At 44.2% G+C, this 144,179-nt stretch overlaps 3 protein-coding genes across 4 annotated transcripts; 1 reads left to right on the top strand and 2 right to left on the bottom strand.

Annotated features, from left to right (window-relative positions):
- Positions 1-40,731: 40,731 nt before the first annotated feature.
- Positions 40,732-61,895, bottom strand: SLC18A1 (solute carrier family 18 member A1). 2 transcript variants are annotated; one of them, XM_065878904.1, is made up of 15 exons: positions 61,772-61,895; positions 60,052-60,409; positions 59,382-59,440; positions 55,867-55,950; positions 54,834-54,926; positions 53,205-53,294; positions 52,928-52,971; positions 50,720-50,780; positions 50,542-50,637; positions 45,044-45,122; positions 44,035-44,086; positions 42,436-42,499; positions 42,034-42,153; positions 41,690-41,823; positions 40,732-40,845 (listed from the first exon to the last, which is right to left on the bottom strand). In XM_065878904.1, the coding sequence occupies exons 1-15, from the start codon at positions 61,893-61,895 to the stop codon at positions 40,732-40,734; spliced, it is 1,572 nt and encodes a 523-aa protein (XP_065734976.1). The 2 variants fall into 2 exon arrangements, with proteins under 2 accessions (XP_065734976.1, XP_065734977.1); XM_065878905.1 differs by lacking the exon at positions 50,542-50,637.
- An 18,841-nt stretch (positions 61,896-80,736) lies between these two features.
- Positions 80,737-104,779, top strand: ATP6V1B2 (ATPase H+ transporting V1 subunit B2). Its single transcript, XM_065880003.1, has 14 exons — positions 80,737-80,875; positions 87,093-87,148; positions 91,642-91,740; positions 92,834-92,927; positions 93,059-93,136; positions 93,611-93,750; positions 94,086-94,187; positions 94,566-94,663; positions 95,316-95,439; positions 97,025-97,175; positions 98,614-98,696; positions 100,284-100,388; positions 101,241-101,370; positions 103,323-104,779. The coding sequence occupies exons 1-14, from the start codon at positions 80,740-80,742 to the stop codon at positions 103,460-103,462; spliced, it is 1,536 nt and encodes a 511-aa protein (XP_065736075.1). The 5' UTR covers positions 80,737-80,739; the 3' UTR covers positions 103,463-104,779.
- Positions 104,780-131,000: 26,221 nt separating this feature from the next.
- Positions 131,001-135,403, bottom strand: LZTS1 (leucine zipper tumor suppressor 1). Its single transcript, XM_065879597.1, has 3 exons — positions 135,059-135,403; positions 133,067-133,858; positions 131,001-131,639 (listed from the first exon to the last, which is right to left on the bottom strand). The coding sequence occupies exons 1-3, from the start codon at positions 135,401-135,403 to the stop codon at positions 131,001-131,003; spliced, it is 1,776 nt and encodes a 591-aa protein (XP_065735669.1).
- Between the last annotated feature and the right edge of the window lie 8,776 nt (positions 135,404-144,179).

Raw genomic sequence — 144,179 nt, 5'->3', positions numbered from 1 at the left:
TACATCAGAGAACATAACCAGAAAAGATCTCTGCACTCATGGAATTTGCTTTTTATTAGGGAGAGACACATAATAAAATGTACACATTTTCTACTGTTGAATAAAAAATACCACAAATTTAGCAGCTTAAACCACACATATTTATTATCTCACAGCTTCTGTGTCTCAGGAGTAGGTGCATAGTCCTTGTTTATTAGGAGTTTTCAACCTAGCTACAGAAAAGAGTGAAAAATTACTAACTATTCAAAACATTAGATACTGAAAACAACAACTGAAAAAACCCTAAAAACTTAAAAAAATAGGTATGTGACTTAAGGTAATTTAATTTTAGTCTAGGGACAAAAAGATCATCTCCATAATTTCAATGTACTTCCTTAGGCCCCGACTGGAATCACAGTTGACACAGCAACCTACTAGGCCTGATATTTCTGGTGATGACCCTTAGTTATAGGAAAAAGGTCAAGTGTGTTTCATGTGGTCTGTACAAAAGGCTGCAAAGATATATTTTAAGCTAATTTCTATCCAAAGCAGGTAGAATGTGTTCATATTTTGGTGTTTAAATGCATAGACCCTCGTGTATTAAAATAAAAATTGGCCCTCAGAAATGGCTAATTTCCAGAGGGGAGGGATAAATTAGGAGCTTGGGATTAACAGATACACACTACTGTATATAAAATAGATAACCAACAAGGACCTACTGTATATCACAAGGAGCTATACTCAATATCTTGTAATAATCTATAAAGGAAAAGAATCTGAAAAGAATATATATATATATATATATATAAAACTGAATCAGTTTGCCATACACCTCAAACTAACACAACATTGTAAATCAACTATACTTCAATAAAAAAGGAAAAAGAATACCTAAATGGAAAAAAAAGAAAGAAACGACTCATTTCCTAAGGTTCTTAGGAAATATTAAATACTTGAGCATTAAATATTTGGCTACACTTTGAAATTGGGGAGGAAAGACCCTGAAATTGTCCTTGGAGGAATGAACAGAGGGGAGTTTCTTCTGGTCCAGGTAATCCTGATCAAGTTTAGCCTGTAACCTCTGTCCCAGTTTCTGCTGGACATTTGTAGGTTCAAGGCACTACTTCCTCTTTTCTCCTTAAATTATTTGTCATTTCTTTTTTTTTTTTTTTTGTAAGGCAAGTGGCAACATGATTCTTACAATTACTTCCTCCTCCCACAATGTCTTAGAAAAGACCTTCTAGATGAGAAAAAAATGCTTCCTACAGCAATTTAGTGACAGGCCAGAATTAGCTTACTGACTTGCAAAATTTTCCCCTTCTCCTTTTCGTTCCATATTTATTCTAAAATGGAAAGAGCTGGGTGGAATTTATGTAAGCATTTATATTGTGCTGCATATCCACCCCCAATTGTTTTCCTTCCTTGTGACTTAAAGAACAGGGTTTTATCCAGTGGTATAGTTGAGTGGCAACTTTAATTAGGATATGGATATTCTAGCATTCATAAAATGTTTTCTAAATGCTGAAAGTGAAAAATGATCATGAGTTAGACTAAGAAAGAGAAAAAGATATATTAATAGTAAAATAAATGTTGGATGTCCACCAACAGATGAATGGATAAAGAAGATGGGATACATATACACAATGGAATATTACTCAGCCATAAAAAAGAATGAAATAATGCCATCTGCAGTATCATAGATGGACTGAGAGATTATCATACTAAGTGAAGTAAGTCAGACAGAGAAAGACAAATATCATAAGATATCCTTATACATGGAATCTAAAAAAATGATAAAAATGTACTTACTTACAAACAGAAAGACTCACAGATATAGAAAACAAACTTATGGTTACCAAAGGGTAAAGGTGGGGGGGAGGGATAATTAGGAGTTTGAGATTAAAATGTACACACTGCTATATATAAAACAGATAACCAACAAGGACCTACTGTATAGCACAGGGAACTATACTCAATATCTTATAATAACCTATATGGGAAAATAATCTAAAAAAGAATATATATATGTGTATATACGTATGTCACTTTGCTGTACAACTGAGACTAACACAACATTGCAAATCATCTATATTTCAATAACAATTTTAAGAAAGACAATGCACCCCCTGCAATAAAAAATATTGAACAATAAAAAAAAGAAATGTTGGAGCTCAGAAATATTATTCTATGATTAAGGGAAAGTCACCTAAACTCAGTGAGTTTCTTCATCTGTAAATATTTTACAGGCTTATTTTGAGGGTGAAGTGAAAAGTATTTTGTAAGTGTTCTTTATAAGGATTACTTGAGTTGTTTATTTTTTTAAAAATTCTGGTTACCCAGATTCCTGTTCTTTTCACAGAAGTAAATAATTCTTATCATCAGATAATTTTGGGAAACAGTGAGATAACAGAAGTAGAGGTACTCTACAAGCTGGAGAAGAGTAAAGAAATATCAGACAATTGCTTTTCTATTAGTATCTTACAGCTGTACAAAAAAATCCTTTTTAAATTATTTTGTTATATATCAGTTTTAAATTATTTGTCTTTGTCTATCTTCTCAGAGTAGAGCTTGGTTGGCTGTTGTTATTGTTGTTGTTTGAGACCTGGGTCCTAATCTCAACCCGACTACTAACTAGTTGAGCAGTTTGGGTGGCCCGTTTCTTTTCTCTGGGGCTCACTTTTTTATCTGCAAAGTGATGAGATGGTTTCCATGTCTGATGTTCTATTTCTCCTTGATAATCTACTTTTCAATTCCAAGTACTTAGTATTGTGAAGTATTTGATTATTTTAGAGTTATCATCTTTATTAATAAGGGGTCATAATCCATCAAACATCTCATTTGAGGAATTATTTTTAAGACTCTACATCAGTATCACAGAGAATGGAAAGGAGTTAAAGACATTCAACAGTTTAATTGGGGAGAACAGAGATCTAAATAATTATATGTGAAGTCACAAGAGGACTGTTATACCATCATTTACTTTATCATCCCTCATACTGATGAACATTTGGAGGTCTCTTGGGTTTTTTTGTTTTGTTTTTTGTTTTTTGGCCATGCTACTCGGCAAGCGGAATCTTAGTTCCCAGACCACGGAGCAAACCCTTGCCTCCTGCAGTGGAAGCTCGGAGTCTTAACCACTGGACCGCCAGGGAAGTCCCGGTCTCTTGGTTTTTGCTATTAACTAATCACTAAACAGTTCTTCAGCGACTATCCTTGCACAGATGTCATTGAATGTATCATATGCGTTATCTGCAGGATAAGTTCCTGTAAATGAAATGACTGGATATGTGCATGAAATTTTGAAAGATGTTGCCAAATTGGTCTCCTTTGAAGTTGTAGGGATGTAAGAGGGTGCTAATTCCCTACACTCACAAAAATTCCATTTATCAACAATCTTTTGACCTTTAACATTTTGATAGATAAAAAAGGAGCCTCATTTTTTTCATTCATGTTTCTTATAATGAGGCTGATTTTGAAACTATTCCAATATTTTTACTTTCTTGTTTTCTGCAATTCATGCCTATGGGTCATTTTTCTATTTGATTTGATTCTTATTTAATCATATACTCTATATTTTAAGGAATTAGTGCTTTGTTCAAGTACGTGCCTTACAAATATCACTGCTGGGTCTTTTGTTTTGTTTTTGTTTTTGTTTTAAGGCCATGCGCGTGGCACGCAGGATCTTAGTTCCCTGACCAGGGATGAACCCGCACCCCCTGCAGTGGAAGCGCAGAGTCTTAACCACTGGACTGCCAGGAAAGTCCCGCTGCTGGTTATTTCTGTCTTTTAATTTTGTTATTTGTGTGTGTGTGAAGCACTAACCTTTAGTAAATAAAATTACCAATATTTTTCTCTCATGGCTCTTGGGTTTTGCTTCTTACTTATAAATTCCTGACAAAACAATCCCATTTTTTTCTTAGATGTCTACAGGTTTTTTTTTTAATGTTTCCATTTATGAGCTACCTGGGAAATAATTTTTTTAACACCTTTATTGGAGTATAATTGCTTTACAATGGTGTGCTAGTTCCTGCTTTATAACAAAGTGAATCAGCTATACATATAAATATATCCCCATATCCCCACCCTCTTGCGTATCCCTCCCACTCTTCCTATCACACCCCTCTAGGTGGTCACAAAGCACTGAGCTGATCTCCCTGTGCTATGTGGCTGCTTCCCACTAGCTATCTATTTTACATTTGGTAGTGTATATATGTCAGTGCTACTCTCTCACTTCCTCCCAGCTTACACTTCCCCCTCCCAGTGTCCTCAAGTCCATTCTCTACATCTGCGTCTTTATTCCTGTCCTGCCCCTAGGTTCTTCAGAACCATTTTTTTTTAGATCTGGGAAATAATTTAAGGTAAGAAATAAGGTAGAGATTTATTTTTTTCCAGATGGCTAGCTTGTTGCCCCTGATAAGTGGAATACTTATAAATGGAATGGAATATTTATAAATAGAATATTTCCTGCCATATCAATAAACAAAGGATGCCGCAGTCATCAATGATTGCAACCCTCCAACGTAAGCTGGTGAGCCCTGAGGAAACTCAGTGCTGAAAAGAATACCGCCAGGTAGCAGCCATCAGACTGCAGCCACTCCCTGTGGTGAGCCCTGAGGAAACTCAGGATTTGAAAACACAGGATACTGGCCCCAGACAGCTGAGGTGCATATCAAAGGAATGATTTCAGTAAGCCCAGACTCTTGCATCTTCCCATACATAGAAAAGCACTAAATTCCTTAACTTGAGATATATGGTTTTCTTTAATTAACAATAATCTTTTGACTACCTGCCCTTTGTTGCAAAACTCCTGTATATCCTGGTTCCTCCCCTCACCTGCTCTGAACAGTTTTTCAGTGTTATCTGAAACACTGTCTCCAGGGCTGCAGTCCTCATTTTGCCCCAAATAAAACTTAACTCGCAACTCTTACATTGTACATTTTTTTAAGTCAACACCCCTAAACCATTTATTGAATAATCCAGCATTCCTCCAATGATGTAAAATGCCTTCTTGGGCTTCCCTGGTGGCGCAGTGGTTGAGAGTCCGCCTGCCGATGAGGGGGACGTGGGTTCGTGCCCTGGTCCGGGAAGATCCCACATGCCTTGCAGCAACTGGGCCCGTGAGCCATGGCCGCTGAGCCTGCGCGTCCGGAACCTGTGCTCCGCAACGGGACAGGTCACAACGGTGAGAGGCCCGCGTACCGCAAAAATAAATAAATAAATAATTAATTAATTAAGAAAATAAATTTTTAAAAATAATAAAATGCCTTCTTTATCATATATTAAATTCACACTTATATTGGTCATATTTCTGGAATATCTATTTTATTATTTTATCAATTCATCTATAATCATATATTACACCATAACTGTTTCTTACTATAACTTTATATTTTAATAACTGGTAGAATTTGTACCTCAATATTCTTCAAAATTTTTCTAGTTATTCTCACATGTTTATTATCTATACCAAAATTTAGAAAAAGCTAGCCTAGCTTCTCAAAATATTTCTCTTGGTATTTTTACTGGGATCTTATTAATTATAAATTATTTTAAAGAGACCTGATCTCATTACCATATTGAGTTTTTCTATCCAAAACTAGGTTATATCTTTCCACTTATTCAGATCTTCCTTGGGTGGTTGGAGAGGAGAGAAATGGAAATTTAAGGAAAGAAAAGTGATAAGACTGAAGAGCCATGAAGCAAACACTCTGGGAACCCTGGGCAGATATATTGTTTGGTGTCAAAGGGAAAGTAGGTAAGACTGGGAAGTATAGCGGGCATCAGGCTATTGAAGAGTATTGAGAACCACGTTAAAGAATGTGTATTCAGGGGCTTCCCTGGTGGTGCAGTGGTTGAGAATCTGCCTGCTAATGCAGGGGACACGGGTTCGAGCCCTGGTCTGGGAAGATCCCACATGCCTCAGAGCAACTGGGCCCGTGAGCCACACCTACTGAGCCTGCCTGTGAGCCACACCTACTGAGCCTGCGCATCTGGAGTCTGTGCTCTGCAACAAGAGAGGCCACAATAGTGAGAGGCCTGCGCACCACGATGAAGAGTGGCCCCCACTTGCCACAACTAGAGAAAGCCCTCGCACAGAAACGAACACCCAACACAGCAAAAATTTATTAATTAATTAATAAACTCCCACCCCCAACATCTAAAAAAAAAGAATGTGTATTCAGGCTGGCAAAAGACTTGCTTCAAGAAGAGTCTTAAGGGCTATCAGTGGTCCTTAACCAGGGGTAATTTTGCCACCAGGGGGCATTGACAACTTCTGGAGACATTTTTGTTTGTCAGAGTGGAGGCAGGGGTGTTACTGGCATCCAGTGAGTATTGGTCAGGGATGCTGCTCAACAACCTACAATGCACAGGACAGTCCCCACAACAAAGAATTATCTGACCCCAAATGTCAATAGTGCCAAAGTTGAGAATCTTTTCACTAGAATGTTTGAAGGGCAAAGAGGCTCCAATCAGGGAAACATCTTAAGAGGCCAGGGCGGGCCCTGTGGACTCCGAGCGTGCCTTAATGTAGCTCCAGTTAGTCTCCCCTCCCAGCATCTGCTATGCAAAAGCAGGACAGAGCCAGTGAAGTCTATCGGGTCCTGGGCTGGCTCTCATAACCTTCCTTGCAAAGGAACAATTATTTAGTGGTTTGCATACATCATACTCGACTACATTGATCAAAACAAACACATAGAAAGACCTCAATCCTTTTACCCAGAAAATAATTTGAAAAATTCTTCTGCAAAAAATTCTTTGAAAATAAAAGCTTGTTTAGAGTTTAAATGCTCAGAATTCAGGAAACCACAATGGGCTGATTTTAGAAAAGTCATAATTCAGGTGAATACAGGTGGCTTTTCTTCCCTTGAGAAAAGTGAACAGCATTTCCTTCAAAGGAAGCACATCCCTAAAAATGTTATACCTCCCACTTCTCCAAGTGGTCTCTGTTCCTTAGCATAAAGCCTGCAAAAAGTTGGCTCTCGATAAATAAAAGTAAGTGAATACATAGTAAGGGGAAAGTAAACATTTAACTATTTCATTTGAAGTAACTTAACAATATGTGTGAATAACAACAACTAACATTTATTTTGCCCTTGTTATCGCATTGACTCCTCAAGATAATGAGGTGATGAGGTAGGTGTCATCATTACACATAAGGAAACAAGGCCCAGAGGTAAACGGATTGCTCATGGTCACCCAGCTAGTGAGTGGACAGCAGGGATTCAGGGGGTCAGTTACAGAACCCATCATTTTAGCCCATCATATTGACGCTGCTACTCCTTTTACTAATGATACACAATTCCTATCCTTTGTCTTATTTAATCCTCACAGTGACCTTGGGGTATAAGTATATAGGATCCCATTTTGTAGCTGTGGAATTTGAGGCTCGGAGAGTGGGACATGCGTGGGGCCCCGTGTCTAGTGAGTCACAGCGCTGGGTGTAGAGCTGGAGGGTTCCTGTAATATGTCAAGGTCTATGCTGGTTTATCAACTTATGGCCTCAGCTCAAAATCTACCCTCATTGATCTGTGTAAATGGAGTTGGATCCTGTAAATATTTCTCTTCCACCAACCGGCACAATGTTAAACTTTGTTAGTAGAGGATGATGGAGGGATACTGCCAGAGGAAGGGTTTTTCTCTTTCTAGTTCCAGAGCACTCATTTCTCCAGGCTCAAGCAGTACATGCTGTCCAACATCCAACCCCGACAGTGAACGGCCTCTGCAGCCTCCAGCTCCTGTAGGGCCCAGTGACCAGCTGTGCTCCTCTGGAAGCTTTGCAGTGAATTCTGAAGTGTGGCATCTGTGTGCATCTCCCTGTGAACAGCTGTCCCCAGCATCCCAGAGGGCAGGTTTCCAGCAAGTTCTGCCAGTTACCTAGCAACTTCACAGCCATCCAGTCAGCCATGACTGTGCCCTCCAGGAGGTCTGGATCTCAGCCTTAAGGGTAATGCCTGCTCTCCATATCTGTGAATCCTATATTCTTTAGGGCTCTCTTTCCTCCTTACTAACCAGTTCCCCATAATTTCAATGTCCTGCTATAATTAACTACTCTTTATTTTAAAACTTTTCCTGTTCACATGATTTTGTGATTTCTGTCTCCTGGTTGATCCTTGACTGATACAATTTGCTTCCTTTTGGAGCATCTTATTGAAGGGATTAAAATTTGAAAATTACCCAGCACCCCACAAACATGAACAAGAGAATCATGAAGACAAGAGCCAAGGGAAATTTTTTCTGATCTTCTTTCCTTGGTCTGTCATCTAAATTCCATGGAATGCAGGAGAAAAAGATCAACCATACTGCACTTTTTATAAAAAGTGTAATATACAGGGCTTCCCTGGTGGCGCAATGGTTGAGAGTCCGCCTGCCGATGCAGGGGACACAGGTTCGTGCCCCAGTCTGGGAAGATCCCTCATGCAGCGGAGCGGCTGGGCCCGTGAGCCATGACCACTGAGCCTGCGCATCCGGAGCCTGCGCTCCGCAGCGGGAGAGGCCACAACAGTGAGAGGCCCGCGTACGGCAAAAAAAAAAAAAAAAAAAAAAAGTGTAATATACAAATGAAATATACAAATGCTGTTTATGCTCTAAAAACAAGTCAAAAGGTTTTTTAAAATTTCTAAGTTAGGTTTCAAATATATGTCTAAGTACCATAGCCAGCACCCAATTCTCTAAATATGAGATTTGGATTAACTGATCTTAATCATCTTCAATGTCAGTATGTTCCCTCTTTTGGGAACAAGTATATTTGATCATCAGCTCTCATGATGAAGACACATCCTCACATGTCACAGCAGCTTCACACATGTTAGGTCATTAAACCATCAAAGCATCTCCTGGAACATCTACAGCAATTTTACTGTCCTCCCTTTAGACAAGCAAAACCTGTCACTGGGACAGTTAAATGACTCTCAAAAAGGCAAGTGATAAATAGAAAAGCTGCAATAGGACTAAAATCTAAGCCTTCCAAGTTCATCTTTCTTTTTCCATTGCCTCTCCCACATCTCTCTGTTTCCTGGACAGAAGAGTTATCACCTGCTAAGGAATTTCCAAGATCAGTAAACAGTGTGTGGGGAGGTCTGTTTTGGGGACTACAGGGCTCTTCTAGCACCTCTCATATCACTGTTGAACAGAAGGCATCTCATGCACGGAACCAGCTCTTCCCTTAGCCCAAAACAGAGATGGGAACTGAGGGTAGTCAGGGCTGGGTGTGGGAGGGACCGTGGAAATGGCGTTGCACAATCTGACAAAAGGACTCACTTATAAGGTCCTTCCCCAGCAAGAAGCCAAGGCTGCACAGAGAGGGAAGTGTATGTGCCGGGGCAGGGGGAAGTGAGTGTGTGTGTAGATGTTCTGCTAGCAAGGCTCTGTGGGAGAAGTTGCCTGCCATCTGAGGGTGGGTGCGTGCTGACTACCCTCACGTGGTGGCTGAGGACTTGTACACTAGCAGAGAACAAACCTCACAGCATCCCTTTATAGATAAGGCATTGTCATGTCATACTTTGTACCAGACTACCTTGGTTCATGCCTATTCTAGAGCAATCGATTTCTGCTAATTATTTTAGCAGCCCTTTTACTGTCAAAGTTAATGATGTGGTCCCCCTATTAGTTCTACCACAGACAGCAGACACTGGAACACAAGACTGAGGGCCGTGTAATGATGTCACCGCTTTGAACGTGAATGTTTGTTCTTTCTAGAGAAGCACACTTTGGGTTAGATGATTTGATGTTCTTTGAGTTTCCCTCATTTTGCGGAAATATTCTCTCCTCCTCTAATCTACTAAGAACTCACTAATGTAACTTTCTGGTCCAAGATCCAGTCTAGAATCACATATTGCATTTTGCTGTCATTTCTCCTTCGTCACCTTTAATCTGACCCAAACCCAAAGCATCTCTTTGACTTTCACCAACTTGGTACTTTCAAAGGGTGCTGATTTTGTACAATATTCCTCAGGTTGGAGTTGTCTGATGTTTCCTCATCAATTAAGTTCAGGCTACACATTTAGAGCAAGAATAGCACAGAGTGATGCTATGTCCTTCTCAGTGCATCGTATCAGGCTGTGCATGATGTCCTTTGTCCCTTTATAGGAGATGTTAACTTCGACTGCTTACTAAGGTGGTTAGTTTCTCCATAAAGTTACTATTCTTCCTTTTGTGCTTAATAAGGATTTTGTGAGGAGATACTTTGAGAACATGTAAACAGCACAATTTCATCACACCTTTAGCCAGTTAAGTTTAGTCCACATTGATGATTCTTGCCTGTAACAATAGTCGTTACTGTGTTTGTCAAATGGCGATGTTCTATTTCTAGCGGCCCTTTTACATTTATTAGTTAGAATTCTACACTAAGAAAAAGCTTTCTGTTCTCCCCCATTTATTAAATGATTATTTGTATCAGTAGGGACTTAGGATTCTTATTTTATTCTACTGGTTCTAATCATCTCAGATTTAGTCACTGGGAACTCTTTCAAGTTGGCTCCAATAGGCTCAAGTTCTCCTTAAGATTATTTCCTTAAGGAGGTCTGCGTCTGAGAAGCCACATTTTTGTAGGAGGCCCTGGGCCACAGCTCTACCTGAAAAGACTGCTTCTCAGAGTCTGCTTGCTGCTGGGTGCTCCCGCTGCTGCTGCTGCCACTCTGCTTCTCTTCTGAGGGCCCCTGGCTGCTCTGGGTTCCAGGGCAGAAAAGAGATACTGCTCAGCTCTGTGTGCTCCTGTGCCAGGTGGGCCTCCAGCAGCACTGCCCGTAACCCAGAGTCACACATCAAACGTGTGTGTTTTCATCAAGTGACTTTCTCTAGCTCCTAACTTTTCTATCTTGTGCAGAGAATTTTAGAAGTCCTATGAGGAAAGAATGTGGTGAGTCTGGGGACTCTGGAACAGCTGACTGCCATAGACAAGAATCATAGGAAATTGAGTAATAAGTTGTGGGGTGGAAGGATAGTCTCCAAAATCAAATATATTAGGACCCTCTATTGGAGTGATAATCATTTTATCAGTCTCTTTCTACTAGAGTAACAGTTAAGCATCCCTCATACCATATGTATATAATTTTTCCCCCTCAAATAGCTTTTATATCCATTATCTATCTTGATCTCAATGCATTCTTACAGAAAAAAGTAAAATAGAGTTGTTATTGTTTTTACTAGAGCATGGACTTGAGGATATGGGAAGGGGGAAGGGTAAGCTGTGACAAAGTGAGAGAGTGGCATGGACATATATACACTACCAAACATAAAATAGATAGCTAGTGGGAAGCAACCGCATAGCACAGGGAGATCAGCTCGGTGGTTTGTGACCACCTAGAGGGGTGGGATAGGGAAGGTGGGAGGGAGGGAGACGCAAGAGGGAAGAGATATGGGAACATATGTATATGTATAACATTCACTTTGTTAGCAGAAACTAACACCATTGTAAAGCAATTATAGTCCAATAAAGATGTAAAAAAAATAAAATAAAATTTGGTTTAATAAAAATGAAAAAAAATAATAAATCCAATTCTTAGATGAGAAAACTAAGTCCTTTATAAGGTCGTACAGGCTACTGTGTTATCTGTACCTGATTCAAGTGTCTGAGTCTCCAGTTGAGGTCTCTCTTAGCTCATACTACACACAACTCAGTTTCTTTCTCTTGGCTGGTTTCCTCTATTATACAAAGCTATGGCTGGGTTAGGAATTTTGTTATTCTGAGAAGCATATCAGAATTGGTGGGGAGATGATGATATGAGATTTGAAAACAAAGCAGAACTTTGACCTATTGCTTTGTTTTTGTTTTTTTAATATGTTTTCAGTGACAACACTTTTTAAATTTGAACTAACGTAGACGCAGGCTATGATGTCTTTATGTTTGTGAAGAAGGATCTGGACAGAAAACACTGTGCAACACTGGCCTAGCTGATCTGCAAGCTGTTATCCAGCTCTGCTGGTCACTGATTCTAATTCCATTTACTTAGCACCAGCTAGAATTTCATTTGCATATTGACCCACATTCCCACCAATGCTCAGAAATGTTTGTTAGGTTTTCTAAAATTGTATTTATACATGTATGTACGTGCACATATGTATGTATCTATGCTAAAATAACTCAAAAAGGAAGGTTACATGATTCAAGATAGAATCTGGTAGAGAGGTGGAAATGACCAGAAGATTTTATGAGGTTCTTCCCATTGTAGGTTCTAAAAAAAAAAAACAGACACCCCCCCAAAAAAAATGAAGTGTTATGTGACAATCTAGAATATCTATGGTTTGCTTGTTCGAGGTTCATCTTAAAGAATGTGTAGCTAGAGATGTATTTCCAGGCTGGAAATGGAGTAGAGCCTCTCTGCAGAGAACTGATAAGAGAGACAAATCTTGTGATCTTGGTAAGAGAAATAAAAAGCATGGCTACACATTCTGCCCTCCAGCCCCTTCTTCCTCCAGACTCTGGAATCTTGAGGGGACATGGGAGTCAGCTTTATTTAGGTAAATGATTTAGGAACGGTTCCAGGTATGTTTTGAACATTTGGGGTAAATATATGGGAGTTGAAGGATAATTATGATAGAAAGTAGAACAGTAAAGTAATGAAAGAGCTTCGCTACATCTCAGAGCTGCTCTCCTTTCCTTCTCCTGACTACATTGGAAGGCACAGAAAAATCTGGTGTTTTTTGGCTTTAGTCATAAATGACGATTGCCAACCAGATAAAAATCAGATAAAACAGTTATTATAAATGACTGTTATAACCACCATCGTTAAGATCATCCACTCAGAAAACAAAATAGGTTCATTTTATAGAGCTTTTTTGTTACTGTTCCGAAGGTCCTGTGGACAGAAGTCAGGAGACCTGGATTTGCATTCTGACTCTGCCATCCACCAGTTAAGTGACCTGAGCATGACACTGAACCTTACGGAATGTCTGTCTCTCCACCTACAAAGTGGAGTGAATAATACCTTCCCTGTTCATATAGGATCAAGTGAGGGGATTTCTATACTTTGTAAGATGCCACATAAATTTCTCCCCTCCCCAAGACCCAATGTGCTGTGTGGATCGAGACACTTCAGCAGAGATGGCCAGAAACAGAACCTGCTAATTGGTCTGGACACAACTGGACACATGATAGGACAGGATATTATAATGTCATTGCTCTTACAGACCCAGTTTCAGGCCAGGTGGCTTGTCAGCTGACTTCCTGTCCTGGGGCTCTGCAGAGCAAGGCTGATTGGATCATGGACCATGCTCTCCAGGAACCACTGGGATTAGTGGCAGGAATGACAGTATCTTGACCATACCTAGGGCACTGAACTAACAGACTTGTGGGATCAATCGAGGCAGATACTGCTTGCTGTTCGTTTCGGTTTTTTCCTGATTTGGGCTTATGGAACTATATGGAGAGTCTGGCTGATACAGTTTTATCAACTCCTCTTTCACCTAAGAGGATATGTCTCTAGCTTCTTTTTGACAAATACAATGAAATTCCTTCACCAGGGCTCTCAGGGGAGGAATGTCTGGGGTGGAGGATTTTTCTTGGCACCCTCCTGGTGCTCTCTCATTTCCTTAGTCCAAATAAGACAAAGATTTTGAAAGAGTCCCTTGAGTTTCTGCACACTCCACCGGATTGTGCAAGCTTCTAACTCCAAGAGAGCCAGAAATCACCAACAGCAACACGGCAAGAGGAATGCAAGGCCCGAGACCCTGGTTCAGGCTCTGGATCTCTCAGGTTTTGGGCACTCTTGTAACCTCCTCACCAGCCTGCCCGTTGCCTGCTGCACCTCCACCCCATCAATCCTGCACAGCCCAGCCAAAGTCTTCTTCCTGGATCATCATTTGCATTGAGCTCCCTTCTCTACTACGAGGAAAATGAAAGCTGGCTCCCCGAACCCAGCCTTTGAGGTTTCTCATAACCCGGACCCAGCGTGCCTCTCTTTCTTAGCTCCTGTTTCTGCTTAACAAGAAACAACCTTCCGGTCCCACAGTGACTGTGTTTTATCAAGGTGTCTGTTTCTGAGCTTCTTTGCCCAGCTGGCCATCAGCTCCTTCTTGGGAGTACAACTCACACTTTACAGCTGCCGCCACCTTCCCTCACACAAAGTGGTCTCTCCATCCCTCGAACTGCTTCAGGAATTTTCTGTATTTTTCATTTTAATCCATTAATCTCCCACAATTGTGACCTCCAATAATGTTATAGACAGAATGTTTGTGTCCCTCTAAAATTTCATATGTTGAAGATGTAACCCTCATTGTGATGGTATCTGGAGATGGAGCCTTGGGAAAAATAATTAGGGTTAGATGGGTTCATGAAGGCAGAGGCCCTGGTCTGATGAGATTAGTGCCCTTATAAAATAAGACGCCAGAGCATTCGCGTGCTCTCTCTCTCTCTCTCTCCCTGCACACAGGCAGGCACTGAGGAAAGGCCATGTGAGAACAAGGAGAGATGGTGGCCATCGGCAAGCCAAGGGGAGGACCCTCATCAGAACCCAACCATGCTGGCACCCTGATCTCAGACTTCCAGTCTCCAGAACTGTGAGAAAATAAATGTCTGCTGTTTAAGCCACCTAGTTTATAATATTTTGTTATGGCAGCTTGAGTTGACTAAGACAGATAATATTTCAAGTCTTCTGCTGGGTAATTTTTCTTTCTTGTGTTATTTTCTACTTTCCCAACAGGATAGCTCACTTTCCTGGAGATTAAGGTCTTAAATACCTCAGCATCCCCCACAGAGCTTGGTATTCAAAATATGAATGAGTCTCATCTGAATCCAGTGTAGCTGTTCAGGTCACTGGAAGAAAGATTTGTGGACATTATGGAAGTACGTCTTTTGCAAATAATTCAAGTGGTCCAGTTTTTATATCTTCAAGATCATATTCTAATTAGAATAAAAATATTGTTCAAGAGAACTCCTTTTGAGACTTCACTGTATATATAGAAATTTTTTGTGGATTCCCTTACTAATGGGATAAACAGGTATTCCTTACTCTTAACAAAACTTAAAATTAGTTTTTCATCCTTCTGACATAGTTTGAACCCCCAACTTGCCATCTTATTGACATGATTTCTTCACAGAAAGAGCCCTTTATCTGTAACTCTCTTTATAATCACAAAGGTAAATGTCAGCCCATCCTTCACCATGAACCACTTCGATTTTCCAGGAAGCCAAATCAGAATTGGTGAGGTTTAACAATATATGCATTTTATAAAATAAGTTCTCTCCTGCAATCAGTCCACATTTGGCAAAGGCTTTATCTTTTCTTAGCACACCCACTACTGCGTGGGGAAGAAAAAAAAAGCAAAAAAACGTTCTGAGGATTAATTTCCCACTCCTCCCCTACATCTGAGATAGAGCTCTGACTTTTTCTCTGAAATGTGTGCTGAACAGTTCTAAGAAGAGCGGGAAGGAGGGACTAACTTCTGAAACCTCACTCCACCTCCACCTAGAAATTTAGGAAGGCTTGGTGGCCCAGAGATCACAGCAGCTGATGAAGAGAGGTGTGTGAATGTAGTAGACAAGTGACATATTCAGTGGGGTTGCTGTATCCTCATGAGGAAAGAAGGATCACACTGCATTTCCTGTCCTCAGCTGGATGTTACTTTTGTCAGATGTTATGCATAGAAAGTGTATTATTATTTTTAAAATTTTACTTATTTATTTATTTATGGCTGTGCCGGGTCTTCGTTTCTGCACATGGGCTTTCTCCAGCTGTGGCAAGTGGGGGCCACTCTTCATCGTGGTGCACAGGCCTCTCACTATCGCGGCCTCTCTTGTTGCGGAGCACAAGCTCCAGACGCGCAGGCTCAGTAGTTGTGGCTCACGGGCCTAGTTGCTCTGCGGCATGTGGAATCTTCCCACACCAGGGCTCAAACCCGGGTCCCCTGCATTGGCAGACAGATTCTCAACCACTGCGCCACCAGGAAAGCCCGGAAAGTGTACTATTAATACACAGTCTATTAACCCCAAGGACCTCAGCTAGGTTAGGAGTGCTCGCTCATTTTTCCGGCTCTGTTGCCGTGGCTGCTCTCCGGTGATTCTGTTTCCTGCTTCATCTTCTCTGACTAGTGCTTCCTCCTGTCCCTGGAGTAATTGGCCCCAAAGGATGGTGCTCAGAATCCCTGTTCAGAAACATTCCATGGTCCCTTAAGTGCCGACAACATTAATTCCAAACATCTTCAGAATAATGTCGAAAGCCCTCCACAACTTCTCCTCTTTCCAAACTTTTCAGCTCTCTCTTTTATTACCACTTCTCATGCATTATATTCATAACCTCCCATGGGTCTGAACATACTCTGGTGCCTTCTACCTTTGCTCAAGCTCTTCCCCTCCTTCCCCATATGTTCTCCCCTCCTTTCCAACCTGGCCGGTGCTGTGCTGTGTCAGCCATATTGGAGTTGAGGCTAAAGAAAAAAATACATACCTCCATATATGCTTATCAAAATATACTCTCATATTTGGAATCACTTGTAAAACTTAATAAGAGCTCTCCAATCAAAAAACATGACTATCTATAAAACTCTGTGTTGCCCAGTCTGTGCTCACTCACTGTCAACCCTCATAAACTCTCCTGATAGGGTACTAGGAACCGAGAGCTGATTGAAAACAACTATTCCCATTGTATGCAGGGTCACAAAACAAACATCTTGTCTTTATTGAAATTCTATGCTCTGTTCATCATAGTCTTTTTCAAGTTTATTTTTAAAGCTATTTCATTAACATATTAATTAATATTTATTAATATGATTAATATTAATGGATTGATCATATTGATATATTAATTATTACATTAATATTAATGTCTTGATTACTGAGGGGTTTTTGCACTTCTTTACATTTTGCACCTTAGTCAAAAGCGTCTCTTGTCTCACCCATACCCCCGCCCTGAATCTGGCAAAACAGGGCATTTAGAGTCCTGTTTATATGCTACTTCCTCTAAGCCTTAGCAGATCTTCCTAATTAGGTCCAACTCTACATCTCTTCTACATCCACAGCATGCTGCTTGGGCCTGGACCTTGGTCTCAACTACTCTGCTCTTCACCGGATTATTGATGTATGAGTCTTGCTCTCTTACAGCTGAGGGCTCCTGGGGAACGAGGTTCACACCTCCTTCGTGTTCCTTGCTGTACTTAGCACAGTGTTCTAAGTCCACAACTGTGCAATGAGTTATTGGTTCCATAAGTCTTGGCTTGACTGGATAATAGTTCTAAGCCCCTGCCCTGGAATCTCACTCAGATGTTATTTGTTGTAAAATAGAATTTAGTATAAGTTCTTCTATTGCAGCTGAGGGGAATTTGGTTCCTGAAGTTCTGAGGGTACTAGTTAAAAAGTAACCCCATTATATGGAGGGTGGAGTGTAGACGTACGGCACTGAAATGCCTCATGGTGGCCTCCTGACCTTCTCCTTCAATGTCTCTTTCAAATGAGCCTCTTTCCATTTCCCCTGTTAGATCAGTGAGTGCTTCCCCCACAAATTCCTAACTCTCCTTGATACAGGACAGGCATGGGGTTCGACGCTTCCAGTGTTTCTGATATTAACACTTATGCCCGACTCTTCCCATCAATCTCTCTCTTTCCAGGTAATACCTCTCTTGTGGGTTAGGCCACTGTCTCCGCAGATCACTGGGGAGAAAGGAGTTCCTCATCTTTCTTATTGAGGCTCATTGAGCTTCTGCCTGGAATTCACTCTGCTGCTGAAAGGGCTCTGGAATGGAGAACCCAGGGTCCCCAAAACCCAACTCTTCCTAATAATTGGACTAGGGTCTACTGGCATTTTCCCTCGGTAATTTGAAGACGTTTATCCATGTATTTAATGGCATACTTTTATTGATACATGCTCAAGTGAAGCTGCTATGTGTAAGAATTAAAGCAACTCGTAAAAGTGAAAACAAATTTCTAAACCAAGAGAATAAATTAGCAGCTGAGAAAGTCAAAACCAAGAGACCTCAGGGACCACTCTACCTCCTTGAACATAAAATATTCCTAGACTCTGGGGAGGAAAGGAAGGGGAAGTGGGCCCTAGTTCTTTCTAGGGTATAAGGTTTTGCAGCTACTTCTGAAAAATCTTAATTGGTCAAGGTCACAGAAGAATAAAATTGAGGATGAATTCCCTGAAATCAGGGACCCTGACTGGCCTGATTCTCCAGAGATCCCAAGAAGCCCGCTAGTTATTTGGAGCCCCTTCTAAACTCTGTGACCTGTTTGCAGCAGACACCCACCACAGACTTGACTGCGTGACACAGCTTCCTGGTGGCCTCCACTGACCCAGCCACCGAACACGCAGCCCAGCCCACTGAGCTGAGCCTGGAAATGTCTCAAGGGAAACAAACCACAGCCCCATAAACAGAGTACAGTAGCTTTTAACATGAGTTAACACCATACTTGCTCTATTCAACCTTTGCAACAGTCAATTCTGCAAACTCCCAGAGAACGTCACCAGGAAGCTCACATTCTCATTCTGGGTTTACGTATCCCAGCTAAGTGAGCCTGATGGGTGGTTTTGCTAGAATAATTCCCTATTGGCCTCTTCAAGCCAGAGACAGGCCCTGCAAGAATTCTCTCTAGGAAATGATTTTCCCAGTAGTCTAAAATCCACTTTTCCTGCATTGTATTAAGGGATGTGGAATGAAAGTGACACAGGCATTTGGAATTCTATGAGGTCATGCATGCCAGCTTCCAGGGCTGTCAGGCTTTAAGGACACACTGAAACATACATTCTGAGAGCCCACATGCTCATCCTGCCCTGTCCTCAGCACTGTGATCTACCAGTTTAGCTCTTTCCAGAAAAGCCCATTTCCATGGCTACTCCACGTTCACTTCAGCCTGTTGAGTAGATGAGCCAAATCCATTCATTTATACTCGCCTGTGTCATTTCTTCATCAAACACGTTTTGAGCACCTTCTTTGTGCAAAGCACTGGCCAGGTGCAGTGAGAAGCTCAGGGGTGACCCCCCCCTCCCCAGAGCACCAGAAAGCCCTGTCAGCTGCCACTCTCTCCTCCCTGGCAGCCCCCCTCACCGCCAGCACCCTTCAAGTTCATTGCCTCCACCGCTAGCCACAATTCCCTGGATGAATTAAGTTTAAGTCTTCAATAGGAAAATAAAAGTTCAGGTTAGATAAATGCTGCTGGGGGTCCGGAACTGTGTGCAGGCAGAGAAATTATCTGTAGGGCCTGTGCCCGGGAATCTGTTCCTCAACTCTTCGTGGGAGGTCAGTACAGGCCAAGGTACTGACTCACGGGGGTGAGCTTTCTAGGAAAGATGGAGGGGTCAGGAATTTTCCAGTAGGACACATGCTGTTTTTCCCAGGCCTGACTTCCCCAGCTCCTCCTGAATCTCCTGGATGAAGGAGCTCTGTGGCTGGGTTTTTGAGCTCTCAGGCTGTCTAGCTCTAAACTAGATGCCAAGTAGTAGTTAGAAGCCCCATTTACTGGTTGGGAAGAGCCCAGACATCGATGTGTACGGAGAAGATCCACAGGTAATATAAACTCACAGACGATCAAACACGGGGTCTGCCAGCAATCCCAAGAAGGAAGAACTCTCATTGTCGGGAACCCTTTATTAGGAAAAACTGAAAGTAAAAGACCTCGAGTTCACTTGCGACTTCTGAGGCAACACTTTGGGTGTTTTCGCATGTGTGATACTATTACACCTCGGCACAGCCCCGGCAGGCAGACGTTACCCCTATTTTCCTCAGGAGAAAACTGAGGCACAGAGGTGATCTCGCTTGCCTAGTGTGACTAATGGCAGGACGGGGATGGGTGCACAATTCTGTCTGATTCCTCCTCTCAGGCTTTTCCCAGAAATCAAAGCCCTAACACAATACCCTGCTCTGAGACACACAAGAGCCAGGGCTGCCCCTTCAGGCAAGGGGGAGACAGCGGCCCATGGAGTAGGATTTTGGGGGCTGCGGCCAACTGAAAAGTTACCCCCAATAGCTTGCCAGCTGTGCCTGGAACTCATACCAAAATTGTTCCTCTGGTTGTTTGAATTGTAAGTAGATTTACCTGTATTCACTCTCTTCCTTTTAGCTGGCTTCTTCCCCTCAGCTGCCACAAAGCATTTAACTCTCCCCAATCTAAAATTTTTTAAAATCTTTACACACCTCTGCACACCTTCTCTTCGATGGTCCAGCCCTGGAAGAGAAGCTCCGTGGTGCTGATGTGTTTCTTCATCCTCCTATGGCCTGTTCCCACGTCCGCTAAACCAAGCCTTGGTCAGTGTCCTTTGACTCCCAGTTGTCTCTATGATGGTATCTTCTGGGTCTTCTTCCTGCCTGGCCTTTCCATGGCATTCAATGCCCCTGACCACCACTTCCTTGAACTGTCTTCTTTCTCAGCTTCAGGCAAGCTCCGGTTTTTCAGGGTTCACTTATGTTGCTCTATTTCTCCCTCTTCTTTGCCTGCACGTCCGACTGGCCTCTGATTTAAAGTCCCTCACCCCATTCCTTCTCTTTTTTATTCCCACTCTTGGCCATCTCCCAACCTGAAGGCATGAAGCCATATTTTTGGACACCTCCTTCTCTTCCTCACTCTCAATGTTCATCTTTACAAAGTCCCATCATTCTACTTTCTCTCACTCATCCTGTCTCCTCCATTATCTCTGCCCCCTTTTCCAGTCCTTCTCTTTCCTCATGTGTAATGAAGAGACTCCTAACAGGTATTCCTGCTCAGAATGTCTCCCCACCTCAAGGAAACTCCACATGGCTGTCAGAGAGATCTTTGAAAAGTACAAACATGGCCATGTCAGGACACCAATAAAACCCCTAAAATTAATATAATATTAAATGACAACTATATTAATTTCAGGTGTACAACATAGTAATTTGATATGTGCATAAATTGCAAAATAACTACCACAATAAGTTTAGTTAACATTTACCCGCCTCACATAGTTACAATCCTTTTCTTGTGATGAGAACTTTTAAGATCTATACTCTTAGCAACTTTCAAATTAAAAAACAGTATTGTTCGGTGCTTTGTGTTCACCTAGAGGGGTGGGATAGGGAGGGTGGGAGGGAGCCGCAAGAGGGAGGAGATAGGGGGATATATGTATACGTATAGCTGATTCACTTTGTTATACAGCAGAAACTAACACACCATTGTAAAGCAATTATACTCCAATAAAGATGTTTTAAAAAAAAAAAAAAACCCTAAATAATCCTGACTGACCATGACTTATTGTCTGAGCTCCCTGGTCTGGCCTTTTAGGCTCTTGACAAAGGAACCCCGCTGTGCTTTGCTGGCTGGCCTCCAGCCTCCCCTCCAGGCCCTCAGAAGAACCTGACACTCCCCGAAAGCCATGCCCCCCTGTCTCTGCTGCTCACAGCCCCTTTATGAAAAGCACACTCTTAACCCTCCTTCCAGGGCCAGCCCAAATGTCACCTCCTCTGGCCAAGTCTTTCTCCTCCCCCAAGAAAGGTTGAACTTAGGTGCCCTCTGTGGTCCTACAGCACTTTCATCCTTCTGCTAATAGAGCCCCACTCCAAACCCCTCTTCAACATTGAGTCTCTGGACAGGTAGCAGCCAGGTTTTATCTAACTTGCTTTCCTAGAACAGTAACCAATTTCTCAAAGGAACTTAAGAAATGATAATGATGACCATGAAAATGTACTAATAATGAATGAATGAACTATTGTGCTTCAATTGTTCTTTCAGGAAGCAGGGAAGGAGAGACATGGGTGTAGACAGAAGTGAAAGCAGAGGCAATGAACAAGGTGGCATAAATTAGCTTATTGGATCACCAGCTGTATTTATTTATTTATTTATTTGCGATACGCGGGCCTCTCACTGTTGTGGCCTCTCCCACTGCGGAGCACAGGCTCCGGGCTCATCGGCCACGGCTCACGGGTCCAGCATGTGGGATCCTCCCAGACCGGGGCAGGAACCCGTGTCCCCTGCATCAGCAGGCGGACTCCCAACCACTGCGCCACCAGGGAAGCCCTGTATTTATTTTTTATTGAAGTATAGTTGATTTACAATGATGTGTTAGATTCAGGTGTACAGCGAAGTGATTCAGTTATACATATACATGTATCTATTCTTTTTCAGTTTCTTTTCCCTTATAGGTTATTACAAAATGTTGAGTAGAGCTCCCTGTGCTATACAGTAGTCCTTGTTATTTATCTGTTTTATATATAGTAGTGTGTATATGTTAACCCAAACTCCTAATTTATCCTCCCCCCCTTTCCCTTTGCTAACTGTAAGTTTGTTTTCTGTCTGTGGGTCTATTTCTGTTTTGTACATAAGTTCATTTGTACATTGGCTGTATTTAAATGAAAGGGCCAAGTAGGTTTTATTCGGCGGATTCTGGCCAGCAGTTTTAGCACTGGGGAGCTGCCTGGGGAACGCCAGACCAGCTAAGAAGCAGCAGTGAGCAGATCCCAGCCTGGACGTAGGGAGGGACTACACCCGGCCCCTGGAAGGCCTGTGCATTCTGAACTGACGAAGGGTAGAAAAATGATCAAAATTGCCACTTCACAATTTTCCCTTGAGCCTTTTTGTGGAGTAACAGCTTTCTAGGCCTAAAGGAAACTCCCTGAAATTGAAAAAACTGGGCGCTTCCGAGGAGAGGAGCTGTTTCAATAGTGTGGTCAGGGCGCCTCCTAGTGGACCTATATAAAATGAACAGAGAATCTTTCCTAATGCTCTCCCTCTTACCCATTTATTCAACTTCCTCTCTCTCCATCAATTTTTGTACCTGTATTAGTTTTATATTGATGTGTAACAAACTATGACAAAATTAAAGGCTTAAAACAGCACAAACATTATCTTATAGTCCTACGGGTTAGAAATTCAAAATGAGGCTCATTATGCTAAAATCAAGGAGTTGAACGGGCTATATTCCTTCTGGAGTCTGGAGGCTCTCTGGGGAATCCCTTTCCCTGACTTTTCTACTTTCTAGAGGCCTCCGCATTCCTTGGCTCGTGGTCCCTTCCTCCATCTCCAAAGCCAGCAATGTTGGATCCTTATGACGCTTCTGTTGTCTTGTTTCTGTCTGACTCTGATCCCAGCTGGAAAAAGTTCTCCTCTTTTAAGGATTTGTTTGATTTGGTAGGGCCTACCCGAATAATCCAGGATAATCTTCCTATCTCAAGATTCTTATCCTTCATCACATCTGTAAAGTCTCTTTTGTCATGGAAGGTAACATATTCACAGGTTCCAGGAATTAGGATTGGACACATATGATCAGCCCTTATTCTACCCACACCTCCGTCCTGGCATCGTTGTCTGTCATATTCCTTGTGCTAAAGAATGAGTAAAATACTCCTTACCTCGTGGAGCTCACAGTCTACTGAGCAAAGCAACCCTGTAAACACAGGGCATCGCGGTACCTTTCAGATGCTCCAGTCACTATGGGAGCACTGAGGAGGGAGCTTCAGCTCTGCCAAAGCCGTTAGAGACAATTTCCCAGATAGGATGGTATTTCAGCTGAGATGAATTAAGGGTAGCATTTACTGAATGCCTTATCCAGGATTAGAGCCTACTCTATCCACTGCTGGTTTTGTTTGTTTGTTTTTGGCCGTACAGCATGTAGGATCTTAGTTCCCCAACCAGGGATCGAACCCACATCCCCTGCACTGGAAATGCGAGGTTTTAACCACTGGACTGCCAGGGAAGTCCCTATCCACTGTTTAGAGACCGTTTTCCTATTTGCTTTCCAGAGAAGAGGGAATGGTATTAAAAGAGCGGGGTATACTTAAATGTCCACAGAAAAGTGTCTTTCGTAGGAGGTACAGGAGCTATGGGAAATGTAGGTTTCAATTTTCTTAAATCATGTCTATCCTTAGAAAACTTTATTCAGATGAAATTTTACCTGGATAAGCAAAACAACTGAAAATAGAGCTTCCCTAAATAACGGTCACCCTTGGCTTAAATGACTGGGTGGGGCAAGAGGGAGCCTTTAGGGGTGCTGTAATTTCTCTATATCTTGATCTAGAGGGTGGTTCCCCATGTGCATACATATGTAAAATGACCGCATATAAACCCTGCTTTGGACCCCCGGACAACACTGTGGAACCCTTTGGCCTAGAACATGGTTTGAAGTCCACCAGCCTGTTTTGAAACATAAACTTTTGAGAAGGTACCCTGTGCAGGGTAAGAAATGGGTCCACATTAAGTGCAGATCCAAGTTCTTTGATATGATCAAGTCTGGAAGGGAGAACACAGTCCAATCTCTCCATTCCTTCTTAAGTAAACTTCTAAATAAAATACCATATACATACAGAATACTGAATAAACCCTAAACGAACATGGCCATGAATCCACTATTGAAATCAAGAAACAGAGCATAACACACACTACCCCCCAGCCATGTCCCCGCCCCGGTGCCGTCACCCCTTCCCCCAGGGGACAACCACTGACTTCTAACACCATAAATTAGCTTTGCCTGGTTTTGAACTTTATATAAATGGACTCTTACAGAATGTATTCTTTTCCATCTGCCTTTTTTTTTTCTTTCAACATTATGTTTTGAGATTCATCTATGTTGTTGGGGATGAGAGTAGTTCATTTATGCCAAATGCTGCATAATATTTCCTGTGTAAGAATGCCGCTATTTATTTACCTGTTCTACTAATGATTTATACCTGGATTGTTTTCAACTTTTCCATCCCCCCCCGAAACCTAGCAATCATCGAGCAAGTTAAAGAATATATATATATATATATATATATATATATATATATATATAAAACTGAATCACTTTGCTGTATACCTGAACCTAACACAGCATTGTAAATCAACTACACGTCAATTAAAAAAAAAAAAAGAGCAGGTGGGCCTGGAAGCTGGGGCTGGCATCAGACTCCCACAGCACCCTCTGGCCATACGAACACAATTTACTAACCTAAGGTAATGTCCCCACCTGTGGGTGTCAATGGACATTTAGGTCGTTTCCATGTCTTGGCTATTGTAAATAGTCTCAGTGTGAATATTTATCAGAGACCCCTCCTCCCTATGGACAGTTCCCTGAGACCCTCTGGAGAGGCTTTCAGCTTCAGCCTTTGTTAGAATCTAGACCCCGCTGTGCCCCAGGGCAGCCACTCTGCTGTCAGACATCGCCTCACTGGTAAAATGAGCCACATCTCTGCCTGGACAGGCAACCTGATCTGGGCAATGCCCGTCTCTACTGCCTCATCAACCATCCCCGTGGGGAGAGTAAGAGACTCACAGTGGAGACCATCTAGGGCAGTGGTTCCCAACCTTGAGTCTTTGGTCTTTAAGCAGCATAATCTTTTGTTGAAACAAGATTTTGTGGAGCGTTTTGGGGAAACCCCCAACTTTGCCCACCCATCTGCATGGATTGCCTAGAGCTTTGGGATGCACAGGTGCAAATCTCTGCTTTAGACCAAACAAAGACGTTAGCCAAAGCCCGGAGAGTGACCGCTGCTCCTATGGATGGTACCATAATTATTCTTTGCGTTAAAGCTTGGGGCACATTCGAGGGCTGGACCAGAGGAATGTGTTATGCCTTATGTAACTATGCTGAAAAGAAAAGATGCAGAGAGCTGAATTCCAGATTACAAAATTGTTAACAAGTTTGCCCATCAGATTCCCACTGGTGGAGATTAGTGAAATTCCCCTACTTGGAGCTACAGAGAAGTTCAAGATCTTCCACTCCCCAGAAGGGTGAAGGCAGGATGTAGGCCTTGTTAGGAGGGAGAGGAGTGCTCCCCTCTGATTCTGAGGGAGCCAAGAGCTTCCTTGGACCCAGAGCCTCTTCTGAGCTGTGGGGAGGTTGGGCCGCCCCCTGCTGGCTGGGCTACCACAGAGCACTCTGGGTTTCCCCCAAGCAAGAAAGGAGCTGGAAGTGATGAGGTGCGTGCTCTTTGCAGCCCCAAAGCTTCAAGCTAAGTCTGGAACTCAATTCCAACAAATTGCCAGGAAGGACCCTTTCACTCTTGGTTCATTGCAAAGTGCATGGATTACAATATTCCTCACAGAGCAGGCCACACACAGCTGTGGGACAAAGGAGGGGCCATGGGTGAAGCGTTTCTAAATGCAGGCCTTTTCTAGTGCACATCAGGAATCAACCTTGGAAGATACCTCTGGGTATAACACGGTTTGGTGCACCCATCACTTATTCGTAATGGAAGTTAACTCAAGAGCTATAAAACAAAAAGATTTATTGGCTGGGGCAGGGAGTGAAAGTAAGGAATGGGCTATTTAAATACCAGCTTTACTTCTTTTACTTAGAAATCCACCTGTTTTTGTTTGTTTGTTTGTTTTGCAGTACGCGGGCCTCTCACTGTTGTGGCCTCTCCCGTCACGGAGCACAGGCTCCAGACGCGCAGGCTCAGCGGCCGTGGCTCACGGGCCCAGCTGCTCCGCGGCATGTGGGATCTTCCCGGACCGGGGCACGAACCCGTGTCCCCTGCATCGGCAGGCGGACTCCCAACCACTGTGCCACCAGGGAAGCCCCACCTGTTCTTTTTAAACGATTAAGTTTTTAACTTGCTTTTGCTTTGTAAGTTGCTATTACTAACTGCTATGTCTGAATGCACTTTTTTATATATATATATATATATATATATATATAAAATTTTAAAAGAGATTTATGAGAAATTCTGAACTGCTAGTAGATGATGGCCCTCCTCTTACAAATATAGTTCATTCTGAGGGCATCTGCTTCTGTCCTCCACAGGGAAGAGCTTATAGCCGAAAGGGATGGGAGGGAGGGAGGGAGGGAGGAGGGGAAGAAGAAATAAAGACATATATGTGTATATTTATCTATGTCTATATGTAGATGGGTCACAGCAACAAATATTAACTGAGTACACACTATATGTTGGGATCTATAACAGATACTAAAGATGCAAACCTGGATAGAAGAGCCAGCAATCAGCCTGGAGGAGCTTGGAGTCTAGTGAAGGAGAAGGTTTGTAAAAATACAGCAGCTATACTACATACTCCTGCTGTAACTGAGGCAAGTGCTCAGCGTTGAGGGAATGTGGAGAGAGGAGTGGCTCGGCCTGGATAAATCAGAGAAGACTTCATGAAAGAAGAGGGTAGAGGAGCAGAATACACCACCCCAAAATATGCCACTTGGCATATTGATTTTTTTTTTTTTAATGTGGATCATTTTTAAAGTCTTTAGCAAATTTGTTACAACATGGCTCCTGTTTTATGTCTTGTTTTTTTTGGCTGCGAGGCATGTGGGATCTTAGCTCCCCGACCAGGGATCGAACCTGCAACCCCCTGCACTGGAAGGTGAAGTCTTAACCACTGAACCGCCAGGGAAGTCCTTGATTATTTTGAGTTAAAGTTACTTGAGAAACAGCTGGTGTCAAAAGGACACTCTGACCCTCCTTTGTCTCCCTGAAAGCCACCCTCCCTGTACCAGAAGACACTTGTATCACCAGAGACAGAGAATTTAGGGCTGAGAAGACTGTGTAAATCAACATGGTCACTCCCTCACTAATTTACTAACCCAAGACCAAACTTCTTTGTCTTGTCAGTTCTTCACACATTTATTGTTTCTTTGTCAAAAAGGTGTAAAAGCTGCCTGCTTTGGTCACTTCTTTGAGCCTCGTATTCTCCTGGACTCCCATGCTTACAAAAGCAAATTTGTTTTTCTCCTATTAATCTGTCTTACGTCAGTTTCATTATTAAGTTAGCCAAAGAAATGAGAAGCAGGGAAGGGAAACTTTTGCTCCCCTACAAGAGACATTTGAGCTAGATCTTGAAGCATGAAAACAAGTTCTCTATCTGGTGTAAGGGGACACTCATTCCTGTCTGAAAGAGCAGTGCAGGCTAAGTGTGGAGGGCAAGGATGAGGGCAGCTGGCCCAGGAGGATTACAAAGCCAGGGAGGACAGGAGAGGCTGCCATTCTCTCTCCTCCCCTTGGCAGAAGCCATCAGCACAGACAGGAATGCCAGCTCAGGGGCATCCCAGTTCCCTGGACCAGCGCCCAGCTTCCCTTGGTCTCCCTGGGTGTTAAATCTTCTCCCGAAGAAAATACATAGCTTGTTAACGATTAGAGCTGTCCCACATCAGAATGACTGCACAGGTGGTAGTGAGGTCCCCATGAGAGGAGGTATGGAACAAAAGGGACTCCTTGTCTAGGCTGTGGTGGAAGAGAGGTGGCAGGAGGAGGAGGAGGTCTCTGCCACAGCTAAGGGTCTGTGATTCTTTAACGGAAGTGGAAGTTCCTTCTCTACTGTGGGGATTGGAAAAACAGGCCTGGAGAGGTTGTGCGATTTGTCCCAGGTCACACAGGTCTGGTCTCCTCAACTGGATTTTGAGATATCTGAGAGCAGAGGCTGGCTCTTATCTTTGCACTCTCTTTGCCATCTTTGGTAAAGACACTAGCACTGGACGCCAGCTGGATGACACATGCATGTGACTCACAGGCTCTGCTTCAGCCCTGTTAGGCAGGACCCTGAACAAACACAAGCATGAAGCGTTTGTGCGGACACAGAGCAGGGCACTGAGAGTTGGGTCCTCACTTCACAACTGCAGACAGAAGGTCGCTGCTAGAAATATTTCACGTGTTTATGTTCATCAGGTTCCTTGCTTTGTATCAACGCTGGCTGATCAGATAGACCACGGTGAGCCAGCTTTCCCTCTGCCGAGCTGGACTTACTGTGACCAGTCAAGGGGTTTATGGTGACTGGCTCAGCCTTCAGACATGTCAGTTTTCCTCCTTCCCGGTCCTTGCATCCTAAAGCAAGATTCAGATGCTCAGATGCCCTCTCCTCTGTTAATGGCAGCCGGTGCTAGGAATCAATGTGCTGGCCCTTCTCTGCCTCCTTCCCACAGACATCCCTCCTCTGGGTTAAAATCCAGCACCCACAAGACCCAGCTAAACTCACCAACATGTTCTGGAAAGGAGAGGAGTTTTCCAAAGTTCTCAGGGCCCGAGACATGTCCATGAGCAGGCCCATTACCACTTGGGCACACTTTGGAGCACTCAAGGTGACTTCCCACACGTGACCTTATTTGGCCCCATGGCTCTGGCTCAGGTGTTAGTCACACCCTCAACATCCAGACAGAAAACCCAGACCTTGAAGCTTGGAGCCTTTACCACACATGCCAGACGGTCTGTTGAGCAAGGCTTGGCTGTCCCTTTGGAAAGGGGTGAGCAGGGCACTTAGGGGCTGGGATCCAGAGACACGAGTTGTGGGATGAGGAAACTCCCAGGCAAGCAGACCCCACTAGGATGCACTGGGCAGATGATAGCAGATCACGGGGACCAAAAGCAAACTTTAGAGTTCCCTTTGGCCACACTTGGGTGCTGGACCCTAGATGGTAGATTGTCATAGTTGTAAGTGTTGAGAGTATAGTTCAGTGTGGGCCGTGTCCTATCACGTGGGAGTGACCTGGCTCTAAGGGGTCCTGACCTAACGTCACCATCCGTGACCTGATGCCAGCAGAGCTGAGCCACGGACATGGGGCCACCCCAGGCAAGGCTGTCAGGGGAACAGAGGCCACAGGGCAGCCATAGGAGTACAAGCGGCCCCCTGGCAAGGGGACTGGGAAACAAATAAAAAATGGAGATGAACTTATAAAAACCACCCAAACAGACAGCACCTCATCCTGGACTGAAAGTGTAACATCAAATGCTCTACAAGGGGAAGTAACATGCCTGGATGATGGTTAAGAGTCCAACTCCATCTTCCTGCCTCGTCATCCTGTGTGACACAGCGAGGCCCATCTTTCCCACACGCTTTTTGACCTTGTAATTCTTTCTTTGATTTCTGTTGTCTGCAAAAGACAGGTCATAGACCCTGAGCTGATGGCCACCGTCTTCTGTCGTCTGACCTCTCACCACCTTTCCAGACTTGCTGTCCCCTCCTCCCTGCATTGTAGGTCCCCCCACCCCCCTCCAAGCTGACCTGCTCACTCACTGTCCCCCAAGCCAGCCTGACACATAAGCCATGAGTCTTACACTCAGTTGAATGGGATCCAGAGAGATGAAGCCATCACCTCTCCTGGTCCCTAGGGGATCCAGACCACGCCTTGATTTTGAAACCCAGGCCTGTTCCCACTATTTTGCAGTTGTTTTAGAAAATGAACATGCCAGAACTAATCAGTTTTGAGGGTTTTAATACCCACAAAGTGTGTCCATTACTCTTAATGAATAATCTCTGACCCTCACCTCACATCTTTTAATAAGCTCCTTTGCATTGAACAGCATTTCAAGTCTGACCAACAGAGGAGAATTAAAGTTTTTTTAATGGAACAAAAATTACGTGAAGCAATGTCATCAATTGTAAGATAACATCCCTTATTAGAGTCACAGGACATCATTGTATTTCATAAACAAAGCCACCCAGCGAGCCATTTGTCTGAATGCAGATTTTTTTTCAACTTAGTAGTCTCATGCCGAAGAAAGCTCTGCTGGTGACTGGTTCTCATGGCCATTTTAGGGAGCCTTATTCTCCATTTCTCTGCAGCTTTTAAGTGATGCTAGTTGTAATGCTCCCGTTGTTTCTGAAGAGAGAGGCTGAGGCCAAAGCAAACTCAGAACTTTGATCCAACACGGTAAAACCTCCCAGGGATCTCTCCAACCAAAACTCCACGTCCCCCTTTGACTGCTGGGGACTGATGCTGACACGCACCTCCTCCCCCCACCCACCAAGTAACTGGCTGGCTTCAGTCACTCAGCATTTCTCTACGCAGACCCTAGAAAAGACAAAGCAGGATACAAAGAATTCCAGAATGGCAGGACTGGTCAGGACCAACCTCCCTGTTTCACAGATGAGGACGCCGGGACCCACAGTGGGGAAATGCCAGCTAGTAAGTGCTGGTGTTGACGAAAACTTAATCAATCGATCTAAGAAAGCAAAGGAGAATTTTATTTGTGCCATGTTTGAGGATTATAACCCAGGAAGAGCGCCTCAGGAAGCTCTGAGAACTGTTCTGCCCATTAGAAATCAAGGCACAATTTGTATAAGTTTTTTGAGACAGAGAGCTGTGCATCAAATGATGTATTACTGACAGATTACATAATCCAGATCTAAGCGCCCTCATGGTGGGTCACGTAACCCCTTACAAGATCAGGAAGGAATGTTACCTTTTAAGGAGTTGTCTTGTTGGTGCTACGAGAGGTTGAGCAGGTATTCCGGCCCTGCCCATGGAGGAGGTTTAGTTGATGCATAATGAGGATACACAGTGCACAGTTGTGGGGAGAGAGGGGGCCAAAGGGCAGAGAAGATTTTTTGTTTAAATGTTTTGTCATAAAAATATGACTTTTAGGGCTTCCCTGGTGGCGCAGTTGTTGAGAGTCCGCTTGCCGATGAAGGGGACAGGGGTTCGTGCCCCGGTGCGGGAAGATCCCATATGCCGTGGAGCGGCTGGGCCCGTGAGCCATGGATGCTGAGCCTGCGCGTCCGGAGCCTGTGCTCCGCAACGGGAGAGGCCACAACAGTGAGAGGCCCGCGTACCGCAAAAAAATAAAAAATAAAAATATATGACTTTTATTTCACACTAGCAATGGGACTCCCACTCCAAGCTCCAATCAATCAAGATTTTCTAAGCTTATGTACCATGGAAATTTACAAGAGGGTCAAAAAGTGTGCAACATGGAAGGATCCTTGAGGAACCCACAGTCTGGCTTGGGGAGATACCATTCATACACTCAGAATAGTAAAGATGAACACAAGACAGTGTAGCGAACAATCCAGGCAAGTGATGTAGCCATGAGGCCCACAGGACATCAGAGGTAGAAAGGGTCAGTCACCCTTGCAGAGGTTTGAGTAGGGCAAGGAAAGTCTCTACTCCACCGACCCCAGATATACAGCAAGTTCAGCACCAAAGTAAGCTCTTAAGTTGCAGACATTAGCCTCTTCAGCAGCTGTGCTGGTCCTCTGAGGTCTCTACCTCCTGCAGACTCTGTGCCACAAATCTGGGACTCACTCACATGTGCACAGCTGCATAGGGGCCTTCAGTGTCTCTGTGGGCTCCTGGGCTTAAAAAGTGCCTGGCACTTAGTAAAGGCACAGAGACACGAGTTGTGGGATGAGGAAACATCACACAAAAAAATGTCAGCTATTTTTCTTTGTAGTTTTTAAATTTTTTTTTTTTTAATTATCTTATAGATTTGCCCAATACTAACCAGATATTAGGCCACGCTTCTTGCACTGGAGTCAGCCATTAGCAGTCACTTTGAGGGAAGTCATGAATACAGACTGGCAAACAACTTTCTAGGACTGCCTTTGGAAGAAAACAGAGCCCCAAGAAAACAGACTCCCCATTCACTTACTTCGGAGCTGAGAGGACGTCAGAAGCAGGGTAAGTGAGAGGTTTCATTAAGAGAAGATAAGGGTGTGGACGAGTTCAAAGGGAAAAGGGAGGACAGAATGTAGAAATTAAACTTCACTTAACATTGTGCGTAAACTTTATGTAACGTTGTGTGTACACAAGGTCCACAATAATTAGTAAACAGTAACTGCTCAGTGAGTCACCCGCCTCAGGTCTCATTGGAATTTGGCTTTAGGCAGTTCAGGGTCTAAGCAATTTAGTGTGGACTCTACTGCCCTCTTCTGGAAAGAATGGGAAATTGACCATTTCTTTTCTTTCTTTTTTTTTTTTTTTTTTGAATAAATTTATTTATCGGCTGTGTTGGGTCTTCGTTGCTGCACACGGGCTTTCTCTAGTTGCGGCGAGCGGGGGCTACTATTCCTTGTGGTGCGCGGGCTTCTCATTGCAGTGGCTTCTCTTGCTGCAGAGCACGGGCTATAGGAGTGAGGGCTTCAGTAGTTGTGGTGCACGGGCTTAGTTGCTCCGTGGCACGTGCGATCTTCCCGGACCAGGGATCGAACCCGTGTCCCCTGCATTGGCAGGCAGATTCTTAACCACTGAGCCACCAGGGAAGTCCTGACCATTACTCTTGATGGTTTAAGTCGGTCAAAAATACTGGAAACCTGAGGCCAGTTTCACTGTGGAAATTGAGACAGAATTTGGTAGGTGTCTCGGGAGGGAGGAGAAGCAGGGTGGGAGCAAATAAAGGTAACGTACCGTATTTCTCAAAATATGCAGAAAAGTTTCTACAGCCCATTCCAACTTTAGTAATAATTCACTGCTGTGGAAAAGGGCCCTATATTAAGTTTTGTTCATGAGCAGAAGGTGTTTGTTGAGATATTAGTTTCTGGAGGAAAGAGCTCAGACTTTGGAAGTAGACCAACATGAATTTAAATCTGGACTCCACTGCTTGCTCTGTGAGAAAGTGACTATGTGAGCTCAAGCTGATTATTTAACCTCTCAGCCTCGGTTTTGTCCACGTAAAATGGGGACAGTAATGCCTAACCCAGGAAGATGAAGTGAGATGCCATATTTAAAAGGTCCAATATGTCACAGATTTCCCTGCAAGAAATTTACTTGAAGGGTGAGGGGAAAGATAGGGGTAAAAGGTTAAGAGATAAACACTACTATGTATAAAATAAATAAGCAACAGGATATATTGTACAGCACAGGGAAATATAGTTACTGTTTTGTAATAACCTTAAATGGAGTATAATCTATAAAAATATTGAATCACCATGTTGTACACCTAAAAGTAATATAATATTGTAAATCAATTATACTTCAATTAAGAAAAGAAACAAAAGGAAATTTATTTGAAGAAAATTATAAAATCATAATGAGAAAAATAAAGAGAAATCTGAGTAAATGGAGAAATATATATGAAGTTCAAGAACAGACAAAAACAATTGATGGGAATAGAAGTCAGGATAGTATTTACCTTTGGATGGGGGGTGGGTATTGATTGAAGAGGGACAGCCTTCTGGGGTGATGGAAGTGTTCTATATTTTTATCTGAGTGGTAGTTACACACACACACATAAATTCATCCAGCATAGGAGAGGGTGTGGAAAAAAAGGAACCCTCCTACACTGTTGGTGGGAAGGTAAATTGGTAAAACCACTATGGAAAACAGTATGGAGCTTCCTCAAAAAACTAAAAACGGAGTAAACATATGATCCTGAAATCCCACTCCTGGGCATATATCCAGACAAAACTATAATTCAAAAAGACACACACACCGCAATGTTCATAGCAGCACTATTTACAATAGCTAAGACATGGAAGCAACCTAAATATCCATCAACAGATGAGTGGATAAAGAAGGTGTGGTGTATATATATATATATATATACATACATATACACACAGTAGAATGTTACTCAGCCATAAGAATGAAATAATGCCATTTGCAGCAGCATGGATGGACCTAGAGGTTATCATACTAAGTGAAGTAAGTCAGACAGAGAAAGACAAATGCCATATGATATTACTTATATGTGGTATCTAAAATATGACACAAATGAACTTATCTACAGAACAGAAACAAATTCACAGGCATAGAGAACAGACTTGTGGTTCCCAAGAGGGAGGAGAGGTCGGAGAGAGATGGATTGTGAGTTTGGAATTAGCAGATACAAACTATTATATACAGAATGGATGGACAACAAGGTCCTACTGTATAGCACAGGGGACTATATCCATTATCCTGTAATAAACCATAATGGAAAAGAATATGTGTATGTATATATATATATATATATATGTATAACTGAATCACTTCGCCGTACAACAGAAACTAAAACAACATTGTAAATCAACTCTTATACTTCAGTCAAAACTAAATTTAAAAAACAAATAAATAAAATGAAAAGCTCTCAGAATAAATAAATAAATAAATTAATTAATTAATTTATCCAGTATGCCCTTATTAGTACATGTATGGCCAGGCCACTCGAGATGGCTGTTCTCTTGCTCTCTATACACCCCCTGCTCGACCAGTGCCGGCTTCACCTATACCCTACTAACATAACTGAACTTCCTACATACTTGTTCCAGGCCCCAGCTAGTGATTGTTCTTATCAAAGGGGCGGTGAGGGCCCTGCCCTTCTGCTGGTTTCCCCGGTAACTGATGAGCCAACCTGACATTAATTCCCCCCTATAACTGGTAATCTCCCTCTCCCTCTGGTGGTGAAGACTGTCGTCATATCCTACCCGACGTCCCCTGCACACGGTGGGGTGTTGCTCCAGGACCTTGCTTCAGACATGTAAACTCCCCCATCCATTAAACCATCTCTGTTGCTGACTCCGGGCTCTTTCTTTGGTCCTAAAGCTGGGCAAGAGCAGGCCTTGTAGGCCTGCAGGGGGCAGCCCAACAGTACACTTTACTTTATATGTAACATCCATAATTTTTAAAAAGGAGGGAGGAGGGGGGAGGAGAAAGAAGTGGGGGAGAAGAAGTAGGAGAAGGAGAAGAAAAGAGAAAAAAAAGAATGGAAAGGAAAAGGAAACAATGACTAAGAAAACTGCAGTGCTGGGTGGGGGAAATCAGCACTCCACTCAAGATAGTGATCTGAGCATTTTTAACTCTGCCCCACCCCACCCCTCCTAAGGGCCCATTAAATGGCCTGTATCAGTCCTGGAACCTATGGGAAGAGACATCCACATGCAGAGACTACGAGGAATTTCTGCTGGTACTGACGTAAGGAGATAGAGCAGAGGTAGGCTAACCTGTGATTCAACCAGGTGAAAGGAAAGCCTGGGGGGAGTGGATGTAAGTGATTTCCATAAGGAACCCCTAGGCTCAGAGTGTCAGTGGCTGGAGGCCAAGATGGACCAAGGGGCAGCCCGAGTAGAGTTGGATGTGTAAGATGTGCTGCTACCATAATTTCTGGCAAGCGCTCTGGATGCAGGGGTCAACACGGAGCGGTGATACCCCCACGTCATTCACCCACAGCCTTGCATGCCAGGCATATTATGCATGCCAAAAACAAGTTCAGCCATGGTTCTGCCTCAGCTAATTGCTAACAGGAAGAGTCAGGCCAAGAGTCAGAAATAAAGGACTTAATTTCAGACTACTCCAGCAAATATGAAAAATAAATGCAGGCACACAGACCAAACTCTGTTCCAAACCTGTCTCAACGCTGGCTCTTTTCAATGTCTTTTTACAAGCAAATTTAAACTATGAGTAATTTCCTCCCCCCCCCCCACATCTTTCTTTAAATAAGCTGGAAAGATTTTAACTCATAAAAGCTCCTACAGCTACCCTATGAAAGGATTCAGAAGGAAAGATTTGGGAAAAATAGTTGATACTACATGAGATAGCAAGAATTTTTTGGAAACTGCTAGGATGAAGGACTGGCAAATACATTAATGGAATAGAATTAGGAGCTCAGAAATAAATCCTTACATTTATAGTCAGCTGGCTTTCGAAAACAGTCCTGGGAAAATTCAATGGGAAAATGATAGTTTTTTCAATAAATTGTGCTCAGACAATTGAACATCCACATGTAAAACAATGAAGTGGGACCCCTACCTCACACCACATACAGAAATTAACTCAAAATAGATCAAAGATCTAAATATAAGAGATAAACCTAAAAACTATTAGAAGAAAACATAGGTATAAACCTTCATGACCATGGCGTAGACAATGGTTTCTTAGCTATGATGACAAGTAACAAATTAAAAATAGATACATGGATTTCAAAATTACAAGCATTTGTGCTCCAAAGGATACATCAAGAGAGTGAAAAGACAACCCACAGAATGGGAGAAAATATGTGCCAATCATATATCTGATAAGGAATTTGTATGTAGACTGTGCTCCATTCTAGTATACGACCTTAGGAAGCTCACTTTCCTTTGTTGGACCTGTTTCCTCTTCTGTGAGATAAGAGAGTTGGACTAACTGATAACAGAAAGTAGCACTTGGATATGACTTTATGATTTATAAAGCGTATTCTTAGTTCATTTATTATTATCTCATTTAATCTTCATCACAACCCTGTTACTAAAGTATTGCTATTTTTTCCACTTTACAAAGAAGGACGTTTTCATTGCCACATAGCTTATATGTAGAGGAGTTCTGCCACCTGCTTTGCTCTGTAATACTGCTGCCCTGTCCCCAGATCCCTGATACCCCGTGATTCCATGGTAGAACTAGGGTGAGCACCGGGCCACCTGCACATTGTCATGTTACTATATTGCACTACACCTGTACACACAGAGCTTCTTGCTTTCCTATGAAGATTTGCTCAGCAACCAGTTGTGGCATCCACCCTGTCTGGCTGCCCCTCAGCACACCCAGGACCCTGCAATTCTCCCTTTATGAATAGCTGTCAGTTACTGGCCTGGGCTAAGAGTCTGAGTAACCAAAAACAAGCAAGATTCAGCCAAACAACCTCAGTTTCCTCCCCTGTGACTTCAGGAGACCGTATGCTGACTCAGTTTGGAGGACAAATGCAAACAGACCTTGATCAGGCCTCCTGGCTCTGCTCACACTGTACACTTCACCCTCCAGAAGAAGAAGAACAAAGAGGAAAAGGGGGGTAGGGGAAGGGGAGGAGGAAAAGGAGAAGGAGGCAGAAGAAGGTGCATATTTTATTTCCAATAACTTCCTGAATACAGGAAATCAAGCCTCAAGTCACATTTGTATTTCTGAGGTGCGCTGAAGCACTGGTTGGATGGCTCATCTTTGCCTTAGGCTCTTCACACAGGCCCTGCCCCTGGCACTCACTGAATGTGGCCCCAAAACAAGCCAGCGGCAGGATGGATCCACAGAAAGCCAGATCTGATCTACAGGAGGTGACGCTAAAGCCCAGAGGTGTGAAATGACCTGCCCCAGGACACACAGCTGGTCAGTGGCAGAGCTAGACTAGGATTAGTTCTGTTTACTCTTGATTTGGTCCTCCTTCTATCACCTTATGACCTCAGCATTCCTCCCTCACAGCAAGGGGGGAGAGTGCTGTGTGCCAAGGCCACCTTGTTCCAATCCTCCCTTGCTCCAGAGAAAGTTTTTCTGCCTTAGACAGGATTGTAGGGTGACACAGCGACCTTGGTCCATCACCCGTGAAGCTCAGTCTACAGGTAGAGGACAAACAGGTATTAGAGATGACAAAGATAGACTCAGCAACATCACATGCTGTGTGGAAGAACTACATTGCCCTTTCTTCACGTCAACCTCAGAGGACAGACTTACACAAGCATTACAGAGCTGCCTCCAGGTATAGGGTCAAATATTCTTAGAAAACTTATTTTATTTCAGTTTGGGCTGTATCTTGAAGTAATGATACTCCATAAGTAAGACAACACAGTGGGAGATAATATTCCCTAATACCGACTCTTTCCTTAGATCTGTACTGCTTTTGGAGTAACCCTTTGTGGAAGTGCTCTGAGATTCGGTGCTGACACCAAGACGGGGCCTTTCTTAAAGATTTTAGCTACTTTCTTCACATTCCCTTGGGTTTGGGTCCCTCCCTATAAGAATTGTGCTATCTCTCTCCACACCACTCTCCCTGCCAGCCATTTATCATCTCATGTGCTCCCTCTGCATTTTCTCGAACTCCACAGTTACTGCCTGTGGTAACTGCCTGTGCCTTGTTTCCACCCCAGGTTTTGTACTTTGGAAATAGAATGTCTTCTGGTTTGTTTCCAACACTGAGAATTCCCAGTATTTTTCTGGCCTATTGAGCACAATAGTTCCACTGTCTCCTTTGTTGCATCTCATTGGTAGTTAGGGGCCTCACACCCTATAAATGTTTATAGTCTCTGCAGCTCCTCCCTTTCATAAGGGGAAAATACACATCTTCAGCCATTCCACATAGAGGTCATCTGATACTTTCTGCCACTTTTACAAAAAAAGAAGGCCAAACCAGTAAATAAAACCAAAAACAAAACACAAAAATCCCAAAAAACAAACAGAAACAAAAAAACACTCGTGGCTCATTTTTGCTGGGCTGGTATTTTCATTTTTAGAAGAGCTTAGGGTCACCTGTGAAGTTTACAATGATTTCTTTATCTTTTGTAAAACCATTGATAAAGACTAATTCATTTTCTAGTTTTATGATAGTCTCTTTTTAAATAATCTTCTATATATAGGCTACGCTTATGACCTATTTATGACCTATCATAAAAAAATGGGTCCTGACTTACTTTGTAGGGTTTGGTGTTGACTCTTATCAATAGTATTTTGAAAGGCTGAATAAATTATATACATTGTTTCTCCTTAAACATATGCTTTAAATTGCTCAATGTTTACTAACAAGTTAAAGATGAATTACTCCTTTAAAAGTTCTTCCTACTTTTTTTTAGGGCTTCCCTGGTGGCGCAGTGGTTGAGAGTCCACCTGCCGATGCAGGGGACATGGGTTCATGCCCCGGTCTGGGAAGATCCCACATGCCACGGAGTGGCTGGGCCAGTGAGCCACGGCCATTGAGCCTGCGCATCCGGAGCCTGTGCGTCCGGAGCCTGTTCTCTGCAACGGGAGAGGCCACAGCAGTGAGAGGCCTGCGTACCGCAAAAAAAAAAAAAAAAAAAAAAAAATTCTTCCTACTTTTTCTTAATGTGTGAACAATTTCTGTAACAAGCCCATCCTTTAATTAAATTGTCCTCCATGTGGATGTGAGAATCAAAAGAGCACTGTTGTTGGTGCCCCTGACACCTCCACACCCTACTGTATCCCACTCCCACCTTGTACAAGAGTCACAGTGGACATGCTTTCAATGTACAATTTGTAGTCACAGCTTACATATTTTGACACATTATTTCCCAGTTTTATCTTTGAGCTCCTTCAAAATCTGAGACAATACCATCCTGACTAAATGATATAAATACATCGGGTTTTGCAAAGCAGGTAAGTCTAGTTAATGCCAACCCCCTAAAAACACACCCATAAATCAGATACCCATTGTCCAAGTGGTAAGAATTCATTGAGGCTAAGCTTGAATGTGTTCTGATGATACAGGACTTGCACTGAACCCACCAACCTCTTGCAGAGGAGTGCACTAATCAGACCCAGGCACCGTTCCAGAGTAAAGTCTGAACACCCCGATCTAATATCCAGGAACCCAAGTCTGTGCCTGTGGGTCTTTCCATTCCTGCCTCTGCCTCCATCTCCACCATTATCCCCCACCCAGACCATGAGCAACCCTGCCTCTTTACACTTGAACACAAGTGTATATACAAACTTGCAGTATTGATCGTTTTTATTCAATGTATATCCAGTTTGCCCAGATAGATGGAAAACTACCTAAGGGTAGGTGCCGTGTCTCCCATATCTTGGAAACCCCATCTCTCAGTAATTATTTCAAAAAGGTAGAACGATGTTAAAATATTTATAGTACCTACTGTACGTGCCCACACACTCTCTTTTTCTGTAAAAGAGCATCTAGTTTGCCATGTCTGAATCAGCGAACAACTTATTCATTAGCAAATGTGGACAATGCCTCATTAGAATCTTTGTGTTAGGAAACCCGAGTTGGAAGGGATTCCAGGACAGTTGCTTTACCCTTGTTCCCATGAAATCTTAGAGCTCATAGACTGTGTTTTCTGTCCTCCTACATTTATTTCTAAGAATCTAAGAAATTTATGAGGACACTTTCTCAACTCATCTGGGAAAAGTCAGGGAGGGCCATGTCGAGCAACAGAGGACAAAACTCTTATAGTCTGTTGGGAAGGTGCCAAAGAAAATCAGATAACAGATGAAATGAGTTTTGTCAGCCACCCCACTGGTTTCAGGGAACACCGCTCACTGCCGCCTCCGTGAAATGAGTCACCCCTCGCAGAACCCACACTGCCTTACAGAAACCGAGGAGGAAGCATCACTCTGTCCTCCCACAAAAGGTGGGCTGGCTGAGGCATCGAAGCTTAAAGGGAGAGCTAGAGGTGGCACAGGTGAGGAGAGAACCAGGAAACAGCATGCATGGGAGGGGAGGAAAGGAGACACCAGGGGAGAGAAAAGCGAAGAACAGCCTGTGGAGATCCGCGTCAAGGGAACGAGTCAGTCACTGAAGTCTGAGCCTCACGTGACGAGGTCCAGGGACCAGTTTCTGCTGCTACTCCTCACAGCCAGGCTCCTCATTGCTGTCCTCTCCCAGAGGAAATTCCCTCATGTGCTTCTCGGCTGCGTGCATCCGGGTCTCCATGGGGCAGTCCTGGCTCAGAACTGCCTGCAGCAAGAGGCAGGAAGAGGAATCACTGCGCATCCTTCACCAGCTTCCCCATGCCCTTCCCCAACTAGCTCATCCAAGTCTAGTGCTGCACAGAAAAGACTGAAGAAACCAGCAAAGGACCCTTGCTCTGCTTCATGTATGTGCATAGGCCACCCAAGGGACCAAGGTGTAGTCACCCTAGTCAAGACAATCATCTGACATGCTTTTAATTGAATCCTTTCAGCAGTAGTACAGGCTATAGCAGGGAGCCAGCTGAAATGGGCACCACCTCCCATCAGACTTTCACGTCTTCTTTTGCTCCTTTAAGCATTCTCCGCATCCATCCCTAACCCACCCAGACCCTCAGGGTGCTCCTGCTGCGGTGAGAGGAAAGTATCTTATTAACTAAAATCACATGCTGTGGTTCTCTCCCCTGGGGTGTTTGTACTTTAAGAAATGACCTGGTAAGGACAATGACAGATGTGAGTGAATGAAGAATGAATGTGCCCAGTGGAATTCTGTCCATTTTGTGGGCATCATTTGGTAATTCAAACTTTGCTTGTAACTACAGCAAATATAGGATGCCTTTGATGATCCCTGACCCCAACACTTTACAAGCATCCCATTTTCCTTCTGTACTTAGGACCCTTCCTAACTGACCAGTGTAAGAGAGAAAGTGTAGAGAAGGGAAAATAAGGAAGGGCACAAAGGAAAGAGGGAGACGAAAGGGGCATCAGAAAACATGGCAAAGCAGAGAGCCTATCAAGGAGGGGGGAAATAAGAGCACGGGATATAAAGGGATGAGAGACATGGAAAGAAACAGAAGATTATTATTTTTTCAGCAGTAGTCAGAGCCCCTTACAAGCTTCTCCTCCTTGGCTGGGGGGCTCCTCAGGTAGTAGCAGAGAGGAGCGTAGATGATGTTGATGACCCCGATGATGACCATGAGCCAGGGGAAGCCAATGGCTTGCACGATGGCACCCCCAGTGGATGGGCCTGCGAGGAGTAAAGCAAATCTACACGTATTTATTGAGTCTTGGTCACAGGGAGGACACCATGCTAGGGGCAGCAGGTGACCCAGGGGATGTCCCAGGGTCAAATATCTGCAGAACCCTAGGAGAATCAGCCTCTTCTACCTGGTAACAGTAGATAAAGGGAGAGTGGGGTACCAGGTCCTGGTGCTCCCCTATCCCTCCACCAACATACCTATAGCAAAGCCCATGCAAAAAGCCACGTCAGCGATGGCATAGATACTCCCGTACACCGGGGCATGGCGCAGGTCCACCAGGTGTCCCATGATGGGCATCATAGAGGAATCCACCATGCCTGTGGTCAGAGCAAGCAGGACACCGCAGTCAGCTCTACCCACAGTCCCCCTCCCTGTTTGTGGCATCCCCCCTCCTCCCCCCCCCCTTTAGTCCACTGCCTTTGCCTGCTGTCTGTCCTCCCCTCAGAACTGACACCCATTCCTACCAGGAGTTATGAGCCCATCTCTCCATAACCCTGCCAGCCGCTCTCCTGCTTCTTCTGCCTTTCCATATACCCCCTCTGATCTGACCCAAAGCCAACGTTCAGGAGCTTCTTGTTACCTTTAAGGGCACTTCTTACCTATGGAAAAGCCAAGCCCTGCATTGGGGCCGATGAGACCAAAAATATTATGAGCCAGAGGAATCTGCAGCAGGAAAGGAAGAAGAGTCCATCAGGAGTCCAGCTGGGTCAGGTGGGAGCAGCACAAAAACAAAGAGTTTTCCTACAAAATGCGTCATCGACCAGGCGCTACGTGCCACAGACATTATCTCCGTGCATTCTTATACCTTCTGATGAAAAAGAATCTTTACTTCCGTCTAAAGATAGGAAGACTAGATTGGTGCCATTCGGGTTAAATGTCCTATCGAGAATTACAGAACGTAAGTGGTAAGATCAAGTGTGAACCTCAGATTTGACTCTATGAAACCATAACAATGGCCCTTTTCTGCTGCATGGACTCTTTCTTCCTCCCCTTCCTCTACCCCCTCCACCCAGACTCATACTTCCAGCCTCACTCTTCACTGAGTGGAGTTTCCTCTCTTTTCTATTTGCAACATCATCCAGAGGTTTTACTTAAACCCTAACTGGGAGCCAGTGGAGCAAGAAGACAAAAAAGAAATGCCAGCAACCAATTACCTATAAGCTAGCAGGGCAGGTGGCGTGCTTTGCATCGCCGCTTCAGCAAGCTTGTGAAACTCATTCTCTTGCCCTCCCCATCCATCCCCCACGGAAGCCTTCTTTTCCTCTTTTGCTGGTTCCTTACCTCCCTCCCTGAGCATCTGTCACCCAAACCTGCTATACCAGCACACTCACCCCTTAGAAGTTTCACATACCATTTAGATATTAGTGGCTATAAACAATTTTAGGGGTGAATCCTCAAGGGCTATTTCTATTTTATCACTAGTACTGGATAAAATTCACTGTGGGCTCACTGCATGCCAGACACGGCTGCAGCTGGTGTGGGTAACCCTGTGAGGTGCTCTCAGAATCCTCTTTACACAGGTGAAGATACTGAGTAAAGGGAGGTGACGTAGCAAGCTCAAAGTCACGCGAGGAGTAAGTGACAAAGTTGGAACTGAACACGGAGGTTGAGCTCCCAGTGAGGACATCCAGCCTTTCTTGAGCACTGTGTTCACTGCTTTACAGCCATCTTATCCTCCTTCAAGCCTACGAGGCAAGTGTGCTTCTTATCCTTATGGTGGAGAGGAGAAAATGAAGGCTCAGAGAGCTTGAAGGGGGCTCCTGGAAATGGAAGAGCCCTTCTTTCTTTCTTCCTCTACCAAACATTCTGGCGCTAGAGATGGAAGCACAGATAATGGTTCCCCTGGTGGCTTATGGGGTCCTGTCAGGGTGAGATGAGTAAATGAAGGCATAAAACACACCAGTTTACAGACCCCAGAAATAGATACCACATGTATTCCTTCATGTGCCCAACCATAATGCCTCAGACCTCTGTCTCCAGCTGCCCCACTGCCCTCTCCTTCTCCTTCCCCACCTCCTTTCAGTGGGATGACTGGTGGCATCTCCCCCAGTGCTAAATTCCTACCTACACAGAAACAGTCTTTCTGACAATCCTTGCCAAATCGACCCTCTGCTCATTTCAAAGGAAAGTGGTCCTTAAATGTCCGGGTTTCTCTCTCTCTCTCTCTCTCTCTCTCAACAAGCCCTTATTATACTTACACAAAGCAAGCTGGTACCTACTACCACCATCCCAATCAGGGAGCACAGCCACCTGGAAGAAAACAGCCATCATTAAATAGTGCAAAGGGGAGAGATCCCTTCCACCTGCCACCCCATCACCAACACGCAGGCCAGTCCTACCACCCCTACTTCCAGGAACCCCTTAGGATATGAGAAGATAAGCACATCTCTACAGGACCAGTTTATGCCCAGGTGAGCCCTTGCCCTGTCCCTTCCTGGCCCCTCACCTCTTCCCTGACTCCACACCTCTTTCCAGTAGAAGCAGATGAAGAGCAATGGGACATATTCTTCCTTCCCTTAGAAGAGGAAGCAGCTGACTCAGAAGGTACTTGCCCCGTGGGGATAATCCTCAAACTTAATTTCTGCTGTTTCCCGATTCAGCCTACCTCTCACCTATTCATATTTTATCTGGTCTTCAGGGTCCATCTCAAAAACCACAAAACATACCAAACTTCTTCCCTTCTCTGATTTCCTATGGCAATGGTTTTTAAATTTATTTTTAAAATCTTTGTGCTGAACTCCAATGGTAAAATTAAAGGTGTTCTCACTGTAGTGGAGGGACAGAAACCAGACTCATACCTCTTAGCCCCCAACCCTTTCCACTCAGTGGCCTCCGACGCAGACCTGTAGAGCTCCCTGGGGGTCCATGGAATATAGTTTGACAACCACTGCCCCAAGGTACTGCTTTCTTCATACCTGTTCTCTGTGGAATTATTTTCTCTCTTCAACTGGACAACAAACATCTGGATAGTAAAGGTTGTCTCTCATATATTCACTGCCTCTTCTATAGCAGCCAGCTCAGGACCATCCTTTCTCTATATTGCCCTTACCATCTACCCATCCCCATCCTCCCAGTGGGCAGTTTTTATCTGTGTGTACTTGTTCTCAAGTTTCAACCTCAGAGAAGCTATTATTCATCATCCCAGGTGCAGGGAACACCTCAGAAGACTCTCCCACCTGACTTTTCCCAGATCCCCAGGCTACATACCGACCCATCTTGTTGGCCAACACGCCGAAGAGGTTGGTGCCAATGAGGTAGGACACACTGGCAGGCAAGAAAGCTAGACCTGTGGAAAGACACAGGCCCTTACCTTAGAATGTACCCAGTTACTCTAAAACACCTTGTTTCTTACAGGACAGTGAAGTCCCCCTGTTACCTTCAAGGATCCCAAACCGCTTTGTTTTGTGGGTTGGAGGTCCTTGTGCAAACCCAGAGCAGATGACATAGGGCTCCACACTCTGCTTTCCTCAAGAGCAGGGCTGTGTTTAGCTTCAACACATTTAACGTGTTTTTAGCTCCCCTATTGGATTTCCTGATGAATGGCTTTGATGAGCCATTCTCATGTATAAAATACACGTGATTATCAGCATAAGAGCATGAGCTTTAGAGAAAGGCTTACATACCTCCTAGGAAGTAAAATCCTGCCTTGCTATTTACCTGCCCTTCTATTGCTGTGACAGTGACTTTTTTTTTTTGTTTTTTGGCCACACCTCAAGGCTTGCGGGATCTTAGTTCCCTGACCCGGGATTGAACCCATGCCCCCTGCAGTGGAAGCGCAGAGTCCTAAAAACAAAGCTGTGATTCTATCATACCAAATTACGCTAAGGAGCAAATTAGATAAATGTATGTAAAAGGATTTTGTAAACTGAAGCCCTTATCACACTGTTTGTTTGTGACAGTAGAGTCAGGTACCCTGGAACATGGGCTTTGGTGCTGAGTTCAAACTGTGGCTTGACCACTTTTTAGCTCTGTGACCATGGGGAATTTACCCTCTCTGAGTATCATTGATTTGTTCTTTCATTTATTCATTCATGTAGCATTTTAATGAGCATTTTAATGAGTTTTTACTATGTACCAGGTATTCTAGGGACCAGGGTCAGAAGGGTGAATAAAATAGACAAAATCCTGGCTTCCTGGGAGCTTACATTCCAAGGGGGGGAGATAGACAATAAACAAGTAAACAAATAAATGAAAAAGATAATTTTGACAAGTGATAAGTTCTGTGAAGAAAGTTTAATGTGGCAGTATGGAAGAGTGACCAGGAATAAGGGCTAACTTAGATTTAGGGGATCAGGGAAGGCTTCTTTGAGGAGGTAACATTTAAGCTGAGAACTGAATAACCAAGACAGAAGGTTTGTAGCAAGAAAAACAAACAAACAAAAACATTTAATGCAAATAGGAAGGCCCATTGAGTGGACAAGTCTAGAGTTCCGAGGAGAAATCCTACCCACAGACATAAGCGTTCTACTAATTGGTTTACCAATTAGTTCTTAAAGCCATGGGAATGGCTGGGATCACCCATGAAAGATCAGAGATAGAAGAATAGATATATCTATGGACTGAGCCTTCTGGGACTCCTACCTTTAAAAGTTAACAAACGAGGAGGAGATAGCAAAGGTGATAAGGAGTAGTCAATGAAGTAGGAGGAGACGGAATCCAGAAGGAAAAAGAAGAAGAAAAGAAAAGAAAAAAGAAGTTTGACCTCTGAAGGAGCTGGGATGTTCCAACCATAAAGAGAAGGCAGTGGATGTACGCACAGATATGGGGAAGTAAGTATATGTAGTGATGAGAACATGCAAGGTCCCTTCTTGTTGCTTCTGTTTTCTCAATGACTGGGAGTTGAGGATGATGAAGGTGAAGGGATGAGGGTGTGTAGGAGGTTTGAATGGAGAAGTGTAAACCAGTCCTTTTGGAAAGTAGGAAGAACATAACTAGGGGCTTAAAGAAAGATTGTTGGACAGTATGAAAACCCACTTTAGATTTGTGGCCATAAGTATAAGGTGAGACCAACAGCCTACCTAGTGTGTGTTTTCCTACAGCCCCATGTCACTGCTCAGGTGCATGCAAGGAGTCGGCAACCAGATAGGCTTAACCAGAGTTAAGGCTTCCCATGTGACAACCCCAGAGGGAGCGGGTGGGGCAAAGAAATTAACGATGCTTTCAAAGGAGTGACATTAATGATGGACGTGGATTCATCACGATGGACTCCAAGCTGAGTAAAGAAAGAAGACAGGACATGAGTAGTGAGGGAAACAGAGAAAGAATTGAATGGACTGGTGATCCCAGTGTAGCCAAAATGTGTTAATATAGGGGTATTAGAATACCTGAGCAGGGAATATGTAAGGTGATAACTGCACCGCTTGGAAGTGAAATTTCAGAGAAGCTACGATTAATGGTGAGGTCAAGGTCAATATTATATAAAGGTTTGATTGGTTAAGGTGGAGAGGAGAAGAAGATCATTGCAAGAGAGTAGATTAAGGAATAAGCCAAGATGTTGGTAAGGTTATCCACCCGGATATGGAAGTCACCAAAAGTGGTGACAGGAATAAAGGTGAAATGAATATAAGCCAGGTGTTGGTGGATTTAATGAATGAGACGGGATAACTCAGGGGTCAGTAGATAACTGCAATAAAGAAGGGTGGGGTGGTATAATCTAACGACACGATTTTCATGGGAGTCAGGGCCTTTGAAGGGGAATGAAGAAGAAATGATTCAGAAGCAGCAAAAGAAAGCAAAGCCTAAAGGAACATGAACTTCCATCAAGAAGGCTGTGGGAAAATGGTGTTCTCAGAAAACATTCGGGTCTCAGGGCAAGAAGATGAAAGAAGTGTTCAGAGAAAAGAGGCTGAGGGCATAGGGACACTTGTTGATGGCAGGGACTTCCACAAGACCCAGGATTTGGGAGGGTAATGGGAAATTGGGTCAGATTAAGAAATCTCTAAAATATGGGAATAATAATAATTGGTACCAGATAGGCTGGTTATAAGGCTTAATTGAGATAATGCAAAGCGACCATTTTGCAAGGCGCCTGGCACAGAATAAGTGCTCTCTGAGCATCGGCCTTAACTATTATCATCATAACCAGGGAGTAACAGGGTCAGGACTTGAACCCAGACCTTCTCCCTCCACCTCCAGGTGTTTCCACCACCCCACCAGCAGTGTGGCAGCACAGATGGCTCTGGCATAAAGAACTGCATGGAATGAGTGGTGTGAGTTTCCTTGGGTCTCACCAGCTCTCTCTGCCTCTCTGTATGGAGAGGAAACAGTGCTGCCTAATAGAAACTGTCATGATGATTACAATTAAACCCAGAGTCAACAATTCACCAGTTACTGGCTGAGGTCTTGTTTGCTTTTAATATTCTCTTCTGTGGGCTGGAGGTGAAACACACCTTAGTGTGTTTGTCTAGTCTATCTGTACAGGTGGCAATCTGTTTCAAACTGTAACCATGTGTTTCTGTTTAATTGCTTTTAAAAAATGTAATAGTATAGCTACTCAATTGCCTACCTGGTATCTGGAAATGGGCACCTGTACCAAGCCCACAGGCCTCCTAGATACATCTCCTTGACATCATTTTAAGTGATGTGGGATTTCCTGAATGAGATTTTCCTCAGTCAGTGTGGCTTGTTCTTTAGGATCTGAGTATAGCTTGCAATTCAGTAGCATTTTGTGCAAAAGAGGTGTTCCAGACTATATGTCTACAGGCACATATATATTTCACAGCATATCTTCAAGGGGTGGGGAATTACACAGAGCTGTGACTGTCAAAGTGATTTCTTGACTATATCCTCTATTCCAGGCACTGTGCTAATGCCTTTAGAATGCAAAGATCTATTTAACCCTGAAAACAACCAGAAAAGTGCCTCCGTTTTTACAAATGAAAAAAAGTGGGCTTTGAAGACGTTAAGTAACTTATCCAAGGACACAACCCATAAGTGGCTGGGTCAGGATTTCAACCCAGGTGGGCTTGTTTCCAAAGCCTGAGCTCTTTCCACTGGGTGAGTGTCACGGGCACACAACGGGCCACTTGGAGAATGTTCAGTCACACACTGCAAATTGTTCCTCCCAACAACTTGGAGAGAGTTCTGCGTTGAAAGCAATATTTTTCGGTGTGGTCGCTGACGCCATATCAGCCTCACTGGGAAACTCACCAGGAATGCAAATTTGTTTCTGCTGAATTGCTGGATGGGGCCTCGCAATCTGAATTTTAACACACTCTCCAGGTGAGAACATTTGAAGTTAGACTTACAGATGCAGAGGGCACTGAGAAAAGTTGTAAGGGATGGCGGAGGACAAGGCCTTCTCAGTCTCACTTACTCTCCTGAGGGCTTTCTACCGCAGCCTCGCCTGCACAAGGCACTGGGTGGCACCAGGCCTGTGAGTTTCCTTGTGACTCACCAGCCTCTCTCTGCTTCTCTGTACCCTGACAGGAAACAGTGCCGCCTAACAGAATCTGTCAGGATGTTTACAATTAAACCCAAAGTCAGCAATTCACCAGTTACTGGCTGATAGCTGGTTTGCTTTTAATATTTCTGCGGGGCGAAGAAGGGCTGGAGAGAGGCCGTTCTGAGCCAAGGTTGGTTGCCCCTCTGCCCCAAGAGCCTGAGCGGCTAGAGCCTTGAGGCAGGGGATGTTTATTTGCACCAAGCACCAACTAACTCAATTAACTGTCATGGTCAGAGGCAGCTGCTGCCCAGAAAAATTCAATTTAGGGCTACAAGCGCAGCTGGGAGCCTTGCTTAGCCTGGTCCCCTAAAAAATTAGATTTAGTGCTTTTCATTGTATATTAAGCTGTTATCAGGTTCTTGTCAGTTTCCCCTCTGGCCACTTAAGCCTCTCCTCCCTGCAGTGACTGAGCCATTTGCACGTGACCCTCTCTGTCCCCTTTCCTCAGGCTTCCTGGAAAGGTCCAGAGCCTGCTCTCTAAGCTCAGATGGGTCATGAGGACATCTCTCCATGGAGCAGAGGAGGCCAGAGGCCTCCCTCACAGAACAATATACTCCATTAGCACCTTTTTAGAGGTAAAAAGATAGCAAAAGGGTAATCTGGGGGACAGGGAGTGGGAAAGAAGAACGTATCAGTTTTGGTAACAGTGGTGCCTTGTTAATGTTCTACGGATGCAAAGCTTTGCCACAGATTATGTCATTTGTTCCTCAGATTTACCCTCTGAACTAGATAGTATCCTGATATCCATTTTAGAGATGAGAGAAGTGGTGCTCAGAAAGTTGTGATTTTCACAAGTGTGCACAGCAACTCAATGGGGCAGAAATAAAAACCCAAGGTCTTTAGACTAGAAGTTATTCATCCACCCAGCTAGGTATGTTGCCCCTCCATCACCTATCAACACCCCCCCAACCCTGCCCTTCTCAGCCTGCTTCTCATTTTCTTCTTCTTCTCCGTTTTTTTTTTTTTTTTTTAAGTTGAGAGTTATGTTTTATTGGACAGACATTTTTAGGACTTCAAGCCCAGGAGGCAGCCTCTCAAGTAACCCTGAGAGAACTGGTCCTTGGCCTGCCTCTTGAAGGGACTGCCCACTAAATCAGGCTTGATTCACAGGTGTGGGCAGGGAAGGTAATTCTGTGAAGGAAGCACACTGTCCTTCTGTGACTCTGAAGACCTGGCCCTGATGATGCTTGCCGATTACCTGAGAAAGGGCCCATAGCACGCCTCTCTGCCCAAGCCCGAGTTGGGGACTGAGGTCACTTACCTAGCTGCCACTCAGGGGCACACATGGTCTGCATCATCCAGATGGGCAGTGTGGGCTCGAGCATGGCCACCCCCATGTTGGCAAAGCAGAGGGACCCTGGGGAGATGGTTCAGTGAGCCCCCAAGGCTGCCCTGAAGCTCAGACTCTCCCAGCCCAAAGGGAGGCAACGTCAGCTTACCTGCAGCCACCAGGATAAATGGGTCTCTGACAAGTGTGAGGAGAGGAGTCCCCTTGGCACTCTGAGAACATGGGCAACAAAAAACTTCCATTTGTACCGTGTATACATCTCTCCTGTTTTCACAGAATCTGAGAGCGTGCAGGAAGGACCTCAGAGACCATCTACGTCAGCTCCCTTACTGGAGAGACCAGACACCCACGTCATAGAAGAGGAGGTGACTTGCCCAATGTCACAGAGTGAGCTGGTGGCCGCACAGCCCCCGTGTGCAAGGCAGTCACAAAGAGTAGGACAACATATTCCAGACATGATTCCTGCCTTTGAGTGACCATCAACCAGATCAGAGTGGATTGTCAGCAAGGCCAACGTTGGACAACAGGTGTCTGGACTCCTGGCCTCGGGCCTCTCCACTAGATCTTGCCAGCACCAATATTCATCCAGGAAGGACCACAGGCAGAGTGCTGAACCCCAAAGGTGAGCCTAGAGGTAACAACTCAGAAAGCTGCTCAAGCTTCCTGAATGCTTTGTTTTGAACGTGTGGAGCCATACCGGACTGGTGTGGCCGAAGGAGCCTGAACATCTAGATTAAAATGCCAGCCTAAATGTCCAATTATAACATCCCGCACCCCTCAAAAAACTTCATTCCAGATAAACCTAGCATCTACCTTCCTTCTATGCATACAAGCAGGCCCTCAGTTGTCATGGTTATCTTTACCTAAACTCCCTTCCTTCTCCTTTGCATAGATCCAAACCTCACCCATTCATCAAGGTCAAGCTTAAATGGCTCCTTCTTATCCAGTGTTCCCTGACTCAGGAGCTGGAACTTCTCTCTCTTTCAAATTTCCTGAGTACTGTGTCCTAATCTCTGGTGTTTACCACGTTCTATCTTGTAATAGATTTAATAGTTTTGATATGATAACCCTCTCTGCATCCACACAGGGTGGATTGCAATATTCAGAGATACTAAAACTAAAAAGATCATGGCCTATCCCATATATAATTCAAGTAAAGAGACAGATCTAAATCATAAAATGTACATAAAGAAGTCCAATAAACCCTTTGACCCAACAATTTCACTTTTATTTGTTTTTGTTTTTGGCTGCACCATGTGGCTTGTGGGATCTTAGTTCTCTGACCAGGGATTGAACCCGGGCCCTCGGCAGTGAAAGTGTGGAGTCTCAACCACTGGACTGCCAGGGGATTCCTGACAATTTCACTTTTAGAAATCTACTCTAAAGATTACCGCCAACTCTATAACAATGCCTATACACAAGGTTATTCATTGCAGCACTATTTGTAGCTGCAAAATACTGGAAACTACCTAAATGCCCAAATATAGAAGAATGAAAAAAATATCGAACTGGTATGCCAGCCAGAAAAAAAAAAAAATACTTTTTTGAATACATAGAACATTACCATCTAAAAATCAAAATTATTCAAAAAGGTACTAAAGGAAAATCACTCCTCTACTTACAACACTTCTGATACCAAATGGGTGTGCTTTTTTCACACCAAGCAATTCTCCAATTCTCTGTGAACCAACTGGGTGTCCCTAAAGTTTAATTCAATTCTAGCACTAATTACTTGGAGCTAGCACAGACCCCACAAGATTGCCCCCCACTTCAGACACCAATCACAAGTAGTGCGCCCCTACGATACCAACACTACCATCTGACTTGGCTACAAAATCAAGGTCCTTAGATCAAACATTCCCATATTGTCTGTATTCTCTTATCTTTCTTCATGACTTGGTATAGATTTCCCAGAGCCATCTCTGTCTTAGAGTCAGACAGATACCAACTCTGATATTTAACTGCTACAGAATGACAGTCTGTAAGTATGCTTTGGGGGTAGAGATTGTTTGGATGGCCTCCAAGGTCTTCTTTAGCTCTGAGATATTATAACTATAAATACTCAGGTCCCAATGTCATTGTCTTCCTGGTTCTGAGTTATTATACATAACTCAGTAAGGTTTCTTTGATTCTTTATAAGGCCCTTCCTCCATCTTGGTCCAACATCAAGCCAGACTCCTTCCCCATCCCTCATGCTATCCTAAACGTGACCCTATTGGGAATCCAGTACAGTTCTTGCTTTCTCCAGCTCCACTCCCCTTTCTTCTTATGGTTTGACACGGATGGTCTAGGCAGGCCTGGGTCACTGCACCTATCCATTCTATCACTCTCTTGGCAATGGAACTTGGTATCCACTTACCTCAGGAGAGACTTTGGAAGGCTGTAGGATGCAAAGCTGGAGTGCTAAGAAACGAAGAGGGAGTGAGAAATAGTTCAGTGTGTCCACTTATTAGATGGAGGATCCAATAACAGCCACCCTACCTCTTGCAGATCTAATTCCCTGAGCTTCCTCCCTCTCTCTTATGATGGGGCAGTCCTTGATCCACCCAAATATGTCAACATGGACACCATAGCGTAATGCATTCCCAACCTGACCTGGGCTCTCGCCTGCCTGGTGGCCTCTTATGGTGACTTACCTCCATCCAGTAGTGCCAGGGAGGCCAAGATGAGGAAGGGTACAGTCTTACCCCAAAATACATATGTCACACTTCCAAACGGAGCACCCACTAGAAAAGCAAAACAGGCATGGATTCCAGCCAGCATGACTTGTCCTCCTATACCCAGTGAGCATTTCCTGATGGCCTGCTAGGGGCTGAGCTCCACATGAGGACACGAGGTTTTGAGGATTCAGAGATGAAGAAGACCCACTTCCAAGGGGCTCACTTTCTAGTGGAAGAAATGTGTGTGTGGGCGTGGGGGGACCCAAATAATTAGAACATGGTGAAAAGTAAATGTTCCATCCACAAAATGTTACGTAATCACAGTAGAGTGAGTTCAGGTGGCCACAGGGGCTTTGTCAACTGGGTAATAATACTTGTGGGGAAGAAGCATGTGTGAAGAACACAGAGGTGTCAGAAAAGAGAGTGTGGATAGAGCAGAAATAGAAGAAAGTCCCTGTTACTAGAATAGGAGTATTTGGGAGATGAGAAGAGGTGGGGAAGGTTGAGACCAAATAGCCAAGGGCCCTGCATATCCAGATAAAGCATGTACTTGGCCTTGTGGGCTAGGGAGAAAGACCAGTGCTTTTTGGCAGGGAAGAAACACCAGCTCTGGTCATAGGAAGCTCCTTTTGGGCAGAACCTTGGAGGAAGGAGACAACGTGCAGATCAGGCAGGAGGCTGGTGTCTTGTTCCAACTGAGACGTGATGAGGTGCTGGCTTTGAGCAAGTGGCTGAGGAGGGTTTAACAGGCTTATTCATTTGGGAGTGAGAGGTGATAAAGGGGACGAGGATGCACCAAAGTGTTAGCCTGGGTGTTTGGGGAGGTGGATACTAACAAAGAGCAGGGCTTTGCTTCCCTCTCCTCACTGTGGTGGTAGAGAGCAGGGAAGAGATTTTTGGTGTTTTCTTCTCAATTAGCTAGAAAATTCCTAGAGGGCAGGAAGCACGTCTGAGGCGTCTGACCTACATCCCCTCTGTGTCAGCATTGTGCTTGGCACACAATACGTACTCAGTAAAAGTCTGTGGCTTGTGGGACTAGTCAGTTAAACCAGACTTTGGATGAACCTCAAAGAAAGCATAAACTTATGGTTTGGAGCTTGGGATTCAATCCCAGAAAATCTGAGTCTGTATCCTTGCTCTGGCATTTCCCGGCCATGTGACCTTGGATGGCTATGAACGTTTCTTATCCTCATCTGTGTAATGGGGATGATCATTCCTCTTTTACAGTGTGGTAGTGAGGAATAAAAGAGATTATGTATATATTTAGCACAGAACCTGACAAAGAGCGTGTTCTCATGTTGAAAGCACTGGCCACGTATGGAAGCAGAGGTAAGGCGGTGGCTGCTAACATGCAGATATTCACGCCCTTGAATAGAGTAGGTTTCTGGACCATTCCCAGGCCCTTATGGGCTGCTCAGCTCCCCAAGGGGAAAGAGATTCTGCTTTTCCTGGGCAGAATTTCAGGACTCAAAACATGGTGGGACAGAGAAGGAAGAAAAATGCTGTCTTCCATGACCTTAGAAACACCTGCCTCCTGGGGCTGTCTTCGGAGAATCTGCTGTAGCTCATCCTCCTGAACCCAGACCTGGGGCCAGTGCCACTTACCTAGCACTCCCAAGGCCAGGCCCCCCAAGGCAATTCCCATGGCCTGCCCTCTCTCACAGTCATCAGTGTAGACACTTGCCAGCATCCCAAGACCTGAAAGGAGAGAGGCAGGTAGAATTAGCCTAGTCTTTGCCTCTCTCACTGAGTCCTTGGTCTTGCCCCTATTATATCTTCAGGGGTCGTCTTAGCTAGAGTTTCAGTTTTGGGGGTTTTATAGAACCTAACCCATAGTATTTTGCAAATACTGCCTCCCACAGGTCCCCCAAATGCCTACCTTGCTCACTCCTTCCGTTCAGAATATCATTAGAAGTGCAAAAGTCTCTGGGAAGGGTAATGCAGAATACCATTGTCCAGTGATCCTGCATTTCACATTATTTTATCATTTCCTAGTACATTTCCCTGAATCCATGGATATGGAGCAGGTCAAGGAAGGGAAAAACCTATGGACACAGAGCACTGCTCTATTCAATGGGGATGCCCAAGGAAGAGTATAAAAGCACTTGGGAGAGAGTGTGGGCTGGGCTCTTATGCCCATTTACTCATGTGTAAAATGTCATAAAATCTCTGCTTCATAGGGTTACATTAAATATTGTATTTGATAGTACTTTGCAAACTGGGATGGTATTACCAACAGTATTAACTTTACTACTTCTATAAAATGGTAAGAGGGGGATAGAGAAAAGACCATAGAGTGGCATTAAATCAAAACCTGGCATACTTCACAGTTTTACCTTGGGCTTGGTCTGACCTGAGCTAGCAGCATCTAAATATCAAAGAAAATTATGTCACGCTTAGAGATTTATAGGCACTACCAGCAACTCTACAATTATCTTGTTTTTAATAAATCGCAATTTCCGCAACTATGCAGAGATACATATCACAATCTATGCAACAATCACAACTATGATGATATTTTCCTTAATTTCTTCATATAAATCTTATAGGGTCTGATGGTAGTAAGAGATGGTGAGAGATGTGTGTGTGTGTGTGTGTGTGTGTGTGTGTGTGTGTGTGTGTAAGATGTCGGCGTTACCTGCAACAGATGAAAATGAAGATCCAATGCCTTGAAGAGTTCGGGCCACAAAGAGCAGGGTATAGGTACCAGAAAAAGCAAACACTGGGCAAAGAGAATAGCAAGAATGCTCCAGTTAGCAAAAGTGCCTTTGATTCCCTGGCCACCAGAAAATGGACTCACGATACTATAGACATGAGCCATTACGCGTATGTTTTAATAAAGCACGATCACTGCTCCCTGTTTTCAGAGTTGTCTTTCTAATCCTTCCCCCTTAATTAGGATTGCATTTTAACTGGCATGAAGACAGAGAAACCAAAGCATAAACTGATTCACCACACAGTGGCTGGAAGGCTGAGTGTCCACATTTCCTGCTTAAAACCCAACATCCTGTCCACTGGAGTCAGGGCTGTGCATGAAACCCAATGCCCTGGGCTGAGAACTGGTCCCTGGACCCTACTTCTGGATCCTCTATATGCAATACCCAGATTTGATCTTTGCCACTGTTGGGTCCCATTGGGTCATCTGGAGTGTGGGACAAAAGCTATGTGTACTTGAAGGACCGTTGGTACTGTGTAGAAAATAATATCTTCTAATCCAATCAGATCCTTCCCCTTATATTGGAGGATCTTTTAGCCAAATCAGATCAGTGAGTATTTATTAAGTAATACTGACCATGCAGCTATGCTGTACTCTGTAGCAGATGTGAGATAAAGAGAATATCCAGTTCATGCCCTTGAAGAGATTCAGTCTACTAGAGACTAACATACACGAAACTGAGAACCAAACAGGAATGTGTTATCAACAACTAAATTATAGGGCAGTGGTAGTAAGGTTGGTGGGTCCAGACATGTCTCATCTCCAATTCCAGGACAACACCACAGAAAGAGAGAAGACTCCCTCCCAAAGTGTCTGAATCGGCATAATCTGAATCCCTTTGCCCATTCATTAGATGTCTTTGGTTGTGTTTATAATCTCCCATTACTTCCCGACATGAGCACACCGTCTCCCAAACATGCAAATGATTGGTCTCTCCTGGGCCAGGCCTCCAATGCTTTCTCCCAGGCTTTCTGATTTCCACTCTGTTCAAGGTCTGCTACCCCTATGTCCTCTGAGAATGGTGTGACCAACTCATCTCTGTTGGACCAGGACCTTTGCGGTTTTAAAATCAAAAGTCTCGCATCCCAGGAAGCCCCTCAATCCCAGGCAAACTAGGATGGTTGATCTCCCTATTTAGGAAGACCAAAGTAATTTTTCACTTTGTGCCCCAACACGGGCCACCATTTAGCTCCTAATTACATTAAGCATGTTTCCCAGCTGGGGGTCCTTCGGGGGGGTGATGGGCATTAGCAACCTCATTTTAGTATTTAAAAACCCTGAAGGAATGCTACATAGGACCCCTAAACATCAAACGTTTGCTAGAGTTAGGCTAACTCAGTATAGCAACACTAGTTATGGCATGGAAACGATAATCATTATTTAATATATACAGTTCAGTAGTTAAGAAAAGCTTTCAAAACATGAGTTCTTGGACTTCCCTGGTGGCACAGTCGTTAAGAATCTGCCTGCTAATGCAAGGGACACGGGTTCGAGCCCTTGTCCGGGTAGATCCTACATGCCATGGAGAACTAAGCCCATGTGCCACAACTAATGAGCCTGTGCTCTAGAGCCCACGAGCCACACTACTGAGCCCACGTGCCACAACTACTGAAGCCCGCATACCTAGAGCCCATGCTCCACAAGAGAAGCCACCGCAATGAGAAGCCTGTGCACCGTAAGGAAGAGCAGCCCCCCTCACCACAGCTAGAGAAAGCCTGTGCGCAACAATGAAGACCCAACGCAGCCGAAAATAAATAAATTAATAAAAAAATATAATGTTTAAAAAAAAAATCAGTTCTTGACAGAGAATCAGGAAAGGACCTTATGCTAAAAAGTTTGGGATCCACTAGGACACTGCATTATCTTATTTTGCAGGGTGTTTGTCATGGCTCCCAGGCAAGCATTAAGAACCCCTGGGTAAACAGAGCCATGTCTTTTCATTCTTTATGTTCCCTCAGTGACTTTTCACCTCAGTGACTTTTCACCATCACCATCAAGGCATCATGTGTGTGTACCATAAAATTTTGTGACATGAACTATGCCTCATGTGATGAAATCGAGCGTCTTATTAGTTTTTAATTTACTGTTTGGCATAGGCTGAGCTCCTAGAAGTTCCATAAAGATTTCTAACTTTAATTTCTTCATTTTCTTTGGTTCAACTAGAATGTCGCAAGTAAGCTGAAGTTCTCAGACAGAACGTCACACATTGAGCTCCTGCACTTTGCACCTTCCAGCCCTGAATGCAACAAATTCCTGTTCAGTATCGGTTGACAGGAGTCAAGTCCTATGCTGGAAGGGAAGAAAATTTGAGAGAGAGCAATAGAAAAAGTAGAAAAGTAACAGAAAGGTAATAAGAAAAACAAGAGGGAGAAGGTATGTTATTCGGAGCAGAGAGGCAGCAGAGGCAGCAGGATGCCTTCCCCTTTATTAAACTCTCCCCCACCACTCCACATTCATTTTTTTCTTATTTTCTCAGGGTCAATTTCCAGATGTATTTTATTTCACTTACTGTTCTTATTCCATCTTTAGGGAACAGTTATCTGATACTGGGTAGACTATTTGTCTTTCTCTTTCTTGTTTCCTTAGCACATCTATTTTCCAAAGCTATAATCTTTAATGGCCTTCCTTGAAGGGAGTGAACTTTTACGGAATTTTCCAGTTGCTACTGCCCAATTTAGATTCTTTGTTAGTTGCCCTTTACCTTTACGTATCAAAATACGATGACCTCTTCTCCAAGATGGGAGGTTTGGGGCTTCCCTGGTGGCGCAGTGGTTAAGAATCTGCCTGCCAATGCAGGAGACATGGGTTCCAGCCCCAGTCCAGGAAGATCCCACATGCCACAGAGCAACTAAGCCCGTGCGCCACAACTACTGAGCCTGCGCTCTAGAGCCCGCGAGCCACAACTACTGAGCCCGTGTGCCGCAACTACTGAAGCTCCCGTGCCTAGAGACCGTGCTCCACAACAAGAGAAGACACCGCAGTGAGAAGCCTGCGCACCGCAACAAGGAGTAGCCCCAGCCCTCTGCAACTAGAGAAAGCCTGCGCGTGGCAACAAAGACCTGACGCAGCCAAAAATAGATAAATAAATTTATTTAAAAAAAAAAAGATGGGAGGTTTGTACTAAACTCATTCAACGGATTACTGATAGATACACACATACACATTACTGCATACAAATTAAAACAGCCTTCACAATTTTTCCAAGCTGAAGGAAGTGAAGTATCTGTTCTTTTATAGCATGATATACAAATGCCAACTGAGTTGCCTCTACTGCTCTAGTCCCCATAACGAAAACTGTAAAGCATTTAAATCAGTGTCATAGGTCACTTAGTCAGATGACTAATTAGCTCACTTGACCCTGCTCTCTTCCTGGTAATGCATGTGATAAAATCAAAGTTAATCAATGAAGTGAAGAAAAGAGGTAGCAAATTACTTACTAACTGTGGAGGTAAACATGATAACAAAGCCAGCAAACATGGGAATGTGATATCCAATCCTAAAAGGGAATTAAAAAAAGGTACGATTCCAATAGGCCTCTGTATACTTGCACTATATTTTTTCATGTAATTGGGAACAAAAATGCAGTTATTTGAGTGCATGGCAAAACATGTCTCCGAATGCAGGTACAGAGACGGAATATGACATGTGAATGCATATAAACAAACATGCAAATTTACCTGTTGGCCAGGGCCCAAATCCTCTTTTCCAGAAAAGATAAATAACCTAGTCAGAAGGCATATCTTTCTGAAACATGAGGATAATCCCAAACACAAGCACTAAGAAGCCAGTGCTCTATCCTGCAAGAGGCCTGTCTTATTTCTACCCTTACCCCGTTCAAGCCATGTTCCAGGGCACTGAAATAATACCAGTAGTATACTTCTGTTCCCTGGTTCTCTTCTTGGTACTCAATAGTCATTACATCACTAAGAAAATCTGAAGCCCAAGTCATTTTATCAATATCATGCTATCTTTCCCAAACAGCTGACCACCCTGGGGTGCAGACAAGTGAGTTTTCCCTTCTTTATCACCACCTTTATGATACCTCAGCCCATTCTCTTATTTCTGAGCCCCTGAGTACCCTGTGGGGCACTGTACCCCTTGAGATACCTGTTGGTGAGAGGCCCCACGAATGGGTTGACCAGAAGTTGCATCAGAGCCTTGGAAGCAAACAGAAGTCCAACCCATAGGTTCTCTTCCTTCAAGAACTCTGTGCCTTGAAAGCAGTTGTTTTCATGGGCTGGGATGGCTTCGGTGACCAGAGGGGGGACGGTGCCGGGAGTGTCAATTGTCCATGCTATGCCACTGCGTACACTTTCTTCGATAGCCAAGGTGTTGTTTTCAAAGAAGGAGAAGATGGTGGAAAAGGCAGAAGTGAGGGCAGGCTGGGAAGCCGTGGTGGGCCCAGGGTACACAGAAGTGTTGACTTTGAACTCTGTGGCATATAGGTAGGTGGGCACAATGGGCACTGAAAGTTAAGAAGAACAAGTAATGAGGGCTAAGGACAGACTGTCTTCTGACTGCTAGTCAGTTCAGGGACATTACCATGAGGTCCAGACTCATGCTCAGGAAGGCGTCCAAGTGACATGATCTGAAGCCTACTAGAAGACTGTGCCTGCCCGAGTTATCCTGTTAGCTCAAGTACCTGAATTCCAACCATCATACAATTGGTCCTCATTATTCATGGATTCCATATTGGCTAATTCGTCTACTGGCCAATGTTTGTAATCCGAAAAGTCAATGCTCACAAAGCCATCGTGGGTTTTCTCAGACATACATGCAGAGAGTGTGGAAAACAGAGTCACCAGATGCTCACTTTTGCAGCTGAGGTTGAACAAGGTGGGCTCTGCCTTCTTCTTTCACTCTCACACAGAGATGCAGAGCATGGGGCGGGGAAGGGCAGCAAGGTGCAAGAAACTCCAGCTCTAGGGCCAGTTGGGCACAGCCTGAATCCCAGCTCAGCACCTGTTAGTGGGGTCGCCTCAGGCAAGTCACTTAACACCTCTGAAGTTCGTTTTCTCTTTTGTAAAGAAAATACAATCTACCAGGATGTGTTGTTTTTAAGATTTAAGATTATAATCTATATGGTGTGCACACACACACATATGTATGGGGGGGGCGGGAGGGGCATGTGTGTGTGTGTGTATTTCCCCGAGGAGAAATTATTTAGTATAGACTAAATCCAGTGTTCACAGAAAATTTATAGAGCATAACACCATGAATAATAAGAACTGACTATATTGGATTTATCATTTGTTTCAGGAAGATTCTTGTTTAAAAGCATATATTTTATCCAGAAGGGGAAACCTGCTGGTTCCCATTTATATACCAGTACAACTGAATGTGAAAATGAATAGACTACCAACTAAAAAAGAAGGACTGGGAGGGAAAGAACCACAGGAAAGGTAGGTTTTGATAAGAAGTTGGATATCCATATAAAGTGTGTTATTTTGACAGAGCAGACAAAGGCAACATGGTGAGAAGGTGCTCACAATCCCAGAGGGCATTTGGAGTCATTAGCACCTTAGGAAGAGAGTATGGGGAGGAAGAAAAGTATTGCCAGTTCTGGCTCCGGGTCAGTCCCTTTGATTCGGTCAGATGCTCTCTGAACCTCCTTCTCTTTGAACCTCTGGGGTCTTTCAGCAAAGGTTGGCAAGCTTCAGACTCCATTTCCTGCCATTTCTTCTAATCCCCAGCAATCTTTCTTTGTGTTTTCAAGCACAAAAAGAAAAATTCTCCAGTCCATTCACTGCTGAATTCTAACAGGGTATGTGCTGTCCTCTGGGCACCAGAGCAAATTAACCCCCAGCGCCAAGCCCCCCAAACGTACCCACCACAGTGAGCAGCATGTTATCCAGGAGTAGAGCGACAAACACCACCAGCAACACCAGCTTCCGGGACTCTCTCCCCTTCTTCAGCAACCACTGAGGAGTGTCCAGAACCGCCCTGAGCATGGTGAGGGTGCCAGGGGTGGCTCCTCTGCCAGGTTTTTCGGGAGGATCTGGGAGAAATTCTGCCCAGACAAGTGAAACTCACTATTAAAATGAGAAGTACAAAGAGTTGCAAGTGATAGGATGGTCTTTGCTTGTTTGTTTGTTTATATTTTATTGAAGGACAGTTAATTTACAATGTTCTGTTGACTTCTGCTGTACAGCACAGTGATTCAGGTACACACATATATATATTCCTTTTCATACTCTTTTCCATTATGGTTTATCACAGGATATTGCATATAGTTCCCTGTGCTATACAGTAGGACCTTTTTGTTTATCCATCCTATATATACTAGTTTGCATCTGCTAACCCCAGACTCCCAGTGATAGGATGGTATCTGAACCTTTTCCATGCCTGTGTCTCTGTTACTCCTTATACATCTGAATAACTCTACCTCGTTCACAGAATGCCTTCCAAGGAAGCATTGCTGACCGGCTTTTTATATCTGAAATTCTACCTCACACATTAAGCAAGTTCTACAGAGATCACCTAGCTCTATATTTCTCAAACATCAGACATTTGCCCATCACCTCAGTAGTTTATGTCATATCTGAGGACTACCTGTATTGTTATTTACTTAATCTTTTCCTCTAAATCCACTCTTTTTAAAAACTGAAATACTATCATTTAAAAACATAACTTTATGTGCCATGCCAAAAAAATAACTGTCTATGTCTATGTACCACCCCAAAATAGCCCATGTGCCACAAGTGTTACCTGTGCTGCCCACTGAGAAACACTGACCTAGACCAAGCCTTTCATCTCACAGATGAGAAATCTGAGATTCAAGAAGCTAGGAGATGTGTCTCAGGTCCCACAATCAGTGTCAAACTAGAAGAAAATCCCAGTTTTTTTTTTAACTTGCAGGAATGTTCCCCACCATCTTCCCTTGCTCTATGGTACTAGAAACACACCTATTCTTTTGTTTAAGCTATAAACCCCTGCTCAGAACGGTGTGCTACTCTGTGTAAGTAAAATACTAACTTTGATGATTCGTTTTCTACTTAGGATTTCATGTCATCAGTCAGCATTAAGTCAGAGTACTTTGTTAAACTTCAGGTAATAACAGTTGCTGGGAAGAATTTCATTTTCTTTTATGTTGTTTCTGTTGTAGTATCAACAATTCCAATCTTATAAAGTTTACAATAGATTACTGTCATGAAACATATCAGGCTCTAAAAAAATGTATACCCTTTGATTTGGAACCTATCGTAAGGAAATAATCAGAAATGCAGCCAAAGATTTATGTGTAAAATTAATAACTGTTGAATTATTTATGTTAGTGATACATTTTAAATGTATCATAAAAATGATACATTTTAATAGTGGAATATAAGTAGCTCTTAAAAACAATGTTTTCAAATAATTTTGATGACTTAGAAAATACTCAATATGTTAAGAAAAAAATGATATTAGATTGTATCTACAGCTTGACCTCAATTATATAAAAAATAAATATATGTGCACCATTTTAAAAGACTAGACTAGAAAGGTACACCCACAAGTGTCAGCTATTATAATCAATGACAAATTATCTTCTTTTTCCTTTTCTGTAATTTTGAGTTATTGTATAATTATTCTATAATTAACTACTTTCATAATACAGAAACTAAATAATTTTAAATGATTATCATTGGGGTTCAATATCAGCCTCAAATGTTGGAAGTATCCTAGCACTGAGCTACTCTGTTGTAAGGCAAGGGCTGGAAGAAGGACACCATCCACACTACAGTTGCAAGTGACCAAGGGGTGCCCATGGAACCAAACTTCCAGATCAGTTTTAACCAGAAAATGCATGAAAATCATTTAAGGCCCTTCATTTCTCTGTATATAAGGAAAAGCTATATCTAAATACAAACTGAGTTAGGATATATAAGAAATGCACACATAAGAATATAAGAAGAGATTAAAAGAAGAGCAATGGAAAACCAAAAGATGTAAAATGGAATAAAATAAGTTCTCTGAGGACAGACCAAAAATATTCAAGCAAATAAAACCAAACCAAAACAACAAACCAAACAAAACCAGGAATCTGTCAACAAGTCAGTAGTAAACTTTAAAGGCATAATTCTCTTTTGAGAGACACAAATTACAAGGAAGGATTAAATGTGTCCAGAGAGAAAAACATCTTACCTTAGAGCTCACCTTGTACAAGGTACTCAGTGAGGTATTGGCAGCTGTTAGCAGTTCAGCCGGGACTCTTCTCTGAAAGTGGATGTGCTGATGGATTTATTGCCACCTGTTATCTGGGGATGTCATGTGTACCTTTTGTCCACAAAGATTTAATTGGAACCTTAGCTCCCTGCATCACAGGCAGGAAAGCAGCAATGAAGAGGATAAAGAGAGGGGAGAAATTATCCTAAATAAAGATGAACTGGGCTACACCGTTTTTCATTCATGTTTATCTATCATCAAACACATTAACTTTTGTCTGGGTCTGAATACAAACTGGAAGACACAGTGGAACAAGGGTACGGTTCCTCTCGCTTGTTCCTTAGTCAAAGAGGCTCCACATGCCCAACTGCTTTCGAGAAAGAAACAAATCTTACGACACCTGCAGGACCAAAAACAAAAGAAAAACAAACAAACAAAAAAAACTATGCATATTGTTCTCAAGTATAAAAACCCAACACCTATGGTCTCCGTGGAAGCACAGATTGCGCACTTCCATCTTTATATCCCAATACTAGCTCAAAGCCTGGCACGTGGAAGTCTCCAGTAAATATTTCTTGTATGAATGACTGGATGGATGGTTACACGAGAGAGTATGGCTCATTGTGGAATCTTCGAGTGTCCCTATAGATCTATACTCTTATGACATTAAGAGTCATCAGTCGGGCAAAGAACATAAATAATTTACAAAAGAGCAAATGGAACTGTTCAGCAGAGTAGCAGCGGAGACTTCCTAACTGTGGAATTTGTAGCCCCTCTAATTGTCTTAATTAACTTGGGAACTTTCAAGTTCAGGCTTAAAAAAAAAAAAAAAAAAGAAAGAGATTTAAAGGAACCCTGGAAAGAGAAATAGGAAGGAAGCAATAGAAATAGGAGGAGGGGAGTGTATGGGTTTGCTATTGCTGATATAACAAATTACCACAAACTTAATGGCTTATAACAACACAAATGTATTATCTTAGAGTTCTGGAGGTCAGAATTCCAAAATAGGTCTTGTTGGGCTAAAACTCAAGGAGTTGGCAGAGATGTAATTCTTCTGGAGACTCTAGGAGAGAATCTGTTACCTTGCCTTTTCCAGCCTCTAGAGGCCACCTTCATTTCTTGGCTCAGGGTTCCCTTCCACCTTCAAAGTCAGCAACACAGCATTAATTGTCTCTCTCTCTCTCGCTTCCATTTAACTCTCTATCACTCTCTCTCTTAGCCTCTTGTCTCCCTCCTTCACTTAAAAGAACTCATGTGATGACATTGGCTCATCCAGATAATCCAAGATAATCTCCCCATCTCAAGATCCTGAACTCTAGCACATCTGTAAAGGCCCTTTACCATGTAAGGTAACATATTCACAGGTTCCAAGAATATGGTGTGGACATCTTGGAAGGGAGGAAGGGTCATTATTCTGCGTACTGAAGGGAGCATGGCATACGGGCTCCCCTACATTCCTGTTGCCTTGAGCCTCTCTGAAAAGAGGGCATTAGGGCCAAAAGATAGAGGAGCGTATTAATAATAAAGACATTTACAAGATTCTGGGCATAAGGCAGTGTCATGGTGGAGCCCAGATGACACTTCTACCATGATGCCCTCCAGCCTAAGTACAGCTTTGGTACTCTGAGGTCTCAGGGCAGCCACCAGCAAAGCAAAGCTGTGTGTAGAGAGCATTAGCTGCAAAGAGCTTGTGTAGAGCACCTCCACAGGGAAGAACAAACTGTTTTGAGAGACCACCAAACTGCAAATGACCCATATAGTTGGAAAACCATGGTTTAGAGCAGCGGTCCCCAACTTTTTTGGCACCAGGGACCGGTTTCATGGAAGACAATTTTTCTACTGACAGGGCCGGGTTGGGGAGGGGAGATGGTGCTGGGACAATTCAAACACATTACATTTATTGTACACTTTATTTCTATTATTATTGCATTGTGATATACAATGAAATAATTATACAACTCACCATAATGCTGACAGAAGGCAGAGTTCAGGTGATAATGCGAGCAATGGGGAGCGGCTGTAAATACAGATGAAGCTTCACTCACTTGCCTGCTGCTCACCTCCTGCTGTGCAGCCCGGTTCCTAACAGGCCACAGACCGGTACCGGTCCGTGGCCCAGGGGTTGGGGATCCCTGGTTTAGAGGAGCTGAGGGCCTGAGAGACCATGTACTGGCTAAGAATCATCATACTTTGGGCATTAATAGAAATCATAGCACCGATAATAATAGCTATCATTTACTGAGCTCCCCACTACATAGCAGACATGTTTCTACTATATGCATATATTATACATTATATATATCTCAGTTAACTGTAACCATGCTAGTATTCACAGGCTGGCCAAGTTTGGAGTGTCCTCATAAATGCCCATCACTGTTAATAATCACAGTGTTGTCTATCATACGGAACTGAGGTCTTGGGACTTCCCTGGTGGTCCAGTGGCTGAGACTCTGCGCTCTCAATGCAGGGGGCCCAGGTTCGATCCCTGGTCAGGGAACTAGATCCCGCGTGCCTCAACCAAGAGTTCGCATGCTGCAAATAAAGATCCCGCATGCCACCATGAAGATCCTGTGTGCCACAACTAAGACCCAGTGCAGCCAAATAAATAAATAAATATTTTTTAAAAAAGAAATGAGCCCTTATCTTCCTCCTGTTTAATTTTCTAATGTAAAAAATAAATAAATAAATAAGGACTTCCCTGGCGGTCCAATGGTTAAGACTCCATGCTTCCACTTAGGTGGGGGTGGGGGTTCGATCCCTGGTTGGGGAACTAAGATCTTACATGCTGTGCGGCACAGCCAGAAAAATAAAAAAAAAAAAGGCTGCTGTGAATATGGGGAAATGTAAATTCATATACATTATTAGTGTGCAAATAGATACAATTCTTTTAGAAAGCAATTTGGCTTTCTATCTCTTGTCTTTCTTTTTTTTCTTCCCTTTGGAAGAAGTTCTTTTTTTTTTAATTAACATATAGTCAATTTACAATGTTGTGTTAGTTTCAAGAGCAAAGTGATTCAGCTATATATATATGTACTTATATATATATATATAATTTTTCGGATTCTTTTTCATTATAGGTTATTACAAAACACTGTGCTATATAGTAGGTCCCTGTTGTTTACCTGTTTTATATATAGTAGTGCGTATATGTTAATCCCAAACTCCTTATTTATCTCCCCCCCAAATCTCCTGTCTTTCAAGTTATAAAATGCCCATATCTTTTAAACCTAGTAATTTCACTTTGTAGGAATCTAAGAATATAAAGTAAAATATGGGGGGAATATCACAGTACAAAATTTTTATCAGCAGTGAGGGAAAAACTGGAAACGTTTCTAATGTCCAACTGTAGAAAAGATTTAAGAATATGGGTTTGAAGGACTACCATGTTGCTGTTAAAACAGAGAAAGAAAGATTATTATGGAGGCTATATATCAACCTGGAAAAAATTATATATGTTTATACCTAGATATTACAATGGAAAGTAAAAAGTAGGGTATAAAACTTCATGTAAATTCACAGCGGCATTGTGCACAATTGCCAAAAGGAGGAAGCAACCCAAATGTTCATTGGTGGATGAATAAACAAAATGTGATATTTGCATACAGTAGAATATTATTCAGCCTTAAAAAGGAAGGAAGTTCTGACACATGCTACATGGATAAACCCTGAGGACATTATGCTAAGTTTAATAAGCCAGTCATGAGAAGACAAATATTGACTTCACTTATTTGAGCTAACTAGAGTAGTCAAATTCATAGAATCCGAAAGTAGAAAGGTGGTTTCCAGGGTCTGGAGAGAGGAGGAAGTGAGTTTTTGTTTTGCAAGCTGAAAAACGTCCAGAGATTGGTTGGTTGCTCAACAACGTGTATATTCTTTTTTTTTTTTTTTTTTTTTTTTTTTTTGCGGTACGCGGGCCTCTCACTGTTGTGGCCTCTCCCGTTGCGGAGCACAGGCTCCGGACGCGCAGGCTCAGCGGCCATGGCTCACGGACCCAGCCGCTCCGCGGCATGTGGAATCTTCCCGGACCGGGGCACGAACCCGTGTCCCCTGCATCGGCAGGCGGACTCTCAACCACTGTGCCACCAGGGAAGCCCCCAACGTGTATATTGTTAATACTACTGAACTGTCACTTAAAATTGGCTAGGGTAATAAATTTTATGTTATGTATATTTTACTACAGTTAATGTTTTAAACTTTATGTGCATTGTCATTATATATCTCTAAAGATTCCATATACATAAGACAAATGCACCTAAGTTATATTAGTGGTTATGCTAAACGGCAAAAATTAGAGGAGATTTTTTATTTATTATCCAAATTATAGCGGAAAAATTTTGAAATAAAAAGTCACCAGTAAAAGTAAGAGCTTAGTCTGTGTGTAATTAGACTGGTAGACTCTGAGCCCCCAGGACTAATGATTTCTAGCCAGAGCAGCCTGTTGAGAACAGTCTAGAACTGAAATGGAACTTAGAGGCTCTTTGACAGTGGTTCAGTTATCACTCCAATTAAAGTGGCTGGAACACAGCATCCTCAGACAGATAGCTTTTTTCTGAAGACCAAATAACACGTGTAACCTAACTATACTTACATTTGGCTGCAGCTGACGTGGCCTGCCAGAGTAGATGGTCCTGTGACTCTGACATGGAGGGTGCTTTTGTTTCTCCTTGTTTCCTCTTTCTCTTGCTGTACAAATATTTAACCATCAGTTCAGACTTCCTCTTATATCAAGAATATGTCAGCATTCCAGCCTCAGGCTGGAGAGGTTTGGTTCCTGTCACAGGCTTCTGAATAGAAGGCCAGGGGATTTCTACTTTATGGCTGTCGTCTACATGGCACTGTGGGCCCTGTAAGAGGGATCTGTGTCTAAAAACCTGGGAACTGCTGTGTCTCGTAAACTGAGGAAAGAGCTTGTTTCAGATAAAGGGAAACAAGGTGCTTTAAAAAACAAACTCAAAATGAGCTGGAACTTCATTGAATGTATTGTAGAGCAGCGGTCCCCAACCTTTTTGGCACCAGGGACTGGTTTTATGGAAGGCAATTTTTCCATGGACCAGGGGTGGGGTGGGAGGGGATGGTTCAGGCCGTAATGCCAGTGATGGGGAGCGATGGGGAGCCGCAGATGAAGCTTCGCTCGCTTGCCCGCCGCTCCTGCTTTGTGGCTCGGCTCCTAACAGGCCGCAGACCGGTACCGGTCCACAGCCCAGCGGTTGGGGACCCCTGTTGTAGAGAACTGGTGGCAAACTCAGCAATAAGTAAGTAGACTGGAGATGGGGTACCAGCATCCTTTTACCTCCCCACCGGCAAACCAGCATCTTTTTACCCTCAGGGATCTTGAGGAAATATAGACTTGCTTATGGAGGCAGCAGACTCAGAAACATTTAAAGCCAAAGAAGATACAGAATCTGCCCCTGAAAAGCCAGCTTCCTTATCCCTAGAGCCAGGTCCCTTCAAACTCAGTCTGGATTTCCTTTGGCTAGGGCCACCGAGGGGAGCCTGCAGCTGTCCCATTACAATGTAGAACTTGGTAGAAGGATGCCCATGGTGGGTAGGACTTGCCCATGGGGGGCTCTTCTGGCGTGGTTTCTCACCTGCTACCTCAGTCTTTTTCTTTGATTCTTCAGTACGGACCTAAGCCTCATGTCCACATGCCTGGCTATCTGGAACTCTCTACCTACTATCAACACTCCTTCATCTTTTCTTCCCTTGTGAGGACTCTCCTTTCTAATTCTTTACTGCCTCTCATTATGTCATTTCAAAATCCTCCCTTAACTATCAAGTTTCAGCCTGGCCATCTTCCCCTGATCATCAGAGGGTACCATCTCTGCCTAGTTTGACTCAAGCCTGCTCTGCTCAGGACACACAGCCTCAGCTACATTTACCAGTCAGCATCCCCACCTCCTTTCCTTTAGTGACAATTGCAACTATGCAGGGGGGACAAAAGGATTATTATGGGATCATAATCATCTGTGTGCAATTTTTGAAACTTGTAAAGGACTGTAGAATTTAAAGAATCTTTCATTCAATAAATAAAAATAGGGACTTCCCTGGTGGTCTAGTGGTTAAGACTCCAGGCTTCCAGTGCAGGGGGCCCAGGTTTGATCCCTGGTCAGGGAACTAGATCCCAGTTGCCACAACGAAAAGCTCCCATGCCGGAACTAAAGATCCCACATGCCGCGATGAAGATCCCACCTGCTGCAACTAAGACCCCACGCAGCCAAATAAAGAAATAAATATTTTTTAAAAAGAAAGAAGGAGGGCTTCCCTGGTGGCGCAGTGGTTGAGAGTCCGCCTGCCAATGCAGGGAACATGGGTTCATGACCCGGTCCGGGAAGATCCCACATGCCGCGGAGCAACTGGGCCCGTGAGCCATGGCCGCTGAGCCTGCACGTCCGGAGCCTGTGCTCCGCAATGGGAGAGGCCACAACAGTGAGAGGCCCGTGTACCACAAAAAAAAAAAAAAGAAAAAAAGAAAGAAGGAAGGAAGGGAGGGAGAGGGAAAGAAAGAAGGAAAGGAAGGAAGGAAGGAAGGAAGAGAAAAGAAAGAAAAGAAAATGTTAAAAAAAAAAAAAAGAAGAACTCCAAACAAAACAAACAAAAAGAACAAGACTGGCCAAGGCCAGATGCAGAGATATAATATCTTATGACACTTGTGACATTTTTCCTTGAATTAGAGTTATCTGCTTCTAGACTGTAAGCTACTCAAGAACAGGTTTTTATCTTAGTTATCTTTGTATTCCACACAGCACCTGGCATCTTGCCCAGGAGAGATGCTCTGTAACTATTTGTCATTGTTATTGATGATGATAATGAACATTCTTGCCTCTCTAAGCATTAAGACTGGCTGAGGTATTGGAAGCCCCCCGGAAGGAGACTTGTACTTTCCCAGAGCCTCAGTGCTTAAGAATGGGAATAAAGAAATTCAAACTTCCATTAGAAATTCAGCTCCCAAACCTACCCATCCCTGACTGTGTGAGCAGAATTCCACAGGCAGGACTGAGAGTTTTAAAATCTACCACTAACCCTTAGAACCTTAGCCTCAGTCATGGCTTCTTATTAACTTTAATTAATAGACTAGAATTGGAAAATCTACCATCCCACAAACCATTGATCAGACAGCCTGTGGAAATGTCCATGACTTTAGTGGGATATGAAAGGCCAATGGTAAATTCTCATAGGAACAAAGGCCATGTTTTCTATAAATATCTTTCTGTAAATACCAGGAAGCAGAGAAGAAGCACCTGAATTAGCAGGGTTTGGGTCCTGGTTCTGCCATTTACTAGTTGTGAGACTTTGGAGAAACCACCTAATTTTTCTGTGCCTCAACTTATAGAGTTTTAGTTAACTTTGCTAATTTATAGAGTTCCTGTGAGGATTTAGTGAGAAAATTAACGACAAGCACTTAGAAGAACGCCTGTAACATCATAGCGCATAATATTAGATCCTATACACTTATCAGAAAAACAGTAACACATTGACTCTGCTCTGACTGAATTCCTCTAATTGTTGGGGAAATATCCAAATACTAAGTTCCCTAAAATAAATTCTTCTTCAAAATGTACTATCCACCATGAACTGCTTCAGAGCTGTTACGTCTCGCTAACCATGAGAATTTACACGTCTTGCTTAAGAAACACATAGGACATGCAATATTGGTCCTCTAATCCAAATTGGCCCCCAATTCTGTCTAACCAAAAAGATCTGCCTTCCTGTGGAGACTAATCTGACCTCGGTAAATCCTAGCTGACCTTTCTCTTACCAGTTAGACAATGTAGCATGTCATCCATGCTGTTTTACATATTCTCTCTGTCAAATCATATGTGTTAATCTTGTCTCTACAATTTAGCCTTTAGCTCCTTAGCAACATACTTTACAGTAATGTCACCTTTGCTTTAAAGATGTGACACAGGCCCAGAGACACTGTCTGCCTGAAGACACAGAGCTCGGCCCAATGTACTTACTACTTGAGAGCAAGAACATGCCCTCTAGTTCTTCTGAGGTTTTCCAGTGCCTAGCATGATGCTGAGTGCATTATCAGTGCTCATTCAATATGCATTTCTTTTTTTTTTTAATTTATTTTCGGCTGTGTTGGGTCTTCATTGCTGCTCACAGGCTTTCCCTAGTTGCGGCAAGCGGGGGCTACTCTTTGTTGCGGTGCGTGGGCTTCTCACTGAGGTGGCTTCTCTTGTGGAGCACGGGCGCTAGGCCTGTGGACTTCAGTAGTTGCAGCATGCGGGCTCAGGAGTTGCAGCACGCAGGCTCTAGGGCACCAGGGCTTCAGTAGTTGTGGTGCGTGGGCTCAGTAGTTGTGGCTTGTGGGCTCTAGAGCGCAGGCTTAGTAGTTGTGGTGCACAGGCTTAGTTGCTCTGTGGCATGTGGAATCTTCCCGGACCAGGGCTTGAACCCATGTCCCCTGAGTTGGCAGGCGGATTCTTAACCACTGCGCCACCAGGGAAGTCCCAATATGTATTTCTTGATAAAAAATGTCATTCAAGCTTTCACTGCATCTTCCCAATGAGTACATCCTAAGTAAGCAAGGAAATAAAAGGCCCTTTTCTGGCAATGGTCTGACTGATGTTGAGACAGTACAGGCACATTGCCATGACACGTTAAGGAAAAGTGGAAATGATCCAAATTAGAATAAATCCTTAGAACTTTTCCTGAGAATCCCAGATGTTCCAAGTCCAGCTTGTCCCCAGGTCATCTTTGCAACTAAAGAGGGGCCTTCAGACACCAGGTCAGAGCTCAGGTCTTGGATTCTCATTTCAGATCATCAGAAGTCCCCACCTGTCTTCAAAATAATTTGGTCTTCTAAAGTTCCCCTACGTGGGGATAGAACAGCCCATCTGTAAGTAGCCTGTGTCAGAGAGAATCTTCCAGACTTATCCTAATGTGTACACAGGTGACAGAACCAGAACTGGGCAGCTAAGGAGGCTATGGAGTAAAAAAAAGCATGGTCTCGGGCTTCCCTGGTGGCGCAGTGGTTGAGAGCCCGCCTGCCGATGCAGGGGACATGGGTTCGTGCCCCGGTCCGGGAAGATCCCACATGCCGCGTAGCTGCTGGGTCCATGAGCCATGGCCGCTGAGCCTGCGCGTCCGGAGCCTGTGCTCCACAACAGGAGAGGCCACAACAGTGAGAGGCCCGCGTACTGCAAAAAAAAAAAAAAAAAAAGCATGGTCTAAAGTCTAGGTAGGTTCGATTGTCTTCCTAGTCCTGCTACTGCCTTGCTTCTGGAACTTGGGAAATCACTTTACTTCCCAGAGCTTCGGTTCCCTCATTTGTAAATTAGAGAGTTAGGTCTAGTTGATTCCCAAGGTCTATTCCAAGTCTAACAATCATAAACTAGTCTTAGAGGTAAAACAAAGAGTTCTCATCGAATGTTGACTCTGTGTCATCCTTCACTACTTTCTTTGCCGCAAATCCTTCCAGGTCTCTGCAATACAGAACTTTTCATTTGCCTGATCACATGCTTACTTTACCACTAGTTGAAACTGCTGTCTGTTAAAAAGAAAACTGTAACATTTTAAACAGAAGTACCTTAATATTCCTAATTTTATTTCTGACTAAAAAGTGTAATGTAGGATCATACCAACAAAATGACAAATATAAAAAATGCAAAACATCCCATAACTCAGAGGTAGATACTGGTAACATCTATATATGTTTCTGTCCAATAATTTCTCTAAGGGTATATGTATACCTATAGATAATAGAGATTATACTGCGTATGAGAATTTCTACTCAATACTGTGTTGTGAAATTTTTTTCCATGTTTGAGATATTTTTCTGTCTGTCCTAAAGTCTGAGTAATATTTCAACAAATAAATGCATCAGCATTTATCCAACTGATTCATTTTGTCTGGAACATTTGGGATGAGAAAGGGCTATCTTGATCTGGCAACAAAAGAAAGTCTTTGACAAAGGGCACCCAGAGTTTCAAGACACTTTTTCCCACTACCAGAGAATGATACAGCCAGCACCTGGTAAGGGAACTTCCAGCCATTGGCCTCTTCTTGGGTTTATATGCTTAAACATTGCACTGTTCACACTTAAGCAGTCATGTTCTGATCATAGGGGGTCCTCTGCTGTCCCCTTTCTTTCCACAACACATTAGTGACCCTAGTGACAATGAAAGTAACATGAAATAGAACAAGAGATCTCAGTTTTCAGGAGGTCAAAGTATAGTTTCCAGCCTATAAAGCTCACTCTGCATCTGATGGTCAGAATTAGAAAATACCCAACACAGAAAGAGAAATATATATATATATATATATATATATATATATATATATATGAATTAATTAGCTCGCTCTCCCATCTCATGCTGAAATTTTTACGTTGATTATCTTACACTGGTTTATGCCTTGTTACATGGAAATGTACAGACCTAGTGATTTGATTTGCTGTGGTTTGTCTTCATAATGTTTTCCTTGATGAGGATTTTCCAGCAAATGAAGAAAGACACACATTATATGGGAAAAATTAGGTCACTGGCATGAGCTCTTCTTCCCCTGCCCTTCTATAATTTCCTTCCTCTTAATCATTTGTGAAAAAGAGTAAGTGTTTGCATTTCTGTTTGCACTGTTGATTTCTGGAAGCCTTCTTTTAAATTCTTGAGAACTATGGCAAGAAATCTTCCCAAATGACATATGGAGACACAGAGACAAAAGGCATTGGGGATTGGCTCCGGGTCACACTGTGCTTATGTGGACAGTCAACACTGAGACTGGGGCTGGTGACTCTGAGTCTCATATTCCAACCACATTCCCTGCTGCTGAGGCCAGCTGGTCTTGCATTCTTTGGGATAAAATAAGGATAGGATTTCAACAAATAATAAGAGGACAGTAACCAGTACACAAACTGATAGGGTGAGAGTTCCTTAGGAAAAACCTTCCATATAGAAGTATAAAATTAGTGGAGAACTGTTCATCCTTAGGAAAGGAGAACCCCATTTGCATTGATCTACTAGATATTCATTATGTATTATGTGCAAGTTACCTTGCTAAGTACTATAGACAGAAGACACAAGATAATTATAAGATATAGTCCCTGTTACTTCCCTGTTAGAGTAGTGGTTAGGAATCTGCCTGCCAATGCAGGGGACACAGGTTCGAGCCCTGGTCCAAGAAGATCCCACATGCCACAGAGCAACTAAGCCCATGTGCCACAACTACTGAGCCTGTGTTCTAGAGCCCGCACGCCGCAACCACTGAGCCCACGCACCGCAACTACTGAAGCCCACGCACCTAGAGCCCGTGCTCCACAGCCAAAGAAGCCACTGCAATGAGAAGCCCGTGCACCACAATGAGGAGTAGCCCCCGCTCGCCGCAACTATAGAAAGCCCATGCGCAGCAACAAAGATGCAACACAGCCAAAAAAAAAAAAAAAAAAATATAGTCCCTGCTTAATACAATCTAGTCAGGTAGCTATGCCATTTATAAAGCTCTTAGAAAAGAGCCTGACACATAGTAATTAATATGTACATGATTGATCAAAGTATACAATAACAATGCTAGTTAAAACCTATTTAGCCCTTGCTATTTGCCAAACACTTTGCAGTAATCTCTTTTAATGCTTATAACAAGCTTATAAAGAAGGTAGTATTATGATCCTCAGTTTGCAAATGTGACCTAGAGACAACAAACAAATAAATTTTTATTCCAGATCATAGAACTAAGAAAACCAGAACTTCAACTAAGTTGTCTGGCTCCAGAGCCTCTTAAACATAATACTGTATTCTACCCCCTCCCCCAGGTGATGCTTTCTGTGTAAGCGTATGAGACTGGACATTTAACATTCTAGAACAAAAAATTAGGCACCCTCCCACCACAAAGCCCCGCAATATCAATTATTTATATCACTGCACCGTCTTCTGATTATTAGCAGTGTACAAAAGTGTTGCAATTGGTCTATATCTGTTTTAGTTCTTTTCACTCTCTATTATTTTATATAAATAGTTCCATACACTTAAATTCCACTAGCTTATACATCATATGCATGCCAGTAGCCATTAAATATAGAATCCTTGTCTAGTTCATTATTGCTAGATATTTAGGTTGCTACTTCATTTTCACTATGATGAATAACCATATTGCCATAACAAGCTATAAACATATTCCTTTGGTTAATAAGCCCATTATTGAGATTGCTCAAACAAATTACTGGATCAAACACTATGAACAGTGTTGTGATCCCCGACCCACAGCAGGTTGCTCTCCAGAAGGACTGGCCAGTTTACAAAGCCAGGAGAAACATGTTGGTGCATCCCTTAGTCCCTAATCCTGCCAGTGCTTAAAAAAAGAATCACTGGGTTAGTTTTGCTAATTTAACAAATACAGTAGAACCTCATGCTGTTCCAGTTTGAATTTCTTCATTATTAGGGAAACTGTTCCATAATTTCCTACCTATATTTTTCTATGTGTAGAATATTTGTTTTACCCTTTGTCTTTCTTATAAATTAAGGAAATACTTTTTTTAAAACCATGAGGAACAGTGTATAAATATTAATCCTCTAAATAACTGAGAAATTCTCATATTCAGTTTCACTTGATTAATAGCTTTGAATTACCTCAACTGTATACAGATACCATCATAGGACCCTAAGACACTATAAAATAAAAATAACAGTAATTTTCTAAAAAGTTGGAGATGGTGCCAAGTAATAGTAGATATCTGACGGTACCATATAGAAATATGATTCTAGAAATGGAAATACCACTTTTCCAATTACTCAATGATGCTCAGCTATTTTGTTTTCTTTAAGTTTCAGGCTCCTGTGAGAATCTGACAAAAACCTACGGGTCATCTCCATAAAAGATACCCATATGCATACATTTTGCACAAGGTCTCATAGATTTCCATGGGTCCCCAGTTAATGATTCCCGTTACAGCAGTGTTATCTCTATCATTTTTTTCTTCAAAATATTTCTCCTAACTACCCTCTTCTCTACATCCCATTGCTGATCTGCTTGGACTGTATCTGGTTTACAGAGAGGAACGGCACGAGAAAAAAATATAAATGGACACTTACCGTTGCTCTCATTACAGTGATGAGATCCGTGATGGAGTTAAGGCCAGCGTGCTGTGGAGGTGTGCTGGAGGAGAGCCATCACTCTACTTCGAGTCATCACTGCTTACCCCAGACAATTACAACGCTTCCTAATTGGTTGCAATCTCTCCTTTGCCTTCTGCCCCAATTCAATTTTTTTTTTCTTTTTTTTTTTTTTTGCGGTACGCGGGCCTCTCACTGCTGTGGCCTTTCCCGTTGCGGAGCACAGGCTCCGGACGCGCAGGCTCGGCGGCCATGGCTCACGGGCCCAGCCGCTCCGCGGCACGTGGGATCTTCCCAGACCAGGGCATGAACCCGTGTCCCCTGCATCGGCAGGCGGACCCTCAACCTCTGCGCTACCAGGGAAGCCCCCCAATTCACTTTTTGCTTAGCAGAACAAGATGTCTTTTTAAAGCCTAACCAGATCACATTATCCCTTCGTAAAATTCTCTATAATCACACTAAGAATAAAATTCAACCCCCTAGCCACAGCTTCCAAGGCTCTATCTGACCTGGCCCAGTCCTTCTCCTATTGTCCTCTGCTAAGCTGAATCCATCCTAGTCCCGCTTTCCTTTCGCCTCAGGACTTTTCCACTTTTCTCTCTACCTGAATCACATGTCTCCTGGAGCTTCCATGACTTTCTTTCTCTCTTCATTTAGATCTCAGATGGCTGAGAGGTGCATTCCCTGACCACACTATCTAAAATCTTCTCTCCACCCTGATCATTCTTTTACCGTTCACTGTTTTATAATTTTTCATCCAATTTGTCACTACCAGGCACTTTATTAATAAACCATTTGTTTTCTGACTTTTCCACTTTTATAAGTGCCATGAGGACAAGGACTTTGTTTAGGTATTGGTGTATATCTAGGACTCACAACAGTACCCAGTGCACACAATAAGTTGCTCCAATATTTATTAAATAAATGTTGGGACTAATACTTTGTTTATGCACTACAGACCATAACTGATTCCTGCTCACAGAGTAAAAAGTTAAAGAAAACTTTTTTTTGCGGTACATGGGCCTCTCACTGTTGTGGCCTCTCCCGTTGCGGAGCACAGGCTCCGGACGCGCAGGCCCAGCGGCCATGGCTCACGGGCCCAGCCGCTCCGTGGCATGTGGGATCGTCCTGGACCGGGGCACGAACCCTCATCCCCTAGCATCGGCAGGCGGACCCCCAACCACTGTGCTACCAGGGAAGCCCCAAAGAAAACTTTTTAAAAAGTAAAAATCTTGAACTACTCCTAAAATAAAAGGATAAAAGGTGTAGTGATAGTTAACAGTCTGGTATTCATATCTGAAACTTACCTACTATTGGAAAAATTAGCATGAGAAGGCCAGATCTGAAATTTTTATAAAAAAGAAAGCTATCATACATTGTATTTGAAAAAAAAAATCAGTGCAAACACATATTAAAGGATTAAAACTACATAAAAAGGTTATTAGGTTAAAAGTAGAATTCACTCTCATATTCATATTCATACATATATATATATATATACTTAAAATGTATACAAATTAATCTATTCTACATACTATTTTGTAATTGCTTTTAAATTGCTTTTTTTAAATTGCAATTCCTTTAGAAAACTTATCTTGGAGAATTTTTAAAATTACATCACTTAAGGCTAAACTAATTCTTCAAAGGTTGAGGAATACATTTGACTAGATAGGCCATAACTTATGAATAAGCATTTAATTTAGATTATTTCTACAGTTTTTCTATTTCAAAAATGTTTCAATAAATATCTCTGTATATATACATGTATAAATACAGATTAATATAGATCATATATATATAATAATATATAATGTGATATCTAATGTATCATACATAATTGAACATATTTGTCAGATATACACATATATGTATATATGTAATTTTCCTGAGGATAAAGCAAGTTCCTAGGAATAAAATATTTGAATCTGATACCATCAAATTGCTCTTCTAGACATCAATTATGCTTTTAGCAATAAAATTTGAAAATTCTTGTTTTCTTATACTCTTGACAACTTTTTTTTGGGGGTGGTGAAGTAGAAAAGGATAGCTTTATTGCTTTACCAGGCAAAGGAGGACACAGTAGGCTCCTGCCTCGAAAAACTACGTGTCCCTACTCTTGACAACTTTGGACATTAGTTAAAAATTATAGCTAATCCCATGAATTAAAACAAAATGGCACCTCATATTATTTTGCCTTTTTTTAAAATTATAAGACATACTAAATAATGCTAAATCTCACTCAAAATTAAGGAGTACTTGCTTCAGTGGTTTGGTTCAAAAGGGCTATGGGTATATATAACAAAGGGCATGGAGATGAGATGCCCCTAAAGTAGAGTTTAAATAACTAAGTAATGATCACTTCATTTGTAATATGACACCATCATATACAGTTCAACCCCTACAATTTTCACCTATGTAAGAAAGCTTATTGTTTTCCATTAAGCATATATCTTCCCATTATATCACAATGGTCTTCTAATGGCCAAATAAAATGGATACGTGTAGTACTCCTATTACTTCCCTTCTCGCCAGTTTTTGGCATTAACAGTACAGTAATCCCTCTTTAAGATTTTCTCTTCTTTTTGCTTCTAGAACGTGTGCTCTGCGTTCTCCCCAAGTTTGATTTGATTACAAGATACTCTTCCTTGGTACATCCCCTCACCTTAGTGATCTCTTAAAAGTTGGCCTTTAGTATCTTCCACAATACATCACACACTCTCTGGCTTATCTCTTCTATTTTCATATCACTAACATGGTGATAAGTTATAAATTTTGATCTTGATTTGGCCCAGATAGCTTCTCCTGGGATAGTTACCTATTTAGTTGAATAGAAATCTCATTCTGAATATTCCACAGGAAATTTAACACATCCCCAGACAATTAGCTTTTCTCTTTTCCTCCTCTACCACCAGCAAAATTCCTCACTTCCTTCTCTGTGTTCTACCCGGTAAACAACAACACAATCAACCAATCACTCAGGACCCAAGCCTGGATTGACACCTTCCACAGCCAGCTAATCATTTTTGCATCGGTTCTATCCCTCAAATAGTTTTCAAACACATCCCACTTTGTCTTTCACACTACTACCACCACCCTAAAACAGTCCAATATATGTTTTTTGAATGGACACATGAGTGAATGTATTGGAAAGGAAGATGATAAAGTGAGAGAAATGATGGCACACGGTTCCCCATGTTAATATCCACTAGAAGAGGTTTTAGATTCTGTCTTTCAAAGTGTTTTTTTTAGAACTTGAGTTCTCTTCATTCAATGTCATGAAATGCCGTTGAAGTTTTCTTGTACGAAGTTGCCTTCCTTCCCTCTCCCTCCTTTCTTCTCCTTCTTCCTTAACTCTTGCCTTTCTCTGGATACCTCTCCCTGGCCCGGCGTCCTTCTCCCAGCACGCTGGTCAGCTCCTCTCGCGGAGGGCTCGGGTTTAGCTCCGCCTACCCGGAGCCCAAGTCATGAGGCCGCGGGTCGGGTGCAGCTCAGTGGGCGGGGACTCCTCAGCGCGCATGGGCGGAGCGGGGCGCGGGCTGCACCAGCTATATCTGCGCCTGCGCGGCGCCGCTGCTGGGCCAGTCGGGACGGAGGAGACAAGATGGCGCTGCGAGCGATGCGGGGCATCGTGAACGGGGCCGCGCCTGAGCTTCCCGTATCCACCAGTGGGCCCGTGGTGGGGTCTCGAGAACAGGTGCTGGCAATTAGCCGGAACTACCTCTCCCAGCCTCGTCTCAGTGAGTATCAGAGAGCAAGACGAATCCTGTCTTTGCTCTTAGCCCAGCCCCTTGCTCCCACTCACCTGCTTAGCCAGAGGGGTGGGATGGGGGGATTGTTTTTCCCTCTCGCGTTCCCCTACTCCGACGTCTCTCTCTAGTAGGCGATTTGAGTGTACCTTAATTTCCGTGCCAGGGGTGGACTAAGGGGAAGAGCAGCAACGGGAACTTTTTCCTGGGTTGGTGGTCTCCTGGCTATTGCCCCACCGGTGCTCTCCAGTTTCCCGAGGCTGGAACATGCTCAGGCGCTTGCTTCCTGTCTCTGAGCGAAGGCCACTTCTTGCCACTCTTATCCTAATCTTCTGCTGACCTCATTCGGATCTGCAGGGGTCGAGGGAACCGCCCCTCCCCTTCCCCCTGCCTCGGGTGTGGACCTCAGGGCAGGTCCTGAGATCCTGCCGAGGGGGACGGTGTTGTGTCATCGCTGACGTGCTCAGGCCTTTCGTGGATGGAGGTCAGGCCCACAGCCAGAGGGAAATGTTGTTCAGTGGAGAAGCTGCTCCGCAGGAGGACACCTAGATATCAGAGAAAGCTAGAGCTGAAAAGTACCCTGCGGGTCATCTAGCCTAACCCTCTCATTTTACAGTGAGAAGCCTAAGGTTCTGAAAGGAACAGGGCTTGCCAGGCTTTAGACCCCTAATTACTGGCAGAGCAGGAAAATTCCAGGTTTCTTAATTCTTGCTGGACCTTTTCCTGCCATTAACTTGATTGCAAGGCTATCTTGGAGAAGACAAGAAGCTTTGCCCATATTATTTATCAAGTATGCAAAGCATATGCATAAGCATGTTTAAGTGTTGTGATTGTAAAAAGACCTTAATAAACCAGGCTTAAGTGGACTGTTCAGCAGTTTCGAAAGAAATGGTTCTTGATGACTAAACAATAAAATTGTGTAGCATCAGACCTCTTCACAGTTTCCTTAGGAACCGGGGATGAGCACTGGAAGTAGACTCTAAAACTTAGGAAAGCACCTGATGTTTTCCAACGTGGTGAGACTGTATTTGCACCGGTTAATTGCCACAGTACCTCTTTGTGGGTGGCTCATTGGTTAACAAGAATTTCAGATGAAGGGTTTCAGTCTGAGCGCTCTCCTGCCTGACTAATCCCATCCTCATCAGTCAGTGGGTCAGGTCCTGTGGCAGCACTGCAGTGTAAGGAAGAAAGAAAAGACTTGATTCTATGGTTTGCAGAGATGTGGTTTTATTTTTAATTGAAATATAGTTGATTTATAACGTTGTGTTAGTTTCAGGTGTACCGCAAAGTGATTCAGTTATATATATTATATATGTATATATATTCTTTTTTAGATTCTTACCCATTAGAGGTTATTACAAGGTATTGAGTATAGTTCCCTGTGCTATATACAGTAGTTCCCTGTTGGTTATCTGTTTTATGTATAGTATTGTATATATTTTAATCCCAAACTCCTAATTTATCCCCCCCCATGTGCTTTCTATAATGGGAATTATTTGCGTTAGAGAGTGCTTGTTGAGAGTTTACATGCTGAATGTTTCAAGAAATTGACAGATGTTGCATTCTTATGACAATAAATTTGTGCCTAACAGTTAAAAATACTCTTTTATGAATTGCATTTGTATGCTTTGCTGTTCTTTGGGTAGAACAGATAGACATTAGTGGTGCTTCTAGGAAAAGATTATAAGGGGCAGTAGTCATTTTTCCATATAATTATTCACTCAATCTCAACTCAGAGTATCAACTGAAATAATAACATAGTTTAAAGAGTACTCCATGATTGAGGTTGTAAACCCTTAAGGGAGATGAGTATGATTTCTCAGCATTCTGTGTGTGCTTAGCCAGTGACTGAAGAACTTCTCCAGATGAGATTCCTCCTGACAACATTGTTGCGACATAATGCTTAAAACTGAAACTTCAGGGTTCAGGAATCCTTTTTGTATCCTCAGTGCCTAGCGCAGGCAACATTGTGTTTTGTAATTGTATAACTTGCATTTAAACCCCTTGTTCTAATAGTTTAGTATATGGATCTTTAATGTGGATGGAACCAGAGTAGGGAGTTGGGGTACTTAGTTTGAGTTTCACTTCTGTGTCTGGGTTATTCTAAAAAGCACAAATGATATCATATTTAGGCTAACAGCTAACTGCATTTGAATGTCATCTTTTTCCTATATTGCCACATTCTTGATTCTAGTTAACACTTTTAATTGCTTCTGAATAAATATTAACTTCTTAATTTTTCTGATTAAAGATCGATGTTAACATCCTAGGTAAAAAGTTATAGTTATTTAATGTGTGCTTTTTGAACAAAGGAATGGAATATTGGCAGTTCCACTGTACAAATTGGATCCTGGTTTTAAAAAATTTCAGGATTCTGGGGCTGTTAACAAGAGATGGAAAATGAGATATGCAGGCTTGAAATAATCTTGAGCACATTAGCTGAATTTCTAAAGTCACAATGAAAGAAAACTTGATTTCCTTTTAAACTTTGAGCAAGGTTCAATAATATACGAAGAGCTGTTGGATGTTAAACGTTTTGGATTAGATAATCTCCTTTGTTCTTGAGATCCTAGATCAACTAATCTTAGTTTCTTAATGTCATAAAGCATAGTTAGCCTCAGTGAAAAGTCCAGTAAAGGAATGGTCGGCCTGCCTTTTTCCAGAACCTCTCCCTCCTTGCCCACTACAAAGTGTGGGTCTTTACTTTTCTTGCACAATAGAAGATGATTGTTCCGGTTTTGTTTTGCTAATAAGGTGCAGGCTGAGGGACTAGATCTCTTATTGTGCGATGACTGTCGAATTTTCTCTTTGAAAGTTTCACAATCATTAAGTAGTGTTCTGTTGAACAATCTCATATCCTATAGGAGGAAGAGGATGTCATCTAACAAAATATGTGCTTCTTAAAATCTTTGTAGATTTTGGGTTTTAAATGTTACTCCATAAATATTTATTGTCTTCATAAATATTCAGGATCAAAGATGTAAACATGTGTCTGCTGTGTTTTCAGAAGTTCTGATCATCCCCTGCAGACCCAAGTTCTTCTTCATTTGAAATTTTCAAGAGAAGAGTGGTCATTATTGTTTCGAAACAGAAATATTTATGTAATTTGTGAATGGGTATTGACTTTTTGAAGAGCAGCTTTATGTCTTTGGCAGCTTTAATCTAAATGGTTGTCTCTGCTTTGGACTGTTAATACTAATGGTGAGAAAAGCTGGGTAAATATTGTTGAGAGATAAAAGGTGGTATTTGATATTATTTTCTCTTCTTGTTCCCCCCCAGTAGTTTTACTATTGTGGAAAGGAGCTATAGTTTGTATATAAACTGTTTTCTACTCCCTATTTGTAGTCCAAGTGCTAGGAACTGTGTTATCTCCATATTTTTAAGTTATACTGGAGACTAAGGGTCATAGAGTATAAACTTAGAATTGGTGGTGGGGGGGCCACAAACAAACAAAAATAATTTTAATCCTGGCTCTTCCATTTAGTAGCAGATTTCTCATAGGTGTAGTTTTAAGTGTGGAGTAGGTCTATCAGCCTTGCCTACCTCCCAGTGTTTTGTGAAACTGAAAAGGTAACCTATCTGAAGATGCTCTGTAAAGTGTGAAGCAGTTTCGTTTGGTAATATTTTTTATTTAGTTTGGATTATAACATTAGTTTAGTTTGCATCCCATTTTCATGTAAACCAAGCATGTTGCTTAACCTCTGGTTTGTATCTGAAGTGGTCTCCTCATGCTTTCCAGTGACAGAAAACTGCTGAAGCATCTCCATTAGTTTCTTCCTTTCCTGCTTTAACTTTTCTAGTGGCTACACTCCACTGGAGAAAGGTTGTTTTTCAGTAATGATACAAGAGTGCCTCAGACCACAAAAAATGACCAGTTCAGTTTTAGAATTTGAGCTGTGGCACAGAGTCAAAGAAAAAATGACTGGAGGCAGACTGTGTAAGTTCAGATCCTTAGGCAAGTTACTTAATATCCGAGAATCATTTTTCTCTTGTAAAACTTGGAATAATATTTGTTAGCTTATAGACCTGTTATGGAGTTTAAAAAAGAATTCCTGACAAGTACTTTTTAAATGTGTATTGGTAGTTTTGTTATTAATTAATTCCAGTGGTTACTAGCTTTTTTAAAGGCTACATACATTGTTGCAAATTTAGAGACTGCTTTTGATGAAGTAGAATCTTGCCTTGGCTAGTTGAAATCAACTTGATTCACTGTTTCCAGGAAAAGCAATGACTAGCATTTCTTTTTTCTTGGTCATGCTTTTTGCCTTGTGACTGGCAAAACTTCATAATTTGAATGAGCTTGAATTTAAACATGAGATTCTTAAGGATCATTGTTGTAGAGGTTAAAAGTTCAAAGGAGATGCAAATCTTGTCCAGAAAGTAAAGAAAAATTTCAGAACCTGAAGCATTTTACTGATGTTACATTTTATTCAAAACAGTTGCCTGTAAATCTCAAAACTGAATACCCACACCTCCACTGGCCCACTCCCTACTCCCATTCCCAGCTGTTTAGGTTTTGAAAAAGTCTTTGTTTCTATAGTTTTAAAACCTGAGTGCCAAGAAAATAATGTTTCTAATGTAGTTCACTTTGCATATCCACATAGCAATTTTAGAAAGTAATTGAAAAACAATATGTGGATTCTTTTAAAATGAGAACAGTGAGGGACTTCCCTGGCAGTCCAGTGGTTAGGACTCGGCACTTTCACTGCCGTGGCGTGGGTTTAATCCCCAGTTGGGGAGCTAAGATCTTGCAAACCGTGTGGCGAGGCCAAAAATAAAAATCAAATGAGAACAATGAAGAAATTGTTTTAGGGGTAGGGCTTATTTTTAAGAGTATTAGATTATTTTAAAACAATGGAGAGGATTAACATAAAAGTAGCAGAATATATGACAACTGGGATATTTCTAATAATCTTGGAGGCATGATTAATTTGTTTACATTGCCATCCATTCAAGTAGCTTAACATTTAAAATTTGTGACTTGCTTTTTATCTAAGGTTGGAAAAAAAAAAGTAATTAGGGGCCTCTGTTGATCATTACAATTACACATGTATTCAAGCAAATATTTGGTGTGAGGATTTAAAGGTCCTCAGTATGAAAGACTAGGGTTCCTGACAGTGCTTGCCTGCCCTGTCTCAGTGTTTCTACCGGGGCACTTGCTTCCTGGCTAAAGAAATTAGGTTTTTAAATTCTGAAGCCCCTTGAATGGACAGACTGGTTATTAAATGGTTTCCTCCTTCTTGGGAGTCTACATTCATTTCAGAAATTTCTGTCTAAGACATCATAAGAGATCAAGCAAGTGAAAAATTCCCAGTTGGTTGACAGCTTCTTACACATTATTTTAGGTCTTGTAAACACTTATTTCATTTGTGTTTTCAGCTTTTCTGATTATGAAATTTAGTTAATTCTGACACTGTTAGAATTGCTTTCCTGAGTGTTCTGATTTATACTTGATTACCATTCATTATACGCGGCATGTATGTAGGTGTGATACAATTCAATGATAGCTACCTACTTTCTAAAATGAGAGATTTGGGTAGTTTGTTGCTAGGGCATAATTTGCAGTAGAAAATATAAGCTTCTACAATGACAGTAACGTTTGACTTTTTTTTTTTCTTTAAAGGATGCTTATGTGATCTCTGGCCTTTAATTCCATCTGCCTTCATAAACTTTCTTTTCGTAGTTTTTATGATACTATTTAATCATGGCATTTTATCTTAACAGAGTACATTTTTTCAGATTTCTTTTGTGAGTTTTGTCACTTCTGCTTAAAGTTACGGATTCCCTTCTTCTTCTCTATCTACTTTGCTAAGTGCTACCTTTTCTGTAAAGCTTTTTCTTTTCTAAGTAAGGACCATTGCAGGGTCTTTCCTGTGCTCCCACACACCCTCAGCACACCTCTGGTAGAGCCCTTACCTCCCCCTTCTCCATATAAAATTGTGAACTCTTGTGGGAACTCTCCCTCTTTACCTTTGTTTTTGTATCCTGGGTCCTTGAAACAAATGTGACTTATAGTAAGAATTAAAAATGTTTTTGGTTTGATGTACAGATGCAGGCATATTTTATAAATTCGGTGAAAAATTTCATACTTTCTGAGTGCTCCATATAATAGATATGATAGAGAGAGGGTTTTTTTGGTAATACCAGAGAGATCATTTAGACTGTTGTCCTGTTTGACAAGAACTGACTCTTTTGTGTTTCTTTCCAGCATACAAGACAGTATCAGGAGTTAATGGTCCACTAGTGATCTTAGATCATGTTAAGGTAATACCACTATCATTATCGTCTAACCATTTATGAAGTTAAAAGCATAGTATTAAGTACTGTTTAGTACACTTTAAGTCTTTTGTTATGATTTTTTTAAGCCATTCCTTGGTCGGAATGTCAGTGCTATATGGAGACAAGAATTTTAGGTCAGAAGTCAGAAGATGGGATTCTAGTACTGGATCTGTTGTGGATTCTGTTTGTGGCTTTGAGTCCCTTGTCTGTAAAATTTAAAATTTTATTTGTTTGTTAATCATACCTCACAGGTTTATTAGGAAAACAACAGTAGTATTTGTGTGTTTTATGACTTGTAGGATATTTAGATATACAGTATCTTGTGGCTCTTGTCATAGACTAGTGTGTTATAACTACTTGTTACATTTTTGTCTTCTCTACTAAATTTTAAGGTCTTTGAGTGAGTAAACAATGTTACTTTTGTCTTTGAGGGCCTGATACTGGTATTCAAGTAATGAATAAACAACAGATTATCTCAACAGTGACTAAAACCATAAGCAGAGAATAGTTTTTACTTATTCAGTTTGTTGAAAGATGCTTTAGTTACATGGGTTTTTTTTTTAGCCACACCTATACATAAGAATTATCTTAGAAAAAGAGGCATAGAATATAGTCTGTAATTGAATAGACCTCACCCTAGGTGAAGCCTCCTGCCTGAGTTCAGTGATCAAAATATCTTCAGAGATAATTTGTATAATATGCTCTGTAGAACAGTAATTCTGCATTGGTTGTTGTTGGGAGTGGATCAGGGGGAAAGGTACACAGTTATTAGTTTGTTGAGAGAAGTAATGACAGAAGTGTGTTTGGCATGTGGCCCCTCTGGAAGCAGAAAATAAATTGAAAAACATTTCTTAAAAGAAAGGGCAAAGTGAACTGTCTCTTCAGCTTTATCACTAAGATATTTTTGTGCATGACAAGGTACCTATACAAATTAATTGCAAGATTAAGCATATAGCTTCCTCCTGGCCACATACTAGTCTGCAGTTTGATTCAAAGCCTCAGTATACAAATTGTACAAGGTTTAGGCAGCTGCCCGTTAATATTTTGTGAAAGGATGAAGCATACACTTTTATTTTTTGAGGAAGTATTGAAAGCATTATTTGCTTCTTTGTCCTTTATTTCTTCTTTTTTATATACTTTCTATTGGATAAAATTTTTGACTCATATTTTAAAAATATGAAGCTTTTATATTAGTAAATATATTTTCAAAAACAGTTAAAAATATTCATGCTTCAACTATGTTAAGTGCTGAACTCAGCACCAAAGATACACAATACAAATACATAAATGTCTGATTGTTAAGTGCTATGAAGGGTGAGTGCAGGATGCTCTGAGAGTCAATAATGGGAAGGACTTAGAAAACATCTTGGAGGAAGTAATTTTAAGAAAGCTGAAAAAGTTTTATTGAATGTTTGTTTGGGGTATAACTCCAGCTGAGGAAAAAAGTTTATGTAGTTGTAAGAATGGCTTTATACCACCAGATTTAGAGTGTTTTTTTGTTTGTTTTTAGTTTTTGGCTCCTGTTTTTAACTTAAGGCATACAGATAGTATCAAGGAATGGATAATTTTATACAAATTGTATCAGAATAGATGATGATGGAGACTGCTGTCCAACTCATTTTCTGAAATCTTTGATTTCCAAACCTCACAAAGGATAGTATCAGAAAAGAAACAGTGTAGCTAATCTCATTCACAAGCACAGATTCTAAAATTCTAAATAAAAATGTTCCCATGTATTGGATATTAGCAAAAATATACTTTAAAAAATCAACAGGGCTTCCCTGGTGGCACAGTGGTTGAGAGTCCGACTGCCGGTGCAGGGGACGCGGGTTCGTGCCCCGGTCTGGGAAGATCCCACATGCCACGGAGCAGCTGGGCCCGTGAGCCATGGCCGCTGAGCCTGTGCATCCGGAGCCTGTGCTCTGCAACAGAAGAGGCCACAACAGTGAGAGGCCCGCATACCACAAAAAAAAAAAAAAAAAAATCAACAGATTTATGCCAAAGTAGAATTTATCCCAGTAATACAAAGATGATTTGATATTAGCAAATGTCAGTATAATTCAGGTCATTCACAGATAAAGCTAGAAAAAGCTTACGCTCTTCTCAGTAAATACAGAAAATGTATCTGATAAAATTACTTGTTTCTAAAAAAAACAAAACAGAAGAAGGAGGTCTTAGAAATAAGGGATAGAACAAACTTTTAAAACCTCTTAAAGGATATCCACCATAACTTACAGCAAACAGCGTATTTAAGGAGAGACTCTAGAAACATTCCCATTTAAATCAGGAACAAGATGAGGACACCTGTTGTCACCACTGCTATCCATCTTTGTTCTGTCTTTGTGCTTGGACCCTAACCAATGCTGTGGGAAAAAGAAATTAGGGGATAAAGGGATTAAAAAGGAAAAGGCACAGCTGTCATCATTTCTTGGTAGTATGATTAATTAAACAGAAAACACAAGTCATTCAGTGGACAAACTATTAGAAACAATGGTGTAAAACAGTGTTGCTGGATGCAGATGATGTCTATAGAAATCAGTAGTGTTTTGTATGCCAGAAGTAACTACTAGAATAATTAGGAACTTTTTACAAAAAACTGTGAAACTTTGTTGAAAGACATAAAAGAAGACTTCACATAAGTGGAGATTCCACGTTCATGAATGAAAAGGCTCAGAATAGAAAATACGTTGATTCTCTCCAGGTAACAAAATCAGTTAGAAATAGAGTAAGAATAAAGATCTGGTGAGGGAGTAAGCAGATATTTCAGTGGAGCAAAGTTAAGATTCTTAAAACCAACTCTTCTCACACCTGAGAATTTGACTTGGTAAATGATAAAGGCTACATTACAAGTCATGCTACTTGTAGCACAAATTAATTTGTGCTACTCAGTAAAGATTGTTGGGGTATTTGGCTTCCTGTATGAAAAAATAAAAATAAAAATGAGAAAAATAAAATTACATACCAAAAATAAATCCAGATGGATTAAAGACCAAAACATGAGTAACCTATCAGAAGACAATATAGAAAACCATTTTTATGACTTCAGATTGGAAGGTGTTCCTACACAAAAGACACAAACCATAAAGGAAAACAAGTCATTTTATTGCAAAAACTTCTGTATGATAGGATACCATAAACAAAATTAAAAGACAAGAAAGACTGGGAGCAGATATTTGCAAAAGGATTAATACCCAGAATCTATGAAACTTATCTAAAAGTAAATAAGAAAAAGCAGATGTAGTTGAAAAGCGGGGAAAAGATATTAATAAGGCTATTATAGGAAATGAAGTCTGAATTGTCAGTAAACATGAGAAGATGCTCAATATTAGTAGAATCAGGAAAATGCAAATTGAAAGATACTATTTTTTATTTTATCAAAATGGTAAAAATTAAAGTTTAATAATATAAGATTGGCAAAGATGTAGGGAAAAGACACTTATCTATATTACTAGGGAGTTTGTAAAGTAAAAGGTTCCTTTGCAGAGTAATTTCACATAAAAATGGACACAGCCTATAGCCCACCACTAGGTAACCAGATACCTTAGGGAAACTTGGGCCCACATGTGAGAATGTTCATTGCAGCATGTTTGTAGTAGTATAAATTTGGAACAGCCTTGAACACCAGTGGTAGAAGAACAGCTGAATAAAATGTAGTGTCACTTGATTTTAACTATATCTGTTCTAACATTGATTCTAGATGCCCGTTTATTCATATTAGCATCTCCAGAATCAAGTGTCCTACAGTCAGTGTTGATTCACGGATGCATTGGCAGATGTTTTCCTTCACATCACACAAAGTAGTGATGCATTTTTCAAAAGATTATGTTAATAAAATAAGGTAAATACTACTATGACAGATCCAAAACATACGGTCGAGTGGAAAAAAAAAAACGAGTTGCAGGATGATATATTTAGTATGTTACCATTTAGGTAAGTGAAACACTACAGTATATTTTTGGAAACATGCAATTTAAAATATTAAAAATGGATTAGAGGAATACATTTCTGGTTAGGAGAATTAGATTGAGGAGGGAATATTAGCATTATTTATTATAATAGTAATTATTTTATTGTTTAGTTGCATTTCATTCCTGTCCTCCCAAAGCACAAGGTGATTACACAGCCCAGAAGCAAACATCATTTCTGAGTAGTGGGAACATAGTTTTTTAACTTTCTATAGTCTCAAAGCTTAAAAACATATACACAGAAGGAAAGAATTTAATTGCTGTGGTTTCATAGATTTAAGACCCTTCCCTCTGTACCTTATGTTGTGTTTGCCAGTGTATGTGCCAGTGATAAGTGTTTTAAGGACTTAAACTACCTGAGGATATTCTAAACTCTGGATGTATACCTGTGTGCTTTGGGGAGATATGGGGTCTGCATGTGCATACATGCTGTGAAAGACATAGAAGCATATAGAGTATTTTGAGGAGCTTTTAAAATGTTGGTTATTGAGCCTTTATTTTTTTCCTATTTAGTTTCCCAGATATGCTGAGATTGTGCACTTAACACTACCTGATGGCACAAAGAGGAGTGGGCAAGTTTTAGAAGTTAGTGGTTCCAAAGCAGTGGTTCAGGTAAGCATCACTTTCAAAACCTGGCCAGTTGAACGTTTTTCTGATCACAACAAACATAAGAAACACCAGTAGTTCTTTCTAGTAATTATCACATAAGTATACAGATCTTCATCAACTTATAAGTGGGGTGACACCTTGATAAACCCATCATAAGCTGAAAATATTGTAAGTTGAAAATGCATTTAGTACACAGAACCTACCGAACATCATAGCTTAGCTTAGCTTACATTAAAGGTGCTCAGAACACTTATATTAGCATACAATTGCACAAAACCATATAACACAAAGCCTATTTTATAATAAAATGTTAAACATCTCATGTGATTGTTTTGAAGTACTGTTTCTACCGAATGTGTATTGCTTTTGCACCACCACGACCATGAAAAATCTTAAGCCAGGGACCTGACTCTTTACTGGCTATGAGGGAAGAAAAGTATTTTTTCATGTTTTGTTGCTAAATGCCAGCCACCAATATCCATTCTAGCCCAATAGCTCCACTGGTAAAATGGCTTTTTTAAAAAAAAATTTTAATGGATAAAATGAAACAGATAGTCACATAGAAGGAGAGAGATGAAAAGTAGAATTCAGAGCTTATGGGCTGAAACCAAAACAAGATCTGAGTCTACTTCTTTAAATTGTCTCTGATAATGCCTAGTTTTTAATGTTACTGATTATAGGAAGTGCCGGTTTTCTCAAATAACATATTGCCCTAAAAAGTAGATCTGGAGCAGAGGTCGGCAGAATTTCTGTAAGGGGCCAGATAGTAAATTTTTTAGGCTTTGTGAGGGTTTTGCCTAAGGTCTCTGATGCATGTTCTTAGCTTTTTTTTTTCCTTTTTTTTTTTTAAAAAAAACAATCCTTTAAAAATGTAAAAACCATTCTTAGCTTGCTTGATGGATTTGGCCTGCAGGCATGACCCTGGTTAAGAGGTTGGCAATTTGGTTCATCGTCCACCATGAACACTTCTTTATTCATAATACTAAAAGTAGTATGTACGTTGATGTATTTTACTTTATAAGGGCTGACAAATGAATCTTAAGCGCTTATGATCTAAATTTCTTATGCCCTTCTGTTTACTTTTCTTTCTTGATAGGTGTTTGAAGGGACTTCAGGTATAGATGCCAAGAAGACATCCTGTGAGTTTACTGGGGATATTCTCCGAACGCCGGTGTCTGAGGATATGCTTGGTAAACGGATATTATTATTCATTCTGAGCAGAGATCTGTTTCCTTTTTAGCGTATTTCCATGAAGTCTTTGTAAAGATTATGAATATTTGAGTCATTGTCCACTCTGTACTGTCTTGTTACTGTTTAACAGGTCGGGTGTTCAATGGATCAGGAAAACCCATCGACAGAGGTCCTGTTGTACTGGCTGAAGACTTCCTTGATATCATGGGTAGGGACAGAAAATGGATTTCTGTGTTTTGGGGAAAATAGCATCTATCTATCTATCTTATACCTTTGTCAGATAAAGGGTGATTTTTATGATACTTTAAGTAGATAACCAACATATTCCATGTTTGATTAATTATTTTTTGTTTACTATTTAATAAATTTATTTTTCCTAGAGGTTATCTTAAAATTTTATATTTTATTTATTGTAAAATATCACCAGGATATATCTGAAATGTAAAAGCCGTAATGGCTTTGAAATTAGGATTTCTCTCTTATTTGCTATACCTTACATTTCACTTTACTACCATATAACTTGTGAATCTACAAAAGATTAATGGAAAAAAATATTTAAACAGTTTCAGATTTCAAAAATAACTGATTTTTTAAGAGTAGAAAGAAATGCTTTATATGCTTTGTATGGTTGTAGTCTTAATGTAGAGATATATTAAAAGTTTCCCTTTTGGAAATGCATTAGGCCAGCCAATCAATCCTCAGTGTCGGATCTATCCAGAGGAGATGATTCAGACCGGCATTTCGGCCATAGATGGCATGAACAGTATTGCTAGGGGGCAGAAAATTCCTATCTTCTCTGCTGCTGGCTTACCGCACAATGAGGTGAGAACTAGAATCTGTTTGGTATGAAATTCAAGAAGAAAGAATTTCTGAGTGCTTTACTCTTAGTGAGAAACCAAATATAGGATTTTCAAGGTAAATACCCAATGTTACTGTTTATATAATCCAATTACATTGACTCTTTATCCACACATATCTGACTTCTTGCTTACTCTTAGGAATCTGCAAAAATTACAAAATAGTTTTACTGAGTAAAGCCCTTTAAGACAACCCAGTTTCATTTATGATTACAGTTCCCCAAAGTTTAGGGTAAAAGTTATTTTGTTGTAGAAGTATTATTTTAGATTTTAACTTAGTTCTTTTGTACTCTTCATCAGATTGCAGCTCAAATCTGTCGCCAAGCTGGTTTGGTAAAAAAATCCAAAGATGTAGTGGACTACAGTGAGGAAAATTTTGCGATTGTATTTGCTGCTATGGGTGTAAGTATTATCTTTTTCTGTTTTAGTATGAAATGTAAAATTGCTTGTGTTATTAGAACAATGTAGAAAACTGCACAGATATTATTCAGTTTATCTCTAGGCGGAGAAGTTGCAGCTTGGCATTTTGGGCAAACCATGGATTAGTATTTAGCATTTGACTGTGGAATGTAAGAATAATTCCCTTTGTGCCCAGAGCAAGCTGTTTACTCCGTTGGCTTTTGTAAACGTTTTGGGGGTACTTGAACCTTTAAAAGAAGGAGCAGTACAGATCTGTAGCTTGGCCTTCATCAGAAATAAATATTGGGGGGAAAAAAAAAGAAAGAAAGAAATATTGAGCATTTTTCTTCTCCCAGCACTGATGAAGTCATTGCCATTTAGGTAAACATGGAAACTGCCCGGTTCTTCAAATCTGACTTTGAAGAAAATGGCTCAATGGACAACGTCTGCCTCTTTTTGAACTTGGCTAACGACCCAACGTAAGTAAACAAAAAATAGAGCTATTTTCCCCCTGTTCGTGCAGGCTTCTGGTCAAAAATGTCACCTTACACTAAGGAGGTAGAACATTACAGTGGAAGCTACACAGGCCTAGGTATGAGATAACCGTATTTAAATTCCAGCTCTGCTTCTTGCAAGTTACTTGGTTTTGGGTGAGTCATTTAGGCTCTGAAGCTCGGTGCCTTCTTTCATAAAATGTGATAAATAATACTTGTCTCACGGGGTTGTTGTACATATTAAATGAGATAATAGTATAAGTTACCTAGCACACCGTCCATACTCAATAAATTACCTTTTCCTCTTACCTGCAAAATCTGGCCCCTACTTCTTTCCTCCCTTTCTCCTTCTCTCTCTCTTCCTTTCTTGCTCAGTTTTGAGAACTATATAGTTCTGACAAATTATGGGGCATTTATAAAATAAATCAATTTAGCTGTGTAGCACTAAGTAATTCTTATTATGTAAATACATAAAAGAACTCTGCCTTACTTAAGAACTTTTAAAGTAATAATTGCTTAACCTTCCTGAATTTATGTGAAACTTTAAAAGGGAGACTGTACTATTATTTCTGGAATCATTTTGTTTTGTTTTTGGCCTTTTTGTTTGACTGACTTAGGACTTAATGTTTCATTTCAGTATTGAGCGAATTATCACTCCTCGCTTGGCTCTAACCACGGCCGAGTTCCTGGCCTATCAGTGTGAGAAACATGTATTGGTTATCCTAACAGACATGAGTTCTTATGCTGAAGCACTTCGAGAGGTAATTTTTTTCTTAATTAAAATGGATTATCTTGTCAGGGTTATCTTGTCCCTCTGCAAGTTTTCATTTTGTTTTTAAATCACGTTTTTTAAAATGCATTGCTCATATATTAGTAGAATACCTTAATTAATCAGAAAAGGAAATACTACTTTTGTCAACCTAATTGAAATGATTAGAGGATGAGATTTAAATTATTAGCCTATTTATCATACTCTCACTGTCTCCATTGATTAAGACTGGATTCTTAGAGTAAATGATGCAAGCTATTTAATCAGTTACTCTCCAAGGTAGTTCTGTCTCTGTCCAGACTGTCAGTTTTCAGCCCTTTCAAGAATTTCATTTTTAATGATGTAAATTTTTATTTATTTACATAAGTGAAGACTACACTCTGGCAGAACCCTCTTCAGAACTTTTTTTTCCTTCAGAAAGCTCAGTGATTATTTAGAAACAATGTAAGATTCTAGCACTTACCATCCAGAAGTGTGGGGTGTTTGTTCTAATGCAAGTTACTGAAATTTTGAGTTACTTGCTCTTTTAAGTGTGCAAAAAAGGGAAGAAGACTTCTGAAGAGACAGCCTATATAAATATCTAGCCTAAGATTCCCTAAGATCCATCATCATATCTCACTCGGCTACAGTGCTTTTTCATTGAAGGACTTCTTTTCTCCCATCCATCACAAATACTTTTCTAAAAGGCAGTAAAAATAAGTATTAGAAAAGTGAAAATTAAAAAAAAAAAAATTTACAAACCCTTTTATTAGTAGTATTAGATTCGACAGACAATTATTCTATCAAATTGCCACTAAAGTTTTCTATATGTTTATCTTGCATTCTACATTATCTCCTTACAAATTGATAAAAGCTGGTCTGCAGGCCACACTTTGAGTAGCACTGCTGGAGCACCCTCTTGGAGGAACCAAAGTAGCAGTTAGAAGTTGGGCTTAGTGATTTACAGTTCTTGTTGGCTGTAGATTAAAATGTATGCATATATTCTAGTGTGCATGTCTCTAAGAGACCATTTATTACTATTCTTACCTTGTGCGGTGATCCAGGGAAATTATCTGGCCCTTGATTCCGGTTGTAAGTTGGGGTTAATAACATTAACTTCCTCATAGGGTTGTTGTGAGGATTAAATTAAATAATGTATGTAAAAATGCATCAGATGATTTCTGATATATGTATTTCCTTCCCTTTTGATCTTTTCAGGATTAGCTTATGTAAATCTGGCAAGATCCATAACATGAAGTAAATCTTGTGAACTGAGAATGTTCTCTTAGTTTTAAAATGTACTACCTTTGATTTATAAAATTGCAAGCAGATTTTCTTCTAGCAGGCTATTTGAAGATTTGTGTTACGGCAGTATGATTTTAGCAGAAAACTTGTGGTCCCCAATTGTCAACATTTTTGTTGCAGAATAATCTGAATTTATGTTGCTAGATTTTTCTTAATCATTTCTAGAGGTGATATTTAAAATGAACAAGATATTTCCAACTTTGTAATTTGGCCTGTTCAAACAAATGTGTTCTAACCAAGCTTTAATTTTCATTTTCTGGTATGTGATACTGTTCTCCTTGACTCACTGTCAGGTTTCAGCAGCCAGGGAAGAGGTTCCTGGTCGACGAGGTTTCCCAGGTTACATGTATACAGATTTAGCCACAATATATGAACGCGCTGGTAGAGTGGAAGGTAGAAGTGGCTCTATTACTCAAATTCCTATTCTCACCATGCCTAATGATGGTAAGTTTAGGGTCTTTGGATTATAGCATCCCTAATCGTTGTAAGGACTTTGATTTTAAGAGAGAAGACCATCTATCTTTTTGAGTTGAAATTCTTTTGAGAGTTTATCCTCCAGAAGTTTACCTTACCTAGTGATTTGTTTCTAGTAAAAGTTTTCATTTCAAAACTACCCATAATAATTATTCTTTTGTAGAAAAATTTTCTTGTAATTTTTATTTATTAGCTAGTATTTAGTGTCTACTGTTTGCAGGACACTGGTCTAGATGAAATGAATTTTTAAAAGATTTATGGGCTCTACTTAATGTAAGCTACTCATTCTAGGTGGATATTTTTTTAATGTATGTGCATCAGTAATTTAAGGTAGCTTAAGTGCCAGATATAGAGCACAGATAGTAAATGCCACGAGACTCCAGAGATAGAACGATCATCAGAGACTTGCTAAAAATTACTTGGTTTTATCATGTATGTCTAAGTGCACAGTGCAGTGCCTGCCTGGATGTATGCCTAGCAACCCCCGGGTGAGACTTTCAGCATTCCCCTTATGTTAGTGTCTTTTTATCTTTATCTCAGTCTTTTAAAAACACTTTTTCAAAATATTTTCAGAAACAGTAATAACTCATTATAACTGAGCACTGTTCTAAGTGTTTTGTAAGTTTTGACTCATTTGATCTTCATAGCGACTTTTTAGATGCTCTCGTGTGAGGCACAGAGAGGTAAAGTGTCACAGTTAGGAAGTGGCGGCTTTAGAACCCAGGCAGTCTGAATACTACCTCTGATGTGAAAATGATTTGTTCCAAGGAAGCAGCTACAAAATTACTCTCTGTAATTTAACAGACTTAGAGGTGTCTTGCTCTGTGCGACCTGCTTGGTGCTGCCTGTGTAGTGTTGCTTAACTTGTTTAGCCTCTCTGTATTTTCCATGTTGAAATGTTGTGTATCCCTCTGGGATAGCTTATGGACGAAGAATGTTCTCTCAGTATACATCAAATTGGCAAATCTCTGCAAATGAGCTTTGTGTTTAAAATGGAACTTTATTTGTATTTGGGGGAGAGAGAGCATAACTAGGAGAAATAGTACTTTTTATGAATATAGCTAATTTAACTTGTGTCGACACATGTCTAACTGTGCTGCAGCCAGATACGTTAGACTGGCCAATACGGTAACCTCTAGCCACATTTGGCTGTTTAAATTCTAAAGTTTATTAAAATCAGATAAAGTTTGAAATAAAGTTTTTCAGTCGCATTTAGCCACATTTCACATGTTCAGTAGCCACATTTGACCAGTGGCTGCCATATTGGACAGCACAGATAAAGAACTTTTCCATCATCACAGCAAACTATTTTATATAGCACTGTTTTAAGTAGTGCAGATTGACTTCCTGTGGTTTTGTTTATATGAGATGGACACTTTAACTAACATCAGGTGTCTTTCTCTGGTAGATATCACTCACCCCATCCCTGACTTGACTGGATATATTACAGAGGGGCAGATCTATGTGGACAGACAGCTACACAACAGACAGGTATTTGACAGTTGAACGATGCTATAAGCCTACAGATCTATTCTTCAGTTATTCTTTAGTGACTCTGACTTTGCTCTTAGGAATTATTTATTTAGAAAATGTAAGCAAGAGGGAAGAGATATGGGAACATATGTATATGTATAGCTGATTCACTTTGTTATAAAGTAGAAACTAACACACCATTGTAAAGCAATTATACCCCAATAAGGATGTTAAAAGAAAATATCAAATTGCATTGTTTTTAATATGGCTATAAAATTGTCATTTCTGTAATACTAAAATCCTGGTGTGGAAAAAAGTGCCAGAATTAAGAATTAAATTTCCACTTTCTTTATTGTGACTTAAAATGGAGTGAGTTGTTCAAAGAACTTTTTTGGGTCTTCTGTTCCCTAATGGTATAATCTAGTTTTGTTATTAATACAAGAACAGATTTTTCAGAGTTTTTTCTTTGTCTTTTATTGTTAAAATTTTTAAAAATTGAGGTATAATTGACGTCACATTACATTAGTTGCAGGTGTACAATGTCATGATTTGATATTTGTATATGTTGCAGAACGATTACCCCAATAAGTCCACTTAACATCCACCACCTCACATAGTTAAAAAATTTTTTTTCTTGTGATGAGAATTTTGAAGAGCCACTCTTCTAGCTACCTTTAAATATGTGATACAGTATTATTAACTTACATAGTCACCATGCTGAAAGTTCCAACCCCGTGACTTAACTCATTTTATAACTGAAAGTTTGTACCTTTTAACCTCCCTCACCCATTTTGCTCACTCCTCATCCCCTGCCTCAGGCAGCCACCAGTCTGTTCTCTATCTGTGAGCTTGACATTTTGTGAGATTATATGGTATTTATCTTTTTCTGACTTATTTCACTTAGCATAGTGCCCTAAAGGTCCATCCATGATGCTGCAAACAGCAAGATTTCATTCTTTTTTACGACTGAATAATCAAAAACAGATTTTTTTTATTGGTTCTTTAATAGATGCCAGCTTCTGATATCAGCTTTTAGGTGAAATTATTGTTATTTTTATTTTTCTTTTTTTTTGCGGTACGTGGGCCTCTCAGAGCCGTGGCCTCTCCCGCCGCGGAGCACAGGCTCCAGACGCGCAGGCCCAGCGGCCATGGCTCACGGGCCCAGCTGCTCTGCGGCATGTGGGATCCTCCCAGACCGGGGCACGAACCCACGTCCCCTGCATCGGCAGGCGGACTCTCAACCACTGCGCCACCAGGGAAGCCCTATTGTTAATCTTTTTATGTGTGATTTTATGAGTCAGAGTTCAGAAGACCATTTGGATTTGATATTATAGGCAGATGTTGAAAATTCAGTTTTTTAATATAATCTTGTACTATTTTGTAGATTTTACTTTCTGGATTTGATTCTCAAAAGAAATCTTAACCTGTAAAATGTTTCTTCCTTTTCTTATCAGGAAAAGATATTAGGAATCATCTAGGAAACCAATGTAGCAGTGTCATGCAATTTAAGCAATAAAAATGAGTTTCAAAGTCCTCCTTTACTACCAGTAAAGCTTGAATTTTGTACTTAAATATAATATTTTCCCCCTTCCCCTCTTACCCAAGATTTACCCACCTATTAATGTGCTGCCCTCGTTGTCGCGGTTAATGAAGTCTGCTATTGGAGAAGGTATGACCAGAAAGGATCATGCCGATGTATCTAACCAGCTGGTACGTATGTTTTCTCCAGGATGGTGTTTAAAGAAATGAATACTTTCTCAGTTCATTCCGCCGTCTTATACCTCTTGTCTTTCTTCCATATCACTTTTCTTCTCCCCCCATCAAAGTAGAATTTTAATATAGAATATATAATATAGAATAGTGGAATACAGAAACATTCATTAGAGCCTTTTTCACAAGGATAACTGCTCATGACAAAGATTAAAAATCACATGCTTGAAACCCACCTCTAATGCTGTATGAGGTCGTTTTTAAATAAAAAAGGCATAAGACAATTAAGTTTTTATTAGTAACCTTAATTACAGAGTATTTCCGAAAGACTATTCTAACTAATTTTTTGTTTAACATATTAGGCAATCACCAGAACGCTAAGGGATACGGCTGTATATATTCTATGAAATCCTTGGTTGCTATAGTCCTGAGATTGTATACCAAGCATAATTAAAGAAAAACACATTTGACCTTAAAGTAGAAATGATAAATAAACCTAGTGATAACACAGATATTTTTTTTTGAATAGAATTTAGAGATGGATTTCTCCTATTGTGTAAGTTGTGATTTTTAAATGCTCTACAAAATGTAAGCTCATTGGTATATTGAGGGAGTGTATTTTTTGTAGAGTGTTAGTAATGTCTATGTATTGCATGCTTGAAGACTCCTTTCTTAGTGAGACTGTATAATAAAGTCTTTCTAGTACTTGCATATGAACTTTATGTGAATTATGTTTGGAAATCATGTGAAATACTGTGAAGATAGCTACAGCAATACACTTACATAGCCCAGAGTACCGTTACCATTTATAAAACCTTATCTCTGTTCATGTAAACCTTTTTTTCTCTTTAGTATGCATGCTATGCTATTGGTAAGGATGTGCAGGCCATGAAAGCCGTAGTTGGAGAAGAAGCCCTTACGTCAGATGATCTGCTTTACTTGGAATTTCTGCAGAAGTTTGAGAGGAACTTCATTGCTCAGGGTAAGATTACTGTTTTCCTATGAATAGAAACAGCATCATATGTATTTTTGAGGAGGACTTCTTTCCTAGTCTGAGAGAATTTACATTGGTCTCCATACAATTTTCCTTCTGATTAGAGAAGAGGTTCTTCCAGCCGCCTGCCATGTCTTTGTTCTTAGCCCTCTGGTTCCTTCCCCTGTACCTTCAATTTCTTTATCCATTTATTTAGCTCCTGTCTTGTGTTTTCTCTTCCTTAGAACCGGCCTTCTGCTCTCCTGCCTCCATTGCCACTTCTTCTCCCTCTTACCCTCTCTGCAATGCTCTCCTCTGGCTTTGGGGGCTTTGGACTTTTCATGTCCATCTATTTTCATCCTCCTGATTTCTCATCTTCCTGCTTCTTAACTGTTAGTGTTCCCAAAGGCTTAATTACCTGTTCTTTCTGTGCTTTTTTTCCCCTGTGCTGATGACTAACTTCCTATGTATGAGCCTTTCCCCTCTTTCTGAAGCTCTAGTCCCGCATCTTGAGCTAGGAAGCCTTTGTTTATGCCACCATCCTCTCTGGCTCAGCGTGGTGAGAACCAAAGTATTTTCCCAACTGACCACCTGCCTAGCAATTCCCTTTTCAATTTCTGTCTACCTCTGGCATGACCATTACCCTAGTTAGCCCGAGCTCAGGCACTGGGCATTCTTAACCCTCTTCATTTATTCTCCAGTCATCAAATATTTGCTACTTTGCATTGTTCTTCTTTAAAACATCTTATCCTGTTCTCTTTTCATTCCTATTAAAAAAACTTAGGCCGGTGTTTCTCAAAATTGAATATGCTTTTGAATCTACCAGGGATCTTGTTGAAATGCGGATTCTGATTCGGTAGATCTGGGTGGGGCCAGAGAGCCTGTATTTTGACAAGTTCTGGGTGATCTTGAAGCTGCTGATCTCTGACCACTCTGTGTGTCCCAAGACCTAGTCCAGACCTTTGTCCCATCATCCTTGGCCGTTAGTGCCAGCATCTTCACCAGTCTCCCTGACTCTCTCTATGCCATTGCCAGGGTAAATTTAGTATTAATTTTATTGATTGTCCTTCTGTTAAAAAGTCTATAATGGTTTTTATTACATAGCATGTGTAGGGCTTTCAAGCTGTTTTGTTTGTTCTCTTCCCTGCCACCCCTGCTAATGCTGGTAAACTCTTATTTTTGACCTCAGTGATACTTACAAACGATGTGTTTATTTTGGAATGATGCATCAGCTACACACTTAGGATTTGTGCGCTTTTCTATTTATGTGATACGTTTTTTAAGTAACATTAAAATCCCCAGAATGTATGATAGTTGGGTTTTCTAAAAAAATAAAAATAAAAAATTACACAGAACCTTAATATCTTAAAAAGATAAAAATTGTTCTGGTAGACAAGAGATGCAGAACTCTAGCCACTCTAACTCCTTAGTTAAAAAATGAGATTTATTTGCAGGATAAGAATGATTCTGCTATTAAGAATAATAATAGCAATAGCAAGTTTGAAAACTTTCACACGGACCTATTCAGGTGATTAATTGGCATTTAAGGCCTTCGAAGTATCTGTACTAGCCTCCTTCAGGTCAGCCTGTGTTCCTGGGAAACTGCTTTTCTCACTACTCTCTGGACAAAACTCTGGGTCTAGTTTCCATTATTCAGTGGAGTGTGTTTAGATCCCACCCGTTGTTAAACGCACACACACACACACACACACACACACACACACAGCCGCCGAACGTCTCGCCTGTGGGCTTTCTCCCTTTTCTCTGGTTCCCAGGGGTACCTATTGTCTAGACCCTCATTTCCACGTTAAGTCACACCCAGTCCTGGAGGCCTAACTGCTGTGTGTCTCTTTTTATACTTCATGCCTGCAGTGCTAGTTCCATAACAGAATAAATTTTGAATAACGCTGAGAAGTTGGAAGTACTTGGCCTTTATTCATCTAATCTCAATTTTTTGTAAGGTCCATACGAAAACCGCACTGTCTATGAGACTTTGGACATTGGCTGGCAACTGCTCCGAATCTTCCCCAAAGAGATGCTGAAGAGAATCCCTCAGAGCACTTTGAGCGAATTCTACCCTCGAGACTCTGCAAAGCATTAGCTGCTACTTCATCGCTGGCTCGATGCTCTTGTGAAATACTGGTTCTGTTTTCTTTATTGCTTTTGCACTCCCCCATCCCCACCTTTGTGTTGGAGTTTACTGTGTTACCCTGTAATTAAAAACAAGGAATAGGTAACATATTGTGCCAGTGTTGCAATGTTTTAAACTGCTAACAGCCTTTAAAATACCCCCTGTTCAGAAAACCTGGAACTTCAATGCTTTGTTTAAAGTAGCTGAGGGTTGGAGGTGAAGTTTTCCTACTGATGTGTGTATTTGTACATAGTGGTGTAGTTAGCTGCCCAGTGTCCTCATTATTTGGGTCTCTCAGACCTTCCTTGTCCACCCCCTCAAGAGTATCACTATCTGAAGTTATAATGCTTTGATCTCCAAACTAGAGACAAGATAGGGTCTGAAAGACGCTTCCTCTCAGAGCCAAGACGCTTTCCTGAGCACTTGTTCTCAGATTTTGGTGTGCCTCTGGGTCTGTGCTGCTGCTCTAAGCAGATGGTTTTTACTGTCCACCTGCTGTTTCCTGTTTAATGAATAGATTAGAAAAGGAGTTTCCTTTTCCTCTTTGGTACGGATAAGTTTCAACTCCTGTTTCTTACTGTTCTCCCTCCCTCTGAGTAGCACAGAATCGTGCAGGTTTTGCCCAACTGGCCTTGATCTGATAGTAGTGAGATGCCCTGTCTTGATGATCCTTACTGGGTTTCCATGCAGAGGAATCATAATTAAAATAATTAATAGAATTGTTGGTTGGAAAGAGTTGGGATACAATTTTTTAAGAAAGAAAAACCTATATCAGTTCTACATTTGGACATGCTAACAGTGGTTTTAAGTTTCTAAAGTGTTTACCAGATGCTAAAGGCAAGGTGGGGAAGAGAAAGCTCTTCTGTGTATGGAATTTTTTTATATATATAATCTATGGATATTTTAAACTCTGTTAGATAGCAGCCTTTGGAAAATCCCCTATTTGGTCCTGCTTTCTGACCTATCTGCCTTTTCAGGGTAATCTTGTGGCACAAGTGATAGCATTTAAAAGCTTTAGTCTTTTAATTCCTCCTTCCTGCTGCGAGCCCTGAGCGGTCTTCTATGCACTTCTGACATGTCTCCTGTTTGGTCTCTCTGTGTTCCTTGTTACTTGGATGCAATAGCAACTTCTCTGTGCATTCCATCTTTCTTTCAAGTTGTGTAAAGTTCTTCACTTTTCTTCTCTGAGGGTGTAGTGGGTGGGGGGAGTCAGCATGATTATATTTTAATGTAGAAAATGTGACCTGGATATAAAATGAAAATAAATATTAAGTTAAATGGAAGTTACCTAAAGTGACTCTGTATCTTCTAATCAGAAAAGCAATAGCAACAAGCAAATATATAATAATGCATCTCTCTTTGATTCAGTTTTGAACATCATAACCAGTATTGTGAACCAGCTCCTTGATTCACAGTATTATGAACCATGTCCCCTTTACAGGGACATGGCCCATGTTTTGTACCCTCTGCCTTTTAGGCTGCCCTTTCAAGCTCTTTTCAGTGATACCTTTTCCAACATATTGTAGTTTGATCCAAGGTTGAGAGTTACTAAGGTGTGGGGTTGGTTTGTTTGTTTGTTTGTTTTGTAGATCATTAGTGGCTAAGTTCTCTGAAACTTGAAGTTTTGATTCAGGGTCCACTTAGCATTTTCGAGAGTTACTAAGGTGTTTTATAGCCTTCTTTGTTTCAGACATTCTCAGGACCTCTAGAGCCTGTCTGCCATGAATGAAAGAGGGTAATAAATAGAAAATGAAATACATACTGAAGCAAGCCAAAACTTGCTTCAAATAAAATCTGAAATAGATGGTCCAGTATATAAAGAAAACATACTGGTTAAAGCACAGGGATGTGGCATCATGGTGGCCTCCCGTTTCTTTCCCCTCTCCAACTCAGAGTGACATTTAGGACATGTAGAGGAAGAGGCTGTCATAGCAAGAGTAGGTAGACCTGTGTTCTGATTCTGGTGCTGCCACTGACTGTGTGGCCTTGCTTAGTCATTTAACAGATTTGTGTTCCTTTTAGGGTTATTATAAGGACTAGAGATTTTGTGTGCAAAGCATTAGAACAGTGCCTGGTCCATGGTGTAGGCACTCATATAGTAGGCTACTTTTAATGCCAAAGCTTTATTAAGGGAGATTTGACTTACTACTCTTAAATAATACTTAAGATTAGTTAGTTAAGTAGCATTCTTGTTAGTTTGTTATTTTTTAGGGAAAACATTTTCTTAGTGTACCTTTTTGTGCCAGTGATAAAACTTAATTGAAAGACTAAAGTTATGCTTTAACATGGACTCTCACTATGATTAAATGTTTTAAAAAGAAGTTTTCATTTCAGTTGGCTTAAAGTATTTGGGAGGAGAAAAGTCACTTCAAAGTTCAGGCTATCTAAATAAGTCGTTAAGCATTTATTGCTTGCAGTTGACTGTCACTTCGGTCCATAAGATTTCATGTAAGTGAAAAAATGTTTTCAGACTAATGTAATAAATGCCTCACTAAGATGTTTTATTCTCAGCAAGTGTGGATGGTGCACAATGTCTGGGGTCAATAAAAGCATTGTCTGCTTTTGAAATTTTCTGTTATACTGGTAATGGAAAGTTAGCTTAGTCCAGTATTAGGGAACAACAGAAAATAGTTCCCCGGACAGAACTGAAAATACCATTTAGAGACGACAAGAAAAACTTAGCGAGGCAGTTCTTGAAGGACAGTTATCTTTTATGGAAAACTTAAGTACAAAGAAATGGGTTTTTTTGTTTGTTTTAATGAAAGTCATGTTCCTTACTCAGCTACCAACTGTGGTTTTATTCCAAACTTTTTCCAGTCTGGAGTTGAATACCTGCCTAGTACTCAAGGAAACTATGCAGTGTCCTCAGTTGCCCCTGCCTCCGTATGAAGCCCTGCACTGGCAACAGTGAGCAGGTGACTGGTGTTTAGAAACAATGAGACTAACCAGTCAAGGAGCTTTGTATCCTCAGCAAGAATAGCAAAACCTGCCCAGAAAGCTTGCCAAGTGTTTTCAGGCAGCTGGGCAACCTGGGAATTGTTGATCCCCGCCCCCCCCCCCCCCACCCCGCCTCCATGATCAGTCTGCTGCAGTTCTTTGTAGAGGAAAGAACAGCCTCCACCTGTGATGAACGAGGCCTGGGCTTGGCCAGTCCCCCTGGTGGAGCTAAGGGTACCCAGCCTTGAGTAGAGCACAAGGCCATTTGCTGTGATTAGCAGCAGTAAGTAGTACACATATAACAGACCACTTTTCTCCAAAGGATTTCATCTCCAAACTCCAGAGTATTTTACACATTTAATAAATTTGTGACTTGTTCAGGGTCATGTAAGCTCACATGAGCTAGAACGTAGGTCTTTAAACCTAGTTTAGAGATCTTTCCAGAGCACTCTGGTAACAGCCAGAGCACTCTGGTAACAGCCAAAGGTCACTCCATAACTGAAACAGGCATCCACAAATTCTGGCCACTGTCTGGAAACCAGGACTTCGTGTTGTGGCGAAAGTTCTGGTATTTTATGGGACATAATGGTACTGTGAATGTAAACAAAAGGCCTTGATGGGCTAGGATCAGGAACTTCGGGGCTCACACCCAAAAGCTAAGCTCTTCTGGGGAAGCAAGATGAGATAGTAGCCTCAAAAAGCTACTAGATTACTTGCCAGGCGGTTGTATTCTTTGTTTCCACAAGAGGGCAGCAGCTCCTGAAGAGCCAGGCCCTGGCTAAACATTGAGCTCCGGAAATGGAGACACTTTTTAGCTGCAGCAGAAGGGCAGTCAGGGTTCACTGAATCAAATGATGTCTTTTTGGAGCTACACATTAGCCTGGGGGTCATAAGGGAACATGATCTGATAATAAACCAAAACAAACCAAAATTGGTACAAAGAGGCCTGGATGTAGAATCAGGAGAGCTGAGTTAGAAGGATCACAGAGATTATCTGGTCCAACTCTCCTGATAACTAAAGGCCCTTTTAAGCCTCTGAAATGGTGAGGTCCAGCCTCTGGTGAATCTGGAACTGTCTCAGGAGGGAGTCCACTCCAGGGATGGACATCTCTGATGGTAGAAGTGTTCTTTCTAAGTCAAGGTAAAACTTGTCTCCCTGTAACATCACATAGTGGCATCCTTGGCCTTTCCCCCAGGGCTCTTCCACGTGATAACCCACCACCACTTTGAAGATAGTTGCCACTTCTAAGTCTTCTTCAGTCTAAATATTTCTAGTTCCCTCAACTATCCCTCACTTGATGGGATTATTCACCCCTTCAGTAACCGAATAGGTTTAGGACCCAGATCTAACCTTCTAGAACAGTGATCTTTGTACTTCTGTTCTTGGCTTTATGCTGTCCCTAGAAGAAGGTCTCCAAAACTTAGAGGCTTAGCCCATGGAAATCAAGTTCTTTCCCAAGCAGGAAGCTGGAACTGAAGTCATGGAAACATTGTCTGTGGTCTTCAGGAGCAGCTCTCATTGAGGCCAGGACTGTGATTCAAACTTAGGTTACAGTATGCTCAGAGCTAAGGTACTCTGTTCTCTGGTTCTGTTGTACTTTTCCCCAGGATCTGCCACTCAGCAGCAATCAGGTGTAATCCAAGCACTATGGAAGTTTCATTAACGGTTTACTTAATAAATACAATACTCATTGTACAGATAAGACTCAAGTACAGATAAGAACAAAGAAATAAGAATCCCATAACCCTGCCACTCAGTGGAAACTACTAACATTTCGTCATATAGAATCCCTTAACAATCATGGCTTTGCCAACTGTGGCTTTGCCCACCCATCTTTTTAAGCCAAAGCCCATGGTAATTAAGGCTTCTTCCTCCCACAGACCGTGTATACGAGATTGTGGAACTCATGTCAAGAAGAGGTGTGTTTAAGCTATAAACTCTAAATACGTAAAAGACAGTGAGCCCTGTGGTTTAATCAGAGTGCTGGCAGAGTTAAAACAATACAGCTCATAGATTTCTCAAATCACTATAAAGGGAATTATGGTCCCCTAGCAGTACTTCTTAAAAGCCCTTTTCTTCTCATCGGCAGACTACTTCTGTCTTCAGCTGCTTTGATCGAAGCCTCAGGGAGGGTTGAGGAAACCATTCTCCGTCATGCTTCTTCCTGTGCTTCCCTCCCCTTTCCCATCATGAGATCTCAGGAACCGGGATGAGGAGGGTGAACCCGAAGGGAGGGGGGCAAGGAGACCAGGCTGAAGCGTGAGTCAAGGTAGAAGCACCGCGGCCCCCACTCGAAGGCAGGGTCAGGGTAAAGGCTGAAAAGTCTGTGTGCTCATTTCTGGGCCATCCAGAGGGAGACTCAGCCCAGGAAGTGTACCCCTAAGTGCTTCAACAACCTGTGAAAATACCAGACAGTTCTCCGCACTTTACCAAGGATTCAGATGCAAGAACATGACTGTGAAAGATGTTTTAAGCCAGTAAAGACTGGCGTGAAGAAATGTGATCACAGGAGTTCTCTGGTGGCCTAGTTGTTAGGATTCTAGGCTTTCACTGCCGTGGCTTGGGTTCAATCCCTGGTCAGGGAACTGAGATCCTGCAAGCCATGGGGCGAGGCAAAAAAAAAAAAAAAAACAAGGAAAAAAGAAAAAAAATATATATATAATCACAGCTTCAGTCTGCATGCCATGGTTTCCAGGAGAATCTTTGACAAATCATGACCTGAAGCGCTGAACGTGCCCTGGAACATTGTAGGTCATGCAGGAGAGTGGCTACTACTGTGTGGATCGCTTTTAAATAGCAGCTTTATTGAGGTATCGTTCACATACCATAACAATTCATCCATTTAAAGTGTGCCTTTCAGTGTTTTTTAGCATAGTTATGGAGTTGTGCAACCATCACCACAATTTTATAACATTTTGATATTCCCCCTCCCCCCCTAAAAAAAACAAATCCTGTACCCATGAGAAGTTACTCTCCATTTCCCCCAACCCTTATTCGTCCTATGCAACCACTACCCTGTCTTTCCCTGTGGTTTTGCCTGTTCTGGACATCTCATATAAATGGAACCATACAATATGTGGTCCTCTGTGACTGCTTCTTTCACTTAGCCTAACGTTTTCAAGGTTTATCCACGTCAAAGCATGTATCGGCACTTCAGTTCCTCTTATTACCAAACAATATTCCATCAGTATGGATATACCACATTTTATTTACCCATTCATTGGTGGATGGACATTTGGGTTGTTTCCTCTTTGGGACTGCTAAGAACATTACTGCCATGGACATGCATGTCCAAGTTTTTATGTGGACGTAACGTTTCCATTTCTCTGGGGCGTATACCTAGGAGTGGAACTGCCAGGCCATGTGGCAAGTCTCTGTTTAACCTTTGGAGCAACTACCAAAGCAGCTGCATCATTTTACATCCCCATCAGCAGTGTGTGAGGGTGGGTTTTTTAACGCCAAAGATGTTCTTAATGCCTTTTTAAAAATTAGAACTTCATTTACTGTGAGACCAAGCGCTTTAATACAGTTGAAACTAAAGGCACATACATTTTGCATCCTGCCTTTTTACTTCATTGTGTGGGAAGCTACACTTACTAAGCATTCAGGCAGTTTAATGACTGTCTCATACTTTATCATAAATAATATACCATATTTCCTCCCATTAACATTTAGGATATTTTCAACTCTTCACTTACATGCTGCGATGAATTTTTTGGTATATCAATAGGTTTCTCTTTCTGAGATACTAAGAGACTGCCACCAGTACAGGACAAAGACTATGAACACCGCTAAGGCTCCTACATCGGCAAGCTGCTTTAAAAAAATATATACGACAACTTATGGTCCCACTATCAGTATATGAGCGTTCATTTCGTTGTGCCTTCTCTAGCACTGGGGTGTTCCTTCTTGTTCAGAAAACAAAACCAAAACCCAAACCTTAATTTTAAGAAAAATGTTCTATTAAAGTAACATATAGAAAATTACACAAATCAGGAAAGGGCCTGGCGTCCAGTGGTTAGGAGGACTCCATGCTCTCACTTCCAGGACCCCTCAGTGCGGCCGAAAAATTAAAAAAAAATTACACAAATCATTAGTGTCTGTATAGCTTGATGAATTTTCACAAAGTGAACACACCTATGTAAACAGACAGACCCATCTCAGCAGACAGGACATTTCAGCACCTCAGGAGTTACCATCACGCCCTCCCTGGGGAAGCCACCGTCTTAACTCCTAATACCATAGGGGAAATAAGCCTTGATAATCCTAATGCATAAAAATGTATAAAGTAAACCAAGTTACCACAAAATTCCTAACCCTTTCCATTTGTTTCTTTTGGTAATCCAGGGCCTATACTTTACAAAAAAGATAGGTTTCTTTATTTCAGCTTCCCCAACTGGGTGGGAAAAGAGGGAACCCACATGATTTCTAATCCCAGGGTCTCAGATTTGACCTCAGCTGTGTGCCATGCTTGTGCCCAGTATCCCTCCTGGCAATCTGTAGAACTTCTTCCTTCCTGTCTTGCTTAGGTAATGATGGGCTTTTTCCTGCCCTTCATAAATTATCAAACCAAACTCTAGAGGATGCCACTCTAGGCTTCTAAGCCAGCAACAGAACTTTCACACAGTGAGTGAAGCATTTTACTCAAGGGAAGACCAGGGCTAAACCCATGGCTCTACTCCTGGTCAGTTTTTCTATAGATGATCTCTTTCTAGAACAGGAGAGAACAAGTACCGTAGGAAGCCATTGCTCTTTTCCCCACAGACCTGGCAGAAGCTTGGAATGAAGGAGCTCTTGTTTTTCCAGGTCTGGGAGCACAGGACATTTTTCTCCAGCCTGCCTAGTCAGCTCTGTTCCCTGGTCTTCCTCTTACATTGAAAGCTAAGAACTTGCATATAGGAAATGATGTCACCACAAATTCAGGTGACTAGAGCTTTTGGGGGAGCACTTGGTTCTCTGCTGCTGCCACTGAAGAGAAAATATAGAACAGGGTTTTCCTCAGAGTCTCTTGGAAGATTCTAACATACTGCTGTTCTCAGCCCTGTCCCCTAACCTCGCCTCAACCCACCATACTATGTTATTTACAACCATCCCAAGACAGGGTGGGATAACATTATTACCTTTTACCCAAGAATCATGGTGGACCTGGATTTGATGGCAGAACTGGGGTTGGAGCGTGGGGGCTCCTGAAATCGAGTTGAGTGTCCTTCTGTCATTCTGTACCTCTGCTGTGGATAGAAGCCTTTGGACTGTGGCAGCCTGTGTGGAAAATCATGGGCTTTGGAGGAATCCCATGAAATCTATGCCCTATACTATAAACTATGAGAATTTAGGTAAGTTATTTACCAACTCTGAATCTGTTTATCATATAAAGGGAGGCAATACCTACTCTAAGCTGTTAAAGATTAAGTGAAAACACTACAAAATACCTTGCAGACTATCTAGGTTTGAATCCTGACTTTGCCTCTTTCTGATTGTAGGAGAAAATGTTTTAATCTCTGGACCTCCATTTCTGTGTTTGTAACGGTATATCTTTTATTTAAAACAAGCAAACAAAAAAACCTTATTTTACTGATGACAAACTGATCCCAGTTATGGAAAAATTCAATGCCTGCACCTCAATGACTAAGTCATTTAAACTTAAGTTTCCTCATCTGTAAAACAATCTGAGCAGGGATCTCATCCTTATACTGTAGGGTGGTGGTAAAAAACAAAAGTCATTGAGAACCATTTAAAAACTCATGATCAGGGAAATATTAAGGCTCCATGTTTCTTAGAAGACTTTATGATCTTAAGATGCCTTAAGTGTCCAGGGGAAGCTACATTGTATTGTGTCTCTTATGTATCTGGTGAGATACTTCCTATTTTGTTAATGTCAGTACTGGAGCTAGATATTAAATAACTTGCCTGAGGTCACAGAGTTAGTATTAAGATTGACCTGGCTCTGACTCACAGCTGCTTCTTCAAAGACAGTGTTTTTTCAGGATGGGAAGGTCATGACCAGGACCTTAAGTTTTGTTAGAGAAATGAGACTTCTGGCCATAAAGATGGGTCACGCAGAGTCTTGGAATGGCACCATAGGGCTACCGGGAATATATTCATAAGCAAATCTGAGGGAAGATGGGCTCAGGCCTGACATCTTTTTCAGAAGAGCAAAACACAATAGCAAACTCTACTGACCCTGTACTGCCTTCTCTCCTCACCCACCATCACTGCTCCCAAGTGGATCAGAAGAGAGGTCTCCAGAGAGTTGGTGAGAGGCCAGTCTCCTGGCAGCTGGGAGGTCCCATCCTTTTCGCCCACTGAGAGCACCTCTCATTTCTGCTACCTGGTATCCACCAAGGAGCAGGTCTCAGAGGACAGGGTGGCAGTGACTAGGGAACCCTTGCAGCCTCAGGGCAAGACAGGCTCCTGTGTCTCCAAGAAGGCAATGAGCAGGGAGCAGCTCCAGGAAACTGTTACCCTGCAGGCTGAGGAGTCTCGGAGACACAGCCCTGTCCCCTCCAAGAGAGGTGCCCTTCCCCAAGGAGAAGCTCAGGAAGGCGTCCTTGGCATCACCCCCAGGCAGCAGCTGAGTGCAGAGAGGCGTCTTTAGACGCCCCCCAGGCCCAGCCACCACTGCTCATGGCTTGGCCATGTCTAGAGAGTGTGCCCTCCTAGAGCTGAAGTATTCCCGAACTCAGTGCCCAAAAAGAGGAGGGGAGAGCTTGCATTCCACCCCCAGCCCCGTGCGTCCCCGACCAGTTTTACTGAGATGGAATTATATAACATTGTATAAGTTCAAGGTGTACAAAGTGATGATTTATGCATCTGTTGCAAAATGATTGCCACAATAAGATCCATCAGCTCACAGGGTTACAGCTTTTTTTCCCTTATGATGAGAGCTTTGGACATCTATTCATTTAGCAACTTTTTCTTTTTATTAGGAACTTTCAAATACAGTATTGTTAACCAATCATCCTGTTGCACATTACACCCCCAGGACTTAGTTGATAAGTGGAAGATTGGACCTTTTGATCACCTTCCCCCAGTTCTCCCTCCCCCCTGTCCCCTGTCTCTTGTTTGTTCAAGTTCAGTTTTGTTTTGTTTTTTTCCGATTCCATAGATAAGTGAGATCATGCAGTATTTGTCTTTGTCTAATTTCACTTAGCATAATGCCCTTACCATCTGTCCGCATTGTTGCAAAAAGAGCCTGGAATTTAATTCTGAGATAGCTGGTTGACAACTATAGCATCCCCAGGACTAATTGGGGCATAGATTTCTGGAAAGGGTCACGTATGTCCTTCTCAAGCTGTCCTCTCTTCTTTTGCTCTCTCCTCCCCTCCTGTCTCCTTCCCCCCAATCTACACACTCATGTTCTCAAGCTGACAGTTGTCACCCATGCTGCAGCCTTGGGATTGCCCGCTCAGCCAGGGTTTCTTGTGCTAGTGGGAGGGCATGAGGTGAGGAAAGTTCATATCAGGCAGGCTACCGAAACTTCTACTCTAGAGAACTTTCGAGGGCACAGAAAGCACTGACTCTTTTCTGAGGCCTGTTCTGGGGCTGGCCTGGCCCCAAGTGGGGAGAAGAGGCTCCCCAGCAGCAAATCCATCAAGAACCATGACTTGAATTCCTCTTCAGTTTGAGGTCCAAGTCGGTCACTCAGAGAGCTAGTTGGGGAAACAGCCTGGCTAAATAGCAGAGGTGTCTGTGTGTCTGAGGCAGTGGCTGGTGCTTTTAACACTGTTACAGAAATAAAAGCAAACTGGAAAAAAGAAAAAAAAAAAAAAAGCCCTCTTGATTCTTGCTGCACTTCCAGTATTCACCACAAGGTGGCAGGGGGCTACAGGAAAAGAGGGAGCTCTTAGGCGCAGGGTGTGCCCTTCAGCCATCTGTCCCTGATGGTGATGAGGGGCCTTCCTTGGCATTCACGTCCCCCTCCCTTAGTGGGAATCATCCCAGGCACCTCCTTTCCCCTCCCTGCCCTCCTTCCACCCCTGGGTCTCACCGTCGTCCCGATGGTTCTACACCCAGAGCTCCCTTCTGTGTTCTTTCAGGGATGCATCCCTTCCCCTGGGACTGGATAGCAATGGCTGGAATTTACTATGTGTTTACTATGTGCCAGGCAGAGATCTAAACATTTACACGAATCATTTGACTTAATTATCAGAGCAACACTATGATGCAGGCACGACAAGTCACCTGTTGGACAGATGAATTGGGCGAATGGAGATTGAGTCGTTTTTCTTGGTCACGTGGATCAAAAGCCCTGGGCCCAGGCTTTACCTGAGGCCATTTCCCCAGAGGTGGAGCCACAGCCACGTGGTAATCCACCTGCGTCAGCAAACCACAGTAAGTCACTCACAGCCAAACTCCCAGCAGTTCCCAGTTACCACATAACAAAGCCCAAACACAGGCTGGCCTCCCATCCCTTCCCAGGCAGCAGTGACTGTTCTAGGAGCAGCCTCCTTCCCACCTCCCAGGCCTTCTCCCAAATAAGATACCTCCAGGCTCTTTGGTCTGGGCTTTTACCATATCAGGGAGATTATCCTTATCTGGTCACAATCCAATCCTACCCTCAAGTCCTATTATGGGATGAATGATGTCCCCCCCAAAATTCACATGTTGAAGTCCTAACCCCCAGAACCTCAGAACATGACCTTATTTAGAAATAGGGTCATTGCAGATGTAATCAGGTAGATGAGGTCATACTGGAATGGGATGGGGGTGGGGGAGGCAGGCCCTAATCCAACATGACTGGTTCTTACAAAAAGAATGTCATGTGAAGACAGTGACACAAAGAGAATGTCATGTGATGATGGGAGTGATGCAGCTACAAGCCAAGGAATGGCAGAGATGGCCATCAAACCACTAGGATCCAGGAGAAATGTGGAAACAGATACTCCCACGCAGCCCTCAGAGAGAACCAACCCTGCAAATACCTTGATTTTGGACCTGATTTTCGGACCTCCAGAACTGCGAGGCTATACATTTCTGTTAAGACACACAGCTTGTGGTACTTTGTTATGGCAGCCTTAGGCAATGAATACAAGACCCAATTCCAATACTTCCTCTTCAGAGCCTGCAGGGGCTTCCCCTGCTGTGGGTCAAGACTAACATCCCTGGCGGGCCCAGGAAGGCAAGGAGCAGGTATCAGCTTCAGGAAGCCTTTACCCTGCAGGCTCCAGAGTCTCGGTGGCACAGCCCTGTCCCGTCCAAGAGAGGTGCCCTACAAGCACATGTCTTGGCGTCATTTCCAGGTAGCAGCTGGGCATGCCCATGAGAGGAAGTCTCACTTCCTGGCTCTCGCTGGGTCCTCAGACCCCAGGCCAGCCACCACTGCTCATGGCTTGGTCATCGGTGATGTCAAATGCCGGAGGGCCTTGCATTCCAGCTCATGCCTGTCTACCTTCGGGCTGAGGACTGTTCAAGGACCGTGTCCTGTCACCTTCAACCAAGACAGATCCGAGCTGGGGACCTGAATGAGGCAGGGGACCCTGGGAAGAGGTAAAGTGACCAGGGCCAAAAAGGGGCAGATAAATGGGCTGGAAGGAGGAAGAAGGAAGGGAGCAATAATTTCTCGTTTGGTCTTAGCACCAAGGGTGGCCCTGAGGTTGTAGGGTCTGCTGTTCCTCACTTACCTGCCTTCCACAGGGCAGTGCCGGGACTGAAACTTTCCTGAGGCCCCTTGGGTCCTCAGGGGAGGGGAAAGTGCCTGTTGAGTATCATTGATCTGAGCTTTACGTACACGTGCTCATGCCTACCCCTAATGATCGATCCAGGAGGCGTTGTGGTTTCTACTTTACAGATGAGAAAACCGAGGCTTGCGTTTCGTCACTAGACCAAAGCCTCAAGGAGGCCAGGCCAGCAGCAGTCAACGCCATTTGCTCTATCTGATGCTCTTGGAGCAGAACACCCCCGCGTCCATTGTGTTGGGTGCAGACTGTGGCCCTGGGGTTTGAGGTGGAGCCACACGGGGTCACTGGAGCAGCCAGCTGTGACCCCTTCTGCCACATGGAAGCTCTGAACCTCCTTATCACCAACCTCCCTCGCTGAGTCTCAAACCACCAAAGGCCCTGTCCCTGTCTCGTGACCAAGCCCAGAAACCCCCAGGGCTGCCTGAAAGTCAGCTGCCTTGAAACAAAGGGCCACTCGTGCCCTTCCACCCCTCCCCCATCACACAGCCCAGCGGGGACAGCAGGTATGTAAGCAAATGGGGAAATAGGGTCGCAGCTGCCGCCCAGCCCCGGACAGCGCTCAGGTTTTCTGAATTCCCTTTCCCACTAAGTGGTGATTACTGCAGCTGCCTGGGGCCTGATCCCTTCAGCCACCTGACCGCAGTCAGAGGGGCACCGGGAGAGCAGGCGGCGTGCACTTCGGGCCGGGGCAGAGCCGCAGCGGCAGATGCCAGGTCCTGATTATTCCGGGAGGGCTGCAGAGGGGTCGCATTTGCACTTCAAAGGGGGTTGGGGCCCCAGCGCCCTCCTCTTGGGACCTGGGCCTATTCTGGGGAAAATCAAGTTGCTTTGACTGAGTTGCACACCCGGGTCCACCCCCTTCTTAGCACGAGGGCGGGTTTAAACATCTGCAAGGAGGAGTTACAGCCCACTCACTAGACCCTCCCAGGGACCCTCTGTCCGGCAGACCCTCTGTCCTTCTGGTGGGGTCTGTTCCAGTGGGAGGGGCTCTGGCGTTTAGCCCCCGCTCCGTTTCAACTGCTCTTTCATTTCTGTCCCCCCAACATCCCTCCTTAGGGGGTGAATCATGCCCCCAAAAATGTTGACATCCTAACCCCCAGTACCTGGGAACGTGAACTTATTTGGAAATAGGACCACAGCAGGTGTAGTTAGTTAAGATGAGATAGGCCTCTAATCCAAGGTGACTGACTGGTGTCCTTACAAGAAGAGGAGAGACACAGAGGGATGCCCGGCAAAGACACAGAGACACAGGAGAGAAGATGGACAGGGGAAGACACAGGCAGAGAAGGGAGTGATGCTGCCACAAGCCAGCGGACACGTGGAGCTGGCAGAAGCCGGGAGAGGCAAAGAGCGGTTTCCCTAGAGCCTTCTGAGGGAGCACAGTCTTGCCAACACCTTGATTTTGGGCTTCTAGCTTCCAGAACTCTGAGATGATAGATTTCTGCCCTAAGCCACCCTGTCTGTGGTACTTGTTAGGCAGCCCTAGGACACTAGTAGACCCCTGAAAAATAGGTGGTAATATCCCTATGTAACTAAAGAAGAAACAGACCTGGACAACTGCTGTTCACAGGCCATGCTTCTTTGCAAAGTGTCACGAGGACCTCGCTGCAACACCTGAGCAGGGTGCTGGGGCGGGGGGCGACCAGCCCAAGTCCCCCCCACCCCATCATTAAACCCCAAAGTAATTCAGGTTGTGACCAGGGTCCTGAAACCACACAATGAAATGGAAAGAAGACTGGACGAGAAGCAGAATCACCCCTCTTTTACCCGAATCCACCTCCTCTCCCTCCCGGGGCTCCCGTGCTGTTTGCACGGGCTGCCTCGTCATTGCTCAGGTGTGTGTCTCCTCGGCCAGCCCCGGGAACGGGCTGCATCCCACTCCCTAGCTCCTTCTTTTGGCTCAGTAAGTGCCACTGGCTTTGGCTTCTCTCCTGCTGGGTAGTGGGATGGGGGGTTGAAAGGAATTATCACCCTAAAGGAGCTCACGGTCTGCAGGAAACCGTGGAGGAAGATGTGTTCAACTCCTTCCGGGCCTGACCCTGACCCCTGGGCTAAAAAGCCACTGTCCTGCTTAGCCTCTGTGAAGTGAGGCTGTTAACAGCCATGCCGGCCTTGGGTGTGATGTTCTTTGCACGCTGCAAATGCTGTTGTAAGCAGATAGGGTAGGGGGTCCCTGAAGAAAGAGAACCAGGCATGGCTCTCTTGACGTAAGAGAAGGCATTTTGGGTCTAAGCCATTCTGTGACCTAAGCCTGGCCACAATGCTTGCCCTTGAACGGGTCTCAGTATTTAATGATCTTAAGGGAAGTGAGGGAATGCAGGAACAAAGGAAAAGTAGTCAAGAAACAATAGTCCAGTGATAAAACAAAGTCCTAGTTTCTCCTCAAAGAGTATATATAACAGTCTGATACATACCTTTGAGTTCTGCAGGGACTAAGGCCCCCATCCAAGTGGAGGATGGAATGATGACCCTGACCCTTCTGACTTCAATGAACTAAAGCTAGGACTCTGTTGACCTTTGCCCCAAGTCTATGCTGAGTTCTCTGCCCAAGCCCCTTCATGAATATGCATGTACCCTTAGCTTAAAACTTCCCCAGTTTTGCTGTTCAGAGAGACACTGCTTTGGGAAAGATCCCCGGTGTTCTCCTTACTTGCTGCAAGTAATAAATCCTTCCTTCTCCTGCTCTTTGCCTTAGCTGTCTTTGGGCTTGACACCCAGCAAGAGGCGAACCCAGTTTTCGGTTAGCACTGTGTCCTGTAAGACTCCACCTCACTCCCAGCAATGGGTGACCTAATGGGTGGGGTTGTATCCTCACCCACAACCCAGGCCCCCCAGTCACGACAGAACTGCCCTCCTCCTGGCCCTCCCCTTCCAGAGACACTGGCTGTCAGCTTTCCAGCCACCCTGCCCCTCACTCAGGCCTGCAGTTGCTGCTAGCTTCTCGGTGGGGCAGGACGGGAGGCTGTAGAGGTAACGGTTCTCCTTGTCTGTCCCTCCAGCCTCAGGAGGTACAGATTGGAGCAGTAAGGGGGAAAGACAGCCCAGTGGGAACCAAGGGAAAGCGTTGTTCCAACAGTCACTCGCTGTGTGGGTGACCCTCGCTGAGGGCGCCTATGTCGTGGGGATGGTGCATCTCACAGCACAGGGTTGCCATGGGTCCTGGGGAAGGTGGACCTGCAGCCACGTAATCAGTGTGCTTTCTCCACAGGGTCTGGAGTCATTGGCCTCTTGCTGCCTAGAGAGAGAGAGGAGGGCCAGTCACTGTGCCTGCCCTACGGGGACACAAAGCAGGGGGTCCCGCCCCAGCCTCCTGGCCAGGACGCTGCAGCCGCCTTAATGATCTCCGCTTCCTCAGGCTGCTGAATGGACAGCCTCCGCCCTCCCCAGGCCGGCCTCCCCATCGTCTGGCCATTTGTCTCCAGCCTTTTCCCTCTCCTCTGTGTACAGCACAATAGCCTGGAAATGGCCACTTCCTCTGTCATTTACTGCCTGGGATGGCCTCACCAGACAGTCTGAGGATGAGAGCCTTCGCTAAGTACCCTCCAGATCACCATAGCCAAGGGACGGGGCGGGGGGGGACCTAGACCCTCGGAGGTGAAGGGGTTCGCTCAAGGTCATGTGGGGGAACTGGCAACAGGGCCCCATGGGAAGTCTGACCCCCATCCAGAGCACCCGCTATGGCTGAGGAGGTGCCAGCCAGCTTTGGGGATCCCTGCCCAGAGGTCACCTACAGCTACACTGGTGGGCTGGCTCTTGGGCAACCCCAAGAACAACACAGCACAGCCCTCCCCAAGCCTCCCTTCCCTGGCTGGCCCCAGGTCCTCCCCATGTCTAATGTCCCATCCCTGGAGATTTGCTGGGGACATCCTAGGGGTCCTTAAACATACCCATCATCAGACACATTAGATATATTCAACCAATGAATATATCTCTTCTCTGTAATGGCCCAAATTCATAAACAAATATGGCTCTCGGCAGTGAGCATCAGTGAGCACCTACAGAGTTGTGTTTTGGAGGCTCGAAGAGGGGAGTTGTGGATGTTAGCTGCCCCTGAGCTTCGCACAGGACCCTTGGCTTGATCTTGGTGCCATCCATGAGGGCTTGGAGGCTGCGTTGGAAAGAGCTAGGATGGAGGTCCCCATCCATGAGGCTTTGGCTGGTGGTGCTGGGTTCCAAGGTGAGGGCAGACACTAATGGGGAGGCAGCGAGGAGAAGGGGAGAAGAGAGAGAGTAGGGAGCGTGGTGATCTGGTGGATGCGTGGTGGGTGACCCGGATCCCCCCTCCAGGAGGAGACTCATCCCCCCACCCCCACCACCACCTGTCCGGAGTGTAGTGGCTGCAACTCTCAGCTGAGCCCCTCTCTGAGTTTTGCCTCCTGGTCCACAGCCACGCCTCGTCCCAGGAGTGGGGACAGGTGTAAAGGCCCAGCCCTCCTGCCCCAGCCCGTGTGAGGACCAGCGGAGCCTCACGGTGAAGTCTCCCTGCACGCCGCAGTCCTGCTGGCTTCCTTCCCTTGCGGATGGAGAGGCCTGCTCATCTCTTTCTGGCGCTTTCTGGAAGTTGACTTGTGCCCTGATGAGAGGTAGGGGTGAGATGGGAGGCACGCAGTACCTTTCCGGGTTGAGAAGCCCCTCCACCCCCTTCCCACCCACACCCACGTACACACACCTCTCGGGCCCCAGTTTTCAACATCAACTTTAAAAACACTAGAAACTAGAGGAAAGGAGCCCTGTCTTTTTTTTTTGCTAGTTTCCCGTGTGTGTGTGTGTGTGTGTGTGTGTGTGTGTGTCTGTGTGTGTGTGTGTAAGAAAAGTTAATTAACTTAGTAGGCTTTTTCCTTTTCTGATAGAGTTATGCCCTTTAGGAATCTGTAGGTAGAAATACCCTATGAAACTAAGATATTTGAAAGATGGCAGTGTGAAATTGAGCCTGAGAACGGTCTGCTTTTATCGGGCTCAGGAAGCAGGAGGAGGGAGGTGGGAACCAGATTGGGAAAAACAGGCTTTGGGCTGGGGAGATTTTACTTAGGTTTTCCCGTAGCTGTGTCCTTCTGTGATGCCAGCTCTCGCTGGGAGCTGGCCGGTTGGCATCGCTGTGGCCCCTCCCGCTTTCTAAGTATAGTCTTTGAGGCCCAGCCAGCTGGGAGCCAGAGCCAGAATTTCCCTGGAAAGCATTTGCTTGCACAGGGGCCAGGCCAGGGAGGCTGGTGCAGGAGGCTGGCGGGGCTGGACTGTGGGCAAAGGTGCTCAGATCCCCCCCGTTTCTTATTTCCTCGGATGGGCCTGGCTCCCTCGGACTCCCTGCGTGTACATCAAAGTCTTGGATGGATGGTCCTGAGGTTCCTTCCAGGCTGACCTCTGGGTGGGCGGCCCTCTCCTCCCAGCTGGTGGTGACCAAAGTGGGGACCGAAGCCGGCTGAGCTCCAGGCTGCCCAGCCGGGCGTTTGCAGGGGCTGGGAGTCAGCTGGCCCCCCCAGGAGCCTGAGGCACTCAGACGGGAGTGGGGGACAAAGGCAAGGTGACCTTGATGAGCTGACTCCCTCGCTGTACCCACACCCAGCTCCCCCCACCCTGGAGCCCAGCAATCTCACGTGACCTCACTCTTCTCCAGCTTGGGAAATACTTCAGAAACCAAGTCACTTCCTCCGAGGTCACCTGTCCCGGGATATCTATACTTCTGAAAGCTCAGCCCAAGGACGTGCATTGCTAACAGTGGAATTTCAGGACTCTGTGAGGGAAGGGCCTTCTTGAGGGGAAGAGGGGCCTCCCAGCCTGTGGGAAGGTGGGGAAGACGAGTTCAGAACACAGCCTTTTATGGCTTGTCAGTAACCTGGGGGCTGTCGTAAGGGTAGAAGGAAGAGGCAGCCTCCTGTCAGAGCGAGAGGCTGGGCAGTGGCCACAGTCAGGCCTCACACAGTGGGGGGTCCTTGTCTCTCCGAGCCACAGCTTCTTCACACATAAAATGCACGGTTGCTTGAAGGGTAAACATAGTGTGGATTTGGGAAGTCATCCAGCCGCAGCCCAGGAACTGATAACTTCCCTTCCAGGGGTGGACCGCACCCGCTAGTTGCCACCCCGTGGCCTGCTCTGCTGTGCCCACTTTCCAGCCTGGAAGAACCAGTCAAGCCAAGGGAACCCTGGGCCTTGAACCCTCGGGCTACGTGCTGCCTCGCTCTTGGCCCGCAGCCCAGGAGGGTGCCACCAGGTGATGGATGCTGGCAGGCAAATAGTCCTGTTATTTTTGTTGCAAGGAATTTAATTTGCCTCGCCTGTCATCGGTTACAAAAGCTGTCGTGAGCCTACTTACCTCTAAATTAGCCGTAACTGACGTAGTAGGGGGTGGGGAGAGCAGAAGGGAGAGTGCGGTGGGGACTCTGTGTGCGTGCAGGTGGGCACATGTGCGTACACGCGTGTGTGAGGATGGAAAGAGGGGAGGGGCCGTGAGAGCTGAGAGGCTGCGCCGGGAGAGACAGCGAACTGGGTTCTAACTGGCTCCCTTCAGACAGGGGGTTTGATCATCGCCACAGGCTTGCTCAGGCCCAGGCCCGCTCCAGCCCCTCTACCCCAACTCCCAGCGAATCCCTCTTTGTTCCTTTCTTCCCCCAGCTGTGTCCTTTCTCCCAGGAGCTTCCCCTGACAAGCCAGCCTTCTGGAGTCGAGAGCTGGGGAGAAAAACTGGGGGTGGTAGGGAGACAGCTGACCAGAATAAAGTCAGCCGTTCCCCAAGGCAGGGAGCTTTGCTAAGGTTGCCGAAGCCTGGGCCACCACTGTAGTTTATCACAGTTTGAAGCGGTGACGTTATAGTAATAAATAATAATAATTATGGTAACAATAAATTACGATAGCAGTAATAAAAATAATAGCAACACTCGATCTAAATTTTATCGGCATCATCTCACTGAACTGTCGAAACCACCCTCTGAAGCACAGAGAGGTTAAGTCACTGATCCAACAGCTCAGCAGCAGTAGAGTCTGGAGGTGAACTCAGCTAGCTCTGAGGCTGTACTTGACCCCTTGCCATGCTTGCCATTGAGGCTCCCTTGGCTGGTTTCACAGTAGAACACAGAACTGGGCAGCAGAGTGGGTTTGTTTTTTTTTTTTCATAAAGATTGCGACTGATGAGAAATGTCTTCGTGTTTATTGAGATTGTGTTGATCTTAGTTGTGCTGTTTCAGGGACCGCGCTTTGACCTGTGGTTAGAGTCTGGTTTGCTGAGATAGGTGTTGCAAACATAAAATGTAGGGACTTGAAGCCGGCTAAGGGGACTGAACTTTATTCTGAGGTTAGAGGGGAGCCCCTGAAGGTTTGGGGTAAGGGAGGAGCATGGACGGAGCAGCACTGAGGGGATAAACCTGAATGTTGTGTGTCAATGGATTTAATGGACCAGAGTGGGAACAAAGAAACCAGCGGGGATCTGAGAGCTGTCAAGGTGACTAGCTCTGTCATTCCCCAGCTGCATGACCTTGAGAAACTCCTCTCTCCTCCCTGGTCTCTCTTTTGCACATCTGTAAAAGTGAGATGGTTGGAATTAGAAGATATCTAAGATGTCTTGGGCATTCTGTGATTCTCTGGATGACCTCGGCTGGGCCAATAGATGCTGGAAGAAAAGAAGGCGCTTTTTTTCCCAATTAATTAATTTTTGGCTGCGTTGAGTCTGCGTTGCTGTGTGCAGGCTTTCTCTAATTGTGGAGAGCAGGCGCTACTGTTCGTGGTGGTGTGCGGCTTCTCATTGCGGTGGCTTCTCTTGCTGCGAAGCATGGGCTCTAGGTGCGCGGGCTCAGTAGTTGTGGCTCACAGGCTCTAGAGCACGGGCTCAGTAGTTGTGGTGCACGGGTTTAGTTGCTCCGTGGCATGTGGGATATTCCCGGACCGGGGCTAGAAACTGTGTCCCCTGCATTGGCAGGCGGACACTTAACCACTGTACCAGCAGGGAAGTCCCAGGGGGAAGGCTTTAAGGAGTGGAATCTGGAGAATCTAGGATCTGATTGGATAGGATGATGGAAAGGTGGAGTGTGGGGTCAATGATGGCTCCCAGTGCAAGGAGAGATTGATGGGACATCATGGGAAAACAGTCTGTATTATACAGTAGGCTGATAAACTTCTGCTTGGGGACCCAACAAGGCAGACCCCTCCCACCAAAACAAACATATATATATATAAATTAATTAAAGCTGAACATTTCTCTGTCAAGTTATGTGGAAAGATGCTATTTTACCTTTAGCATCTATGTAAGAATTGTGCTATTTCGCAAAATTTGGTCCTACACATGGAAGAACAATGTTTAATGCTTCAGACTTCTCAAGGGTTTTCATAGGAATTGCTGGGCAGAATTGTTTTTGAGGGAGAGGAAGGTGAGGTTAAAGGCTGTTCAGGGCTGGGAATTCCCTGGATGTCCAGTGGTTAAGACACCGTTTGCAGGGGGCATGGGCTTGATCCCTGGTCAGAGAATTAAGATCCCATATGCCACGCAATCAAAAAATGGGCAGAAGACCTAAATAGACATTTCTCCAAAGGAGACATACAGAGGGCCAAGAAGCACATGAAAGGATGCTCAACATCACTAATTATTAGAGAAATTCAAATCAAAACTACAGTGAGGTATCACCTCACACCAGTTAGAATGGGCATCATCAGAAAATCTACAAACAGTAAATGCTGGAGAGGGTGTGGAGAAAAGGGGACCCTCTCGCACTGCTGGTGGGAATGTAAACTGATACAGCCACTATGGAGAACAGTATGGAGGTTCCTTAAAAAACTACAGATAGAGTTACCATATGACTCAGCAATCCCACTACTGGGCATATACCCAGAGAAAACCATAATTCAGAAAGACACATGCACCCCAGTGTTCATTGCAGCACTATTTACAATAGCCAGGTCATGGAAGCAACCTAAATGCCCAACGACAGACGAATGGGTAAAGAAGATGTGGTACATATATACAGTGGAATATTACTCAGCCATAAAAAGGGACGAAATTGGGTCATTTGTAGAGACGTGGATGGATCTAGAGACTGTCATACCCAGCGAAGTAAGTCAGAAAGAGAAAAACGAATATCATATACTAACGCATATATGTGGAACCTAGAAAAATGGTACAGATGAACCAGTTTGCAGGGCAGAAATTGAGACACAGATGTAGAGAACAAACGTATGGACACCAAGGGGGGAAAGCGGCGGGACGTGGGTATGGTGGTGTGATGAATTGGGAGATTGAGATTGACATGTGTACACTGATATGTATAAAATGGATGACTAATAAGAACCTGCTGTATAAAAAAATAAAAGAAAAAAAATCCCGCGACCAACAACAAAAAAAAGCTGCTCAGGGCTGCAGGGGATGTTTGGGGGCAATAATGGAAGACGCTGAGGTTACAGCAGTGCCGTGAGACACCTGGCAAGAAAATCTCTGCTGAGACTCCCCCCACCCCGTCCCCACAGAGAATGTAAGTTTTCCAGGAGAGAGAACTTGGGGTGCAAAGGAGTTCAGGTTAGGAAAGGACAATGGCACAGTCTCCCTAAATGTAGAAATTAGGGGATATTTTGGTTTTCTAACCTTTTGTCCCTGAACCAATTCCCCCCGCCCTTCTAGATACAGCACCGCCTAGGCCCTACCAGCTATATCATCCTGTTTACTTCCTTCATATCACTTCTCAGAATGCAAAAATCACTTGATTTATTTGTTTAGTTCCAGAGTGTAAGCTCCATTAGGAGAAAGAAGCGACCACTTTTGTTCGCCTCTGTACAATACAATTTCTGGTCTCTAGAACAGGGCTCGTCATAGAGTAGGAGCTCAGTCAATATGTGTTGAATGGATCCATGCATGCACACATGAATAAATGTAATGGTGATATTTCAGGCCTTGAGAAGCGTGACCTTCCTCATATAACTCAGAGAGGCTGCTTGGGAACCATCGCTGGTTCACCTCCCTCCTGATGGGCCCAGCACACAGTTTGTCTATGGCTCCGTGAGAAACCCTGAGAAACTATATATATATTATATATATAATATATATATTTTATATATATATTATATATATATATAGTTTCTCTTTCGTTCTATTTTTTTCTAAAATAATCAGGTTTACGGGGGCTGGCGGTACTCAAGGAGGGCTTGCAGCCTTGACAGCGCTCCAGGGCAAGTGGGGTGGGGAAAGACTTTGCCCCCCACTTTGCTGCCCTTCCTGCTGGTGGAGCAGTCTTCCCATGACCCCATCCCTTTCCAGGCACCCCGCTTTTCTGTTACCCCAAGCCCTATGGACGGAGAGAGGCTTGTTGGTGTGGCAAGTGAGGGGATTGCCAGAGGGCATTTGGGTTATCTTTTCCAATGTCACGTAATAAATCACCCTGGGTTTATTAGGTGGCTTAAAAACACTGCCATCTAATGTGGTCTGGTCAAGATTCTGGAAGGGCCGAACGGGGGGAAGCAAATCTCTGTTCCATGGAGGTTGGCTGGATCCTGGTCACTCAACTGGAGCCTCGGTGGGAACACAGGACCCCTCCAGCGCCATGGGGTCACCCCAGCAGACTGAAGGGGCTTCTTACATGGCAGCTCGGGGCCCCCAAGAGTATAAAAGGGGAAGCTGCCAAGCTTAGGCTGCCCTCTAAGCTTCGGCTAGGACTGGCAGAGCATCACTTCTGCTGACTTTGATTGGTGAGTGAGTCCCAGGGCCTGCCTGGTCTAAAGGGGAGGGCGCTCGCTGTGCGGCGTGATTCGTGAGAGGCATATTCCAGTGGGTGTCACCAATGAAGTAGCCTGCCAGCCTCGGGCCAGGGCCAGGAGAAGGGGGAAGTGTCACCCCAGGCCTGACATGACCCCTTTGCCCCCATGCTAAGGCCTTGGAATTAAGACAGATGTGCGCTCCTGTCCAGGCTTGGTCAGCTTGCTGCCTCACCTTCCTTGGGCTTTGACGGCTCACCGTACCCTGATCCCCCAACTCGCCGGCCTCCTGTGCTGTCCTGTCACCTGCACGGACAGGCAGGGAGACCAAGGCTGTGTGAATGCCTGCTCTGGAATACATTTCTTGTCTTTCCTCTCCTTCCCACCCCTTTTATGTCCCACCCTTGCTACCAAGGCCCCCCACCACCTTCCTGGAGACCTTGACATTTCCCACCCAGAGGCACTGTGTCATGTATTCTTCGTGTGTTCCACAGGCTGCCCCGTGTTTTTAACTCCCTCTTTACACATCCCTTCTGTCTCCTGCCACCTGAGTAGAAAAGCCCTCTGAGCCTCAGATCTGGGCCCAGAGCAGTAGGGAATGCTTGTCGGGGTGAACGAGGCAGGTTGGCACCGAGAAGCCTGGACAGATGGCCACTGTGGTGACTGCACCTTCCCAGCTGGGAGGCCCTGGGGTGGTGGTAACAATAGCCACCCTGGTCTCCTGCCAAAGAGGCCATACGCAATAGGCCAAGGAGTTGGTTGGTAAGGTGAGCAGCTGGATGAGAGAGGCAGGGAGGCCTGAGCTTGCGGCTGGGGTTAGGGGGTCTCTGTTGGAGAACTCTCGGCCTTTGCAGGGGACCATGGCCCTTGGTCTTCTCTCCCCTCCTCCCCAGGGTCTGCCCAGGGCCTGGTCACAGATAAGGTCACAGGGTTGGTGAGGGGTAGGGACCAGCTGGAGGTCTATCTAATATTAAGGCCCCTACTTTCCTACCAGCCAACACAGCCCTCATCAAGGCTGTCCCCCCGCTCCTTCACTGATGGGAAGGGACATCACCTTTCTTATTCCAAGTGCAAAGGCCCCGGGGAGCTGCCGCACCACAGCCAGGGGAAGGAGGGCTGTTGGGGAGGGCATGAGAAATGGCATTCTTTATTCATAAATAAAAACATAAAATTACCAGAAATAGTTTACATGGCCAAAAGGGGGCATCAAAAATAAGATAACTCAAAGCTGTGAAAAGCAGAGCAAACCAAACAAGACCCGACCAAGAGAAAAAGAACTCCATACATATTCTTCCAAACGCCAGTCCGTCCACAGCCAGCCCGGCCCGGGGTTCCACAGAAGGGGTAAGGAGGGCAGCGCATCCGAGGGCACAGGTGCACGGCCTCCTGCCACAGCAGCTGCCGTTCCAACAGCCCAGCTTGCCTTCTCCCTGGGATCCCTCTCCCCCAAGAGATGGCCCAGCCTGGGCCGGGGCGAGAGCAGGGGCAGAGGCTCAGCAGGTGCTTCTGAGGGGAGAGCTATCCCCCTCCTAGTCCCCACGGAGCTCAGTGCCCTTGGGGGTGGGGCGTGCTCGGCAGGGGTTACCCGAATACAGAGGCCAGAGGAGAAACCCAGGGTGGGCGCCGCATTGAGAGTCCGGTCACTCTGAGGCCCAGAGGCAGAGTCCCCACTTGGTGAGGTGGTGCCGGTGTCGCTGTCTTGCTGCAGACAGCGGAGCATTTCATCACCCTGTGGGGAGCAGCAGGGGTGACCCTGCGGCTCTGACCCTGCGAGCAGGTGTGTCAGCAGCTGTGCTCAGAGGGAGGGGCAGCGAGCTCCCACCGGCCCCGGGGTTGACTTTCCCCGTCCCCGCTCAGCCTCTGCAGCTCAGAGCCTCCTTCCAGAGAGACTAGGTGGGGCAAGGTCCAGAAATAGCAGGGAGCTTTTTGCACAGGGAAGGGAAGGGAAACCACACGGCAGTGAGGTCGCTATATTACACAACACTCGCACTCTGGTGCGACCGGTGCCACCGTGGACCACCCTGCGGTCTTGGGCTGGTGGCAGCCCAGGGAGGGCTCCGCGAGTTGGCCTGGGGCGGGGATGCGGGGTGCAGGGCACGGTCACACCGCAGTGGAGCCCCTTGGCCCCCTTCCCCGGGCTTAGCACCCACCTCTTCACAGCGTGGTCTTGAGGGCACAGCGACAGGCTTTTGGCTGTTCTTTGTGGAGGGAGGGGTCCTCCAGCCTGGGGAGGGGCAGCAGCCCCTTTCTCTATCCCGTGTGGCAGTCTCAAACAAGGCACAGGCTGGTGGAGATGGAGGGACCAAGGGCCGTGGCACATGGGGACGGACATCTTTGACTTGGGGGTTTGCATGTGCCCAGTGGAGGGGACTGGCCCCCCAGGCAGGGAGAGGGCTCTGGGCCTGTCGATTCCAGGTTTAAATCTAGCCTAAGACTAAGAGTAACGGCTTGAAATTCCAGAAAACCTCCTCTGTTACCTGAAGGCAGGACAGGCACAGCTTAACGCAGGGATTCGAAGGCAGAGCCAGCAGCAGGGAAGGTGGCCCTGCCCTCAGCCCAGACTCAGGGAAGGAATGGTGGCCCTGGAAGGATGGGGGGACAGCAGGAGAAGCAGCTTCCCACTCCCACCCCAGGGCTGGAAGGGCCAGCAGTCGGGGACAGAACTGGGGGCACCGGTCTGGGACTGCTGACTACCCAGACATCCTGGTCCCTCCTGCCTCAGTGAACCCCTCTCAGCATGCAGGAGTGAGGCCCAGGAATCCGGCGACGGCTGGCTGTCCCAAGAACAGCAGCTGCGGCTAGAGGCAAAAATAGAACGTGGAACAGCCTGGCTGCCTGCGAGATCGGGCTTGCTTCCGCAAAGACAAGAAAGGAAAAAGAAGAAGAAAATTCCCTGAACTAAGCAACTGAGGAACCACCTTTTCTCTGCACATCTTCAGAAGGGAAGCCCAGCCTCCTGCAGGGCCTGGGTCCTTGACTTCGGGGCTCAGGTGGGGCTGCAGGTGGAGAGGGCCAGCTGGTACCCCCCGGGGCTGTTCGGAGGCTGTGTTGGCACCTCTTACTCTCTTTGGCCACTGGCACTCTGGGGCCCCCCCCCCGACCTGTACAGACTCTGCACTTAGCCCTGGAGGTGAGAAGGGGAACGGCAGGCAGTGGGAGGGAGCTGCAGGTGAAGGGGGGAATGCCCAGCCCAGACGACCCTGCGCCATCTCAGGGGACACAGGTTATTCTGGATCCAAGCAAAGGCTTGGTTCTTGGGAAAGAAAAGCAGCTCAGGGTAGCTGCTGGCCAACTCGAAGCAGGTGGGGGAATCCCTACCTCTGGTCCCATGATGAAAGATCTGGAGGCTTCCCTGGGAAGAGCTCGAAGTCACACCCTCCCTGTGTGAGGGACAAGGACGTCCTCAATCTTTCCCTCCCAGCACCCACCCCGGGGTCTCGGGTCTATGGCTTTAAGAAGAGTAGTCACAGAGGTCAAAGGCCACCAGCCACCCAGAGGCTGCTCATTTCTGGTCAGCAGGGCCAACAGGGTCTGGCCATTACTACCTAGCTTCTCTCTCTGACCCACTCTGGGTCTTGCTGAGTCTAGATAATCCTGGGCTGGCCCAGCTCTCCCCTCCTTTCTGTGGCCTGCCAGCGTCGGGAAGCTCTGATGTTGAGAAGTCACGTTCTCCACACCTCACTCCAACCCCTACCCCTCCGTGGCCAGGGGAAGATAGCTCAGGTTACGACCAGGTCAGATTCCAAAGCTTCTGGTCATCAATGCTTGTGTTCTTTTCCCAAGGCATCCAGATGTGCTGGGGGCCAGGGGGGCAGGGGGGCGGTTCGGGGAGGTGGGGGCGAGAAAAGAAGTGTGGGAAGAGAGGTGGAAGGGAGCTTCCGTCCTGGGGAGGCCACTGGCCTTCATGGTAGTCACCACCCTCGCGGGGAGAGCGTATCTCTAAGTAGTTTGAACAAAGGCCAAGGTTTAGGGAGCCCTTAACCAAATGATGGAGATCCGGGGACTCATCTCTTGGCAAAGCTAGTGGTCTGGCAGGCTGCAGGGATGCGAAGCATTGGAATGTGGGAAAGGCGGGGTGAGGCCGTGTAGCAGCCCCTCCCCTCCCCCCCTCCCCTCGAGGTCTGTGCTTCTCTCAGAGGCCTGAGCAGGGGAGATGGGGAGGGGAACCCCCACTCATGGGCTCAGTGCCCCTGTCTCCCAATGCCAGGTCCCCGGCTCCCTCCCAGGAGGCCCCTCAGATCTCGGTGGCAATAATGTCCTCATAAGGGATGTCAGCCCCTTGGAGGTCAATCTCAAAGGGCTCCCCTGCACCATCCGCGCGGGCCAGCTGCTGCAGCGTCTTTTCCAGGCGCTGGTTCCGCTGGTACATGGCCAGGTAGCTCTGCTGCAGCTGCTTCTGGTACTGGATCACCTTCTCCTTCTCCTCCTTCCATAGCAGCCGCTCATGCTGGAAGCCTGAGGACATTTGGTCGTGGCCCTGCCGCTCCTCCCTGAGCTCGGCCCGCAGCCGTTCCAGCTCCCGCTGCAGGGCGGGCACGTCCTCGGTGGAAGCAGGCCCCAGGGCGGCCGTGTCCCGGCCCCGCGTCAGGGCGGCCTGGGCCTGAAGCTCCAGCAGGTTCACCTTCTCCCGCAGGAGCTCCGCCTCATTCTTCTTGCGCTGCAGCTCGTTCTCGCAGACCTCCAGCTCCAGGCCCTTGGTACGCAGCGCGCTCTCCAGGTCCTGCGTCTTCAGCTCCAGGCCCTCCAGCCTGCCCCGCGTATCCTTCAGCTGCGCCTTCAGGTTGAGGATCTCGCCGGCCTTAGCGTTGATCTCCGTCTGGGACTCCTTCAGCTGCTGCTTCAGGAGAGAGATCTCGCCAGACTTCTGGCACACCTGCCGCGGGGCGGGGACGAGACAGAGAGCCAAGGGGTGAGAGGTGGCACCTGGGTGTGGTGTCCTTACTTGTAAACTGAGGATCAGTACCGATTTCTTAGGGTTGTTGTAAAGATGAAATGAAAGAACCTAGGGCCTGGCATTAATAACCGCTCTGTGAATTATTATTATAAATATGTTTGCAATGTATTTCTGTGTTATTGTGAATGTTTTTTATTTTATTTGATTTATTGTTTTACCGTACAGCCTGACTGGATAACCTGGGAGTGAGGTCACAGCAATGTCCAGCTTGGTTCCGGATTAGACAAACAAGGATGGATGTGTTGTGAAGCCAGCACTGGCTTATGCCTCTGACATGCCCTGAAGTGTCCCAAGTCCTGGCTGAGAAACCACGGCTGGGGTAGGGTCTGCTGTGCCAACACTGACGGGAAAGAGGAGAGGGAGTGGTTCCATGGCTAAGGTCCTGTCCTCTTCGGGAAACCCGGCAAACAGAAAGTGACACTCCCTTCCCACCCGTCTGGTGCCTCCATCCGTCACTTCCACCGAAAGGATCCTTTCCTTCTACCCCTGATAACACCTGTTGCTCTAATTTCCAGGATGAGTACAGGCAGCTCAGTGCAAACAGATGCTGTGTGGCCAAGGGTGTGTCACCTCGACCTCGGGGGATGATGCTGGTCTAACCAGACCCAAGGAGCCCTCAGCCCCTCCCCAGGGCAGGAGTCTTTGGGGTGAATGCCGTGCACACCCCCTCCCGGTCCCCCGCACCACCTCTCAGGTGAGAAAAGAGAGCAGGATGAGGGGTTAGGCTGTTCTCCAGCAAGGCCAGGCCCAGGTGCTTCACTTGCAGGTGTGCCTGAGTGGGTGTATGTGTACGTGAGCCCCTTTCCTCCTGTCCTACGTTTCCATCTCAGCCCACCAAAGAGAAGCCCCACTCGCACTTCTGTGAGGAATTCTGTCCCTGAGACCTGCACAGGTGCGGCCACTCCTACCAATGGGTGGAGTCCCTTGCCTCAAAAGTCGCAGATGATAACTGTGCTCTCTCATGGCTCTGGGGCCAGCATGAATTCAGGATGGTCTGTGGTCCTCCTGGGCCTCTGTGAGCAGATGCAGTGAGTCGGCCCTGAGACAGCCCAGCTGGGACTCGGCTCTCTCGCTCCAGCTTCTCAGCCGACGACTCGGTTAGTAAGTTCAATTCTGGCCACGAGGCACCGGGGTGGGGAGAGGAGGAAGCCCGGGCTAAGAGTACCCCCAACTTGGTTTACCACGGAGCCCCTTATTTGGGTCATGAAACGGGTACTTCAGCCCAGTTTCCCCGGGCAGTTGTGTTCCCCCCTCCCATTGCCTAGAGCCTGGAGGAGACCTGGAGAAGGCTGGGGGGTGGGGGACACTGGCACCGAAGCCCTGCCCACCCACGCCCACATCCTCACCTCCCACTGCGTCTCCTCCAGTGCGGGGACGAAGCTGGTCTTCTCCTTCTCATAGGACCTGAGCTTGGTCTCCAGCAGGTCCTGCTCCTTCATGAGGCTCTCGAGCTCCTGCCGCAGCTGCCGCTTCTCCTGCTGGAGTTGGAGCACCTGCAGGTGCAGCACCTGCTGGGCGCGCTGGCTCTTCTGTGCCGCGGGCTTCAGCTTGCTCTTGGGCTCCAGCCCCTCTGGCTCGTCCTTGCAGCGCCGCGGTCGCTCCTCGTAGGCCTGGCTGGCGGCCAGCCCCTTCTCCTCAAAGCTGCGGTGCAGCTTCTGGAGCTCACCCTCCCTCTCCAGCAGTTTCTGCTCCAGGTCCTGGACGGTGCACTGGTCCGTGGAGATGGGGGAACGGATGGAGCCCTTGTCCGCCCTGCTCGGGTGGGCCAGCTTGCTGCCCCCGTCGGAGAAAGACAGGGCCTTCAGGCTCATCATGTTGCTGTCCTGGAGGAGGACGCCCTGAGTGATGTTGTGGGCTGAGCCCCCAAAGCGGCTGGCGGGCCCCACCGGTGTGACCAGTGGGTCCAGCTGGTAGCTGCTGGTGGTGCTGTGAGTAGGCAGGCTGGACATGGAGTTCCGGCCGGAGTCAGACAGCGCCCCGGAGCACAGGCCGGGCTTCAGCCCCTGCTCCTCGGGCTTGTCTGGAGGCGCGGGGTGCAGCTGGTGGCTGGCACTCTCGGGGGACGAGTGGAGGATGGCGCCCGACCGTGGCAGCACCGGCTTGAAGGCCGTGGGTCTCACGGCACCCTTCTCCAAGTCCTGGGGAGGAAAACAGGCATATGGAGCCCGTGTCTTCCCCTGATGCACCCACAGCCGGGTAGGCGTGCCGGCCACGTGTCACCTTCCTGGTCGGGAGCCATAGGTGACCTCACCTGTTGCTCTGAAGGAGCCAAAGGTGGTGAATCTCTCCCGAGGAGGAGAAATTCCTCTGTGCCTGGGGACGTCCTGAAGGGTCATGAGGCACTCTGTATTGTGAACTACAAACCTGTCACCATCTTGACCCACCTTCCACCCCAAGATACCAAACGACTCTTAGATTCACCGTGCCAGGGCTCTGGGGCTCTGTGTGGTGCATGTAAGGACACTGGACGTGTGTCCTTGCCCCTTGCAGTCAGCCAGGAGCTGGAACAGTGGCCGTGACCTGCCCCGGAGGTTGGGGGAATGGCTTGAAATAATCATCCTTTCCCTAAAGCCGTCATTTTCATTATTAGAGGACTTCACAGTTCACAGGCTCTTTACTTTCAAAAACTTAAAGCTCTATGCAAACATATGGGGCCATTTCCTAGCACATCAACGCCAAAGATTCATCTTCCCAGGTGAGGCCAGGGCACTGAATAGGAACAATGTTTTCAGTGTCCACTGGCGGGACCCATGAGAGCTTGAGCCAGCATGAGGGCTGGACTTCTGAGTACGTGGGACTCTTTGCCCTCATCCCTGCTAGACTGAGGATGAGAACAAACCCACAGGCCTTAACCGGTCAAAGATGCTTTGGGGCCAGCTTGAGCTGGAGAAGCTGCCCAACCAGAGCAGAAAAGGAGGGGAAAGCCCACCTCCATGAATCGTCTAAGGAGAGAAGCTGCCAGCTCTCTCCAAGTGCCCTCTCTACCTGTTCCTCCACACGCTCAGTGAGCCCCCTCTCTTTCCCATGCGCTTGAAAATGTTGCTGTCCGTCCTACCTTGGCAATCCTGAGTTACAGCCCAGCAGAGCTCAGGAAGGCTTTCATTTCCCCTTTGCTCTCTGCTGAAAGCTCACCCAGGACTTCTGCATCAGAGGACTGACCGACGTGCCCATTCCTTTGTCCAACCTTGCTCTCTGCTGTGGCTGAGCACTCCTGCCCTCTCTGCATCACTCAGCCTCTTGGAGATGTATGCGTTTAGACCTCCACCGCCACCCCTCCCGGCCCCAGGCCTCTCTCCTGCCTTTCCAACCCAGCCACCCACACCAGAGACCCCGCTTACCATTTCCAGCTGGTTGGAGAAGGGCATGAGCTTGGGTGGGGTGGACGGGCCAAAGTCCACCCCGGCCTGGCCCCCTAGGTCCCCACTGGACAGTGCAGTGTAATCGGGGCGGTGGGAGCCCCGGGCCTTCTGGCTGACCTTGATATAGAAGAAGTCTTCACTCTTGCCCATTTTGGAGCTGGACTTGCCATGACCCGAGTCCTGGGAGAAGCCAAATCTCAGCAGGCCGTCTGAATACCGATTGAGCTTCTTGAGGTGGGAGGACTTGCGCAGCTTGTACTGGGAGGCCCGGCAGTGCTTACTGTGGAAGCCGTGGCCGGAGATGAGGCTGCTGACGCTGCCCATGGTGACGCGGGGTCAGGGACAGGCAGGGCAGAGCGGGGCACCTGGCGTGGCTGTGGCAGTCCTGGCTCCGCCAAGAGGCTGCGGTCATAGCAGAAGCCTCACAGAGCCCGGGAGAGCCAAGACCTGGAAGGAGACACAAGCGGGAATCAGCCTGGGATGGGGCCGGTCACTGCACAGTCCCCGCCGGTGACTTACAGAGGAGGCATTCTGACCGTGAGATCTGGGCAACAGAGAAATGCATGTTTCTCCTAACAGAAGCTCATTCCTGTCTCTGTTATTGTCTCTGTTATCTCGTTCTTCCTTTGTCCTCTACTTTAGCAAACGTCCATTGGGAGCTACATCGGGAAGGCCCTGTTCTCAGCACTGGGATGCAGAGGTGACTAGAACAGTCACAGTCCCTGCACTCATGGGGCCTGTGTGTAGCCTAGTGTGGACTGGCCACAAACAGATCAATGTGTCCGACCTCAAGTGATCTAGGTGCTACGGGGAAAATAAAGCAGAGTGAATGGGATGGCATTCCAGGAGGTGGTTATTTTATGCAGAGAGTACGAGGGAGGCCTCTCTGTTGAGTATCACTTGGAGAGACCTCAAGAAAACGAGGGAGCAAGGCACATGGAGATCTGGGAGGAGAAGGAAGAAGCTCAGGGGCAGCCCCAAGGGCAAAGCCCTGAGTTCCTGTGTGGAGTATGATGGGCATTTGTGAGATCAGCAAGGAGACCAGTCTGGCTGGAGGGTGGTTGGCAAGGGGGGCACAGGGGATGTAGACGTCGGAGAGCTAGCAGGTGTCAGGCAACAGAGAACCTGGCTGGCCATAAGGGCTTTGGCTTTTAGTCTGATGAGCTGAGGAGCCCCCAGATGGCTTTAAGCAGCGGACAACCTGATCTGACTTCGGCTGTGGAGGGTCACCCTGGTTGCTGAATGGAGAAGAGACCATTGAAGGGACTGGGTGGAAAGTGGTGGGCCAGTTAGGGCAGATGAGGGACTCACATGGCTGGGCCAAGGACGGTAGTTATGGATTCAATTTTAGATGTAATTGTGAGGTTGAGCTGATAGGATTAGTTAAAAGATTGGCTGCAGGGAGTTAAAGAGTGGAGTCTAGGATGACTCCAATAATTTTGTCTAAGCAACTAGAAAAAGTAAGTTGCCATTTATTGAGATGCAAAAGACCACAAAAGGAGCCAGTCTGGGATGAAGTCGGGGTGGAAAATAGGAGTTTGGTTTAAGACATTAAGTTTGCAAAGCCCATTAGACATCCAAGGAGTGATGTGCAGTAGGGAACAGGATGGCTGTGGAGCGGGGGAAGCTGCAGATTTCCATGTACAAGGCGTTTGTGCAGAGAAGCCAGGTTTGAGACTAGATGAAAAAGCAAAGGCAGGAAGACAAGAGAAATGTGAGGACTGGTTCACGGAGGCCAGGAAGGTGATGGGGAATGAGGAAGAGACACTGAGAAGGCTGTGAGAGAGATGCAGAAGACCCACAAAAGGCAAGGATGAGGATGGTGTCAAGTGCTGCTGAAATAAGATGGTGACTGAGAATCAGTCAATGGATTTGGCCATGTGGAGGCCACCAGTGACCCTGGTGGGTCAAGAGCAGTTTTGGTGGAGTGGCGGGAAGAAAGGCCTGACTGGAGAGCGTTCAGGAGTAAGAGAGGGGAGAAATAATTGTATCCATGGACACTGAAAAGTACGTGATAGACTTGGCTTGCATTCCCAGTTATGCTCCCTGCCAGCTATGACTCAGGAGGTAAACACTTTCACATCTTTAACCTTCAGTTTCACAGACACTTAAAAAATTCTTTTAAAGTAATAGGACTGCATCTTATAATCAAAGCTGAAAACAGTAACAACGACCTTGCCAGTCACCAGACAGAGGAACGCACTGGAAGGCAACGCGGGCACTCTCGCAGACACAGGCAAATCACGAAGCGTAGGTCACGTGATTTTCAGAGCTCGGAAAGGCTGTGTGGCTGTCATGCACTGGGAAGGGGTATTTCTCAGTCAGTCAAAAGACAGATGATCCAATTAAATGGGGGGACTACAAGTTTAATAAAATAGGAAATGCAGAAGGAAACCTGCATTCTTTATTATGCTGTAAATTACCCTGTCAATCCGAAAGGGGCGAGAGACAGACAGCCCAGGTGGGTGATGAGGGTGTATGGGCACAGCTGAGGGAGCCAGAAGACTCTTCAGACTCTGAAGGTGAAGGCTCAGATTCCAACGTGCATTGTCATCTTGAAGAATAAAGTGGTTATGTTATGAATGAATACATTCTATATTCCAATCCTAAAAGTACAACACAACAAAACAGCATCGTGTAAGTGTAATGTATTTTTTCCTATGAAAAGCTTTTATTAAACTGATGGCCTCTTAGAATCAGGGAACCACGGTGATGCCTCATGCGGTCATTATGAGCAGTTTATTGGATCCCATCAGAAGCTAATAGGTCTGGTACATTTATTGAAAGCCTAGTACATAGTTGGTGCTCCATAGATGGGAGGTATTTTCATTGGTATCTATGATTTATATAACTATAATTGTTCTCTCCAGCATTCGTCATCCCTGTGTTGTCTTCAATGGCCATATCTCATTTTCCAGAACTAGTTCTTTTCCTTCCAAATGCAACTTTCCTGCATCTCATTCCCTGAGAGCACAATTTAGGAGTATGAAGTTACTCTGCTAATTTAACAGCTGACAGTGACAAAATGTGTTTCTCATGCCCCAGGTCATCCATCTCTTGCTTAGCTGAGGCCTCCAGGTCCTATGAGGCAAATATTCTATTGCTGTCCATATGTAGGGAATTTTTGGCCAAAGGACTCTCCTGCACTCTGCACATTCTACCAGTTGGACAACTGGTAACTTACTTTTTGTCCATCCAATTACACATTTGTGAGCATCTACATGGATAGTGTTGTAGAGATAAGGCCACTGGCTATGGCATCAGACAGATTTGGAGTTGAAAATTAACCTCTCTTGAGTTTTCTTTGCTTACAAAATAGAAATAATCATTATTTCACAGGATCAGTATGAGGATGAAGCAAACTCACAGAAGTCAAGTGCAATGCTTGGCACATGGTAGGTGCTGTCCAGAGGTATGTGTGATCAACACAAGGACAGGACTAGGGTGCCATCTAGAAGCGTGTAACAGTTGGAGCAGAACTATAACACTGGGAAGACATGTAAAATGAATCTGTCTGCAACTCATACAACTCCATAACAAAAAAACAACCCAGTTGAAAAATGGGCAGAAGACCTAAATAGACATTTCTCCAAAGAAGACATACAGATGGCCAATAGGCACACGAAAAGCTGCTCATCATCGCTAATTACCAGAGAAATGCAAATCAAAACTACAATGAGGTACTGCCTCACACCAGTCAGAATGGCCATGATTAAAAAGTCTACAAATAACAAATGCTGGAGAGGGTGTGGAGAAAAGGGAACCCTCTTGCACTGTTGGTGGGAATGTAAATTGGTGCAGCCACTATGGAGAACAGTATGGAGGTTCCTCAAAAATCTAAAAACAGAGGTGCCATATGATCCAGCAATCCCACTCCTGGGCATATATCCAGATAAAACTATAATTCCAAAAGATACATGCACTCCTATGTTCATAGCAGCACTATTTACAATAGCCAAGATTGACAGATGAATGGAAAAAGAAGTTGTGGTGTGTGTGTATACACACACACACACACACACACACACACACACACACACACACAGTGGAATACTACTCAGCCATAAAAAGGAATGAAATAATGCCATTTGCAGCAACATGGATGGACCTAGAGAGTATCATACTAAGTGAAGTAAGCCTGACAGAGAAAGACAAATACCATATACATACCACTTATATGTGGAATCTAAAATACGACACAAATGAACATATCTACGAAACAGACTCACAGACATAGAGGACAGACTTGTGGTTGCCAAGGTTGGAGGGGGATGGGGGAGTGATGGATTGGAAGTGTGGGATTAGCAGATGCAAACTATTATATATATAGGATGGATAGACGACAAGGTCCTACTGTATAGCATAGGGAACTATATTCAATAACCTGTGATGAACCATAATGTAAAAAAAATGAAAAAGAATATGTATAACTGAATCACTTTGCTGTACAGCAGAAATTAACACAACATGGTAAGTCAACTATACTTAAATAAAATTTAAAAAATAAAACATATCTGTTTGCAGCTCTCCTGCTGCACCGCCATCTCCTCTCACTTGGGCCTTGAGTCAGCCTCCAAATTTGTCTTTTCCCAATCTGCTCGTCCTAAGCACTGATGCTGTCACAGTCCTCATGCTCCCTGCTGAAAACCTTTCAAGGTTTCCTACTGTTCTTAGAGTGAAGCAGACACTTCACGAGTCCTGCAGGCCCCGGCAGGCCCTGGTTTTGCCCACCACTCCAGCCACCTCACTGCAATTACAGCCACACTCATTTCTTTCTGCTGGTAGAACACACCAAACCTTTCTCCAGAGAGGAGCTTTTGTGCTTGCTGGTGTCTCTGCCGACAATTCTCTTCCCTTAGCTCTTCCTCTTAGCACAGATCTCCCTTTCTCACCCTTTAGTTTTCAACTCAAATATCACCTCTGCCAGGTGGTTTTCTCTGGTTACCCTTGGAAAAATCCATCTCCCTCATTCCTCTCTGTTAAGCCAACCTGTTTATTTCCTTCGTAACACTTGCTTTAACCTATAATAATCTTATTTTAAAATGTGTTTATGGTGTGTATCTCCACCAGAATTTCAGCTCTATGAGAGCAGGGACTTTGTCTCTAGAGTCCTAGGACAAAAATGAGGGAGATGAGGTGAAAACTCAGAGAGGTTAGATGACTTGACCCTTGTCATTCAACTGGCTAGTGACCAAGGTGGGATTTGAACCCAGACCCAAATTCCATGATCTCCATGTGATAGCAGATTGCTAGGGACTGTAGGTGAGGCTCAGAGATATTAGGGGTCCTGTCCTGGAAACCAGGCCAGTTTCAATGGTTGGCAGAGAAAAAGCCTAGAGGGGAAATCAAGCTGTGGCCTCCAGCCATAGCTTCATTTCTCCTTTGGGCAGGTGACAAGGTCTCAGGTACAGGTGAGCTCCTTCGTTGACCTGAACGGCAGCCAGAATGATGTGCAAAGCACAAGTACTGTGCTGAGCCCTAGGGGACTGAGAGGAGGAAGACAAATGATGCTAGGGAGCAAAGGTGAGGAGTGGGTGAAGGATGCTGGCTGTGACCCTGAGTGCATTCCTGTCCCTTAGCCCCAGATCCCCTGCTCTCCACTCCCCAGGTCTTAACACACAGAGGCGCTTTGAAGTTTGAGATTATCCCCAGACACACTTGAAGCTAAACTAATTACCTTTAAGTGTCTAGACTTGTTTGGTTTTCAACTTGGAGAGAGCCTCACAGAAAACCTGGCTGTGATCCATCCTAGTTCCCAAACCCTGGGTCTTCCCACCCCCACCCCACCGGACTTGCTGTCTCTGCTCAGACACAAGGGGAAAGGCATATTTTTATTCTTGGGAAAGAAATCCCCACTGGCCGGGAGGGCGTACCTGGGGTGAAAGTGAGCAATCACGCTGATCTTGGAGATTCAAGAAGGGGAAAGGAAGAGGGAAGAAGGACTGGAGAGGAAAAAGTAAAGGAGCCACAGCACCTCACGCCGAGCACGGCTCAGTAACCTTCTGCCTGGCCTCTGACTGATACTACGGAAGAAACCCGGCAAGAATTAGACTTTAGGTCTTAAGAGAAGAGAGCAAAGAGAACAGCGAAAAACAGCTGGTGGAGGGACTTCCCTGGAGGTCCAGGGATTAAGACCCCGCACTTCTAATGCAGGGGGTGCGGGTTCGATCCTCGGTCGGGGAGCTAAGATCCCACATGCCTCACGGCGCAGCCAAGAGAAACCCCCACCACCAACAAAAAAACCAGTTGGTGGAAAAGGACCGCCTAGGCTACACCTCTCAGAATCTGGCCCCAGGGAAGTCAGGAGACTTGCCCCCAGAACCAGTGCCAGCCTCCCCCTTCCCCACATGAGCTATGCCATTGAGTGTGGCTCCTGAATCAAGACAGGCAAGGACCACGGAAGCCTGGGAAGCCCTCGGCTGTGAGCTGCTGCTACTCCCACGGCAGCTGCCCTCTCCCCATCCATCCTGCACTCTCCTTCCCAAAGGGAACCAGGGCTCACACCAGGGTGACACATTCCTCTGATGTCCCTTTCTGGAATATGGAGATTAGAGGCATGGAGTTGAAAAGGGATCTGTCTGGACTCAGGAAGGTGAGAAATACTACTACTCACCCTCCCATCACACGCCGGAGGGGAAGCAGCTATGGCCTTGCCCACATCAAACCCCAAACCCATACTTCCGGGCTGGGGAGAGCAAGGATCCATAGCTGCCCTCCTGTCCGCCCTCCCCGTCTGGAAAGGTCACCCACAAGATCAGGATGCTAGCCTCTATGGGACTTCTCTGGCAGTCCAGTGGTTAAGACTCAACACTTTCAGTGCAGGGGGGGCATGGGTTCAATCCCTGGCCAGGGAACTAAGATCCCACATGCTGCGTGGTGAGGCCAAAAAAAAAAAAAGGATGCTAGCCTCTAGCCTTCATGCCTCCCTCCTCAGCTTGGATCATTTCCCCTCCTGTTCCCATTCCTTACCTTCTCTCCTTCCTTCCTTAACGCCCTCCCCACCACCACCCAGGCCAGGTTGGGGGGCATCTCTACGCTCTGCCTGGTACTCACCTGCCAGGGGCCTCCACCCAGGGCACCCACTGGGCATGGGCGGTGATGCTGCCAGTGGAGCAGTGGGAGGGCTAGCTTGCACCCTGAGGGAGCCTCCTCCAGCACCCAGGGCTTAGGGGGGCTGGTGCTGCCCACCCTAGAACACACCCAGCGAGGTGTGTCCTCTAAAAGTGCCGAGTAATGTCACCTGCAGGCTGAGCAGAGCTGATGACGCTGCAGTGTCGGGGTTCATTTGGTCATTTACTCAACGAATATTTCTTCAGCATCTGACAAGTGCCAAGTACCCTGCAAAGTGCAGGTGGAGGGGCAAGGAAGGAAGGAGAGGAGTTAAGTGCATAGAAGAAAAAAAAGAAAAGCCAGACATTTAAAATATGCTTTTGTGGGCTTCCCTGGTGGCGCAGTGGTTGAGAGTCCACCTGCCGATGCAGGGGACACGGGTTCATGCCCCGGTCTGGGAAGATCCCACGTGCCGCGGAGCGGCTGGGCTCGTGAGCCATGGCCGCTGAGCCTGCACGTCCGGAGCCTGTGCTCTGCAACGGGAGAGGCCACAACAGTGAGAGGCCCGCGTACAGCAAAAAAAAAAAAAAAAAAAAAAAATATGCTTTTGTGTGTGTGTTGTACAGTAGTTAAATTTCTGTGCAGAAAAATACATGTCCTGAATTCTTATATTGGCATTCTTTATTGGTTAATGAATATCATGCATGTAATTTATTTAGAAATGCAGAACATTTTATTAAATGTATATGCATGTTCTTAGGATTATACCAAGGTTTCTTTCATTAGAAGCAGATTGTTTTGGCATAACGGTAACTTATGAATGAATGTTAAATAAAATACACAGATTTCTTTTCATTATAAAAAGAAAAAGAAAAGAAAGAAAAGCCAGAGATAAAAGGGCCAGGTGTGTGTGTGTCCACTACTTCAGCTGCGGTGTCCAGGCAAGGCCTCTGAGAAGGTGGCTTTCAAGAAGAGCCAGCCTGATGAAGTTTTTTGGTAGAATGGTCCCCTGAGGGCGAACCACAGGTGCAGAGGCCCTGAGGTAGGAATGGGCTTGGGCTTGGGGGGTTTAGAGCAGGGGGTCCCCAGTGGGGTGATCTGGCAATATCTGGAGACAAGGCACTTTTGACTGTCACGATCGGGGGGTGCCACCGGCATCTGGTAGCTGGAGCACAGGACAGCTCCCACGACGAAGAATTATCTGACCTGAACTGTCAATAGCGCTGAAGTTGAGAAACAGACTTTCTCCTCTTTAGAGGAACAGAAAGAAAACATGAGTTTAGAGCCTCAGTTCTGCCACTGAGTGTGGCTTTGAGTAAGTGATTTCAGCTCTGTGCCTCTGTTTCCTCACTTGTAAAATGGAAGTAACCACACTTGCCCTGTCACAGGACTTTATTATGAACACAAAAAGAAGTGAGAGCGTAGAATATACTGGAAAAAATCACCAACGCTGGTTATTGTGTTATGTCTCATTGTTCTCCAGGACAATTCTCTGAGCTATCTTATTATACAATGGGGTTTATCTGAGAAGAGAGGCACCCCGGGGCTGCACCCCCAGAACAGACCCTGGCCTGGTCACAGAGGTCTCAGCGTGAATGCTTACCCCCATTACACCCGTGAACTTGGGAGCAGGCACAGACTGGGCTGCAAGATGTAATCCTCCCCTCTGTTGGTGCAAAGCCTTGAGCCCTCTCTTGGCTGTTTCCAACCACAGCATGAGGGGCTAGATTCATTTCAGCTCCTTTTTGAGACCTCCTAAGAATTTAATGGGAGTCATCGATCCCTTCCTCCCAAAAATGTACCCCCCCACACCCTGCTCCAACTTTTTGGCTATAACTTCCTAGCATTCCTTGACCCCGAATACCCTTCGATGGAGCCAGTTTAAAAAGAGATTAATACATCCTGCTCTGGGGGATCAAATGTGAGCTTTGGGGTTCCGGGGAGGAACGAATAACTTGGCCTTAGATTACTGACTTAACAAATGACTCCCTGCTTCCCTTCAGGGACCAGGGAGGTGGAAGCAAGGGGAGGAAGTGAACTAAAGAAATTG

This window comes from Phocoena phocoena, chromosome 6, assembly GCF_963924675.1.
Source record: "Phocoena phocoena chromosome 6, mPhoPho1.1, whole genome shotgun sequence".
Classification (NCBI taxonomy): Eukaryota; Metazoa; Chordata; class Mammalia; order Artiodactyla; family Phocoenidae; genus Phocoena; species Phocoena phocoena.
Note: the sequence above shows the minus strand (reverse complement) of the source record. Positions and strands in the feature narration are given on the sequence as shown.

Bases quoted from the DNA above. Each gene is read 5' to 3' on its own strand.
- SLC18A1 (XM_065878904.1), bottom strand. From the start codon at position 61,895: ATGCTCAGGGCGGTTCTGGACACTCCTCAGTGGTTGCTGAAGAAGGGG. The intron at 50,781-52,927 runs GTAAGTGGATAC...CCATGTTCTCAG, and splicing joins CTTCCAAAGTCTCTCCTGAG to AGTGCCAAGGGGACTCCTCT. The intron at 41,824-42,033 runs GTATGTTGGTGG...TACTCCTCGCAG, and splicing joins TTGCATGGGCTTTGCTATAG to GCCCATCCACTGGGGGTGCC.
- ATP6V1B2 (XM_065880003.1), top strand. From the start codon at position 80,740: ATGGCGCTGCGAGCGATGCGGGGCATCGTGAACGGGGCCGCGCCTGAG. The intron at 91,741-92,833 runs GTAAGCATCACT...CTTTCTTGATAG, and splicing joins GTTCCAAAGCAGTGGTTCAG to GTGTTTGAAGGGACTTCAGG. The intron at 100,389-101,240 runs GTACGTATGTTT...TTTTCTCTTTAG, and splicing joins CCGATGTATCTAACCAGCTG to TATGCATGCTATGCTATTGG.
- LZTS1 (XM_065879597.1), bottom strand. From the start codon at position 135,403: ATGGGCAGCGTCAGCAGCCTCATCTCCGGCCACGGCTTCCACAGTAAG. The intron at 133,859-135,058 runs GTAAGCGGGGTC...TTTCCTCCCCAG, and splicing joins TCTCCAACCAGCTGGAAATG to GACTTGGAGAAGGGTGCCGT. The intron at 131,640-133,066 runs GTGAGGATGTGG...GCCCCGCGGCAG, and splicing joins TGGAGGAGACGCAGTGGGAG to GTGTGCCAGAAGTCTGGCGA.